This window comes from Cavia porcellus, unplaced genomic scaffold (assembly GCF_034190915.1).
Source record: "Cavia porcellus strain 051 isolate PalLab524CR breed Dunkin Hartley unplaced genomic scaffold, mCavPor4.1 scaffold_1, whole genome shotgun sequence".
NCBI lineage: Eukaryota > Metazoa > Chordata > Mammalia > Rodentia > Caviidae > Cavia > Cavia porcellus.
In genome coordinates this window covers 164,627,982-164,749,945 of record NW_026947484.1, presented here as the reverse complement: position 1 = coordinate 164,749,945, position 121,964 = coordinate 164,627,982, and the positions used below count along the sequence as shown (strand labels likewise).

Genomic DNA, 121,964 nt, shown 5'->3' with positions numbered 1-121,964 from the left:
CACTACTTTCTAGGCAACTATATGTGGATCCTTACTGGTTAATCATGCTGTAGCCCACGCTGCACCCACGCGGGGCTGCTCTGTAAAATGTCCCTGTGAGGTGGGGACCCAGGCAACCTGCTGGCCTCCTCCTGCCTCTCAGGAGCTGTGTCTCTGCCTCTCAATAAAAATCTTGCTACTCTTGACCCCCATTGCTCCTAGGTTTCATTCTCGGTTTTTAGAGAGCACGACCTCTGTGTATCAGACATCTAACGGTTGGGAGTTATAATAGTTCCCTTGTATCATATTTGGGGTTCACCCTGTAACAAAAGGAGACCTGGAGTGAACCCTGCCCCTTCCTGGAGAGCAGGTTCGGCATGTGAGCCTGGGAACAGAGGGCCTGAAGAAGGATGGTGCCACGGAAGGCATGTGAGAAGCAAGAGTGGGTATCGCTGTGGGGGATGCGTGGGGAGTGTCAGTTGGGTACACAGGGGCGAGCGGATAGTGAGGATGTGTGGTGACAAACCCCAGGAAAAAGTCATGTGAGAAAGGAAGTGACATGTGACTGCACATTCTGCAAGCTGCGGGTGACACGGTCACAGTGGGACCCGGAGCGGAAGAGAACGTGAGTGAACAGGGTGCCTGGGAACACCTGTGCAATGGCTCCAGGAAGCAGCTGCACACAGATCACAGATCTTCGAGAGGCCAAGGCAGGAAGCTGCAGAAAGGGCCCTTGAGCGGTGGGAATCTGGGTGAACTAGCAGGGGGAGCGGGCTGCCTCCCTGCGAATAACCCTTCTGGAATCAGCTAGCTTTCAAAACCCTTCAAATGCAGACAGCTGCTGGGAATAAAGGAGTAACCCACATTTGGAAACATTTCCCAATGGCCTAGGGCCAGGAAACTGGTGCCACCTGAAGAGAGCCCCCACCCCGACGGTGCTCTGGGGCTGGAAAGTGGCCCTGTCATGGAAAAGGAGCCCTGCACAAAGTGTCACCCACATTCACTTACACTCACCTCGCCCCTTTCCAGAAACAAAGGCCGAGGCCCTGGTCAGCCTCCACCAACAATCCGTGGCCAGCTGTGCTTAGAAAGCAGCTCCTGTCCTGTCGTGTGAAGTGTCCTCCAGCAGGGACCCTGTCTCTGCCAGTGGACAGTGTCTCTTCTGCTTTCTCTGCATTTGTCACACTCCAGATAAACTTCTGCTCTGCACGGCACCAGCCTTGACGCCCCCTTTCGGCTAAGAGCCCTACTTCTTACCCTTCACTGAAGGGAGGGAAAGGACCCAAGGAGAGGCCGAGGGGCACTCAGAGACCCCCACAGCCAGACACAACCAACCGAGGGTCATTTTAAAGAGATCAAAGCCAAACTAAACAAAACAGAATAAAACCAAACCAAAGCATAAAATTAATAATGAACTTCAAAACAAGGTCACAGGGAATCAGCAATGGCTGTCATAAGGCCTTTTGTTATCTTCAAGACAGTCATCCAGAGCATCAGACATAATAAACTGAACAAAACAGAATGCACCCAAACAAAACAAAACAATGAAAATGGTACAGGAGTTTAAAACAAGATAATAGAAAATCAACAATGGCCACCATAATGCCTCTTGTTATCTTAAAAATAGCTGCCCAAGGGGCTGGGGATTTAGCTCAGCGGCATAAGCGCCTGCCTTGCAAGCAGGCAGTCGTGAGTTCGATCCCTGGTACTGATAAAAATGAAAAAGACAAAAAATAGCTGCCCACACCATCGAACATGGACATGGAAAGGGAAGCAAACAATACAAGAAATTTCAGGTATGTGACCTTTTGTCTACTCCATCTGTGTCTTCTGGACTTGTTTCGTGTGGGCTGGAGGCCTGAGGCTGGATTTTGCTCCTTCGTCTTGACATCTTCCTGTGTTTCTCTTCATCTGCCCATGCTGCATCTTGGGTGCTTCCTGCCAGTCCCTCGGTGTAGGGGATTGGACGAGGCACCGGACTTCCTCCAAACTGGGTTCCTGGAGTGGTGGCGAGGTACAGGGCTCCCCGATGGCACCAGAGCCTCTGAGTGTGGAAAACACCGTATCTTTCTTGTTCCTTCTGCCCTTGATGGACCAGCCATGCCTGCTTTTTTCTGAGTTCCTGTTGCCTGGAGCATTGTTTTCCATCCTTTGACTTTAAGTCTATGAATTTCCTTTTGAATTAAATGTATTTCTTGTATCCAGCATATTGATGAATTTTGTTTCTCGATCCACTCTGCCTCTGTTTCTTTTGATTGGTGAATTGAGGCCATTTATACTAACGGTTACGACTGATATCTATTGGCTTATCTTTGTCATGTTTTCTGCTGTTGGTTTCCTACTTTTTCACTGTTTGCTTGCGCTGCCTGGAGATTTCTTTCTGCTGTTTTTCTCGTCACTGTGGTCATTTCTAACTCTTTCTAGAATATTTTTCATTACTCTTTGTAGGGTTGATTTGGTGGACATGAATTTCTCTGTTCTTTGTCATGGAAATATCTTATTTCACCATTAATTTGAAAGATAGCTTTGCAGGGTACATCAGTCTGGGTTGGAATTTGTTTCCTTTCAGGACTTGAAACACTTCACTCCAACCTCTTCTTGACTTGATGGTTTGTGTTGAGAAGACTGCTGTGATTCTGTTTGGATTTCCTTCGTAGGTGATCTGTTTCTTTTCTCTAGCAGCTTTCAATATTCTGTCCTTGTGTTGAATTTCTAGGGTCTTGATGATTATGTCTGGGCACAGATCTGCTTTGGTTTTGGCTGGCTGGAGTTCTGTGTGCCTCACTTACCTGTATGTCAGGTCCTTTGCCCATGCTTGGGAAGTTTCCTGCTATTCTTTTGATGTCATTTGTGTTGACCCCTGCTTTTGTACTGACACCTATTAGTCTTAAATTATTTTTCTTTGCGTCATCTTGCAGCCATTGAACTGTTATTTCCTGGTTCCTTGTTATTTTTAAGAGATCTTTCCTTTTGAGATTGCTAGCTGTAATTCTGTCTTCAAGATCAGTTTCTTTGAAGTGGTTCTGCCAGTTTCCAATGGAGTTTTTAATTTCCTCGATATCTCTTTCAATCTGTTTCATGTATTATAATTCTTTCCTATATTGTTCATTCAAGATTTCCATCATTTTCCAGTGCTCCAAAATCTATGTTTTCTTTTGATATGCTCAGCAATTCATTATGATTGTCATTTCTTCTTTTACCTGAGATATTATTTCTTTTTTTTTTTTTTTTATCTTTTTATCGGTACTGGGGATCGAACTCACAACCACCTGCTTGCAAGGCAGGTGCTTATGCCACTGAGCTAAATCCCCAGCCCCTCCGAGATATTTCTGATCCTATTTCTCTAATGGCTTCATGAAATTGTTTCTTTACTTCAATTGCTATCATTTCAGAAATGTCAGATGTGTAGCTACTAGTTTGTTCTATGTCCATGTCTCCTGGACTTGTTCTGTGTGGGCTGGAGGTCAGGTCTGAGAATGGATTTTGCTCCTTCGTCTTGACATTTTCCTGGGTTCCTCTGGATGAGCTGGTTGTGGGGTTCCAGGTGCCTCCTACATTGGCTGCCCATCTGCAATGTAGGGGAATGGGCCAGGCACCTGAGGTTCTCTGCATCTGGTTCTCTGCAGTGGGGTGCAGGCAGGCTTCTCTGGACCTGTGCAGCTACACCGAGGCTTCCCCAATGGCCCAGTGTGTGGTAGTGTGGCTGGTTGCGTCTCCTGGGTCACAGTGAGTACTGGCAAGAAGTTTGCCCTGATGGTCATGCTCTTTATCTTGCCCTGGAGACCCAAGAAAGTCAAAGGTGAGAAGTATGAGGAGGTACCACAACCCTTACTCTTTTATATTTTCATTCCAGCTTCACACGCACACACACACTTCATAGTGCTGGAGGTTGAACCCAGGGCCTTTGTCCTTAGTAATATCCTCAGCCCTGCTTTCTTTTTTAGTTATGAGACAGAGTCTCACTAAGTCATTGAGATACCTGGGCTGGGCTTAAGTTTGCAATCCTCCCGCCTCAGTCACTAGAGTGCCAAGATTCCAGGGATGCGCCACCATGACCAGCTAGCTCTATTTACAATGAGAATATGTGTTATCTGTTAGCAAGTGCTTAATGCGTTCAGTTTGCAATTCTCATCTTTGCAGACATGTAGAGAGTGTGCCAAGTAATTGGGAAGAAGCACAAAACAGTGTCCTTTTTCTTTTGTCCCGATGACTCAAAGTAAATTTCAAATAGTATTTTTACAGTAGTCAAAATTAGCAACCAAAAATTCAGAACCGAAGTCTCATCAGTTTAACAACATGGCCACAACCAAAGTTTAATTATTTTAATGATACCAACTCTTCTTCTCTTTGAGCCAAGAGTAGAGGCTGCTACCCCGGAGGAGCTGCTGGAGGAATTCCGGTTCTGTTTCCCATCGCTATGTGGCCTCCAATCTGGTCCTCTCCCGGGAGTTGCTGACCTCTGTTTCCTCTTTCTGACCACGGGCGCCTGGTCACCCGGATTTGGTGACATTGCCTTCAGTGCTTGACTCTTGGTCTTCAGCTTTCCGGCCTCACTCAAAGCTGAGAAGAGATTCCACCGCGCTGATTGAATTTGTCTGAAGAATCCTTTAGGGTTTGGAAATCCACAGTCTGCTAGTAGTTCTCTAGGTAGTGGAATTGTTGATAATTCTTTTTTTCTTGTTCTAATTTTTCCCTAATAAACATAAGAAGCAAGAGTAACAAACCAAATTTCTATGAAGTGTTTCTGCTTTTCATATCCTCTTTATAAAAAAATTATTGTTTAAAATTTTGAGACCAGCCGGGGATTCAGCTCAGCGGTAGAAGCACCTGCCTTGCAAGTGTGTGACGTTCGATCCCTGGTATCAAAAAACAAAACAAAACTTTTTTTGAGACCGGGTCTTACTAAGTTGCTAAATTACCCAGGCTGGGCTCAAATTTGTCACCCTCCTGCCTCAGCCTCTCAGAGAGACAGGATTGCAGATGCTGCCCTTTCCCATCCTCTTTAACCAGAGTGCCCGGCTTCCCTGTTCCTTTTTTCTTTACTTCCATAGACAGTGCTTATTTTGATTGTTGGTTAATGAGTAACAGTTGTAGGCAATTATGGGGTACAGTGTGACACCGCAGCTCACAGGGTGCTGGTCAGCTCAGGGTGCCCAGCAGTTCCATGTCTGTGTGGCTCTTCCCTTTGCCCTCGGGCAGTTCTTCCCAGCCCGCAGCAGAGGTCTCCCTAGCCCCACTCACCTCCTGTGCCGCAGGACATGGGAGCCGAGTCCTCCTGTCTTCTCCCCTCCCCTGCCCTTCCCGATCTCTAGCAGTGACACTTTTTTTTTTAAATTTTATTTTGAAAGTATACAGCAGAACAAGACAGAATAAAGCCAACTAAGATCATACAGTAAAATTGGTACAGAACTTCACAGCAGGTTACCGGAATAACAGTGTAGGTATCACAGTATATTTTGTTATCTTTATAATAATTGTTCTTTCAATCACATATGTCAAATGAGATGAAATATAGAACACTATAGAACTTATCAAAACAGAATATTAAATAGAACAGTACCATTAATCAGAAAAGAGCAAAACAGTAATAAAAATATTTGCCTTCAAATAGATGGTAGAAGGAAGTCCCCCTTATTTGTTATGGTCAACCTCCCAGGAGACACTCAGATTTCTGGTTCCCATTTGACAATGGGGGGACAGAAGAAGGAGGGTAGGGGAAGTGGGATATTTGACTCTAGGCCGTGCATCAGTAGGTTCACTATCGCTTAGCAGGGAGGCAGGCTGATTGTTTGGTTTCATAGCGTCCTAAGTTCCAACATGGTGTGGATCTCAGGAGCTGTCTAGCAGTGACACTTTGGCAACAACAATCTATTCAATATTTCATTTCCTCCTCAAGCGAACCCAGCACAAGTCTAAGATCAATTTTTAAAATTTCATTTGCAAAATAAGTACATGAAAGCAACAAGATAGTGACAGGTCCAACCTTTTGTGATATAACAGTTCGGTTTAAATATGAGACTAGAATTCATGATAAATGCATTTAAGGGGCAAAGTAGGAATTCAAGTTTTTAGTTTCCTGTGATTACCAAAACTTGAGCTCTGATTAAAGTTTTCGTATCCACAGTGCTCATATCCCTCCTGGTCCTCCTGTGGCCACCAGTGTCTCCTTACACCATCTGAGGATTCACTTTTCCAGCCCTCATACTTTGGGGATCATTTTTCCTAAATTAAAAGTGGAATTTATAATCTAGCAAAATATTTTTCATTCAAATAAGTTTATTTACACGAAAAATCTACCAGGAACATGAAAGTCAGAATCCAATAAAGCAGGGACCTCTGCCACGAGAAAACAAAGAAAGAAGTCAGGCTCCTTTTGGGAAGCCTGGGACATCTGATTGTGTGGCACACCGTGTGTCCCCCTGGGGACACTGGGCGCTGTCGGCCAGGCCCTGGGAGACACTGCTTGGCCTTGAGAACAGAGTCGCTCCAATGTGCTTAGGAGGAGCCTGCTTCAAGGGACACCTGCCTTCACTCACACACACACACACACACACACACACACACACACACACACCGCCTCTCCCCAGGGTGTCAGCCCAAGAAAGCCTGAGGTTCCATTGTGCCGCAGAGTTCAGGGGCTCGGGCACTGTGTCCTCCTAACGCAGAAGGACTGCCCTCATCAGAGACCTGGAACTGGGGGTAGGAGTTCGCAACCTGAGCAGGAAAGAACGGGATGACTCCCCTGGATGCCAGTTACTCCTCTGCTTTGCAATAACCTGGTAGCTTTAGATAAAAAAGAGAAACTTTAAAAACAAAACAGAAACTAGAAACCAAGAGGTCAACTAAGGAAGTGAGAATAAAAGGAAAGAATTGAAACCAATTTTTTGTAAAATAATCAAAGAATATAGATACATTAAAAACCTGAAACATACCAGCTGGAGAGAATTATTTAAATTTTGATAAATAAATTTCTGGACTTGATATACATATATACATAGGTTCAATAGAAACTATACATTCTATTTTGTAACCTAGTATTAAAATTCATCAATATACCATGGGCATATTTTTTGTCAGGAGACAAGACACTAAAATGTCATAATAGTTGCTATATAGTACTTTACTACATGAATTTTTCAGAATTTGCAGCTTTACTTGGTATGTTTCTGATTTTTTACTTTTCTGAGTCAGGGTTTCGCTAAGTAGTCTAAGCTGGCCTTGAGCTCACTATGTTGCCTGCCTAAGGTACCCTCGAATTCAAAATCCTCCTGCATCAACCTCTTGAGAGCAGGACTTACAGGTGTGTGTCACTGTGCCTGGTGATGTTTTGTACTTGTAAACATAATCAAAATCTTGGGAAGCCATGGTCAATCCCTGAAAACTGTTTGGTGGACTGTAGGGTGCACTGCTTAAGACTGCTTGGTGACGTGGGGCAGCACTGTACCTGGAACTGGCTTCGGGAAAATAGAGGGTGCATGGACCCACATTCTCCTCGTCTTTACTTGTAACCATTGGAGCATTTCCTTAGGTCAGAATGTGAGTCTGCTCAAAGATAACCTTAGGAGTTTATGCTTTTTAAACCGTTTTCAGTTCACGCAACGCCCACCCATCAGCCTGTTTCAGGGTCTGCAGAACAAAGAAAGGGGCCCTGGCACCCTCCCTCCCTTCCACCCTTCATCCCTGACACCTGAAGGCCCCCTGGCTCCCCCTAAACATGAGGGTATGGGGTGGGGGGGAAAACCTGGCTCCTGTCACCACATCTAGGTCCACCCCAAGCTTGCCCGTGGCCCGCCCTCCCTGCCGTTTCCCTGAGACACCATTCGGCTGCTCGGGTCCCTAAGTCCCCTCGCTGACCTCCTGGCCCACCATGCCTGGCTCCACAGTGGACGCTGTACCCACTGTGCCCATTTCTGGCTCTTCTTGGTTGCAGGAGCTCAAGCTTTCTTTGGGAAGCCACACTCTCTTCTGACCATGTGGTCGGAGCCACATGGGGTCTGACCTGCCCCAGCTCTGGAGGGCGCTCAGGGTGGACTGGCTACTGCGTGAACGCCCACTCTGCGGGCTCTGTAATTCACTCAAAGAATTCATCTTCTCGTGGAGCACACTGATTTCTGCCAGGCAATGAGACAATAAAACAGGTGTCAGGGCTCCTAGGAAGGGAGGTGTTCACTCAGAGCTGGGGTTCTTTTTCTGCTCCTGAACAGAAGGAAATGGAAACCACTTGGGGCCAGGGATGGTGGGGGGTGACCTTTGAAACCAGTCAGATCATTTACACCATCTTTGGTCAGGTTTCCTGTCATTTATAACCCTAACCAAAGATAATCAAACACCATTCAACTTCCATTCTGAATTTGAAACTGTTCAAGTCAGTTCTCAAGGAGAAAAATAGGAAACTGCTAGATGGTGAAACAGAAGGTCTCGGGGTGTCGTGAAGGTGAGGACACAGGTAACGGTTCAGTATAGTCACAGTCTCTGTCCCTGTCACAGTTACGCACGGCACCAAACACACTGAGGCCGCCCAGGGACTTTCTTCTGTCCTGAAGTTGCATTTTGATGACAACACACCCATGACGCTATTTTCACTCATGGTGACAGGACGGCCACCAAGAGTCTGGCGCCTTTCATCTGTCTAGCACTATGTCCTTTGGATCACTTTCTGGGGGACATGTCCATCCCTAAGCTCACAGTTCAGATGTTAGCCCTTTCTATAGCTGCCTTTCCCAGGATGCCTTGCATTTGTAATCACTTGTTTGGCATTTGCTGAATGAGGAACAAGAAAACACCAAACCATTGGCATAGACACTGGGGAGGCCATGGAGCATGCTCGGGAAGGAAAGCAGAGACAAAACGGACTGGAAAGGCACAGCTTTAAGGTCTTGGATTTCACACCAACCCCTCACCCCGTTTGCACCGGAATTTAACCAACATACCCAGAATCTCTAACGCTGTGGCTTTAGGCCCACAGCAAAAGTCGTGCCCTCTCTTTCTGGGTGCCAGTGTGGGTGCAGGAGATGGGATGAGGGATACACGCTCTGGGTGGAGCTTAGCGAGGTGGAGAGATGGGTGTGTGAACAAACACTTCTAACACCAATGCTGTGAAAGTGCCAATTATTGCCTGCTTCTCGTGTCTGGGTCACAAGTGACACAAACCTGATTTCTAACAGCTTGAGCAGAAAATTTTAGCTCAGTGGCATAAGGGCCTGCCTGGCAAGCATGAGGTCATGAGTTTGATCCCGGTACCAAAAACAAACAAACAAACAAAAAAACAAAAAAACCAAAACTCGCGGGCTCCAAAACTGGGAATCCCAGTGGTGGAAGCCACCTGGAACTCAATCGCCTTGCCCGGCCTCTGGATTTCAGCTTAGAGTGCACAGAAAGTGGTCTCTGCTGTCGCCTAGATGCCACCACCACCAGGAGCCTTCAGGCCTGCAGGGTGCTGGTGCTGGAAGCTGAGTTCACCTCTTCGAGCTGTGCTGGGACCGCGGCGGAGGTCCAGGCCATGATCTCAAAGGCCTGGCTGCTGCCTGACCCCCAAGTCTCAGGCCTCCCTGCCCCAGCGTCTCCCCGGGTGAGAGAGGTGAGGGTTTGAGGAACTTCCAGGGCTGACCCAGCAGAACTGCTCTGTGGAGAAGGTCGACCTTTTTGATTTATGCCAGCAATATGGAGAAAAAATAGGTGGGGGAGGGATATGCAGTGAGACAGAAAGGTAGGTCCAGGAGGGAAACGGCACACGTCTTGCCCGTGACCCGTGCTGGGACTCGGCAGCTCTGCTTCAAGTGCTCGGTGCAGGTGAGTGTGTGTGCATTTGTGTGCGTGTGTGTGCGCGCATGTCTGCATGAAACCGTGAAAGACCGGGGTTCCCCTCTGGACCGGCCTAGCATAGGGCAGAACCACAGAGCACGGCACCCTCAGCAGTCTGGTGGCATCATTCTGCAGACGTGAGTCTCAGAACTGTGCAAGCCCTGCCCAGGCCGTGTACTCTTAGGCGGGGCACCTTGACTGGTGACAGACGGCTGTGCCCCTCACAGCAACCAGTACCTTGATGAGAAGGTTCACGTCCCCAACACTTGAGGAACCAGTGGTGAAACTAATCTGGGTCACTAAAAGGCAGTACCAAAAGAAGTAAAATTTTGGGAAATGGACTAACTGGTGCATTTTTGTGTGTGTGACTAAAGTATTTTTTAAAAAGACAGATTTTTAAAAAAGTTATTGCAAAGATTTATAAGAAAAAGAAAAATTGAAGCATAACTTAGCCAGCTATGAACTTACTAAGAAGAATGAGAAAGCTAGAAAAACTGGAAGGCTTTTTTTTTTGGTCTTTTTCATTTTTATCAGTACCGGGGATCGAACTCACGACCGCTTGCTTGCAAGGAAGGTGCTTATGCCGCTGAGATAAATCCCCAGTCCCTACTGGAAGTTTTTTAAAAAACTTAAGCTAAACCCTTGGTGCTAGATAAAAGCAATAAAACAACAACAGCACACCAACAAAAATATAGAAAACCATACCTGGTAGTGAAGAGGTGCTCTGAAAGTGAATCCCTACTGTGGGTGTTGGATCTTGCTGGAACACAGGGGAGTAACTTAGGGAATTCCTGGAGCGCCTCTCTCTCTCTCCCTCTCTCTATCTTTGGTATTTAAAGGTGTGATTTAACACCCAGAAGCATAAATCTGAGCTGAAAATAAAATAGCAAATTCAGAGAGCCACCTACTGGCCGTTTCTGAAGTCTGTTGAATTCATTTCGGTTCTACGGCAAATATTTTCTCATAAATGGATTTAGGACAGTTTCTGGAGAAGTTTTATCTGGCTAATTTTCTGTGTCGTAGGAAGGACAATTTGTAGCACAGATGTCTGTGTTCAGAAATTATCCTTTGCTCCTTGACCCCTTGTTGGCTACCCAAGCGTGGCGATGGCAGGACCTGTGGTCTTTGGTAAAGGGAACTTCTTGGGGCAGAAGATGTGTCCAGTGCTGGCCTATGGGCTCCGACTGATTCTGTAGTCAACAACAGCCTTGCAAGTAGAGACTGTTATTCTCATTTTGCAGGTGAGGAAACTGAGCACAGAGACATTAGGGACCTTGTCCAGAGCCCCACAGCTAATCAGCCACTCCCTAGGAACAACGCAGACACACTGCTCTTGCCATTTTACCCCGTCTTATAATAAAGGTCTCAGCCAGCACATCTAGGGAAGAAGAACAATCAAAGACATTCAGATTAGGGGATGAGGGTTTAGCTCAGCGGCATAAGCGCCTGCCTTGCAAGCAGGCAGTCATGAGTTCGATTCCCGGTACCGATAAAAAAGAAAAAGACAGAAAAAAAAAAAAAATTCAGATTGGAAAATGAAAGCAAAACTATCTATGTGTAGATAAAATGATCATATGCACAGAAAATAAATCCTAGAGAATCCAGAAAAAGTATTAGAGTTAATAAATAAGTCTGCTGGGGCCAGGGACATAGCTCAGCGGCTTGGTACCTGCCTGGCAAGCGCAAGGTCCTGAGCTCCATTCCTGGTTCCCAAAATACAACACAAATGTATTAAAGGTAGTAGGATGTAGGGTTAAGATGCAGCAATCAGTAGTTTTTCATCGATCAATGAATAAATTTATGAGAAAATACCATCCATAATAGTGACAAAAAACCAAAATACTGAAGAATGATTTTAACAGAAGAAGCGAAAGATTTCTAAATAAAAAAAACTAATAATTGTGGAAGAAATTAGAGAAGGTATAAATAAATAGGGAGAGAGACCTGTGTTTGTGGATTGGAAGATTTAATATTAAGAGGGCAATATTCTTGAAATTGAGTTGCAGATTCAATGAAATTCCCATCAAATTCTAGCTATTTTTAAAAAAATAAACAGACAATATTATTCCACCTTCAAATGGCTTTCCTCTGGCATGACCTCAATTCAACTAATTATATTAGTAATTAATTACTCTAGTTCTAAATTACATGGCTACATTTGGAGGTACTGGGACTTAGGACTTTACCTCATGATTGTCTGGTTTTGTGTTTGGTGCTGGGTTAGATCCAGGGCCTCAAGCAAGCCTAGCATGGGCCTTATCCCAAGCTAAGTTCCTGGCAGCAACATATGAGTTTTAGGGAAGAACGCAATTCAACCTGTACATATTATGTGCTCATTCAACAAGATTAGTTTTCTTGCCTTTTATTTCAGCAAAACAATTAAACATTTTACTGTAATAAAATGTTCATATAAATTGTATTTTATGTCTAAACGATTAAAAACTAAAATGTTAAAATCTATAAAATTTCCATAAATTTTATAAATGCAAATGGAAGTATATAAAATTTAAAAATTATTTTAGTGTGTTTTGTTATTTTTCTTTTATTGTTAATTTCACTTCTTAAAATTCAAGACAGGGGCTGAGGATTTAGCTCAGTGGCATAAGTGCCTGCCTTGCAAGGGTGTGGTCTTGAGTTTGATTCCCGATAAAAAAAAAGTATTTGTTAGTAAAAAATAATATCAAAAAAATTCAAAGGCAGGCCAGACAGACAAACTGCTGGGCAGTGGGGCTGAAATTGATGTCCTCCCCCTGAGTGTATAAATAAACGTGCTGTGGTGGTTGAGCAGTTCCTCTCCCATCAGGAGAGAGGGCTCCGCCTGACCCAGCTTTGTCTCTGATGTATTTTCTTATCCTCTCTCCGTCCTTCACCCCAGGAACCTCAAGGAGCCGCATGGGCATGGCGGTACTTGAACACAGTTGCCTTTCCTAGGACGAGAGTGGTTGCCTTAGTTACTGTCCTTCTCATTCAGACCTAGTACCTGGCTCTGGCAGCCTACAGGAGGAGAGGTTTATCTCTGCTCACAGTTTGAGAAGTTTCAGTCAATGGCTGACTCAAGGCAGAAAGGCATGGCGGGAGGTCTGCTGAAGAAAGCTGCCCAGCGCATGGTGACTAGAAAGCAGCAAGAGAGAGGAGAGCCAGGGAGGAGGTACCCCTTCCAGGTCACACCCCAGTGAGCGGCTTCCTCTGATCAGTCTTTAGAGCATGGTTAGCTATTCTGCTCCCAGGATCCAACTGTCTTCCAGAGATCCTGCCTCTGAGCACGTGGTAGTTTTGGGGGACTCTCCAGATCTACACCCTAATAGATGTGAAGGAGCGTTTATCTGCACCTCAGCAATGTTTGTCAAGAGAATGTGAACACATTTGGAGTTAGAGAACACAGTGAACCCGTGCCAGCATGACAGACAGTTGGGTTTTTAATACATTATTTGGGGAATCTATTAGATATGGGGCCTCTAACACATGCGAATAGAATAGAGTTTAGTCATTCTTCTTGCTCGATCTAGACTGGAGTGTTTGTCTTTTTTTTTCTGGTCTTTTTTCTTTTTACCGGTACCAGGGATCGAACTCACGACTACCTGCTTGCAAGGCAGGCGCTTATGCTGCTGAGCTAAATCCCCAGCCCCTGACTGGAGTGTTTGAGGCAGTTGGAACCCAGTAGGTACTAAATATTATCACACTCCCGACTTGCCCAGTAGGTCTCAAGGTATTTTGAAAGTTTGCTACTTTTTCAATTAAAAAATACATATATGAAGATTAAAACCATGCATGAAATGGACAAAAGCAGAAAGTGAAACAAATCATTTAAAGTTACATCCTCTAATGCCCACTATGGCTGATCCTTTGATTGTATTCTTTGATATCTTTTCTTTCTTTCTTTCTTTTTTTTTTTTTTGTCTTTTTCTTTTTTATCGGTACCGGGGATCGAACTCACGACTGCCTACTTGCAAGGCAGGTGCTTATGCCGCTGAGGTAAATCCCCAGCCCCCGATATCTTTTCTTCTAAGAATAATGCTTTATGTTTTGTTTAATGGAGATGTGATTGTTACATGTGTAATTTTTTTCTAGTTTTTTCCTAACCCTTACCATGTAAAGCATATTTCCATGTTATTAACTATTCATAAACATTATTTTTAATAAGGCCTATATTCTTTTTTTTCCTATTTCTCACTGTTTCTGAGGAAAAGACAGTAAGTGAAACATGGCAGTTTTTTAGGAGGGTACTGGGAATTGAACTAAGGACCTTGTGCTTGCCAGGCTGGCACTTACGCCTCTGAGCTAAATCCCCAGCCAGCCAAGTAAATCTGTAAATCTGTAAATGTTTCTTCTGTCAATCTCCTTTGCAGTGTGGCCCAATTTCCAATTCCCCTGGCACTCTTTCTCTCCCTTATCCAGCCCTTGATTATTTTTACTTTTGGTGTCTGGAGACTCAGGATTTCAGCAGGTTTGCAGGAAAAAAAAAGTCCTGTTATGATTCGTCACTTGAACCAAAAGCCAGGTCTTAAACTGCAAATAGGACATGATTCAGTATTAAGTTGGTATTAATATTGAATCTTGGTAGCATAAAACTGTAGTTTTAAAATATTGTACATATTTTAAAATAAAAAGTCAGACATAATTCCTCTTGATCCTTATTTTTGACTGTTCTATAGAAATACCATGCAGAAGTTGGAAACCGTCATGTTAACCTGCCCCCATAATACTTGTTAAAGATTATTATTTACTTAGATTCACAAAAATTGTGTCATTGAGGCTTCCTGCAAGCTTCCATTCATTGAATCAATAAATACACAACCAACATCAGTTATCAGGGTACTACTAGGAATTCATATCATAAAGTCTAAAACTTATGCTTGTAAATCTAGTAGTAATTTTAATATTACTGTAGTAATTTTAATATCAAATTTAAAAATGAAGAATTAATGTGTACCAATATTTATTCCTTGCAAAAAGGTTAAATGATAAATTGACTTCATTAAAAAATGTCATGACAGCCTCATATAGACTTCTGAAAATCCTCACACCTTAACTCATTTGAAATAAAATCAAGTGGGCCAGAGTTTTAGCTCAGTGGCTTAAGTGCCTGCTCGGCACATGTGAGGTTGTGAGTTCCATCCCTGGTACCAGAACAAACAAACAGACAAACAAACAAAGAAATAAAATCAACTGAAAGATGCCAGCACTGTTTAAAATCCATTGTTTGGGAGCAGGGTCGTAATCAGAGCTTTGATTATGAATGTGAGAGTTTCTCATTCTCAGGACTGAAGAGAATAGATAGGCCTGTCCACGTTGCTCAAGGTTCTTCGTCTTCTTCCTCTTCCTCCTCCTCTTCCTCTTCCTCTTCCTCCTCTTTGTCTTCTTCCTCTTCCTCCTCCTCTTCCTCTTCCCCCTCTTCTTCGTCTTCTTCCTCTTCCTCTTCTTCTTCCTCTTCCTCTTCCTCTTCTTCTTCAACGGGAATTGAACTCACGACCTAGCACTTCCCAAGCAAGTGCTTGAAGCTTTGAGCTACATCCCACTGCTTCTTCCACATAGAAAGTCTCTTCCACATAGAAAGCAGCTATCGGTACCCTGCCTCCCTCCCTTGGTGGGGGAACTGGGAATGAGCCAGGGCCTTCAAAATAAACTACGGCCCAGACTCCTTTTAAATTTCAAGACAAGGTTTTGTTGAGTTTCCCAGGCGGGGCTTGAACATGTGATCCTCCTGCTGAGCCTCCCGGAGTGCTGTGATCACAGCCACATGCCTGCACCGCAGCATCTGGTTCCCACCCCTTTATGTAGCTGAGTGGTATTTCACTGTAAGTGTGCATCGCATCTGGCTTACGCACCCATCTGGGGTGGGTGGCAGTGGGGGGTCCCACTTTTTGGAATAAAGCTGCAATGAACAGTGGAGTGAATTTGTTTAAGGGTCTCATTTTGGGTCAGCACATAAGAATAGAATTATTAGGCACATGGTAATTCTTTAACTTTTTGAGAAATCACCGTTTTAGATGCCCATTAGCACACACCAGGGTTTCAGTTTCCCCACATCCTCGTATTATTATTATTTTTTCTTTATTTTCAGTGCTGGGGATTGAGCACCGGGCCTTGGCAAGCACACTGCATACCACTGAGCTACATTCCGACCTCACCTGTACTCGGCATTTTTCAGTTTTTGGTTATGCTCCTCCTAGTAGGCATGAAGTTATTATGCCCACTGCGTTTCCTTGGATTCTTGTCTGTTTGCCACAGAGTTACTGCATCAGTCATTTCCTGCTGTCTGTACTCTTGGTGGTCTGGCATCTGGGTTCCTGTGAGGCTGGGCTGGCTCCCCTGTCAAGGCTGACCCTGGAGATGGGAGCTGCCTGCTTCCCAGCCAGGCTTTCACAGACCAGCCGAGCCCCTGCTGTGGCTCCTGCAGGCCAGCTCTTTTCACTGGCACACACAAGCTAGTGTTTCCCTTGCCTGCTCAGCCCAGGGCCAGCTTGAGGGAGCGAAGACCACTGCTGCTGTTCGAAGTCCCCCCGCAATTACCCGAGCTAGCTAATCTGAAGCTGTTTGCTCTGCCCTGCTTTTTCGGGGAGTGCCTTTCAACTCCTGCCTGGAGCTTCCCTCCCCTTGGGCCTCAGTCTTGTTCACCAAGTGGTCTTGGCACACAGCGGCCTTTGATACCTGACGCGATCCTGGCTCTGCTCACATGGCCCTGCATGATAGGTGGCGCCCCTCTCCGGGACCTGTGTGTGGACAGCTCTGTCCTTCCAGGCTCAGTGTCTTGTCCTGCGTCTAAACTGCCCTGCACATACTGTGAGCCTGTAACAAAGTTCTCGAGACAAAGCTGGACTCACATTACGCTTTTGACTCTGATTTCCTTTAGTGGTGGTGAGTGTTCCCTCAGGTGCTTACGGCCACTGGTCCTTTGGAGAGCTGTCTACTGCTGGTCTTTGCTTATTTCTAATTGGTTTGCTTTCATTTTTTGTTGGACTATAAGCAATCTTTATATATATTTTAGGTACTAGTTATCTATTCTTTTTTGTTTATATTTTGGGTCATATCTGATAAGTCCTTGCCAAATTCAAAGGCTAAAAATTTACTTGTAGAAAAACAAGAAAACTTCTACAACTTCTCTTACATTTAAGATTTTTATCCATTTTGAGTTAATTTTTGCGTACAGTGTGAGGTAGGGGTCCAGCCGAAGAGACTGTTCTTTTTCCATCAAATGGTCTTGGCATGCAGCATTCCCTCCCCAGTTTTTTCACTGTAGTAAAATTTATTATTTAACCATTTTAAACATGCAGCTCAGTAGAATAAATGATTGAGACATTGTGTAACCAACACCATCGTCTGTCCCCAGAACTCTTCTTTTTATGAAACCAAAATTATTCATCAAACTGTGAGTTTCCAATTCTCCATGCCCCTATTCTGTGGCACACACCCCTCTTTCTTTCTGTCTGTGAGCTTCACTGCTCTAGTGAATGCCTGTGAGTGGAGTCATGCGGTATTCATTCATCTTTTTGTCACTGGCCTGTTTCACTGCGCACAACGTTCTCTAGGCGCCAGAACTCCCTTCCCTTTAATGGCCAGCAAGTATTTCGTCATGTGTGTGGTCTCACATTGCTTTTTCCGTTTTTTGTTGATGGACATTTGGGTGGTTTCTACTTTTATTGTGTATTAAACTATTAGGTCTGTGTTGTAGTCAGGGGTTGTACACAGAGAACAATTCAGATCAGGATATGGAGTTTATAATATTTTTATAATGGTGACTGAAAGTTAACACAGGAGAATGCAGGAAATCTATCCGCAACACCAACGACATAGATTATTTAGTCAAGAGTCTAAACCCCATGGCAATGTCCCACATGAGTCCAGATAAAAACCCAGAGCTCAGGACAACGCCTCCACGAGTCCAACTGGAAATCCAGGGCCCACAAGGACTCACGCCAGTCTCTTTTACGGATTCGTGCCGGGAAGACCCAAAGGTCAGCGGTGGAAGCAAGAAAGTCCATGCCAGCAGGATGCAGGAGCTGTGCTAGTGGGATGAGGGTTCTACACTGGAGCTGAGAAGTCACACTCACAACAAAAAGCGGGGCTGTCCTGAAAGGAACCACAGCTGTCCTCAGCGACACGGAGGCCCCGAGCTCCTCCGACGACAAGCACAGTCGGGAACATGCCAGGAAGCAGCGTGACAAGTTCACCCTGGAGACCAGGCAGCACATGTCCTCCCCTCCGGAGCCAGGAAGCAATGCTCGATGTGAAGACCAAAGCTTCTCCAGGAGAACCAACAGCTCAGACAGCAACTTGTAGGAGAACTAACAATGCCTCCATAACGCCTCAATCCCTCTCCCACCTCTCTTCTTCTCCACCTATTTATCCTGGCAACCCTTCTCAGGTGGAGCATCTTCTCTCAATGCATAATGATGTAATCCAGCTGGCGTTAAGTTGACCACCAGTTATCAAACCATAACAGTCTGTAAGTGTGAAATGTGCACTACTGTTTTGTTTTGGAGATAGAGTCTCCCTCTGGAGTTCAGGCTGGCCTCTGCTTTTTATTAAGGAGAAACACATCTCTTAGAAGCTTTTTAGCACATTCTCCCCACATTTCATTGCTTGGACCTCTCTCATAGGTTCATGGTTAACCCAAAGTAATGGACCACCATATTTAGACTATAAACCTCAGGCGAATGAGTAGAGTCCAGATGTAAGGTAGACCAGAAACTATGCCTTTTGAAAGAGCCAGAGTGGGTACCTCTCTCCAGGAGCAGCTGACTGCGGGGAGGAGGGCGGGCTCTGTTTCAGAGGGGTACAGCGGGAGAGCTGTGAGTCTGGCTGTGTAAATATATAGGCTGGGGGATGCTCAACAGTACGCAAGATTTCTGTTTCAGTCTCCAGGCCGGTGAATGTTGCTCTACAGTCCTGTCAGCTCTGGTCACCATCTTTTTCTCACCTGCTTTTCACTTTTTTCCCCCCAAATCTTCTCCGTCTTTGATGCTCTAACTTGCTACCTCCTAACTCTCTGAAGTTTTGCTTTGCCCCCTGCCTTCACAGATGGCAGCTCTACCCTGAAGATTTTGTACCCCCGAAACTTCCTTGAATTTATGCTTTGTTGTCTTTTTCAACCTCATTGAACCCTGGGATCAGGGGCGAGTCCAGCCCTTGCTTCGCTCTTCAACACCATATTTACACCAGTAAGTCCTGCTCTTATGCAGAAATCCTGTCCTTTTGACACTTGTCTGTACCCTCCCCTTCCCAGCCTCTTCTCTGCTGCCTGCTGACCCCTGGTTTCATCCCTATCTGCCTAACTCACAACCCTGCTGTGTCCCTGGCTTTGCCTGTCATTTAAAGCTGGTGAGTCCCAGAGGTCATGTGCTGCCTTCAGCCCAAATCCTCCAGAAGCCCCAGAAGCCCCAGACTTCTTTTTTTTTTTTTTTTTTTTTTGTCTTTTTCCTTTTTATTGGTACCAGGGATCAAACTCACGACTGCCTGCTTGCAAGGCAGGCACTTATGCCGCTGAGCTAAATCCCCAGCCCCATCTCATGGCAACTTCTAAAGCTTTCTAACTCAGTGTGTAGAAGACTGAAAGCTAGAACCCTCCAAGTCTTCTTTGATTTCTTCTCTCCCTCCTCATCTGGATTCTATCTTAGTGTCTCTGAACAATACTGTGCTCTTTCCTTATTGTTATTGTATTTCATATCTCCCACTAAAAAAATCTAAATTAGAAAAACAATTTCCTGACTGGTCTTGCCAGCCCAGCCCATCCTTCAAACTGCACCTAGCAGCTAAAATGCAGTTTGTTTATGCCAGTGCCTAGATGGTTCCCTTCGTGTCCGAGTTTAACTCAAGTCACTTTCACAGTACAAATGGCTCCACTCTGCCTTTGTAGGTCATGTCATTCCACCAATCCACGCTCCTGCTCTGCTAGATGGATTTATCCTACAGTGGTTGAGCCACCCTCTTTTGCAGTTAGTTGATTCTTTTTTTTTATTTTTAAAGAGGGTAAAATTATTATTATTTTTTTTGGTCTTTTTCGTTTTTATCGGTACCAGCGATTGAACTCACGACTGTCTGCTTGCAAGGCAGGCGCTTATTCCACTGAGCTAAATCCCAGCCCTAAAGAGGGTAAAATTAAACAAAACAAAACAAAATATATCATAAGATAACAATGTAAGAGACGCAGATTTCAAAGCAAGATAACTGGAGATCTCTGTCTATCATATTGTCTCTTGTTTTCTTCCAAACAGTTGTCCATGAATTCATACAAAACAAAATAGCATAGATTTGATCAGAACAGGGTGATGAAGGTATTTTAGGTCTTCAGGACCAGACAATAAGGAAGTCAACAATGACTGCCTTAATGTCTCTCATTCTCTTCAAAATAGTTGTCCATACCTCCATGTATGTTGAAATTAAACAAAACAAAACAGACTAAAGTCACTCTGAACATAGAATAATAGTATTGCTGGATTTCACATCATGAGGCTACAGAATCGGCAGTGGGTACCTTAGTGTCTCTTTTTTTCAAAGTAGCTGTTCATTTCATCATGTATTATATAATCGATTCTCATAAACTCTTTAGAAGTTCTATGTATGCATGAGTCTCTACATGTATACCTACCCTTTCTGTATTAGAGGGAAAAACAAAACAAACCAAGACAAAACAAAACAATTTTCTAGAAAAACATGAAACGAAAAAGACATAAACAACAATAGCAAAGAGCCCAGAACACTGACAGTACAGGCCTTCAAAACAAGGTAGTATGAGCGTAACTAGGGTTGTTATTTTACATAATGATCTTCAAGAGCTCCTCAGATCACTGTACAATAGACAATTGTTCCAATCCTATGAATGTTAACTATTTTGCTTCAAGAACTTATAGAATTTGTAGCACAATCATCTTAGCTATCCTAAGTGTATTTATATAATTTTAGATTTTTTTCTTTTCCCTTCCTTTTTCTTTTTCCTCGTTTTCCCTGAGATATTTTTCCCCTTTAATCAGATTCTTATCCTTTCACTGTGTTTATTGAGTTTTTTGTATCTTATGTACTCTTACCATCACTTACAGTAGGGAGACCATACAGTATTTATATATGAGTTGGATTTATTTTGCTTATGAGTATGGTATCAAGTTGTGTCCATTTATTTATAAATATCTCAATGTGATCATTCTTTATGGCTGAGTAGTACTCCATTGTATAAAAATACCACAGGTTTTTATTCATTCCTCAGTTGATGGGCATTTAGGTTGTTTCTAAGATCGGGCTATTACAAATTGTGCTGCTATAAACATGGGTGCACATATATCACTGTGATATGATGTTTTCAGTTCTTCTGGAAACATGTCCAGAAGTGGGATAGCTGGGTCAAATGGAACTTCCAAACCCAGCTTTTTGAGGAACCTCCAGACTGCCTCCACAGTGGTTGCACCAGTCTACACGCCCACCAATAGTGCAGGAGAGTTCCTTCTTCCCCACAGCCTCTCCAGAATTTGTTGTTGGTAGTTTTCCTGATCCTGGCCATTCTTTCTGGAGTGAGATGGAACCTTAGTGCTGTTTTAATTTGCATTTTTCTAATGACCAATGATGATGAACATTTTTTCATGTATTTATTTGCCATTTGTATTTCTTCATCTGATAACTGTGTATTCATCTCAGATGCCCATTTTTGGAATGGGTTTTTGAATTTTGGGGCGTTGATTTTTTAAAATTCTTGATTCTTATTTATTTTTTTGGTACCAGCGATTGAACTCACAACCTAGTGCTTGTCAGGTAGTCCCTTGATTCTTATTTTTATCACTTAAATGATTCAGGAACTTCCTTCTTTGGGATCTTTCGATTTGAGAGCCATTAGCCTTCCCAGGGCTCTTAGCATTAACCCATATCTCTATCACAATGTCTGTCACTCTGTATTTTGGGGTATCAGCTCCACATCTGAATTTATTTGTATTCCCAGGATCTAGCACAGCTGTGGGTGTTTAAATAGTGGCTTCTGGGAAGATATCCTGTGCATCATTTCAGGTCTAAAGGTTTCTTTGTAGTACTTGCGGCAGTATAAATATGAAAGGAAAAAGAAGATAGAAAAACAGTGCATTAGGTAAGGAAACTGAGTCCACTGAAGATGCTTTCAAAATTAGGGGGATTTTGTGTGTGTTTGTGGGCTGAGGTAAAGGGGAGAGATGGAAATTGAAGATGTAGGAGAAATGACTAAAAATGGGAAGGAAAAAAGTTTACACCAAGTTTTAAAAACAATTTTTTAGCATTTAGAAATCTACAAGTTACTCATTTGACCAAGGTTCATTCACCTTATATAAACAAATTAAGTCACTGCTATTTATCAAAGCATTCTGTGCTTCAGAAATAGCTCATAGTACTAGAGTGCTTTCCCTCAGTAGGAGTCATCAACTATATGTTGAAACAGAACAGCTTGTTTAACTTTTACTCTCGTGTAGTTGGTAACTAGCACAAGCACAGAGCAAAGACATGAGAGGAAAGAATACTGCTGAGTGCTACAGGTGCAAGAATCTTCCAAAGACATCGTGTGCTACATAACTAATGATTCTTTAAACGTCTATGTCCATTTGCACAATTATTTAAAATGCTGTACAAATACATATATCAAATATTTAGCTTTTTTTTTCTTTGTCTTTTTGATACAGGGTCTCCCTATGCAGTTCAGGCTGGCCTTGAGCTCACTTTGTAGTCCAGGCTAGTTTCAAACTCGCAGCGATCCTCCTGCCTCAGCCTCCCAAGTGCTGGTATTACAGGTGTGAGCCACCACGCCCAGCTAAATATTTAGCATATTTTAAAGCTTCTTTAATGACATTACTATAAATGGCTGCAATTATGTTTATTTACTATATCTATGAATATCAGATAATCTAATTATACTTTATTAACATTACCTTTGAATCACTCCAGTAGCAATGCAGTCTTTCACTGCATGCACATTGTTTTGGTGCATGAGTATGGAAGGCTGCAGATCATTTCCCATGATCAGATTTTTAAATATTTACTTGCTAGTGTTGCATAATTTAGCACACTGGAGTTGGAAAGCAGTTTATATGGTAGCTGATGCCATGTCAGTGCTACAGAATATGTCCCCCTGACCTCTGCATGAAGTCATAAAAAGGAAAGGTATTTTTTCCTTTTCTAATGAATTAAAATGTTTTGCTATGAGCCCATAATAAAATGTTTGTGATACATTCACATTTTAATTTTGCATAATTATCATAGTTATTTTACAAACCCAAGCACTGTTTCCCATGGTCTGTTTAATATATATTCCTTTGTGTAATTCAAGTCTTTATGGAAGTTTTAAAAAGCACACATCAGCTTGCTTGATTCATGTTATTTCTCATAAGGAATCAGAAAGCTCTGTATTAAAAAAATGGAACCACAGTCTATTTAATCAGACAAAGAAACAATTATTTTGTTTGCTCATTTTAATAAATATCATTTGTTTCTTGTCAAACCTGTTTGGTTTTGACAAGAAACAACCGGTTACCCTAGTTACCTGTTTTTGTGAGACTAACACGAAGGCAAACCGCTAACCACACTAAAAATTGAAATGCATGTTTCAAGTTTAATATTTAACTTTTCAGTTCTGCATTCTGTAAAGTTTTCTTCCCAGCGCGGTTTCAGAGTCGGATAGTACAGACTGTTATTTATTTCTCTTTTTACTTCTAGCTTCTACTGTAATTTCCTATGCATGCCAGGATCATGTCGAATGATCCTTGCTCCAGTAGGATCTGCGGCACTGCAACACAATACAGCATTACACTGTGCAATAATTTAATATTCTCTCCACATCTCTCAAGAATGAGGCCTCTCTTTAAAACTGGCCTGTTCTAATACTTATAAAGAATCTGAAGAAATGAGTGCACATATCTCGGGACGTTTTCCAAGTGCCCAGTCATCAGCCCTCACTGTATCTCAGAGTACCCTCATAGCCAATTAACAGAAAACACAAGGTAATCTCAGCAAACGAAGGCTTCCTGGAGAGCTGCACTAATAGGGGCACGAGGAAGGTGGGCGCATAGCAAGCTGGGTCTTGTAGTTCCCGCCGAGGCAAGTGCGTAATGTCGTATGGCATCCTGGGGGTTGAAGTCCAACTGTAGGACTTCGGAGAGGTCCTCGGTAGGCCTCGGAGAGCAGTGATGGGGTTTGTCTAAAAGACAGGCACCATTTACAGATATCCTCCATGGCTCCGCGCTCGCCGCAATAGTAACTGGGTGAAGGTGGGGAAGAACAGGTCGAGGAAACGCTCCAGACCATAAGCGGCGAGCGCCGTGGGAAGGCTGTAGTGCACGTAAGTGGCCGGCCGCAGGTTTTGTTTGAAACGTCCCTCCGAGTACGGTGGCCGGCCCGGGATTAGAGTGAGGCCGTACCTCCGAGTACTACGGTAGCCGGCAGGGGGTTGGGGCGAGGTCTATCTCCAACTACGGTGGCCTGGCGGGACCCGAGGCTGTGGCGCGGATGTCCCGGCGTCTGTGTGCCCGGGGGTAACCGTTGTGGCTGCTGCTCAGGCCCAGGCGTGTCGCCGGTTGGTGGCTCGTGCACATGTATTCAGTTCTCCATACCCGTTTCGGCGAGGGGTCGACTTGAGGTAGCGGTCAAGGAGGTTGGGATTCAGTATCTCTGACTTCCGAATGACCGGGGGTCCCGCGGGGTTCTGTCCCTAGAGGAGACCGCGCGGCCCCATCCGGGTCCGCAGGGCTCCGGCGCCTCCCGTGTGGTGCCGTTCGTCCCGGGCTCCGAAGCTCCCAAACGCGAGCTCCAGGGCAGCTGCCCTTGCTTCCTGAGGTCTTACGTGGCCCGGCGCGACCCCGTTCCCAAAGAGGAAAGCCCCGAATTCCCGCATCCTAACCCAGCCCTCGTTGTCGTCTTGGTCACTGCTTCTCACCACGGCACTCGAGTTCGGGTGAGCGAACGCCTTTTCATCCGGTGTTAACGTGCACTAGCTGTACTGGGTGTCCGCTCACCCCCTCCCTCCCGCATCTGAGGTCCCTTGTGGTCGACCCAGAATGGATTTTTTTTTTTTTTTTGAAATAGACCTATTTATTCTGACTGTGGTGATGTTACATGAATCTATATAGGGTTAAAAATTCAATAAACTGCATGCCAATAAAGTCAGTTTTACTATATGTTAATTTAAAACTAAAATAAAAAATTAGTGGACATCCCAAAGAGCTGTTCTTCCTATGGCTTGTAATTACCAAAATTTGCCACAGCAAATCTAAAAGTGATTTTAAAAATTTGAATGAATTTGTTAATGCATTTAAAACCATATTGAAATAATTACACATGACATAACGTATTTTCAATGAAATCAACTGTATATCCAGAAATAAGCAAACTTTTAATTTTATTGTTTTGCACTTGCAGATTTTGTCCTGTCTGGTTTAACAGAAGGCAGCTGAAGTCTCATATCTGCTGCTCCATCCAATACATTGTAATAGCATAGGTCCTGTATCCCTGGGATGGAATGCATTCTAACCTGCTTGGAAAATGAGGCATAGTATGACTGGGCTTAAGAATTTGTTTCTTGTTTTTCATTCTGTTTTGATTTTTTGAGACAAGGTCTCACTTTATAGCCCATGCTGGCCTCAGACTCTCAGTGCTCCTCCAGCCTCTGCCTCCTGGGTGCTGGGATAACAGGTACCAGGCCAAGCCCTGAGTGTGTATTTTGTTGTGTACTATGTAAGCTTATGTTTTGTTTTGTATTCGTGATTTTCTCACCTGGGATCCACTGCTATCCTAGAGTTGAAGATACCTACTTCTAGAGCCATTTGTATCTGAATTACTTAGATGGGAATTTTCTTCTGTTTTTATTTTTGGACCATATGTCTTAGTGGAATTTTGTAGAGATTTTGTGTCAATTGATAACAGACACACAGGGATGATCTTTCTTGCTTGCTTGTGGTGTGTAATTATATTAGAATCACTGGTAGTGCCCAGTAGGATTGGAGAGGCTTTGAAAAGTTAAGTCTATTTTCTGGGTTTCAGGTTGATAAAGCTCTCCTTGAAGACAGGAGTTTCTGATTATCAGATAATCTGATAATATATTGAGTTGATTATTGGTTCACTTGTTATAAAATCTTGAGAACTGTTTGAAGTTTGAAAATGCATATGGAGTTGTATATTTAGTTAAAAAGAGCTTAAAGCCACTTATTTGATGCCACTTATTTTTTCCCTGTAAACATGATACAAATATATTGAAAACGTATGAGTGATAACTGGTTGTGAAGTTTTTCCAGATAGCTTTGGTAAGCAGTTTTTTGTACTATTCATTAATAGTTTGTAAAAGAAGTTTTGTTTTCACTGTCTGGGGACTGTGTAACTCAGGGGGGTTTGCACCTTCTTGTTGCGCTAGGGTTTCTAGTAAGGAGATCATGGTTCTTCCAGCGGTATAGTCTCTGCCTGTGAGTACAATATGCAGATTGAGTCTCGGTTCTGTCAAGTTAGTGATTCTGAAGTGATCTGAGATGGCTTCAGTCCTGCTAAAGCTTTGGGGCTAACTGTATATTTCAGAATTAATTCACTCACAGAATTCCTTATTGAAAAAAGATTAAGAAGCTAGACATTCAAACATTTTACATTCTTGACATTCCTCCTTTTTATTAGTGAATGTTTGTGATATGTGGTAATTATCATTTTTGGAAATTGAATATATTTGTATATTACATATACAAATTTTTGGATCATTGTGGATCTTGTACATCTTTGCTTACCATTTCGTCCTCTTGTTTCCACTGACCTCCTCTCCAAAACGTTTGCTTCCTAAGATTCCTACTTTTCAAATAGATACTTTCCTTGAGATTTTACTTGGTAAGTAGGCATTTATTGAATACTTAATAAAAATCATCAGAACAGTCATTAGTGAGTGTCTTTTTTGTCCTCATCTTTGTGTTGGGTACTTCTGCAGCGTCATCTCTGTTAATTATGACTCACTGGACTGATAAATATTATTTACATTTAGCAGTTGAACAAACTGAAGCTTAAGAATTTTTGTCATCTTGTCCAGTTCTTTTTGACCCTTTCCGCTGCACCACAGCTGCAGAGATTTGTTCTCTGCCCTGTAATAACTGTGTATTAAGCACAGTTGCTTGCAGAGCTGCTCTTCCTAGCCAGATACTATCCTGTGTGGTTAGGGTGGGGCTGAGGCCGGGAGAGGAGCACAGTCCTTCCCCGAGGGAGCCCACTGTGAGACCCAGACATCCTCTACTGAGGGCAGGAAGTAGGGCCGATATGTTTCAGATGTTAGGGTTTTAGAACGTGAAGGTTGGAAATAGGGGTTAACAAGGAAGGGATGTGGAAGGTGACGTTTAATCTGGTATTTAAATAGCAGGTGAGGGTGTTGTAGGTAGAAATTAAGAAGAATGAAATGGAAGTATAAAGTGAACAGAATTCCTAGGGTAGGTTGTGCAGAGAGATTCATACTGTGCAAACAACTGCTGGGTATGCTCGGTTTTCCTGCCTATCCTTGTTTGCATTTGGACAAAGTCGTGTTTGAAGGAATGGAGCTGTGGGGGAAGTGAGTTAGGAGCTGGACCCCTCGTCCCCACCCAGGGGACGGCGGACGGTGGATTCAGGTGCTGCAGTGGGGGAAACAGTAGTTATTGGCTGGTAGGGTAGGATAGTGGCCAGGAGAGAACAGGGGAGCGATTACCAGGTTTGAACCTGGTGGTGGAGAGAGTTGTAGATTCCTCAGTGCTTTGTTAAGTTCTAAAGTACACCATTGTGTTAAGAATCACTAGAAGAAAAAATACTGTCAATTAAACAGACCAGGATTGCCATATCCATTTCAGTGTTGTAATGTAAGCTTTGGCGACCCGCAATTTGTGTCATAAGGAACCTGAAGATGATTTGTGTTGTTTTTGTATACACCTGTAACCTTTGACATGCAGTCAGCCACTCAGCATTTAATCATTCACCGGGCAGTCTCCTGGCCACAGGGACGTGGGAGGCCAAGCATCTTCTGCCGGCAAGTCTGCTGGGTGTGTGGGGAGGCAGATGAATCGGAGACTCGGTTAAAGAAACTTGGGGTTCCAGCTCCGGCACGTGGACTGGAGTCTGCTTCTGTGAGGGGCCAGTTTCAGAGAGAATGAGGTTGGAGATGGGGGGCCATTTAGGAGGCTCTGGAGCTCCCTAGAAGACTGATTGAGCTGGAGAAGGTAGTGGTGGCCTTGGAGATGCTCAGGACAGGAGTGGTGGGTTAGATAGGAGCCGAGAGGGAAGGGATGTCACCGCTGGCCACCCTGAGGATGCCCTTCTGTGACTGGGTGTCCTGGGGTGTGGGTCCCTGAGACGGAGAGCACTCTGGGGCTGGCTGGAGCTCTGGTTTCTCTTTTAGTATTGTGTGTGGTGGCAGCTAGGTTCAAGGTTACTTTCTTATTTTCCCTTTGGAATCATTGTTCCAGTTCAGTGTATTGGGATGCTGGTGTCTTCTCGGGTGTTTTTTCCTGGAGTGAGCAGGGGTGAAGCTCCAGAGGAGAGGTTGGTATGTGCTCATGTTACAACCAGGAATTTGAATAGCTTGCTTGGGACCGGGGAGTAAATTGGGCACCTGGTTAAATTCTAAATGCATTCTGTTGGTGCGGATGTAAATCCAAGTGTACGTCAGGGAATAAAGACCTATTTTTGAGTTTTGTTTCCCTTGAAATGTTTCATTTGTTTAATTTTTGAGAAATACTGAATCAGCACAGTTTAAATTTTTTATTTCTTGGTAAGTTACAGATTTTGTAGAACAAAGAGTGTAGGCTTTGAAGTCAGACTCCCTGAATTCCAAGGCTCTTTTTGTTTATTTACTAGCATGGTGACCTTATAGAAATTGTACTGCATTTCCAAACCCTTGTTGTTTTAATTACCGGTTGGGGTAATGACCACACTTTATCCTTGTGAGGTTTAAATGAGGTGGTAAGCAAGGACCTCCGAACAGAGCTGCAGTGTTCATTACTGCAGTAACACTGGGTCTGAGCTCCTCTGGATTTCTGTGACTGTGTGTTTTAGGGTTCAAAACTAAATAGCAAAACTCATATTGAGAGAAAGTTTGCTTGGTAGTTTGGATTGATTTGGAGAAAATCTTGTGTCTGGCGGTCTGTGTGTCTTATGTTGCCTGTGGTGTGTCAATCTGGGCCTCCACCGGGTTCAGCAGGGATTACATTCAGCCTGCAGCTGTAACAGAATCCAGTGCTGGGTTATTTAGTGATTACTTACTGTTTGTTAGAATTACCATCTTTATTTTTAGTCAGACTTTTTTCCCCTGTTGGTACTGGGCATTGAACCAGAGGAGCCCTGCACCACAGCCCCAGCACTTTTTATGTTTTCTTATTTTGAAACAAGATCTTGTTAAATTGAGCAGGCTGCTTTGAACCTGCCAGTCCTGCCTCAGCTTCCTGAGTAGCTGTGATTACACTCTGCCACCAGACCTGAGTCAGTCAGGCCTTTTGGGTTTTGCTCTTACTTTTAACCCTAATGAGAAGGGTGAAGAAGTAGGCTTTATAAAGTCTGATTAGCTGTCTGTTAATTTTCCCCCAGTGTTTTCCTCCTTTTTTTCTTTTGACAGTTTCAAACCAATTTAAAAAAGTTGAAAATAGCATAACAGATACCTGTGCTGTATGTATGTGTCCTTCACCTCCTAGATGTCCAAGTCAATAACGGTCCTCACCCTGGTTTCCCCTAGACAATGCTGTCTGAATTTGAATGTGCATGTGTTCTTTTTTTGTGCTGAATTATGTGAAAGTAGAGGTGGAAGCATCATGATGTTTCGCCCATAAGTGTTTCACCGTGTGTCTTCAGGAGTAAGAGGAGGTAGAGACCATTCTGGACGGGACAGAGAGACGCAGTTCCTGAGCTGGGGGTGCTCGCCGCTGAGCTGTGCCCACCCGCTCTGTCCTTCCTTCCTTCCAGTCCAGACTCTGCATTTGGTGGCGCTGCAGTCTTTCAGCGCTCATCTCGGTGATGTGCACTTCCCACTGCAGACAGCACAGTTTGCCTGTCTATTATCTTAGCCAGGTTTCTACATTCTGAGGGTATGCTTTCCTTTTATAGTTAGTAATTAATCTATGATATGGTACTTCATGATCCTGTAAATACCCTGTTTTCCAGCAGTTTTTCCTCTCCAGTTGTTTTTGTTGTTGTTGTTGTACTTTGTTTTTTGAGACAGGGTCCTACTATGTAACCTGCCTTGGTCTCCCAAGTGCTAAGGTTACAGGTGTGTTCCACCATACTCAGCCTCTACCCAGTTATTTTGGTGGCAGTTGATAATTCTTGCCTTAATCAGTCATTGCGTTGGTAACTGCCAAACAGTGATTCCCTAGTTCTGCCAGTGTTTCCATGTATGTTTCCTGACTGGTCTGCCTCTAAGGAGGAGCTCCCCACCCCATCTCCTGCCATGCTGGTTGGGTTGAGTTGGGTTTTGTTTTTGCTTGTTTGTTTCCTGGCACTGCATGTTGAACCCAGGACGCTCATACAGAACCACATCTCCAATCTTTTTCACTTTTTGAGGCGGGGCTGGCTAAGTTGCCTAGGCTGGGTCTGAATTTGTTGACCTTCCCGCCTTAGGGTGCTGGGGTTACAGGCATGTACCACCATGATCCCCTCCAGTCTCCTTTTTTGGTGTCACTATGTGTTTAAATTGTCTGCAGATTGCTCAGAGGCAGTTCTTCAGACTGGCCTCTGTGGCCTTCGGATGTGTCTGGTTGCCATTTGAGAGCTCGTTTACTCTTTTGTACAGTAAGATGTTCTGTGCTCATTGGGTACCTGCCTTGCCCCAGACCCAGAATCAGCTGTTTTATCTTAGGGTCCTGGTTCTTCTTAGTGTGAAGTGACCTTGGAGTTCAGTAACTGGACTTTCAACATGGCTGTTGCTACTGGAAAACATTGCTTCTGAGCTCTTTAAATACAGGTTTGCACACAGACATACACACGTGCACATGCATACATGCTTCTTAAAATTCACAGAACACCTTTAACTCAGGGTTACCCACAGAGTCACCTTCTCCAATGTGTAATCTCTCCTTTTTTCCCCATAGGGAGAGTTCAGATTTTCAATCACGTCAGTATATTCACTCATCTAATCTGTTGCAGACATGTGAAATAGTTTGGAAGTTACCAGATCATTATTGCCTCCAATAACAAATCCAGGGAGTGAAGATTTCTTTGCCATTTTAGTTCTTAGACTTTATCTCCCTACAGGCATATCGTTAAATACCAGTTGGCATTCAGAATTATTTCAGTTATTTTTCTGTGTGATTATGTTATCAACTTAAAATGTAGTTAAGGTTTTACTAAGCTACTTTTTAATAGACTTGTAAAATCGGGTATCTGTAAAGCTAAAGTAGGTATAATTTAAAATGTTATCTTAATACACACCAGTAGGGAACTCTAGAACAGTTAGTCAGCTGAAGAATGTGCAGTTTTAACTTTGTAAAGATTTAAACCTGTGACTTTTCCAGTTGATGTAACATTATAAAATTAGAGAGGACAGGAAAAGTGACATCACCAGCTTTATTTGTAAGCCACAACAATCGTGTTTGTGACTTAAACAATACTCTTCTGAGGGGCAATACAATCCCAACATTAATCGTTAACAATAGATGTAACTGTTGAGAACACTATAACCCAGTTCTGAGTCCTATGTCTAGTGTTCTTCTGTGTTTTCAGAACAGAAATATTTGTCATTTGCATGTCCTTGTGCTTTGTATTGGAAGAATACCAGTGGTGACTGTGTTGTAGCCTGTAGTTTTATTCATGTGTTGATCTTTCCATTGGCAAGCAGGAGACACCGCTCTTTGGTATCTGTTGTGAGGTGTACAGCCAAGATCTTTTAGCTGGGGTGTGGTTAGCCATAAAGGTCTTGAATGTTTCAGGTCTCACTTTACCTATGTCAGTTCCTTGCTGGAGTAGATGCTCAAATATGTGATTAGATGTTATATCTTATTTATATTTTTAAATTTTTAAGTAGTATCTTTACAGTCCACAGTGACTCCCTGGAGCTTGCGGCCTGATGGCTGTGCATGGTTCTCCTCCCTCTCTGTCCACAGCCTTCCCTTGTTCCCTGCCTGTCTGTTTGGAGTTGCCCTCCCTTCTCTTAACATGGCTCTTTTATGTTGCTTTTTACATTATTTATATTTTTGTATTAGAGAAGGCATGCAGTGTTTAACCTTCTGCAGGAAAAGTGGTTCTTGAGGCTGTAGTACTGGGTGAAGGAAGGTGTTTTGTGTATAGGTGACCTGTAGTCGCTGGCCTTAGGGTGCAGGTGCACCTCTTCCTGCAAAAGTAACCCATGAAATGGGACCTGGGAACTAGCTTACTGCTGTTTGCTTGTTACAAACCTGAAATCCACTGTCTTAAACTGAATTTCCATTTTTATCCAAGACTTCTTTGAAGACTTGTGTTCCTTTGGGTCAATAGAACCATTGTCCTGAGACCCCAGGTCCGAAAGCACAGGGTGCCTTTAGTATGTGAGCGAATATACTGGCAGGTTTGTGTGATAACGCGGATTACACACTCCCATGTTTGTGTGATAACACCGGTTCTGCTGTTTCATCCTGTGGCTTGTGTTTTCTGTAATGCTCTTACGGCTCAGGGTTTCGCTCTTCTGACTCAGGTGAGAGAACTGGGGCTGTTTAAGGTGGACGAGGAAAGACTGGAGCAGAGCGAGTTGGGAAGAATGTTTCTCAGTATCAGTTGAGCCGTCAAGTGGAAGGTGTCAAGGGCAGGACAGTGGAAATTACAGGGGACAGCACTTGGGTTCCATGTGACGTGTTGCAGCCAGCATAGTTTGAAATAATCAAGTTTCATGTAGTTAATGCGGGTACTCTGAACAGGTCCAGTAAAAACACCGTCGGTTTTAAACTTGGAGCAGCGCTTTGGGCTCGCGCTGTGTGCGCCAAGTCCTGGGCCCCTGAGCACACATGTGTGGTGAGCTTGCGCTGGTGTGTGTGTGTGTGGGGGGGCGGTGTCCTACTGTGGCCGCCTGGTGACCCCGCATAGCTGTTCATGGCTGTGACTCCGACCCAGAGAGCTGATCAGATTCCTTGGGATGACAGTGATTTTTTTTTTTGCAGTCACTAAAATGTACACATTTTCTTCCACTACTCCTCTCCACGCAACCACTGTTGATTAAAGAGACGCCACTAATAGATGGGAGCGTGTGACGCAGGAGCCGTGGTCAAACCCCCCCTCCCCCACTTGGAGCACTCACTGCTTGCCTGTGCTTCGTGAGGTCCCTTTCAGTCCTGAGAGTGTGCCCGTCAGTCCTTGTAGGGGTTGATTACATGTTGTTGATTAAATGATTTGTTTGACCTCCTGTGTCACAGCCGCACAGTTAATACCTTGCCGAGTTGCATTGTAAACTATGGATGCTTCAGACGTTTGTGGTTACATTGGACTCATCAGAGGTTCCGGAGGTTCTGGCGTGGCTGAACATGGTTTATGAAACTATAGTGCAACGTTCGTCACAGCATGAGGCCGGGGCCGTAGAGAAGCCCGTCTTCACCAGTGAATGTTCCATTGCTAAGCCTTTTCCTGAATGTGAGCGCTGCTCATACCACGTTGTCATTCCTTTTCTGAGTATTTTTATCTCTGACTGCTGTCTAGCTTGCCTAACTTAGCTCTAAGAGGGTAGTATGAATCTACGTCTCTACCGATCAATCTATAGGCGTTTGCTTACAAGTGTATACTTGAAGGATGTAACAGTCCCGGTGGTCTTGGGGAACTGGTGCATATGCACGTCACATCTGAGCCATTTTCACTTCCTCTTTCGTCCTGCCCTCTCCTCTGCCTGCCCCTTTCTTCTCCTCCTCCTGGTCTTCCTCCTCTTCCTCTCTCTTCCTCCTCTCTGTTCGTTCCTACATGTTTGTGATAAGTGAAGGTGAACTTTGTAGTGGGAGTTGGTAATAAGCACAGCGCATCTCAGTCCTTGTTATTTTCCCCTCTCAGCCCTTCCTTGTATTTGCCCTTACCCCTTCCTCTTTAGAATTATTTATAACCTGAACGGGTTTTAGAGTGCAGGTTCAGTGTAGGAAGATAAAAGATGGGCAGGTGTAGGAGGAGAAGGATTGGAAGTGGACAGATTATTGATGTTTCTATAAACAAAAACTGAAATGAAGAGAAGCAATTAAGAGATCAAGTGCAAAGATGATAGCTGATAAGCTATTGATATAACAATACAAACAGGTAGAAAAGATTGTAATAGGAAAACTCAGAGTAGACCCTCAGTTCATTTTATTTCCCAGTTGGTATCTGTATTGCCATGGAGTACGTCTCAGGAAGATGTCCACGCATCTACAAACCCCAGAAGCCTGTGTCGTGTTTTGACCCTTGCCTGGCATGACTTAGCGGTATTCTGTGGGTCATTCCCTACCTGCTGACTTTAAATCCTTGGTGGGTCAAACGTACCCGATTATTCCACCTGCCCTTCGTGCGCCCTGAGACTCAGCGCGTGCCTTGCCCTTGTTTGTATGTACTGTATCAGCGATTGTAAAGTATAGCTGGGGTTGGGAAGGTGACATCTGGTGTCAGCTGGTTTCCCCATCAAGTGTTGATGATTTGCTTTCCACAAGGACTCTCCTCAGCCACCGGTCTGCTGTTCGCACCTCAGGGATGCAGTGAGGTTAAGACTCACATCGATAGCTCCGATCTGTGTCACTGAGGTTGAGGTCTGTGGCACGTTCTCTGATTAGAAAGAGACGAAGCAGAATGTAAAGGGTGGAGTGTAAGATTTTCTGGAATTTGCATTAGTAGAGTGTCTGTTTGAAAAAAAAATTCCCTAAAGTTTTAAGACATAAACTTGAAATGCTTTCTAGAAGGTGATTTGGAAATTTTGTAAGATGTTACTTCTATGTTTTCCAGATTGAGGCTTATTGCACTAGAATAAATAAGAATTTTGGCATCATCAGTTTTGATCATGGGTCAGCCAACCAGGTAGTATTTTGCTACTATAGGAGTTGAGATGTACTGGATATGGCTAGACCAGCACTTGTGCTTTGCGGACAGACAGTTTTTTGTCCGTCTGTCTCATTTTCTGAGGTGGGGTGTCCTGGGGTGCCGAGGCCAGGCTCTGACTTTGGGCTTCGCTTCCACAGGAGCTAGGACTGCAGGTGCAGGGCGCAGTGCCTGTCTGCAGGGAAATGAAGTTTAGCTCACTTTAATTTTATTTTTAAACCTAGGAAAGGTTTTGGAATGGGAGTGTGGTGATTTCAAAATTCTGGAATAAGACTGTTCTTATGCTTGGAGCTCTTTGTGGTTTCCTCTTCCCTGTTTCTTTTGCTCATTTTGATGTTAAAACGGTACATATTGTTTCTTTTGCTTTTCTTGGCTTATCTCACACAAATGGAAAGAAAATATTTGAATAGACCAAATGCGCTGAATGTTAATTTATTTTTTTTTCCTGTTTCTAAATCTCACACACTTACTTTAAGATGAAACAAAAGTGGTGATTTAACAAAAGATACCCTTTAAGTAATTTTAGTTAGTGAAAGCTGCCCTGGAGAATTAAATTAAGGAAGTAAAGTTTTCACATGACTGAAACTGCGGGCTTTGAGACTATAAGAATAGAGTTCATCATACAGCCAAAAATAAAAAATGGTTCAGCATTTTAAAAAATCTTTGCACTTTTTTATTTTGAGACAGGGTTTCAATAAGTGACTAAATTGCCCAGTCTGGTCTGGAACTTTGAATTCTCCTGCCTCAGCCTCCTAGAGTTCTGGAATTACAGATGTGTGCTGCCACACCCAGTTTGAGTAATTTATTTATTTTAACTTTTTAAAAAACTTTAATCGGTACTGGGGATCGAACTTACGACCGCCTGCTTGCAAGGCAGGTGCTTATGCCGCTGAGCTAAATCCCCAGTCCTGAGTAATTTATTTTTAAATAATGAGAATTACAAAGAAGAAAATAAAATTAGATACCTTGTTTCTTAGAGCTCTTTTTAACATCTTGAGTAATTTGTATATTAGTGGCTTTAACTATTCAATAAGAATTGAATTTTTATCCTGTTAGATGGATTATAACTCAACCTTGTTTTCTTCTTCTGCTGCAGATGTTTTTATTCTTAGCATGGTTTTCTTTCTGATTTCTGGTTTTACATAACACACTATACCAAGATTGTTTAGATAATTTTAACATCTTTCTTTGTAGTATGCATACGCATGCTCTAGTGTTGTATTTGCATTTTGAATTCATCTTAAATTCATAATGAGTGAAGTGTGAATTTTAAACTTGCTAGCTAGTATTCTAATATTTATTAAATTAGCCATTTTTCCTCACTGATATGAAATATCCTATTAGGTACTAAATCTTCAAATATGCTTGGGTTTATTTCTATATTCCCCATTATGTTTTATTTGGTGTCATCTTGTGCTAATAAGAATAATAAATTTAAGTAGTACTAAAATTTAATTACTGTAGTCTTATAATGAGTTTAATATGCAGTAAGGCGAATCTCATTAGAAACTTTTGGTTATTCCTTTATAAAGTGTCTCAATTTATCATACTTTCCAACATGGTTCACCTTTAGAAATAATTCCTACTCTGGATGTAGAAACAGTCGTTGAAATTTTTTGTTGTAAAGTGGGTTTCAGTCTTTGTGAAAGAATAGAATTCAATTTTAGTCATATGAAAAGTAACTATACTGAACTATTAAATGAATAGCAACTTCTCTTTAGTTTGATCCTGTGATAATTTTATTCTCGGTACTCTAACAGTGACAATAAAAGTGCTCCTAAGGTTATGGTCCAAAAACATTTTAGATGTCTCACATTCGGAGAGAAAGCGTTCTGGGTAAATAGTCTACGCAGCAGGAACTTTAACTGAAAATAACAGTAAGGGAAGAACCCAGCAATCTAGTCCACCCTGAATTCCTTGAGGTCAGGGTGTTTGTCTAATTAGCTTGCTTGTTTGTTTAGGAAAAGGTGAGCCTCGGGTGAAATGCCTGGTCAGCCTCTGCCCTTTCCCTGCCACCCAGCTCAGGTGACTCCTTCCTGACTCCTTCCTCCGCTGCTGGGGACAGGCCGGGTGTGGCTGGCTTCTGACTCTGGGAACTGTGGCAACCAGCCTCCCCTGTGGCCTCCTTTTTTGATTTAGGAAGAAAATGCATGCATTCTCTTAAAACTTGTGGATTTAGAAGATTCAGCTTTTAAATTCTAAAAACAGTGTGTTTTTGGATAATATTTGGGAAATGTGGATGATCGTGATGTAAAAATAAGGTCACAAGGAAGTCACTGTCCACGTTTGGCCTGTTCTTTCTGACCTCCTCCACCTGTGCGCGGTGGTGCGCATGCTTCAGACCCGCGCTGTAGCCCCTCTCTGGTCAACTCCTTGCTCACGTTTGTAATGGACACAGAACCCATCGTGTAGATGCACTGTGTATCATTTACATTTCATAAACTTTTTCTTGCTTTTCCAGTTTTGCTAAATATGTATACAGTTTTCATGAAGAAAAATTTTCTTTCATTTTCTTTGTCAGTTCAGAAAAGTTCTTACTCTGGTGAGAGTGCTACTATCAGTATACAGTATATATTTCATTAATTTATCAGTTCATTGATTCATTTAATAGATACGTACTAGACAGAAATTGAGGACCCTCAAACATATTTAATGCTTATGGTAAGAAACAGGGAAGAAACAAGTACAGCTACAGTAGCAAGATGAGAGCTCCAGTGGAGAAGGCCACTTGTGAGAACTCCTTGCTGCTATAAAAAACCACGCCCACAGATTCTATTAGAATTTTCCTGCTCTTTTCTCTTTTTTATTTTGCTACTGGGAATCAACTCACAACCTTGCACTTGCCAGGCAGGCGCTGTACCACTGAGCTGTATCCCCAGTCCGGAATTTTCCTGCTCTTAGAACAAAATTCTTATGTCGGCCTATGAGGTTGTATGTGCTCCAGTCCTTCCTGTGTAACTCTAAAGCGTTGTCTCTTTTGGACTTTCTATATTCTAGACACATTTTCTTTTCAGAATTCTTCCAATAGATCATGGTTTTTCCCACCCTAGAACTGTAAGGTATAATAGCTTTTAATACAAATTATAAAATAATGCCTGTTCTTAAGAGAAATTAGTGGATCAGTATTTCTGGGTATGTGTTTGTAAGTCTATAAGGTTAATGTTCTGTGCAGCATTCTTAAAAAGTAAACTAGGTGAATTATTGCATGTGAGTGCAAGCATTTTCAGTTACAATTGGTTTCTTTTTCAGATTATACCACACATCTCAGTTTTTCCTCAAGTGAAGTTATGAAGCATGTACTTATGAACTACATTTAATCGTATTTTAAAGTAAGAAAATATTTTCTGTTATAAATTTAAACCATTTCTGTGTTTTAAAAAAATGCTTTAGTGTTGAGAGAGGAAGGAGATACAGGAAATGCTGTAATTTAAAAAGTAAAACCATACAGGTGGTACATGGAAGAAGTGAGTGGAAGTCTCCATTCTGAAGATGGGGAGCATTTTAAGTAAGATTTCAGGTCACTGTTTGTAACTGCAGTGAAATAGGCTTGGCTGCTCTGGTTGAGTGTCACAGCTGTGCTGTTTACGGTGCCCAGCTGTGAGTGATTGGGGAGATTACTGCTTGCTGTAGTTAGAGAATTATATTGTTACATATTTGGCATGCATGCTTTCTATGGTTAAAATATAACCGTATTCTGTAAGGCTTCTGGCTTTAGAATGAGAAATAGGTCTGTTCATCTTCTCTTCAAATTGTATGCAATGATTTAAGTAACTTTGTGAGTCTGGCACCATGTGATGTGTACCTTATTCTTCTTTAATTTTTAAAGTCACACAGAAGATCAAACTTTACAGAAGAATGCAATCAAGTGATGGCTTTTTCTTCAGAGTTTGAATATGGAGGCTACGGGGACAGATGAAGTTGACAAGCTAAAAACTAAATTTATATCTGCTTGGAACAACATGAAGTATAGTAAGTATCATGACATGAGAATTACCTAACAGAGAAGTTTTTGAGGATCTGTGTCCTCTCCCTTCAGTCATGGATGATGACTTGAGAGTGTGTAGGGAGCCGTTGAGGCTGGGGATTGATCACACGTGTGGGGCTAAAGCAAGGCCAGCCCTGAGAACATGGAGGCCCAAAGCGAGCCGCTAGACAAGCTGTTCCGGCTCCAAGAAGGCAGGGTCCAGGCCGGCCAGGCAAGCTGCTGGGCAGCAGGCTGAAACTGACCCCCCTCCCCGAGTGTATAAATAAAGGTGCTGCGGTGGTTGAGCAGTTCCTTCTCCCATCAGGAGAGAGGGCTCCTCCTGACTCAGCTTCTGTCTCTGCTTTATTTTCCCATCCACTCGATGTCCTTCACCCCAGGAACTTCAGGAGCCACATGGGTTGCGGCAAGAATGAATGAAATACTCTTGTCTAAAATGTAATATTTCTGTAAGGAATGCAGATAAGAATCTCCTGAAGAGAATATCCTGAAGAACATTGCTTAGAAACTTAACACAATGTGATTCTCTCTTTCTCCCTAACTTGATAGAGTATTTTGGTATGCTTCTGGCTTATGTAATTTTTTTAATTCCAGAGTAGACAGAATCTATTCAGGTGATGATACAATATGTTAGTTCTTCACATTCAGTTCCCAGCAGCCTCATGGGTGAGCAGGCAGTCAGCAAAATTGACCTCAGCATAAAAACAAATGGTGTCAGTCTTTTTTTTTTTTTTTTGTCTTTTTCCTTTTTATTGGTACTGGGGATCGAACTCACGACTGCCAGCTTGCAAGGCAGGTGCTTATGCCGCTGAGCTAAACCTCCAGCCCCAGTGGTGTCAGTCTTATGCTCTGGTACAACTGACTTTTTCTCCTGCATGTTCCTGTAAGCCTTTATTTTTTGGCCTAATTATCCTTTACAAATTTAAAAAAAATTTTTTAAAGAGAAAAATGAAATTTTAAAACATGATAATTAGAGGATAATAATGGTAAACACATTGGCTAATAGTTAATACAATAATAGGTTGTGTATTATCTTTAAATGAGTTACTCAGAGTACAAGATATCTGCATTTAGTTGTCTAAACAGTGTTAGTAAAAAACCTTTCTTTTCAATGAACCAAGAGAAATTAGTAGTATGACTATCTGAACTGTCCACACACACACATTTCTTTCAGCTTCTCACACTAGGGATACAATGCAGTGTTTATACATGTGAGTCTGATTTATTTCACTTATAAGTATGGTGTCTAGTTGCATCCATTTACCTATAAAAGCCTCAAGTTTATCCTTCCTTATGGCCGAGTAGTACTTCATTATCACATCTTTTTTTTTTTTTTATTCTTTGGTTGATGGGCATCTAGGTTGTTTCTCAGATTAAATTATTACAAATTGTGCTGCTATAAATATGGGGGCACATATATCACTGTGATATGATGTTTTTTAATTCTTCTGGGAAGATATCCAGAAGAGAAATAGCTGGGTCAATGGTACCTCCAGTCCTAGTTTTTTGAGGACTCTCCACACTGATTTCCACGTAGTTGTACCAGTCTACACTCCCATCCACAGTGGAGAAGAGTTCCTTTTTTCCCACAGCCCTGCCAGCATTTGTTACTGGTTGATTCTTGTTAATAGTCAAGTATTCTGGGATGAGGTAGAATCTCAGTATTGCTTTAATTTGCATCTCTCGAATGATCAGTGAGGTTGAACATTCTTTTCATACTGTTTTTGCTGTTTGTATTTTCTTATCTGAGGAGTGTATATTCATCTCAGATGCCCATTTTTGGGTTGAGTCTTTAAATTTGGGAGGACTGACTTTGAGTTCTTTGTATGTTCTTGATAGTCATCAGTTGTCTGAGGAACAGCTGGCAAACATTTTCTCTTCATTCATGAGTTGTCTCTTCATTCTAGTGGTTTCTCTTGCTGTGCAAAACTTTTTTTTAATAAGTTGAGGTCCCAGTTGTTGATTCTTTGTGGTGGTTGCTGTGCAATCAGGGTTTTATTCATAAAGCTGCAACAATGTCTTCAACAGTTTTACCAGTTCTATCTTCCAGCAGGTTTAATGTTTCTGTTTTAATATTAAGATCTTTGATCCAGTACAATTTTAGCTTAGTACATAGTGAAAGATATGGGTCCAGTTTAATCTTCAGCCTGTGCAGAGCCAGTTTATCCAGCACCATTTATTAAAGAGGCTATCTTTATTCCAGTGAATGTGTTTGGGACCTCTGTCCAAGTTAAGATTGGCTGAGTGTGTCTGGAGTTGTTTCTGCATCTTCTAATCTGTTTCACTGATCCTTGGGTCTTTTTTCCCCCCAGTACCATGGTATTTTTATCATAGTGGCTTTGTAGTATAATTTCAAATCAGGGGTTGTGATGCCCCCTGTGTTGCCTTTGCTATTCTGGGTCTCTTCTGGTTCCAGATGAATTTTAGAATTATTTTCTCTAATTCTGCGAGATATGCTATTAGAAGTTGGATTGAAATTGTATTAAATACCAGTTTTGGAAGTATAGCCATTTTTACTATATTGGTTCTTCCGACAAAAGAGTAAACAGTGTCTCTCCATTTTCTAATACTCTCTTCAATCTCCTTTTTCAGAGTACTATAGTTTTCAATGTCGAGGTCTTTAACATTCTTTGTTAGATTGATTTCTAGGTATTTCATTTTTTTTTTCGATGCTACTGTGAATGGCCTAATTACTCTTGATAAACAAAATTCAAACAAACAAGCAAATCCATTTGGATTGTTGGAGATGTTGGAATCCTCAAAGATGGAGAAGTATTCAAGCAGAACTAGTTCCAACAGGAAGAAGTTCATACCTTAGGACAGCAATGCCAACAAAGTTTAGAAAGAGCCTCAAATAATGCAAATCCTGGTAAAACGTAATTGCCATTTGCCTGCTGGCCCATTGGAAGTAACAGCCAGCTGACTTGGATGGGGAGTTGTAACTCGGCAATAGCGTGACATTGCAGCTTGGAGAGTTTGGACATCATTTTTTATACTGAGATGTATTGCACATAACTATAAAATGTACCTTTTAAAAGTACACAATTTTTATTTACTTTTTGTGGTACAGGGCATTGTGTCTAGGACCCTATGCATGCTTAGCATACACTCTGCCACTGACTATACCTCAGCCCGAATTAAAAAAGATGTATGACTTAGTGGATTTGAGAACCATCACTAATCCTAGAGCATTTTTATCATTTCCCAAAGCCACTTTGTATCTGTTAGCAACTGCTTCCTGTTCTACCAGTCTGTTTAGTTTCTGTGGATTTCACTGTTCTGGACATGGCATGTGAATGGGACCACACAGTGTGGAGCTTTCGTTTCTGACCCTGCCCGCACAGTGGTTTCAGAGTGTATCTGTGCTAATGAGCATTTGTGCATCAGAACTTCATCTTTTTATTTGACTGAGTGATATTTCATGTATGACTACCATATTTTACCTTTTATCATTTGATGTATGTTTCAGTCATTTCTGGTTTTGGCTATTACGAATAGTGTTGCTGTGAATATTTGTGTACAGTTTTTTAAGTCTTTGTGCCCTGGGCTTCTTGTGGCAGTGGGACTGCTAAGTCATACGTTTGACTCTCCATAACGACCAACCGTTCCATAGTGGCTGTACCATTTTATACTCCTTCAGCAACACTGAGGACTTGGCTGTGTCCATAACCCCCTGCCCTTGTATTGGCCGTTATTGGCCTTTCCAGTGGAGGTGATGTGAGTTTGGCTTGCATTTCACTGTTGACTGGGGTGATGAGCCCCTTCCGTGAGCGTACTGTCTAGTTGTGTGTCTTCTTTGGAGAAATGTCTATTCAACCCTTTGTCCATTTTATAATTCGGTTGTCTTTTTAAAAAAATTGAATTGTAACTGTTCTTTAGACATTGTAGATACAAACCTGTTAGTAAATATAGATTTGCAGGTATTTTCTCCTGTGCTTGAATTTTTTGGTCACTTTCATGAGAGCGACTATTGAAGTGCAAAACTTTTTAATTTTGATGGAGTCCAGTTTATTATCTTTTGTTACTTGATTTTGATGTCATAATGCAGAAACTGTTGCTTAAATCTCCATCAGGGAGATTTATGTGTCTGTTTCCTTCTGAGAGTTTTGTTTTAGCTCTTATATTTGGTTTTTGATCCATTCTGAATTAATTTTTACGTATGGAATGAGATAGGGGTCCAGCTTTATTCCATTATATGTTGCTAGCTAGTTTTCTTAGTATCATTTGTTGAAAAGTTTTATTTCTCCACTGCATGATTTTGACACATATGGCACATAAATGTGTGAATTTATTTCTACATTTTATTCCATTTATCTCTGTGTTTATACCTCTGTGACACTGTCATGGTTACTGTAGCTTTATAGTAAAGTATGAAATTAATTGAAAAGTGAGTTCTTCGGCTTTGTTTTTGATTATTCTGGGTCATTTGCACTTTAGTATGAATTTTATGATCATCTTGTCAATTTCTGTAAGAAAGCCAGCCGGGATTTTGATAGGAATTGAACTGAATCTGTAGATTGTAGATTCAGTGTCAGGAACAGTGTCTTAACAATATTAAGCCATCCAGTTGATGCACATGGGTGTCTATTTCTTTTTAAATTTACCTTAGTGACTTCAGTATCCTCCATTTTTATTGGTGACACTCACTCTGAAGTGCCTTTTGTATCTTCTCACTGTGTCAGGTGGGTGATTCAGGAGATTGGTGTTGACCGAGTGCCCACTGTGGGCTGGGCTTTGTAGTAGTTCATGTCCCTGCTAGTTAATCTCACAGCTCTCTGAGACCTCATGGTATGGTATGGTAGGTACACAGTCCGTGTGAGATTGCTGTAGCGTATCAGAGTCAGTTTAAAAGGAGGGAAAGATGTGTTATGGTTCAGGATTTCAGAGATTCCAGTCCGTGGTCAGCTGCTCCACTGTTTTGGCTCAGAGATAAGACAGAGCATCATGGGATTGGGAGCATGTGCGGGGAGGCTGGTCCCCTCACGGTGGCCAGGTCCAGAGAGGAGAGAGAGAGAGAGAGAGAGACAGAGAGAGAGAGAGAGAGAGAGAGACAGACAGACAGACAGACAGACAGACAGAGACAGAGACAGAGAGAGACAGAGAGACAGAGACAGACGACAGAGAGGAGGCTGCGGTCCCACTGTCCCCCAGGGCCTACAGCGGCATGCGTGCCTTCCCTGAAACTGGGCTCCTGAAGGGCTTAGGACTTCTCAACAGCGCCATCTGCTGGGAACCAACCTCTCCATACGTGGCCCTGTGGGGACCTGAAGAGCCGACTATGGCATAATTTTTTTTAAAAATAAATTAGAGAACAAATTTAGAGGCATGTTCACAGTCATGTATTTAGTTAAATCAGGAAAAGAATTCAAACTCAGCCTTCCTTTTCTCCAGTTGGCCATCCTCCGAGTACAGTGCGCATAGTTAGGGTTATTTCCGTTAGAGTGGCTGTGATGAAGTGATGATGCTGATGGTACTGCACGTAGGAGAGCGCTTAAGGTGTAACAGCGCTGGGCTCTGCTTTCTCGAAAATGTCTTTTTTGTTTTGCCTTTTTCTCCCACTTTTTGCATGACTATATGATGAATATAAATTTGGCTTCCTTTTTAAAAAAATTAATAAGCATATCATTCTTCTGGGTCTTTCTGATCGTCCAGAAAATCACACTCATTATTTCTTTACGCTTTGTCTTACTGCCATTTTCAAAAGCCTTATTTCTGATTTTTAAACAGTTTTGGGAAACTGAAGCAGAATTTGTACGTTTTCATTTTGGGTACCATAAGAACTCGTCAAGAGTTAATTAAAATAAAGAATATTTTAGTTCTCATGTTTTTTAAATGAATGGAATGTGATTAAAAGTCTTTATTTAAAAGTAGCATAAAGGACTTGTATTTTTCATTGATATTTTGCAACTCTTAAACATGCACACCCGTAAGTGAAAATGGCTTGAAATTAGATTTTAACAATACTGTTAGCCTCTTAATCTTTTAATAGCAAACCTCCTTTTCTTTGTTTTCTGTTTAGGTTGGGTGTTGAAAACAAAGACATATTTTAGTAGAAATTCCCCTGTATTGTTGCTTGGAAAATGTTATCATTTTAAATATGAAGGTAAGTGCTAGATTTGTAAAGCATTTAAAAATGTTTGAATAAATTATTCATTAAGCTTTTTTGGTTGTTATTTTCATAGTAATGTATTTTTTCCATATTTCTCTTAGGTACTTTCATTTTATGTAACACATAATATATTATCGTATCATATAGTTTGGTTTCTCTGAACTCCCGGAGGGTAAGATCTTCTGTTATAGCCTTCATATTTTTGAGCTTTCATTATGAGTACTAAGTAAATATTACTTAAATTGATGTTAGTATTGTTTTTCAGATTGCATTGATAACTTTAAAGTATGCAACAATAATAGCAATTATCACCTTAGTTAACCTAAAAATGATAATTTTTGAATTCTTAAGGGTGCTTCAGTATCTCAGATAGATTTCATTTGATATTTCTGACTTTCAACATGTACTTATCCTTTTAGTAATTATATAACTGTCTATGTGGCTTGCTCTTATTTTTAGGATCTTGAGGTACTTTACTGGTTATTTGGCACCCTGTGGTGTTTTTTTTTTTGTTTTTTTGTTTTTTTTGATATGGGCATTCACAGCTATGAACTTCTCTCTTAGGGCTTTTATTGTGTCTCAAGTTCTGGTGTGTTGTACTAACTAACATTAGCATTTAACTCTAGGAGTTGTCTTATATCTCCTATAATTCATTGATCATTCAATAGTATTAATTTCCATCTGTTTGCATAGTTTCTGTGGGTTTTTTTGTCATTGATTTCTAGTTTCATTATACTATGATCTGATATGGGATAATGTTGATTTTTTTTTTTTTTTTTTGTTTGCACTTTGGCATGAGTTTTTGGCTAGTATGTGATCTACTTTGAAGAAGGTTTCACTACTGACAAGAATGTGTATTTGGTTAAGTTCATTTGTTTAAAGGTTTTAACTATGATGCTTCTTTGTTGATTTTTTTTTTTTGTTTGATCTACTTATGACAGTTGAGTATCGAGGTCCCCCACTATAATTATGTTTGTTTATTTGATCTTTTGTTTCCAGTATTTATTTTGTGAAGTTGAGTGTATTTTTGCTAGGTGCATTTATATTAATAATTGTTATCTCTTTCTGTTGAATGGTCTGTAAATTTCTTTTTAGGTTAAGTGTGTTTCTTGTATACCTCATACTGTTGGGTTTTGTTTCTTGATCCTTTCTGCTGAACTGTGTTTTATGATTGGGAAACTGAGACCAGTTGAGAGTTGGTCAAGAAATGTATTGATATAGCCTAGTAATTACATTATTTTCCTGTTGCTGACTCCCTTTCTCTCCCTTCTGCTTAACTGCCTGTGTGTTTATTCTCTTAACCCCTTTGTCACTGTTCGTTTCATTGTCTCCAGGATATCCTTGAGGATTTTCTGGAGTGCTGGGTTGGTGGTTCATGAAAAAATTCATGAATTTTTTTTTTTTAGGTGCTCTTTATCATGAAGATACTGTATTTCTCCATCAGTTAGTTCAAAGATAGTTTTGTAGGATATATCAGTCCTGGCTAGAATGTGTTTTCTTTTAGGGATTGGGATCTTCAGTCTGTTTTCTGTTATTTGTCCAAGTTGCAATATCCTTTTTTTAAAAAAACACATGCATACTTATGTTATTAATTAATTACAATAGTTGTACCCCTTGAGGACTTGTTTTACAATGTATCTTCTGATTATTTCTTACAGTAGCTCATTTCATTGTGGTTTCATTGTGGTTTGTAATCATCAGCCTTGACTAAGCAGTTCTCTTCTATTGCATCTCAGCTTTTTTTTTTTTTTTTTGCATCTCAGCTTTTATTCCTATAGTGGTTCTTTGAAATGTTCCTCTTTCTTCATAAAGCTCTGATGTTTTTTTTTGTACCGGGGTTTGAACTCACCACCTTGCACTCCCTGGGAAGGAACTTGTGCCTCTAAGTCAAATCCCCAGCCCTTAAAGTTCAGATCTTGAGTCATCTGTCCGCTTAACAAATACAACAATAAATAAAATAAAGTACTTTTGGTTTCATTTATCTTATATGCACTTAACAAATGCTTATTGTTGTGGTCTGGAACTCTGTTTTGTGTTGATAGTAAACACATTTTTTTCTCTGGGATGCTTGAAATCTAAGAAGAGGCAAATGTAGATAAAAATTATTGGCATTACTGATTTTGCTGAAGTCTGGTGAGTCAGAGACTGGGACAGTGAAGATAGTGTTATAGTGGAAGGACAGTGCGGCGAGAACCTCATTTAGCACTACCAGTTTCCCAGTTATGTTAAGAGGAACTAGATTTTAAGAATATAAGGAATCATGCCTCAAAGTAGTAGATTAAGAACTATGTGATTTGTAAGCCACAGGGTAAAGTCTGAGAATTATGTATTATTTTATCAAATGTCAAGCAGATGTGTCTAAGCTAGGAAGTTTGAATGCAGCTATAGTTCCATGTTCAATTTACAGGTACTTTTATGTGTAGCTAACTTTTTTTTTTTTTTTTCATTTTTCTTTTTTATCGGTACCAGGGATCAAACTCACGACTGCCTGCTTGCAAGGCAGGCGCTTATGCCGCTGAGCTAAATCCCCAGCCCCATTGTGTAGCTAACTTTAAATGCTACTGAGAGTATTGAGAGAAGGTATTGATAACGGAGGCTTAGCGTTCATGCATTTATTATCATAAACTGTCCACTGTAGTTCGGTTCCATTACTGAATGTGTATAAAGTTAGGGTGATGGTATATTTTTCAGAATGAGCTTAAAAAGCGGGATTGGTAAAGGGAGGATGAGAAATGTGCATGATAAAGCTTTTTTAGCTTTTAATATGCTGCTGAAGGACGTTGAAAATTGACCTCCTTGGAATTGAGAGCTGTGGTGGATTTATCTGCCAGGCTGCCTTCCGCCCGCACAAACTAACCGCTGCCTACTGGGGTCTGCTCCCCAGGCTCTGGCTTCAGCTGAGGGGGAAGAAGAGTGCCAGTTCCCTCCAAGGGCAGGAGGGAGTGGCAGTTCATTTTGAGCAAGTGCGTTGTAAATTATCAAGCAAAAAATGCTGTAGCTTTTTCATAGGAACTGTGTCAGACGTAATCGTTTGGAAAAGCTTTTAAAAATCACCTGCAGGTGGCAACAAATTTTGAAGCATTGTATTTGAGCATAAAAGGATAATTATGCTTTAGGAATTTTATATTCTCTTTCACTTACTAGTTTTGACCTTCTGATTTGAGTAGAAATATTGTAAAACAGTGTCCACATTTTATTTCAAGAACCAGCTTGTGTGATTATTCACAGTTTTACATATTGACAAATTATGACATTTTATTTGTGAATAATATTTCATAGTTCTACTATGTACGTCCTGAGCCAAATTAGGTAACAAGAAAAATGATTTTAGTATTCTCCCCTCATCAAAGAGGTGGATTTCTGTTGGCCATAGGATGTTTTTATTATTGTGGTGTTACTTGTACCACCTACCGTATATTAAATACAGCCCAGAACATTTCAGCATTCACTCATTTGCTTTGGTACAGGCTGAAGTGGCAGACTGAGGTTCCCTTTCCTTTTTTTCCCTAATATGGCCTCACTGTGCAGTTCGGCCTGGCCTTGAAGTTGCATGCCTGTAACCTCAGCTGTTCTTGAACTCAGGGCAGTCTTCCTGTCTCAGCCTTCCTGAAGTACAGGCAGGGGTTACAAGGCTGCTACCCTTGCCGTTAAATGGGAATGAGGTGGGGGAGATGGGGCTGTAACCTGTGTCTCAGGGCAGCCATGGTAATCTGTCCCCAACATGGATACTGCCTTGCATGTCTGTATGGTTCGTATTTCTGTCTTGTAGATGAACATAAAATGTTAACTGCAAGGTCAGGATGCGCCATAGAAGACCGTGTCATTGCGGGAAACGTGGATGAATTCCGTAAAGATTTCATCTCCAGAATATGGCTCACCTACCGGGAGGAGTTTCCACCCATCGAGGGCTCGGCCCTGAGCACCGACTGTGGCTGGGGCTGCACGCTGCGCACCGGCCAGATGCTGCTGGCGCAGGGGCTGGTCCTCCACTTTCTCGGGAGAGGTAGGTTGTGGCTGGGTTATTCTTTGTGCATCGTGTTTGTTTAGTTTGAACTTAAGCTCGCATACTCTACAGATTCTCTCAGGTGAGTTTCTTGGTGTCCTGATTTTTCTTCTTGATACTGGGACTCAAACTCAGGACCTCGTGCTTCCAGACACGCTGTGCTACTGAGCTCCATCTATGCCCCCGATGCTTTTGAAAGTTGTAACTGATCTAGCATTTTATATTCTTATTGACCAGGGCCATTAAAGTCTTACGTGTACATTTTTATGGTTGTCTTCAAAAGTATAGAATAGTTTGTTTTTCTTGATACCACAGTGAATCACGTTCGTCTAGCTTTGCGTAGCCTTTGCATTTTTGTGCTCTGGCTGATTTGCAGTCTTGGGCAATCCTGGGCAAAAACTGGAATGTTTATAATAGTGCCAAGGAGGTCTCCCAACCTGTCTCACTACCCTGCCAGTGGAGTAGTGGATATATTGCATTTTTTAAAAAATCTTTGGTCACTCGTTCATTAACTTTTTATTTACTAGAGTATGATTACCCTCTAAAAAGGATTAAGTTGTTCTGAAGGCATGTTTTAGAAACGTATTTTGAAAACTTAAGATTGCTGTAGTAATATTTTTAAGGTGTGATCAGAGGGGTCCCTTTTCTGAATATATTCACTCTTGGTGGCCTCTACGTGTTTGTGTTTTCTGTGTCCTTTACGGTCGGGCCTGGCACTGATGAGCAGTGCGACAGAGGAAGCGGAAGACTTCATTTCGTCTAAGCAGTGTGTTAGGAGAGAAAGATTCTGCAGTTTTCCGTTTGGACCTGAGTTTATTATTTTTTCTTTCTTTTGTCTAATTTTCGTGTTTTCCTGATTATGTGTGATATGTTCCAGTTTTAGAAATTTTGGAAACTACAGAATATTCTGAGAGTAACATGACTACTGAGATGTGAACATCACGAGCGTTGCTCACTGCCTCTGATCATCCCTTTGTTGTTTTAAGCAGCTTCATTGTGCTGTGACCTCCGTACTGTAAAGTCTCATAGTAGAGTGGGCGATTCAATGCCTGTTGTTGAGTGCAATGCTAGGGGCTTAACCCAGGGCCATGCCCAGGGCAGACAAGTCCTGTCCCATTAAGTACAGCCCCAGGCCTAAGTGTATTTCAGAGTTCCATCGCCATAATTTAGGTTTAGGATTAGGGTTAGGATTCTTGGTGCAGTACTGGGGAATGGCACTCAGGGCCTTTGCTCTGAGCTACATCCCTGGTTCCCTCCTAAAATAATAATAATCAGCCTCAGTGCCTCATTGAGTTGCTTTGGGATTGTTCTGCCTCAGCCTGTCAGAGTTCTGGGATTCCAGGTATCCAGCTACCATAATGTGATTTTGGAACATTTTTATCATCTCTTAGAGAAATATGGGAAGCCGTTTCTCAATCAGCAGCTGTTAAAATATATATATATATATATATATATATTTATATTCACTGCTCCTCATCTTTCTGCCCTGTGTAAGTGTAGTGGTGACCTGTATGCTGTAAGGGCTGTAGACTGACTTTAGGGGAATTGTTAGAATAAATCTGTGTAAAGGATCCAAACGCTTTGTTTTGGACCTGCTGTAGCTTGGATCTGGCCTGACGCATTGAACATTGAGAATTTAGACTCTGAGTCGTGGACTTCACACACAGTGAAAAAGTTTGCTGCATCCTTCGAAGCGTCGCTCTCGGGAGAAAGACAGCTCGGGACTCCAGCCCTGTCCCTGAAGGAGACGATGGAGAAGTACCCCAACCCCCATGAAGTGCGAGACGAGGTTTATCACAGGAAAATCATCTCTTGGTTTGGCGACTCCCCCTCGGCTCTCTTTGGCCTGCATCAGCTCATAGAGTGTGGCAGGAGGTCTGGGAAGAAGGCTGGAGACTGGTACGGGCCGGCCGTCGTGGCTCACATCTTAAGGTAAAGCATTTCAAGGTCGCGCCTGCGACCCTAAGGGTGCAGAGGTGCCCTGCAGGCTGTGCACCCCTGAAAGCCAAAGCCCACAGTGGGGAGTATGTTTGGGTGCTTCCATTTGCTAACGGCGACGAAGGGCAGACTGAGACTCCGGTCACAGCTGTCTGCCGACAGGTTTTTCTTTTCTTGCTCACAGGTGTAGATACCCGGATCTCTTTCTAACTAGTTTCCCTGGGCTGCCCTATTGAAATGTTCCAAAACTAACATCTCTTTCAACCTTGGAACATGCACAATGTTACTTCTTTTTTTTTTTGATAATGTAACCTGGAGGCCGTAATGTACTGATAGTATAATGAAATGTCGGGAGCTAAAATTGATGTTTTCAGTGTTTCTTTGCACATCAAATTCTTGTGAATTGTAAATGTATGGGACATGGGGCTATTAATATTATAATTATATCACAGTAAAAGTGAAGGGTCTGTGACATTCAGGTGCTTAGAAAAAATGGAAAGTCAAATTTTACTGTGCTAACACGTTTATATCCCACTTACTTGGATATCATCCAAGTTTAAAAAATATATATTATTTGTTGACTGTCCATTATTATAAACCAATTCATCAATATGTTATATAAGAATGGTAAGTTGTAAATTTATTCTCCCTATAATCATGTGAGTTTGAAGTTATTACAAAGCATTTTTGCATATTGGCAAATTTTATAGACTAGATGCTTACAATGGGAAAAGTACCTGATGTTTTTAGTTGTTTTTGTAAACAGCAGCCCCAGCTTCCATGATGTTTATAAAAGCATAGCCATAGAATCATAGTTCGAGCCCTTCCAGGGCTCAGCAAACTTTCTGAAAATGGGCAAACAGTTAATGTTTTAGGGTTGTAGGCCAATGTTTTAGGGTTGTAGGCCTTATATAAGGTTTCTATTGCCTTTACAACCGTCAAAACCATTCTAAAAAAATAGGCCACAGATCATATTTGGATTGTGGGCCCTAATTTGCCAATCCTTCTTCCATTACACATAATGAAGCATTTTAAGTTAAAGAATTATAAAGACACAGTTAAATAAAAATATATTTCCTCAGTTTGCATAATTTCCTTTGATATTGTGATTTTTTGTACCATTGAGTATTCTATTCACTTAGAAATATTTTTATCTTGCAGTTTTGCTTATAGAATTCTCCGATTTGAAATTAGCATATTAATTTGTTCAAGTCCTCCTAGGTGTTTGGTTTGTCTTGTGTTTTAGCAGTGCTGGGTGTAAACACAGCATCTCACACAGGCTAGGCAGGTGCTCTACTGCTGAGTCATACCCCCAAGCCCTTGTTAGAGGTTTTGAATGAAGAAAAAGTCAGGCTGTTTCTTGAAGAAAAGAAAATTGCCCTGCATGTGTCCGAGGACAAGCAGTATTGCACCCCTGCCGGTGGTGTGGCTTGTTGGGAAGCAGACCTTAGGGCAGTCACTGTTAGGAGGCAGATAGTGTGGCTGGATGAGTGGGTGGTGCTACTTCATGCCCGAGAGTCTTAAAAATACAATTTACAACATAGGTTTTAATGATCTCTGAGGAATTTAGTACAATATTTGACTCTGAAAGACCTGACTTGATTTCTGATCCCCTCAGATGGTGGTTTGGATGGCAGACATTCAGGTTTCAAAGTCAAAAAGCAGTGCTTCTCCCCCAGTAAACTGAGTCTGTAGTTACCAACTGGAAATGTTCGTGTTTTAAAGGTAGATCCTCGTTATTTTCTTAGGAAAGCAGTTGAAGAAGCGAGACACCCTGATTTACAAGGAATCACTGTGTATGTTGCACAGGATTGTACAGGTAAGGCATGTGTGTCCTTGTGGTTTTCATCTGTCTGTCTGGTCAGAGGTTCATGTGTGTTCGCTCATGGGGTCTTGTGACTGATAGTGAAGGTGGAGCCCATGTCTTGTGTATTTTTGGTCCCCACTCAGTATCCAGGTCATCTCACTGCTGCTTGTGTCTCAAGGAGAGAAACTGCAGCGTTGTTGTGGGAGGCCCTGCGCTTTGCCTTCCCTGCTGCTCTAGGCGGTCACCTGGCCATGAGTTTGTTGTCTAGGGTTTCCGCAGCTTTGGGTCTCCTGGGGATGATCAGTGTCAAGCAGTGACTTTGAAACTTTGTTGGGGACAAAGCAAAGACCATAACTTCCAGATAAAATAGGCTACCTCGTGATGTTACGTGTTTAGGAAACCCGTAACTATTTAGGAAATTAAATAGATGTTAATGTTCTAGAAAAATTGAATGTACTGGAATCACATTTAATATAAGAGTATCTACAAAATATTTAAGGTTATCCTGACACCAGCTAGTATAGAAAGGATACTTCCCAAATATATATGCATGTTTCTTTGGCTTTTTGTTGAGATTTAATTTCCTTTTAAAGAAAGACTGATACCATACAAAAATGAAAGTCATAAATCTTCAGATAATGTATAAAGTTTGTAGGTATTCTTGTTTATTTCTCTGATCTCGCAAATAAAATCTACTGTATAATATTAAGATAAATGATATGCTTAAGCAGCTAATTTAATTTATGAATTTGCTTTTTGTGCTTTTATTTTTATTGATCAGCCTTCATCTTTATTACATATACTTAAATAAAGAATACAGAGTTCCTCATTTGTAAGTGGTTTGTGTGATTTGATATCGCTCTTAAAATTTTTACTGTTCATGTTTAAGAACCCGAAGTGGAGAATTAATATTAGTATAGTTTTATTAGGCTGTGGGATTAGGAACCAGGCAAAGCAAGTGATTTTCCCCTCCTTAATGTTTTTAAAGGTTTCATTTTCCATTTATTTTCTTTCTTTCCATTTGTATCTTCTTCCTTTGTAATTACATGTCTTTCAGTAGCTTTCAGTACTCGGGACTATGCATCATACATTAAGATTTTTAAAAGTAGCCAGGTGTAATCGTACACACCTGTGATCACAGCATGGGGGAGGCTGAGACAGGAGGATCACTCTGAGTTCAAGGCTAGCCTGGGCCATATAATCCAGTTCAAGGCCAGCTTGTTTTGTAGACCCTGCCTCCAAACAAACAAACAAAGATTTCTAAGACTTACTTCTGTAGTCCCACCTGAGCAGCTGTCAGGTAACTCATGGCTTTTTTTCTGTACACCTTTCTGATTAGCATGTTTAAAGGTGAACTTCCCTCTGTCCTACCCCTTTCTACTTCCTGCCTTCTCAGGATTAGTGTGTGGCGCCCACACACACAGCCTGTGCGGAGCCCACTGAGTCCTCACCACTGCTTCTTGCTCTGGTGGTGCTGCCCCCAAGGTCTGCTCACTGTGCCCCTAAAACTGTCCCTGACATCCCTCTGCCCTCACTGGTTTAGGTCACAGCTGTATCTGTGACTCAGACCTTGGATTTTCATGTCTTTTTATTTCATCTTGTTAAGATTTCTCTCCTTGTCCTTTTCCCTTTTGATTCATGTGATCAAAGGTGCTAATCACTCTTGTAATCCAAAAATGAGCCCCTTACACCACCAGCCTCAAGTCCAAAAATGGGGAAAGACATGTTTTTAAAAAGCATTGCTGATTTATTTTATCCTGGGCCCCGCGACACAGTGCTGTTGGAGTTTGCAAAAGCTGTGTGTCTCCCTCAAAACTTTCCAGACTTTTTGTAGAAAGCACTGTTTACAAAGTAAGGGGTTATGGGCGTGGGTCAGGAAATGAAAGATCCTTGATCTGCTAAGGAATGAGGAAGACCTTTGTTTCCCTTTGCAGAGGACAGAGAAGTCTCAAGCAGGAATTAACAATCCTTTGTCAACTTATTTTAGCTCTCAATTTTAGATAACATCTGTTGTTTGCAGAAGGCAGCAATGGTTAACATACCAATTAGGTCAGATTCCCAGGGATTTACAATTCTTTACAGAGGGGAGCATTGATTAACATATCAATTAGGTCACCCAGAAAAAATGATGCATACAGAACAGTATGAGGGTGTTACAGGTACTTTGGTCATATAACTCTGGCATAACACAAGCATAATGAAGCTCTTTTTGCTAGTGTACAGCAATCACGTACATGCTTCCTTTATTTAAAAACCTGAAGCTGCCTCATATTCTCTATTGTGTAAAGTGAAGTCCTGCATGTGCATCCCCCACCCTGGCTCCAGGGGTGTGCTGGTACCTCCTCTTTATAACACCTCCTGCCCACTTGTTCTTCAGGGACACACTTAGCTGTCCCCACAAGGCAGAATTAGTTTACTTGGCCTCCATGCGGTTCTGGAGATGCTGCTATCTGAGGGGGCAGTTGTCCTTTCCATGTGATAGCACCTTGTAATCACCTGTTTTCCCGTGTAGTCAGTGAAGGCCCAGTGGAGTGGGTGGAGGAAAGGCGCTGGGTACTCTCCTTGAGAGTCGTTCCTCTGGTGGCCTCTGTGACTGAACTGGACCATGTTGCAGCCCCGTTGTGCACGTTGTGGATGGGAAAACCTCACAGCAGTCAAGCCGGACACCCTGAGGCTGGAGCCTTCACTGGCATGGGGCTGGGAGGGGGCAGGACCGCTGTAGCATCTTTGTAGCTTGGGAAGTATGAAAGGAGACAGGGAAGCCAGAGGACAGAAGCTGAGAATGCATCCCCCTGCCCCCTGCTCCCCTTGCCCCCCTGCTGCCCCCTGTCCCTTCCCTTGTCATCTCTTTACATGTGTGTTGAGTCCCCTTGGCCTCCAGCTTGCTGCTCTGTGGTTTCTCGATACACTTCTTGTCTGGTGCTTCAGCCTCCCTTGCCGGGTGATAGAACTGTGGGGGACCGGCAGTGGCTGAAAAGATAAGAAGTATGAAATATAAATGACCTTTATTTTGAGAATGCGAGGAGAGACACCCTTGATCCCCTGGGGTGCGGCATCTCCCCCCGGGGTCGGCGATCTTTTTGTGGAACACGTGGAGTGGGGGCCTATATGTAGCTTAGGTTAGGGGTGGTGCCTGACGGCATTAGGGATGCACAAGTAGCCCATTGGTATATTTTTGGCGCCATAGGTAAATTCCTAGGGGTGGGGGAGATAGAGGCTCCTTGGCTTTACCGGCTACAGTGTCCTGTCTGGGCCAAAACTCTTTCATATCCCGTCTTATGATTATTATTATGAAAAGGGGCGAAGATTTCTCTCTTTAACTGCTTCCTTTTGGCAGAGGGCGCTGCACTGGGTCCTAGGGGAGTTGATGGGAGACGGTTGATGCCCATGTAGAAGCTGGTGTCAGGTGTTTTAGCCAGGACAACTTCACTGGTGAATGCACGTATGTTAGACTGGAAAAACAAAGAGACAAGATGTTATGAGGAGGCATGGCACTGTCATATTTAAGGACCCAGGTGAGGTAGAAGGAAAGGTGTCTTTGATTTAGACATGTCATTATATCAGGACTATGTTGGGGTAGAAACATTTGCATGGTAAGGCAGAATTCTGAAAAATAAATGTGGGGTTAGAAGGTTAGAAGTTATGAGAGGTGATTACTCCCCCATCTGAAAGCGTAAAAGTTAAAAGGGTAGGTAGGTAAGGCTTGTCTCTGGTATGTGTGACGTTGAAGTCTTTAGGAAATACTGTTAAGAGTCCTGCTGTAAAAAGAATAAGAAATGAGAAACCAAATTGGATAACAAATCATGACAGTCTGAGAGTTGTGGCTATGAGGCCTTGGTAAGGCAGAGATGAGTAGGCAACAGGATGGTTAGATCTAGGGCCTGAGTGATGCAAAACTAGAATGGCAGTCTAGCAACTTTGATCACTGTTGAGGTTGCCAAGAATATCAGGTATGGGTCACTGTAACCTGGTTATAGTCCTTGGAATGATTTGCTGTAACAGAACTTTAGTAAGTATATCAGCAGTCTCGCTGGTTGTGGGAAAGGCTTTAATGTATCCTGAAAAAGTATAAACAAAGTGAGAAGACAAAATGTATCTGTCAGTCTTGACCAAGGTTGCCTGAGAAATTGGTGAATAAGAAAGGATGACTGAGGAGAGGTTTACTAGCGATGACAGGTGGAAGCTGTTGAGGCCTCAGTGTGTCTAAGTTAGCCTGTATAAACACAAGGGAGTAAAAGCATTTTAAGATTTAGGACTGGGACCTGCACAAAATAGTCCCTGTTTATAAATGGCATAGATTGACCCTCAATGTCTCCTAGAGATTGAGGACTTAATATAGTGGCCTGAAAACTCAGGAAGAACTCTGTACATATGGCCTTTATGTCCACAAGTATAGAGAATGTCTTACCTGAGACTTTTAGTGGGACTTGGACTCTGAAACGGGCACCCATAAAGGGGGCTGTTGTAGGCCCTGAGCCCTGTCAGTCTTTAGCAGCAAGTTTAAGCAGATCTGTGGCCGTGTTGGCATTTCCTGTGAGGGCTGGAAGTTAGGATGGCTTACCCACTTTCTGGTGGCTAGGACAGTCTAGTAGCCCTGGGGTAAGGTCTCAAAGAACGCCAAGATGGGGCACTCTCTTGCCCAATGTCTTCTGCTGCATTTGAGCATGGTCCATGGTGGGGGCGCCCAGGCAGCTCCACCTTGTGTTGGTTTACCTGTCTCAGAACTCCAAGTGTCACAAGTGTTATTTCTGTCATTGAAAATATGAAAAGCCATATTAAGAAGGTCTCTGTGGAGTCTGAAGGTCAAGTTTTGCCTTTTTGTTTGGGATCTGGACTACAGTAGAAGGTATCTATAGAATTAAGTAAGTATGCAGGAGTCAAATATATTTAACAGGGTATTTATAACTTTAGTAATGACTTCCCATATGGAGGACAAGGTCCAGAGAACTTTAGGAACTGACATGTTATTTATGTCATATATATAAATATCTCTTTATGGTATCAAAATGTCTAATGCCATCTGATTTTTAGAGGATGGCCTGTTTATTAATTTTTTTTAAATCTTTTTATTTAGGAGAGAGATCAGCTACAGTGTTATTTAAATAGGGTTTTGGCATTCCAGATCAGAGAGCAGACTTCATCTGGATGGCACACCGCTTTTTTTCCAGGGTGCCGCGTGGCAAGCCATCGTTTTACTGAAATTACATACTTAACAAAAAAGGTTTCAGTCTGCCCTCCCCCTTTTGGAGTATAATCTCATTTTAATGGAAACATTTTGCAGTAAAGGTTCATCAATCTTATGAATAAATACCAAAACTGATCTAATACTGTCAAATTCTGAACACATTTACTTCTTTTCAAGCCTGTTATTTGCAGTACTATAAACCAAGATAAATAAAATTCACATCCTCTTGAGCTTTCTACAACTTACTATATACCCTCAAATTGAGCTTTTCCTATCTGTCACATTCTGGCACAGCCAGACATTTTTACTTGAAGACAAAACCACTTTTTAAATTGACATCCTCTCAAGCTTTCTACAACTTACTATATACCCTCAAGTTGAGCTTTAAAACTTTCAACAAAACCCTTGTCTTGGAACAGAGCTAGTGGTTCCCAGTAAAAGGAATGTATAATTATCCCTAACCTTAGTTGTTAAACAGGAGATCAGCGACAACACAGTACAGTACAGGCAACAAGCCCAACATAGAACATTACTGATGGCCCACAGCAAAAGGAATTCACAAATGACAATACAGTATAATATAGGCAGTAAGCTTAACATAGAACATTATTGGTGGTTTATAGCAAAAAGGAATTGAAAAATACCACAAAACACCTCTTAATTTTAGTCATTAAACAGGAGATTATTGAAGGCTTTGATTGATAAACAAGGCTGGTAAAATTACCTGGCCACGTTCCTCGTTTATCAGCCAAAGTCTTATATATTGCCAGCCTATTTAACCTTGATTAAATTGTTTGAGAATTGTAAAATAATAACATCTCTGAGCAGAGCTGAATTATAAAAAAAGTAGCATCTCTGAGTGGAGCCGATTATAAAAAAAATAGCATCTCTGCTGCTAAACAGACAGGTGTGTTTGTGTTCCAGTGCGCTGGCAGAGCACACCCAGCATGGTGGCGGGGCATGCAGAGTGTAGGTGGGGTGAGCGTTGGGACTCAGCGTGCAGGGGTGGGCTGGGACTGCCCACAGAAACGCGCAAGGTGGCAGTGAGGACAGCGCATGGGGGCGGGGCTGGGACAGAGCACAGGGGAGAGGGGGCCAGTAGCGCTGCGGTCAGGGGGCAGCAGTGGTAGCGCTGGGAGGCGGAGTTGGGACACAGTGTGAAGCTGGGGCTGCTCCTGCAGGCACAGCTGGTAGCCAACCAGTGTGGAGCTGAGCTGCCACGTGGAGGAGCCATTTGTGGGACGTGCAGATTAGGTCACTAGAGCCGAACCCCACGTGGTTGGACCTGGAGCATGGCATGAGAGCCAAGATATCACACGGAGTTGGGGCGCAGCGTGAAAGTTGAAAGCAGCTTAAAGCAGTCTCGGGTGTATCTCTCAACACTGTTTGGGCTCATTTCCCATCTTGGCAGGGAATGGGTTGGCACGCATGGTGTGGGGGAGGGAGGAGGAGATAGTGAGGAAACAAAAGGACGCTGAGAAAGCTCTGAAAGGCTGCAAGGAACGAGGCTATTATCTCTTTAAGTGTGGGGAGGGGGAGGAATCCTGGAGGAGCGGGAAAGGACACACATTCCCAAAACAAAGGCTTAAAGATAGAGAGTTTTGTAAATTTGTGTCAGTGTGATAAGCCATAGACAGGTATGGTTTTTGGGGGGGACAGGAAGTGGTCCCCAAGATAGAATCTGGTGTGAGGTCCAAGCCCATGGAGTTACAGCCAGATGAAGCAACGGACCATGGTCTGTCAAGTTTAAAGTCGTCACCTTGGGGCTGGGGATTTAGCTCAGCGGCATAAGCACCTGCCTTGCAAGCAGGCGGTCGTGAGTTCGATCCCTGGTACCGAGAAAAATGAAAAAGACAAAAAAAAAAAAAAAAAATAAAGTCGTCACCTTACACTCCAGATTGATCAGTTATTATATGGTTCCAAAACTCCTAATAATTGGCCGTCACCAATATTATGAGTGGATTTCACATGGGTCTAGTAACAACTCTGCCTGTGAGAACTTAAAAAGCTCTGAAGGATGTGAGAGTATGGGCTGGTCCAGGAAAACTCTGTCTTGGGCTATCCAAACTCAAAGGACGTGAGGATGTGAGAGTCTCCGAGTGTGGACACAGGTTGCCCAGAAAGACCCTGCTTTGGGCTGTCTAAGGATGTGAGAGCTTTACTTGAACCCACAGAAAGCAGGTGAAAACCCGCCTAGGGCCTGGCCCAGTGGCAATCTCTGGGGGGCTGCTCACCTGTGGTAAATTGGGTCAGTGTTGTTTGTGAACCAGCAGCAACAAGTTTACAGCTCCTGAGTGTAGAAGTGAGGAATTAATGCAGGAGGCAGTCCGGTCCTGGTTCTGAACAGCAGGGGCCTCAAACTGGAAAAAAGCCCCAGGAGCCTCTCATATGCCGTTCCCAGTCAGGGAACCATACGATAGAGCTGTGGGGGACCAGTGGTGGCTGAAAAGATAAGAAGTATGAAATATAAATGACCTTTATTTTGAGAATGCGGGGAGAGACACCCTTGATCCCCTGGGGTGCGGCATCTCCCCGCCGGGGTCGGCGATCTTTTTGTGGAACACGTGGAGTGGGGGCCTACATGTAGCTTAGGTTAGGGGTGGTGCCTGAGGGGCTTTAGGGATGCACAAGTAGCCCATTGGTATACTTTTGGCACCATAGGTAAATTCCTAGGGGTGGGGGAGATAGGGGCTCCTTGGCTTTACCGGCTACAGTGTTCTGTCTGAGCCAAAACTCTTTCACCGGGTCTGCTGGCTCTCTGGACCTGGCGTTTCACCCTTCAGATGTCGTGTCTGTTTCTGTCTACACTGGTTCGGATTCGCGCAGTATGGAGGCTCCCCTGGCAGGCAGGTCCCAGGTGCCCGCTGCATCGCCACCTCCTCCCAGCCTCCGAGCTGCCTGCTCTTAGCACTGCAGCTGCTCACTGGCTCGTGGCTCAGCTCCCATTGCCTTCGGGTTTGCTCTTCTCCGCCTCTGTCTTCATGAATGCGGCCTTCTCACTCCTTTTCTTGTGACAGAACCATGCAAGTCACCTTTGTAGTTCACGCTGTGTTTACCCGGCCTTTGCGCGGTGCTCACGGACTGTGTCCCCCTTCATAATCACTGCCTGTGTTTCAGCCCTGGCCTCCTGGAAGACCTCCGGGGGCTTCCCAACTCTTCTCTCTGCTCCAGCCTCAGCCGTTGGTGTCCATCTCCAGCCAGGACACAGGCTGTCAGGGCATGAGGAAGACAAGGACACTGCGTCCCTTTCCCAAACCTCCGGCAGCCTGGAGCCCAGAGCCCGCAGCCCTGCTGCACCTGTGCTCCCGCCTCCAATTTTTAGGGTTGCTCTTTTGCCTTTGGTGATTGTTCTGGCTCAGCACCCTGCCTGGAATAAAGAAAGGCTCCCAGGGGTTTTCATTGACTTTCTTTGATTCTTCTCTCAGTGGTTGCTTTCTGCCAGTCCTTCCTCATTGCCTCATTGTATTTTTTTTTAAAGAGAAAAAACTCCCAAAATTTCAAAACATGGTAATTAGAGGGTAGCAATGGTTAATACATTGAATCTTGTTATCTTTAAATTAGTTATTCAGAGTACAAGCTATCTGCATTTAATTGTCCAAATAGTATAGGCATAAGCCTTTTCAGTGAACTTCCAGCTTTTCATACTAGGGAGACAATATGATGTTTACACATGCGAGTCTGATCTATTTCACTTATGAGCAGAGTTTTAAATTGCATCCATTTACCTATAAAAGTCTTAAGTTTATTCTTCTTCATGACTGAGTAGTACTCTACTGCATAAAAATACTACATCTTTTTTTCTTTTTCCTTTTTATCGGTACCGGGGATCGAACTGACGACTGCCTGCTTGCCCAGCAGGCGCTTATGCTGCTGAGCTAAATCCCCAGCCCCCCACATCTTTTTTTGGTTGATGAGCATTTGGGTTGTTTCCAAGATCTGGCTATTACAAATTGGGCTGCTATAAACATGGATGCACATATATTGCTGTAGTGTGATGTTTTTAAATTTTTCTGGGAAGATACCCAGAAGGGGAATAGCTGGGTTAAATGGGACCCCCAATCCTAGTTTTTTGAGGTTGATTTCCTTATTTTAAGTGGCCTCCATGCTCAGCATTTCCCATCCCAGCCTTCCTCTTTGGCTCTTGTCAGAGCACCTGGCACCGCTGGACTTGTCTTACATTTTCCTGCTTAGTTTGTGTTTCCCGCTGGAGTCTGGGGCTCTGTCGGGGCTGGAGCTGCAGTGTCCCATGATGACGCTGGGTATGTGAGCACTGAGCCCACCGGCGGGCGGTTGTTGTCAACTTGTTGGCACCTTGGCAGTGATGCCCGAGATCAGATGGCTGGCCAGTGGGGGCGGGTGGAGTAGGGTGAGAATGCCTCTGAAAGGCCCTGCTCTGCAGCTTAACACCTACTCCTTGTGTTTCCTCAGTGTACAACTCCGACGTGATTGATAAGCAGAGTGCCTCCAGGCCTGCTGGAAATGCGGACGACAAAGCTGTTATTATTCTAGTTCCTGTCAGACTTGGTGGGGAGAGAACCAACACCGACTACTTAGAGTTTGTGAAGGTATGAAACTGGAGCTCGTTCGTGAGATGCTGCTGGCTAATGTGAAGACACAGAAGCTTTGCAGACTGTGTGATGCTTTTATAGTGCACACTGTAAAGCGTGAATTTAAAGATTGTGAATGTCCGTATTGCAAGATCAGAAATGTGTGTGTGTGTATGCCCATGCACGTGACAGGAGCCTTGCTCTAGGACAAAGTGAAGGAGTGTTGCATCTTTCTAGCTAATGGGGAAGGCACAGATTTAATAGCAGGCAAAACCTGTAAGGTGGCTACAGTTCTGTATTCTTGTGTGACTTAAAAATGTATGCAGTTCCTTGGTGTGTTCTTAACATCACCATTAAGTCATATTGAATTACTGAAGTAAGCCGACGTTTCATTACCACTGTGTTAGCCTGGAATTTGTTTCCTGTGCCAATCCAAAGTCACTGGGAAGTTAGACTATGTATACAGACAGAAGCACAGAGGTAGCATCAGCGTCAGGAATGGGTTTCAGCTGTATTCTCTTCATATTAGCCAGTTATGAATTCCTTCTATTTTAGAGAATAATTCCATTTCTTACACCAAAAATCCTGTCTAGTTTCATTATCTTGTTTTAGGCACCATGACATCCAGATGTGACAAAATGACTTTGAGGTGATTAGTTTCTGATTGTGATCACAGTTTTAATACAATTCCTCATATCTCAGGAGTCTGTTTTCCAGGGCAGAGTTGGAGCTGTTCCTTGAATGGCATTTTAAGGGCCATGATGACATTGAACTAGAGTCTTGACGCATCTTCCGGGTGTCTGAAACTGTTTGTTCGCAGCCCTGGTTCCTGCATGTGGGTTGCATAGAGGGGCAGCAGACACACAGGCTAGTGTGCTGGCCCTAAAAATCCAGAAGCGTTGCTTTCCACACATCATACGTGGATTCTTATGAGTGGCACATTGCATTTCTTAGTGGGTGGTTACCAAAACGTTGGAAGCACACATGTTACCATGGTAACAGTGCTGTAACATGCTGAGTATCTGTGACTCCCTCATGGATTGGGCTTGGTGCATTACATGTCAACTCCGGAAGAGTGTGAAAGTTGTGAACCCCTCACCTCGAGAGTCGCTTGAGGATTTGGTGCTTCTGGCATCTTGTCACCTCTTGGTGAATTCTACCCAGAGCCGTGCTTGGTATGCCATTGCTCCTGCTTTGGGAAGGCCAGTAATAGATGTCCTCTCGGGCGGACTCGGGGAGCCAGAGCCTTCCCTGGCAGGGCGAGCTGCGGAGCCTTACAGAGGGCCTTGCCGCCTCCCCACATGGGCAGCAGCCACTGGTGCCCGGGCCTCTGGTGCTCTTGAGCTGTAGTGGACAGGCTGCGGTCAGCTGCTCAAGTGACCCTCATACCTAGCAGGTGTCAGGTCTGTTTCCATAACACTTTCCAGTACAAACACATCTCATTTTGTCCTTGGACAGCTAACACCTGCCTTGTCTTTATAAAATGGAGAAGACAGAAGAAGTGGTGTGTTCCGGTAACAAACTGAGCACTGAGCCAAGAGCTTTCTTAACTCTCAGTTCATTATTTTCAGATTTTCCCCTGAAGTACAAATGTTTGAAGTGTAAATTTCCTTGAACATTCCCTAATTGGCATATACTGTAGTTCACTAAAGTGAGACAGTGGGGACTTTTTTTTGGTCTGTTTTTTTGTTTTTTACTGGTACCAGGGATCGAACTCACAACCACACACTTTAAGGCAGGTGCTTATGCCGCTGAGCTAAATCCCCAGCCCCCAGACAGCGGGGACTTTTGAGGCCTTGTACATTTTCAGTGACCTAGTAGAGAGGCATCTGACATGGGTGAGTGGACAGGGTTGTGTGTGGGTTTCTGCTCGGTCAGAAGGGAGAATTGCTCAGTGGCCAAAGTGGGAGCTAGTGAAGAGACACTCAGGTGACAAAGGGCTGTGTTCGACAGTCTAAGAGACAGGTAATCACCCTTTCTTCTTTCTCTTACTCCTCCTCCTCTGCGTGGCAGCAGTTATATTTTTTCCTATGCATTATATTCACGTGTTAAAATCTAAAACTCACCATCCAGTTCTACTTTTCAAATGTATTAAGGTAATTCCGTAGCATTTCAGAGATGGCACCAGTCGATACCCTGCTGTGTTCTGTGAGGAGAAGGAAATGTGGCCCATGCTTTTGTCAGCCCCACCACATAGGTTTATTTATTTATATATTTTTAGGGATCTGGGATGAGGAAAACCCAATATGTTTTCTTCGGCAAGACAAATTAGCACTTTCCTTTTTGACTGATTGCTTCAGTCTTATTTATTGCTTCGTGGGTACAGCTCAATAAATCCTTACTCCGGATGCTGGTGAAGAAGCTCTTCAGGAACTGCAGGGTGTTGCTGCTCTCACACGTAATGGTATCCCAGCTCCTAATCTGCCGCGTGTTCATTGCTAAGTCTGCCCTCGTCCATGGCTCAGGAAATATAGACGTCAGGAGCCAAAGTCTGTCTTCCATTACTTGGAATCATTCTTTTTCTGAGGAGAGTCGGTGATGATCCTTGCATTCTATTTCTTTCTTTTCTGGGCTCTGAGAGACTCAGGACTTAACATTTCTGTGTGTGTCCCTAGCACATAAATGTCTCATTTTTGCTGGTCAGATGCCCTCAAGTGAAGTAAGGGCCTGTCAGCTGTGTTAAGGGTTTTGTTTGAGAGGACAGCAGTAGAATAAATGCTAAATGCTAAGCACTTCTGTGCTACTGCCAACTGTGTATTTTTGGGTATAGTTTTCATCTTTTTTAGTTACCTCCGGTAAGCCAGCGTTCACTGAGATTGTAATTCCATATGCCTCGTTGGTTTTATTTCGTGTTGTGTTAGTTGCAGATCTTAATTCCAAAAGATAGCTCTGATGTTCTTCCCTGACTGCCATATATGAAGTTGGGCTCAGAGGGTAGCATCATCTGGTTTGGGCTGCTGCGACAGAGTTTGGCGAGGCAGGAGAATTTATAAAGAGCAGAGCTTGATTCTCCTGTAGGTCTGGAGGCTGGGAAGAGGGTGCAGGCCTCTGGTGGCCTTCTTTAATTTTATTTATTTATTTATTTATCAGTACCGGGGATCGAACTCACGACCTCACACTTGCAAGGCAAGCGTTTACGCCCACTGAGTTAAATTCCCGGCTCTGGTGACCTTCTTACGCTGTCCTCAGCCACAAGAGCATGATGGGGACCTGTTGACCCCAGCCCTTTTGATGGCAGTGTCTGTGTGGTGTGGGCAGCTCTGCCTGTTACCTGCACACCGCCCCAGAACTCCTCCTCAGAGCTTCCCGCTTCTCAGAGCTCCTGCACCCCCATTCCCACGGATTCTGGAGAGGATAGAAGCATTCAGGTCAGAGCGGAGGTTTGTTTTTGAGGAGGAGAACCTGGAGCAATTTAAATACAATGGGGCTTTCAAGCATTTTTGTTATCTTAATAAAATGGGAAATTTTGTGGCCATTAAGTACTATCATTCATATCTATATTTATTGATATGAAAAGATGCTCATTCCACAGGTGACAGGGGATTTTGACAGCCTCTGCTGAGAATGCTGCATGTAGAAAATCCTGTCAGTAAGTCTGTCTGCTGTGTGTCTAGGTGGCAAGGGGATACCTCCCAGATGTGAATAACAAGGAGCATTGGGGTTTGGGGATGTTGTTACCTTTTTCTGTGCCATTTTTACCATGACCACATGTTACTGTTGTTGAGAAAGCAGTTCAGCAGAAAACTCTGGGGTTCGGTTCTTTGCTGACAGAAGAAGAGCTTGGTGTGTAGCAGCCGGGTACGGGGAGGCAGCGTTCCATGCGCCCCGCCTGCCGTTCACTGTGGCCCAGTGGCACCAGAGTACAGTCGGGGTCTGTTGTTGCCTGTGATGCCCCTGCTGCCTCAGGAACCAGTGGTCATGCTCCGAGTGCTGGCCCGGAAGGACCAGGAGCCAGAATTCAAAGTGGGGCTTTCATGAACGGGGCAGTTTCTGTGCTGTTGCTGTTGACAGATTGCAAGCGGCATGTCTGCTAGTCTGCGGCCACTGCTGCGCTGTGCACCTGTATCCCCTCTAGGGATACCTCTATCCCCTCTGACATTTAGGTCAGAGAGGGGAAGTTCAGTGATTCAGTACTTTTGCAGTGTTGCAGTACAGTTATTAGTGTTATGGGCCAAAATTAATGCAAAAACTATCAATAAGACACGGATTCCTTTGGACACCTGTAATGGACTCGACTGCAAATGTTTTCAAAAAGCGTATAGAGTTACTTGGCCCAGCTTACAGGACTTGCTTAGGATAGACTATTTAGAATGTGGAGGGGCATGCTAACTACCTTATTGAGGCTCTCCTAGTATTTTTGATTAGTAAGGTAAATTAGCTTTAGATGCAATAATACTTATTTTTCCTTGGGTTAGATTGTTTTAATTACTCGTTATGTTTATTCCACGTGAAGCAGGACAAAAATTCTATAAAGTTAATTAGATTAGAAAAGAGCCTGATGAAAATGTTACATTAGTCTGCATCTAGTAGCTAAAAGTCCAGGTGTTTTTATTTTGGCAGGACTTTTATTTCCTTTACTTGGAAACACACGATATGGCTCATGTCAAGACATACTTTTTTTCATTATTGGGACTTGAACTGAGGGCTTTCATGTGGAGCTATCTTTCTAGCCCTTCTTGTTTTTAAAATTTTGGGATGGGGTCTTGCTAGGTCACTAAGTTGTCCAGGCTGGACCTAATTTTGTGATCCTCTTGCCTCAACCTCCAAGAGTGCTGGGATTATAGGTGTGTGCGCCACTGCACCTGGCTCTCAAAAAAGAAACGTGTGCTCAGCAGCTCATGCCCACAGACAGATTAAAGCAGTTAACTGAACACTATTCTAGATGATTTCTTGGTATACATTAATGCAGTTTTGAAAATAAAAAGGCAGCAATGGCATAGATACTGTTTTGTAGCTGACTGTTTCGCTAAGTATCGTAACTTTTCTCCTCAATAAATTAATGTCAATATCAGAATCTCTTAATTATATCATTAATAATTTTTTCTGTTTCCAGTGAGATGGACTTTTACTGTAATTTTGATTTGCATTTCTCAAATAGCCATGTACATATTGGCAATTTGTACTTCTTTCAGAAATGTCGGATCATTTGCTCATTTATTGATTGGGCTACTTGGCCTTTCAGTGTTAATTTTTTGAAGTTCTTTGTGTACTCCAGATATTAATTCTCTTCCAGAAGAGTAGCTGGCAAGGATTTTCTCCCATCCTGTAGGTTGTCTCTTCCCTCTGTTTCCATCATGATGCAAAAACATTTTATTTAACGTCCTCCCCTCTGTTGGTTCTTGTATTGTTTCCTCTGCGTTGGAGTCCTACTCAGGAAGTCTTTTCCTGCTGACTGGCTTCAGGTGTCTCCCCTGCTTTCTTCTAGCAGTTTCAAAGTTTCTTTTTTTTTTTTTTTTTTTGTCTTTTTCATTTTTATCGGTACTGGGGATCGAACTCATGACCGCCTGCTTGCAAGGCAGGTACTTATGCCGCTGAGCTAAATCTCCAGCCCCTTCAAAGTTTCTGATCTTATTATATGCAAGTCTTTGATCCATTCTGAGTTGATTTTCAGGGCAAGAGAGATCTATCTTCAGTCTTTACAGATGGATATACAGTTTTCTCCACACCGTTTGTTAAAGAGACTGTCACTTTTCCAGTGTATGCTTTCAGCCCCTTTGTTAAGAATTGGATGGCTGTGGTTGTGTGGGTTTGTTTCTGTGTTCCCTGTTCTACTCCGTTGGTTTATGTATCTATTTTAGTGTCAGTACTGTGCTGGTCTGGGACTATGGCTTTGTAGTATAATTTGAAATTGAGTATTGATATCCCTCCAGCTTTGCTCTTTTTACATAGGATTGTATGGCTCTTGGGGGTCTTTTGTGTTCCCATATGAATTTTAGCATTGTTTTTTTCTACCTTTGTGAAAAATGTCATGGAAATTTTGATAGGGATTGTATTAGATCTGTAGCTTTTGGTAACTGCTGATCCATGAACGAGGGGAGTCTTTCCATCTTTTAGGGTCTGTCCTAAATTTCTTTCTTAAAAGTCCAGTATTTTTCTTTTCTTTTTTTTTAAGTTCAGTAATTGTCATTGTAGAGGTCTTTTACTTCCTTGATTAGGCTGATCCCTCGGTATTTTACTTTTTGGGAAGCCAGTGTGAGCGGAATTTTTTTTCCGATTTCTTTTCAGCTAGTTCATTACTGGTGTATTGAAAATCTATTGATTTTTTTTTTTTTTTTTAATGCTGTGTTTGAGTCCTTGGTGGTTGTTTAATGTTGTTGAGCAACGTGTTGATCAGACTGCTTGGGATCATTGTATTAGTGCTGAATGATTTAAAGAAAGTGGAAGCTGGATGTCAGAAGATGGGGGTGAATGTGGTAAACATGATAACTAGTTGGTGAAAGATTTGGGAAACACTGATGTTGGTAGTTCAAATTCATTTGTATTAAGTGATTATCATTTGTTGGCTCTAAACCTATGTCACTCTCTTTTGGCAGGGTGTATTAAGTCTTGAATATTGTGTGGGTATTATTGGTGGCAAACCTAAACAGTCCTACTACTTTGCCGGATTTCAAGGTTAGTGATCCATTGTTTTCTTAAAAGTTAGAAAGTTAATATGAAATTATCTGTAAACAGGAAGATTAACAGGGCCAAGTGACTGCCTGATGCATTCATCAGTCGTATCGTGGCCACTCATTTGTCATTTGGCCCACAACATAATTGGATTCTGTAAAAATGTATGCTTAATATCTGCTACTGCACATACCGAGCATAATTTATTGGTTTTGCTAAACTTGAGGAGACATTGCCGCCACATGCTGGCAGTTGCTATTTACATATTTACTTTTTACTAGTTTTAGTGGTGCTGGTTGATGATAAAATGACAAGCAATATGTTCTTCCTGTCAGGATAAAGAAGTGCAATACATTTTTCATATGCAAACTGTAGAATATAATTGTGTGTTTGTGAAAGTAATTTTATCACCAAAAATTAAATGACAGTTTCATCACTTTATAAAAATTCTGCTTATACAAGCATATTTGATTATGCAAAAGTTAATCTATCCTGTGCAAACCTATGTTTCAGTCAATGAACATCAGTCTGCCAAGCTGTTCCTCCTAGGTTTTTTTCAGCTGCTCTACATAGAAATTGGATTGTAAGCGGTGTAATAATAGGTGTTTTTTGCATTACTTGTCTTCTGTTTTGTCCTTGCAGATGACAGTTTGATTTACATGGACCCTCATTACTGCCAGTCTTTTGTAGATGTCAGCATAAAGGATTTCCCTCTTGAGGTACTACGGATAGAGAACTGCATTGTTATTTTTTCCACGGGAACAAACTAATTATTTTAGAAATGTGTTAGGTAGCCATGCTTTTATAGTAACATAATTTGAAGTTAATATTTTGCAGATTTACAAAACCATACTCAACACAGTGGTCAAAGGTTAGTGCTTTGCTGCTGAATTTTAATTTATGATATACTGTCTTCTTCATTTATCTTTGTCTCCGACTTGTTAGATGCTCTAGTCCTACTAAAATAAATGATTAAGCCTCTGTGTAATTCTGTAGAAAGACAGCTAAACAGTACTAAAGAATTTAAAGTGTTAGGTCTATTTTTAAAAAGAAAGGAGCAATAAAAGAGAACGTGATGGACTTGAAGTGGCAAAATAAGCTTTAAGTACAGTAAATCTCAGCCCCTAAGTTAGAAGTTTCTAAGCACTTAGCTGGGCTTCTAATACTTGTTTTAGTTTTCATTTTTTATCCTCTCCTTTCTCCTTTTATAGGTCATTTTGTGATCCAATATTTAATTCAGAAAAAATTGGGAGTTCATAAATCAGATATATAATTATTACACAGTTTTGGTTCTTATTTTCTCAGTTGATTCTTTTACAGACTAGAATAATTTTATAGAGTAAAGTCATTTTGGTCACTGAAATGGCATGGATCAAAGGATTGAAGTGTTGGAAATGTAGTTATGTAATTTATTGTAGTATTTTCTTGTTAGTATTAATAATGAGCAGTATGTAAGGGGTAGTTTATAAACAACATTAAAATCTGGGTTGGAGATTTATATTCTTATAACATCCCAGCATCCTTTGTAAATTATTGCCTCAACTAAAGAGAAGCATTTCGAGACAGAGATGAGGCTTTTTCCTCTTCCTTCACACAGTCAGTGCATAGCAATCTTAACGAATATTTGCCAGACGGCCACTGACGCTGGGGGAGTCCCACGCTGTGGTTCTCCTTTGTCTCCACTGCGGTCCCGTGGCCCTGCTTGTTCCATCTAGGTTGCATTTCTGGCATGTCCGGGCTAAACAGGATCCGTGTAACGGCAGATGCTTGAGGTTCGGATGGAAAGTGGTTCGTGGTACCTGTTTCCTGCCTAGAACAGGCAAGTTAAAAAAAAGTCATTGATCTGGATTTTGGCCAGTTGAGATCCCGTGGATATTCTGAGAGGTTCTGCAGCTGCCAGGTCAAGCGAGCGGTATCTTGTTTCTGTCTGCACAGTCAGAACCAGTGGTGCAGCAGCTCAGTGTTGGAGTTTGTTGCAGCCCCAGGCTTGAGTGAATAAAAGCGTGGGGTAGGGCACTGGTAGCAAAGGTGGAAAGAAAGACTTGACTTAAAGGTTGCATGGTGAAAGTTAAATTTGGTGAACTTGGGTAACTTGGATGCACAGAACTTACTCCTTTCGTGTTAGAGCACTGTGCAGGTTGGCTGTCCTGTTGCTGGGACACAGTACCTGGTACTCACGACTTAAAGGAGGAGAGGTTTAGGGGCTGTCTGTGGTCCCCTGGCTCCACTGTGAAGTGTCGCAGGAGAAGGTGCGGTGGAGCAAAGAGGCTTAGTCTTTGGCTGCCAGGAAGCAAAGTGGGGAGCAGTGGGGAGAGGCAGGGTGAGGGACAGAGTCAGACCCAAGGCTGCGCCTCTGTGACCCCAGACACAGCCTGCTGTGTGCTCTGCCAGTTCCCCCGGACCCAAAGCAGGTCTGAGTGACACACAACCCTGATGCCACACAACCATGACAGAGGGATCTAGCTGTTATATTTTGGAGTACAGGAGTTTGTCTTAATCATTTAGCTGTCAGCATCATGTGTATCCCTAGAACATGAAATAATCACAGCAGGTTGTCTGTCTTTGTATAGGACTACAATTTTGCTTTCTGGTCTTTGTCATGTCTTCAACTTGCTGTGCTCTAAGAAAGGTGTTTGAGCTACTCTAGGGACTACCAGCCATCCTTGCTTTGCTGTCGTGGTGGAGCGTGTGTGCCGTGGGCATTTTAAGACTGACTATTGAATTGAATGTATATTCTAACGCCACCTTCATACTTCAATTGTGAAATTCAATTTTGTAGGCTACATTTTTTGATCAATACTTCTTTTTGGTCAATAGAGGGAGAAATTTAAATGTTAGATCTTCTATCCATGTCTGTTTAAAGTTGGTTATAGTTCTGATTTATATGAATGCCCTAATCCAACTGAGTTGTGAAATTTTAAAAAGAATATTTAAGACTGAAGAAGAGATTTAAATAGATTATATTATTTGTTATTATTCCTTCAGTATCAAATTCCTATGCTTCTGGAGTTGAATTTTTAACTTTTTTTTTTTTTTGTCTCTTTGAGATTGGTTTCATCATGCAGTTCAGGCTGGCCTTGAACTCACTTTGTAGCCCAGGCTGGCCTCAAACTCACAGTGATCCTCCAGCCTCAGCCTCTCAAGTGCTGGGATTACAGGCATGTGCCACCCTGCCTGGCTGAATCCAAACCACTCCTTTCTTTAACTATCATTTGCAGAACTGTTTCTAGGTGCAGAGTTAGAAGAGAATGGCGAGGACTTAGACAGGATTTGCAGTGCGGGTGTGTTGAGTTGCATGTTTCCATTGTCCAGGTTGGGGAAGGGCTGACCCTGACCCATGCAGTGACTACTGGGGTGAGAGAGCTAGTATATGTGTGTGTGATACGTGCACTTGCATGCATGTGTATAGACACACCTGCGTGTGTGCAACATGCTTATTTTATATCATATGTAACTGTGTGTGTGCGTACATACACATAAAGCACAGGAGCACACAATGAATTAAGTGTCCTAAGGCAGATTATTGGTTCCTATTGTTTGTACATACTTCAGAATGACAGCTTCTAACTGTTACAGATAACCACTTGTAAGTGGTAAAAAAGCCTGTTAACAGCCATGTTAGTCAGTTCTGATAGCTGTGTCCCCAGTCCCCGTACCCGACTGTAGAGCATTCATTCAGTGGTGATGATCCTAACCTGTCCTGGTAAGTTCAGATGTTATTAGTAGGTGGATGAGTGAATTTTTCAGTGAAAAAACACCCTTTATAAATCACACAATGGAAGTAGTTGTCAGTGAGAGTATTCGCTACCTCAGAGATCTTCATTTTAAATCTCCAAAATAGCATCCCTGCACTTAAAAGTGTTTGTTTCAGTATTGTTTATATGCTTAGATAATAAAATCCATTATTAAATAAATAAGTCCACAAAACTGCCTGGCATTTAGTAGGTGCCTAGTTGACCATTTCTTGGGGCAACAAATAGTGTATTAAAAAACGAAATAAGGAAGAATTGGCTTTCCACATTTTATCAGAAACATACTTCACTGTCACAGAAGTGCATTTAGTGAACTCTACCTGGAATATGTTTGTAAAGTAGAAACCACTGTTCTGGCCAAACTGCAGACTTCTGAAAGTGAGCAAGAGGCAAGGCCTCGGCATGTTGCCAGGTGTGCTGCTGGCCCTCATGCCTCCAGCCACCACGTCTAGCTTCCTTTTCGGGGTTGGAGTAGAGAGTTTCGACTTAAAATCTCTTAGTCTTGAGGTTTTGAAGGTAGGGAATTATTAGGTTCATAAGTTCATATGCAGCCTAGGTTATGTCTTAGTTAGACTTGTTCTTTTTTTTTTTTTTTTTTTTTTGTCTTTTTCCTTTTTATTGGTACCGGCGATCGAACTCACGACTGCCTGCTTGCAAGGCAGACGCTTATGCCGCTGAGCTAAGTCCCCAGCCCCCTAGACTTGTTCTTTAATTCAGATTCAACATGGAGAGTTTCCCAACTTTCCTTCCATCTGTCCAGTTCTCTGCCTGTCTCCTAAACTTGTTGATTTTTGCATATCCTTACAGTTTATGCAAATATAAACAAATATTAATAGATGGTTTTGTGTTCTTCCATTTTTACATAGACTTTTAAAAAATAGCTTATAGAAGGATACTTGGTAGCATGGATGATATTTAAGGATAGGATACCCACACATTCAAACTTTTAGAAAAGTCTTTTAAATATGGTACCAAGCACGGTGGTAAAGAAAACGGGGTGATTAGCACTGTGATTATTTCTTTTCCCGGCTGGCAGCCAAATCCGGCTAGCGAGGGTGGCGGAACAAGGCCAGCCTACACAGCATGTGTGTCTCTGGGCACTGTGAACGTTTGGGAGAAGTCAGGAGGACAAGTGGGAAGGAGGGCAGGGGCCTTCATGGGCGATTTTTCCCCGAGCCCCACCCTTGGCCTGGGTGGGATAAACTAGAACTGAGTGCAAGCATCGTGGGAGAGAAAGGTGGAAGAAAGTACCATATGTGCTGATTGTGTCATTGTTATTGCTTAAACAGACTTCTTTGCATGTTGGAACAGGACATTTGTATGACTGTGTGAAAGTCCTTTATTTTACTTCATTTTATTTCATTTTTATTAGTACAAGGTTGCAGTTCATGATGTTTACATTGCTTTTGTGGTTAGGAGCTTTAAGTATTAAAGGGAGGAGTCTCTGACCAGCAGACTTACCTGTAGTTTCTGGTGAGAGCCTTGCGTCCCCTTTGCCCCGTCCCTGGTCTTCCCCTCAGCCAGGGTTAGGGCTGCGCACTGCTTGGGACAAATGTCCTTCCTCTTGCAGCAGAGCAGTAATGTCACGTAAGGTGGAGCCTGGGGATTTGAACTGCAGTGTTGGCTCTTGTATTTTACAGCCTTGGTGTGTGGGAGGGATTAAATGCCATTTAAAATTATTTTTGCCATTTTGAGAAAAAGCTAGAAAGCGAATTTTAAATAATAATTTTGCGTATACTTAAAGTAAAGGCACATTAATCCTAAAGAACTTTAAAATTTGCAGACATTCCACTGCCCTTCTCCCAAAAAGATGTCATTTCGAAAAATGGATCCTAGCTGTACAATAGGATTTTACTGTCGAAATGTTCAGGACTTCCAGCGAGCTTCTGAAGAAATCACCAAGGTACCTTTGTTTAAAGTATTCTAATAATATTTGTAAATGATGTGTTTTTTATCATATGTAGCATAACGATTCCAGAAGTTGCAAATAATGGTTTTTTGGTAAAATTTCCCCTTCATGGAGAATTGTGAACCAGAAAAGTGTGTGGGTAAACTGAACGATGCCAGCGACCAGCTGGAAGTGCTGCAGGCTCCACTAGGTGGCACTCTTGAATCAAGAACCCTACAAACCAGCGAGCCGGGTGCAATTGTCTGCTTCTGTTCTATTCAGAGAGGATTTTAAAGGGCAACCCCTTCAGGGTAGAAAAAAATTAATGAAGTATTTGATCAAGGCAAATTGTGCATTATTTCTTGTTAATCCAACTGCTGCTTTTATTTATTTATTTTTTAAAGAAATGGTGTTCTTGGATCTTTCAGAACTGCTTTATCAAATGAGCTGTGTGGTTACCTTCCAGTAAATTTGTCTAATCGGATCTGTTTTACTTACAGGATTTGTGAAATAGGTTTATTGAACCTCCTCTCATTTCCTTTAAACTTGTGCATGTTTGTGGTCACTTGGGTACTGCTAATACATTTACAGAGCTTTACTGCCTAGGCCTCGTGGTGGAGACAAAGCGTGCTCGCTCTCGCAGTGGTGTACCTGGCCCTGCATGGTCAGTACCGCTGACCTGGGCCTGGCTGGGCCAGGACACCTGGCTCAGAGTGGTGACCAGGCATTGCCGTGTTACTTTCAGCTAATTTTCCTTGGGAAGGTGGCAATTCCCATTAGTATTTTACAGTGTGAAAACAGAATGGGGAAGTTCAGTGGGAGGCTCTCAGGTGCTGGGCTGTGTGCGCACGGCCTGGTGTGGGACAGCGGAGGGATGAGGGGGGCAGAAGACAGGTGTGGGCCCCCCTGTCCTTACCGTGTCCTCTTCCTTTCTACAGGGACCGAGGCCGGGTGAGCGGGCAGAGCAGGGGTCCTCCCTCTCCCTACTGTGTCACTTTTGTGTGTTTAGCTTTGTAGTCCTTTGTCTTTGTAAAGCAGTACGCCGGAACACACTGACCCAGTTTCCATGGTGATGCCCACTGGTGCTGAGGAGCATCTTCATTCAGAAGCGCCTTTTCTGTTTTCAGTAATTTAGGCTGATATTTAGATTATGGTGTGTTTAGCCTGGCAAGCGCGAGGTTGTGAGTTCGATCCTGGGTACCACCAAAAAAAAATAAACACACACACACACACACACACAGCATTTAAGAGAGTAGTGTCGCCTCCTGAAATAGAAACAAACTCAATTACTATACCAAACTAAAAAACATAAAAGTTACAAATGACTTTTCTGATGAAAAACAGTTTTTGTGGTTTTTACATTGGAAAATAGAAATTATAGTACTTAATATATCGTTAAAGCAAAGAGAAACCATGTTCAGGTGCCTTTTGAAAGTACAAAGAATTTTATAAGAATCAACTAATGTGGTGTCCCTAAGGTAATGTATTTTTGTAGCAATGTCAATAACTCGCTTAGTCAGATTCTTAGCACTCATTTAATACTTGGATCATTTGCTTTTGCTTGGGTAGTTGTAAGTTAAGCAGCTTTTTTTCCCCTTAAAAACCATTTCATTTAAACCATTGTTTTCTTGAAAAATTAAAAGAACCTAAAAATTATTTGTTACTGTTTAGCATGTATGCCCAATTTTCTCACTTTGAGACAGAAGCTAGGTAGTCTGGAGACCCACGTTTGATCTTGATGCTCTGGCCTGTGCTCTTTAAGATGCTAACGAGCACTGTTCAAGAGGTCAGCGCTTAGCAGACTTCAGTGCAGCACCAGGTGTACCAAGCCTGACTCAGCCAGGCGAGGCCCTGCTTCTAAGACAAGGGAGCGAGCTCCTGCTTCCTGGTGTCCTGGTGGAGGCCGAGTGAGACGGCTAGACACACATCACACAGAAGTGGAAGTTAGGCAGTGTGTTTACGGGAAGAAGCGTTGCAATGAGAGTGGCTGTGTCCACGGGGTTAGGGTGAGCACAGCGCGCAGCTCGGTTTCCCCTGGCTTAGTGAGGAGGGACAGGGTGTGCTGAGGAAGAGGGAGGAAGCTGTAGGAGAAGGGTGGCGGAGGCTGGCTGGACAGGTGCCCTGGACCAGGACAGGGCAGGGTTCCTGTCCTCCGCTGTTTCCCAGGAGCCCTTGTGGGCGTCCTGGGGTCCCATTTCCAGGGAGCCTCCCCACGAGCTCATTCACCACGTCAGGGAGCCCCATGTACCGCAGGCTCCCTGCGTGTGACACTTGATGAGGTTGCCACGTGTGTCAAGGACAAAAGTGTTAATGCTTATGTATTTATTTATATTCGTCTTAAAAGACAATGACTTACATACTGAACATGTGCTTTCCCATTTTTATTAATAGCATAGGGCTACTTGAGGCTGGGGATTTAGCTCAGTGGCATAAGTGCCTGCCTTGCAAGCAGGCAGTCCTGAGTTTGATCCCTGGTACTGATAAAAACGAAAAAGACCAAAAAAAAAAAAAAAAAAAAGCATAGGGCTACTTAACCTAAATGATGAAAAGGGAAAAGTTCATTTATCACAGTCTGGAGAGGGCACACACACACAGAGGGTGACAGGACTGTCCCAGGCCAAGGAAGCACTTGCTGTGAGAAACGGTGAGAGGTGACGGAAAGTGTGTTGAAGTCTGTTGTGGAGAGGGTAGGATGCCAGATGGAAGAAGTCCCTTAATAATGAATTCACTTTATTACACTGATCTTAAATTTCAGGCATATAGAATTATAGAGAATAATGTGATGAATGCCCATGTCCTACCGTTGAGCTTAAGAGAAAGATTCCGTGTATAATTGAGGTGGTTCTCCCCACGTTCCCTTTCCTTCCTCCTGGGGTAACTGCTCTCCTGAACTAGCATCTCACACTGTGCTTTGTGTCTTCTAGGCAACACGTGTGCTTTGCATGTTGGTAAGCTTCCATCAGTGATACCTTTGTATAAAGATGGATCTCTTTCTGTAGTTTCCACTTTGTGACTTTTCGATTATGTACTTGTTGATTTATTTAAATTGCAGAAGAGTGTCAGTTCTAAAACACTGCTTTGTATTTAAAATTTATTTTGTTGATGGTCACCTAGTTGTTTGAGATCGTAAAGATCGTAAAGTTGTTTAAGCTTATTCAATTACACACATATAGCCAGGGGTTTAGCTCAGTGGTGTAAGTGCCTGCTTGGCAAATGTGAGATTGTGAGTTCAATTGCCGGTACAAAAAAAACCCCCAAAAACAATTACACACCACACACACACACACACACACACACACACACACACACATGGTTTTTTTGGTCTTTTTGAGACAGGGTCTCACTATACAGTTCAGGCTGGCCTCGTGTTCACTTTGTGGCCCAGGCTGGTCTCAAGCTTGCAAGGATCCTGCTACCTCAGTCCCCCAAGTGTCGGGATTACAGGTGTGTGCCACCATGCCTGGCTAATTGCACATATATTTTAAAGAATGTTCTTGTGCCTCTTTGTAAATTCCAGTACTTTGACCAAGATTCCAGATATTGCAAAACAGTGTTGGTATAGAGCACACGTTTTGGGGTTTGCTAGACACCATCAGAGACTCTCCAGAGTGATCAGAAAAGCAGTCTAAGAATTTTTAGTGCTTCTTAAATGTATCAGCACGTAATACTGCCAGACTTTAAAAGTTTCAGCCAAAGTAATTTATAGAAAGTAATTACTGTTTGTACTTTTAATTTGAATTTCCCTGATTGATAGTGAGGTTGCGAATCTTACCAAGGTTATCACCCTGATTGGTTCTTCCTTGGGAATCTCCTGTTCATTTCCTTTTTTTTTTCTGTGGGGTCATTTAACTTGGAGGAAATCTTTGTAATTTTGGATCCTGCTATTTTGTTGGCTATATGTATTACATGTATTTTTAGCTAGGTTTCTCCCTGGAATGCCGATGGGTGGCCCAGGATCCCCATTTCCAGTGAGCCTCCCCGCGAGCTCATTCACCAAGCCACCGTGGGAAGCAGGCACTGTGGGAAGCAGGCACCTGTAGTATGACACGCGGTGAGGTTGCTAGGCGTCTCAAGGACAAATGTTGTAATGCTTATGTATTTATTTATATTCATATTAGAACAATGGTTCACATGTTAAACATGGGTTTCCCATTTTTATTAATAGTATAAGGCTAAGTAACTTACAGAAGATGAAAAGAAAAACATTTAGAACTTTAAAGGAAAGTAGTAGCTTTTTTTTTATTCCCTGCATAGAAAAATGATTGCTTCAGCAACGTTTTATCAAGAAGTCCAGCCCTCCTCCTCAGCTTCCTAGTACCCTGTTCGAGGACCCGGATGAGACAGAAGCTGTGGGAGTGGAGAGGGAGGCCGGAAGGCAGATCAGTGTGTTAGGCGGCCACCTGGGCTTGGGCTGAGGGCCGGTTCCTGAACAAGTCTGCTTCGTATCTAGAATCGGTGAATAGGAGGAAAGGAGAGTTCACTGATGTGGTTACTCACTGAGGCAACAAATATTTGAGTACTGTCGCTCCTACGACTCCACTGGAGCTGCTTTTCCAGGTCATCAGTGAGCTGCACTCTGCTAAGTGTGATGGTCAAGTCCTTGTTTTCATCTCATTTGTCACAGCAGAAGCTTTTAGCACGGCCCAGGGCTCTGCCTTCCTCTGGCTCCCCGGGTTCTTTCTCCCCATTGGTCAGCAGGTGTCTGGGTCTCCTAGGCCTGCTGCTTCCCCGGCCTCGGCATGGCAAAGCACCCCAGGGCCCAGTCTTCACTTTTCTTGAAACCAAGATCTTATCTTTAGCTCCAGCCTTGCTGCCAGGTGTAGATTCTCTCTGTGCCCCGCCATCCCAGCAGTGTCTGCGGTGCGCATCCAAACGTGAAATTCTGGAGTTTCCTTCTCAAGCCTGTTGTGTTCAGTTTTCAGTTCTCCTTACGTCACGCGATGGCCCAAAGCCCTGTATTATCTTTACCTTCTTCCTAGCTCTCACATCCCATAATATGTTCACCCTATTACATACTCAAGTATTTCCCGAGTCAGTCCACCTAAGCACCTCTGCTGCTGCCACCCTGGCCTGAGATGCCATCCTTAGTGCCCTCTGCTCCTAGTTTACAAGCCTCACCCTCCCCTCTAATCTCTTTGCAATCAGCTGCCCCAAGTGATCCTTTTAAAACACAAATCAAGGCAATCTTGTACTCCAGAGCATCTACATTCAGCGCCTGGGTATCAGTCATGTCATTGCCTGACTTTACCGGCTGGTGTGCAGTGGTGAGCAAATAGTTATGCTCATGGCTTCATCAGCTGACAGCGTAGTGGGGATGACAGACAGAAAGACATAGAAATACATAGCAAAACCAAGGAGGTCATAAAGAAAAGAGTAGGGTAGAAAGAAAAAGACATCGTTTAATTTGGGCGTGCAAAAATGTTTCATAGCATATACTCATTGTTTTCCATAAGGATCTTAACTGGTCCATGAAACGTGCCAATTTAATCACCAGGAGAAACATGAGCGTTCTGAGTGTAACGGAGTGAATTAACATGGTGTGACGGCTTTCTGAATGTAGAAACCCTGCTTGGGAGCAGGTAAAGCGAGCAGCTTGGCAGGCAGACTTCCACAGCACTTGGGATTCTTGTACCTCTTTCAGATGACACTTGTGGCAAGAAGGCAGAAGGTCTGGGAGAACTGAGAAGGAGGGAAGGTGTGAAGGTCGGCTGAGGCGGTGGGATCCAATTTTAACTAGTTTTTAAATTCTGAGATAATGTGCTGATTGTCTCTGGTTGTTATCTTTTCTTCCTTTTAAGTTCTTTTGCTCTTTTTTTTCTCTCTTAGAAAGGGAGAGACAGATACATATATTTTGTTTTTTGAGACGGGGTACCACTATGTAATTCAGGTTGGTCTTGAACTGAACTGATTGTTGTGGCCAGGCTGGCCTCAAACTCTGTTGATACTCCTGCCTCAGCCTCCTAAGTGCTAGGTTACAGAAGTGGGCCACCATACTTGATTTTATATTTTTTGAGGTTGTATCAGTTATACTCAACTATAGATAGGATTGTTAGGTCTTCCTGCTGAACCTTTTTGTAATTGTATTTCAGTTATCCCTGTATTTAGTGCCTTAAATTATGTTTCTTATGCTTTGTTAACAAATTGAACCATGTAGGATTCATATTTCCTTGTATGTTAAGCAGCAAACACTTCCCTATTCGATGGCCTTCCTTCCTTCGTTACTCTGCTTCCTTCTATGATCATTTTGCTTCTTTCTGAAGAATTTCCATTCCTGTTTTGTGTAGTGCTGTTTGCTAGAGCAAAATTCTCTCAAGTTGTAACTACTTTGTTTTTTTTGCCCTTGTTAGAAACAAACAGGACTGGGGACTCACCCCCCGGCCCAGCATGCATGAGGCTCAGTGTCCCAGTACTGACAGAAAAGTAGTTAATTAAAACAAAAATAAAATACAACTGTGAATTTTACAGAGGAGTTGAAAATACAGCAGGTCATTTTCCTAACACAGTGCTTCGCCCACCCTGGATAACCGTGCAGGGCGGACGTGGGGGCATCTGGTGGTGTCGCTGGGCGGTCACCCGGTTCCGGTTCCAGAACGCAGGGCGTCTCCCGCCCCCTCTTTCCTCTGCAGCAGTGCCTCAGCTTTCTTGAATTTGACCCTGGTGTCTTTGAAGACGAGGACCCCTTTTTTGCTTTGGAACGGGCCAGGTGCGCCCCCAGACCCGTGGTGGCTGCGTGTCCCGCAGCTGTTGCGGAGCCTGGGCGGGGCCACGTGCATCCTTGCCTGGAGGCCTGGTGTGCATGTGCACTGCTCCGCGCCTGGCCGCGGCCCCCTAGGGTCATGTGGCCCGCGCTGCCTGCAGCCGGCTCTTCCCAGGGCTGGGGGCGGCTCTGCTCGTAGTGGCCCTGTCCACGCAAGCAGGGTGTGCCTGCGGGAGGGGTCAGTCACGGCTCTCCTAATTTTATTTATAAAATAATAGAGTGGGTTCTTGTGAACTGTAGGATTTGACTATAAAATAAAAAGATCCATTTTTTAAGATGTAGTGTAAAGATTAGTTTTATTTCTGTAGTCCATTGGAATTTTACCACCTGAGTGCTATTTATAGAAAAAGACATTGGACTTGTCATATCAACGCAAAGAAATTTTGAGTCTAAAGTAAATTACAAAAGCACTGGAGTAAAACGAGCGAGAAGGGTTTGGTTCCGTGGAAATCTGCGACTCGCGAGGTGCGCACTCCCTTCGCCCACGGGAGCAGAAGCCGCCGGCTCTGTGGCAACCGTGGGGTACGCCCTCGCGCGGGGCCCTGGGCCTCTGCAGCTCTCGGGGCGAGGCCTGCAACCCAGGCTGCCTCCTGCCGCTTCCCCCGTTTCTTCCTGGCCCGTCACGGTAACCGCCTTTCAGGCCTCGCTGGGCATCTGCACACGCCTGTTATCCTTCGTGCTTGGTCACTGAAGCGCACAAGCACACACACGGACATGTGTGTCACGCCATGCACACCCCACTTCTCTGCCTGTCCCTGCCGGCCAAGGCCAGGGCACGGGCTGGTTTTGTTCCTTACTGTGTCCTAACTGCCTCAAACTTCATGTGGCATCAGGAGCTAAATGAATGTTCGTTGATGAAAAAGTGTACTAAGGAGGCCTTATTCTAAGTGTCTTTTGTAAATGATGGATGCTGAGTGTTTTAGTCGGTTGCTTAATTTTCTTACCCGCTGAAGTCGTCACTGTGCCTAATGCAGGAGAGTTCCTCTCTTTATTCAGTTTTTTCCAGGAATAAATCTTTATGTTCCTATATGGGATGGGGAAAGGAGTATTGATTACAAAGTGGGACCTGGAAGTTAAGTCCTTGCCATTTTAAATCTGTTCTTTGATTTCATTTTTATGTCTCTGTCTCTGTTTTGCACGGTGTGCTTTGCCCCGAACATAGTTCCTCGAGTAGTTGCAGGATGGACTTGTCATATCCTGCCACGCACCTCGGCCCCAGCCTGTAACCTTCAATCTAATCTCTGTGTTCTGCTGCTGTAGACGTGGCCCAGTGTGGATTGTATTCTATCTTCTCTTTCACTCTTTCTTTTTACCTGTTCCTACAACCTAATGATTGTTGCCATCAAATAAGGTATTCCAGTGGTTAGTGAATTTTCTAATAGTGTTGATGTTTAAGACTGGGCAGTTGCAGCTAGAAATTGTGTGTATATTAGGCAGTTACAGAATGGACAGCACCATGAAAAACCAAAATCGACGTGTAGCCACGGCCCTCTAGCTGAAGAACAAACTGTGTACTGTAGCCATTGAACCCTAGTGGTCTCAGAAGTTTCCAGTCTCAAGCTGACACTGTTGGAGTCTTCTTCATGGTTCAGGTAGGTGTGTGTGAAGCCCTTCAGATAGATACTCTCTCATTTAGTCTGCACAAACTCCTGAGGAGATGCTGTTCTACCGTTTTAAAGATGAGGAATTTCACGTTTGGATGGATTTGGCGATTTTCACCTAGAGTGGTCGTGGTGAAGCTCAGGTCCTCAGTAGCTCAGGAGTAGGTGTGGTTCAGCAGTCTGTTACTTACATGTCAATCCCGACAGCTGCTGTGTCAGGTGATGGTGACCTAACCGTGTTCCTTGGAAGCCTCTTCCGTTCTCAGACAGACCCTGTTACTAAAGAAAGCTTTTCTTATGCTGAATTGGAATTAGCCTCCATCTCAGATAGAGGAAGAGAGTAAGTCTGCTGCTGCTTCTAAGGTAAACATTCCCACTTCCTCCTAAGGCACACAATTTCCCATGCCCATCACTATTTTGGTAGTGTCTTTTTGAAAAACTTTAGTGTTTTTAGGCTTTTATGTTTGTGACTATATTTCCTGGAGTTGTAGTTCTGTATTTTCTAAGTAAAATCTGGGATGTATTTTTCTTTCATTGATCTTTTTCCTTCTGGAATTTTTTTTTTCTTTTTTTTTGAGACAGAGTCTCACTATGTAGTTCATGCTGGCCTTTAACTCACTGTGTAGCCCAGGGTGGCCTTGAACTCACGGTAGTCCTCTTGCCTCAGCCTCCTGAATGCTGGGGAGACAGGTGTGTGCCTAAGCTTGGATGCTCTGGTTTCTTTTACAATCTTCTGGGGCTTATAATGTAGTTTGGAAGTCATGAAATGGACTTTAAAGATAAATGATTGTACAAGAATATACTTAACAAATGCCAGAAGACTAATAGGATAACAGTGGCAATAATGATGATAAAGCCAACACGTTAGGTGCCAAGCAGTCTTCTAAGTACTTTACATGTTAGCTAATGTAATCCATACCACAGCTCCGATAGAACCGTACAGCTAAGGAAGTGAGAGTCTGGGACATCACGCAGCCAGGTTTTGAATGAAGACTGCCTGGTTCACCGCCCATGTGGTGATCCTTTCATTACACCAGGCAGATCTGTAGGACCTGGAGAAGGAAGTAGTCATGAAGGACTGAGGGAGTTGGCAGCGGAAGTTGGACTGGAACTTTATTGTGGCTTAGATCTAAAATGATCCCCCCCAGGCCTGCTGCGTTTAGAAGGTGGCTGGATCATGGGGTTTATGCCTAACTTGCTGTTGGGGTGGGTCTGGTTGGAAGACCTTCCTTCCCAGGTCCCCCATTTGCTTTCTGCCTCCTGACCACCTTGGGGTGAGCAGCTTTCTTCCAGCAGGCCCTTCGGCCAGCTGCTTCTGCTTGGAGCACTGGGCAGTGCAGGACTGAAACCATCTAAGATGTTAGCCAAAATAAACCTCTCCTTTAAGTGGCGGGTGTTGGGTATTTTGTCCCAGTGAGAAGTGACTGAGACAGACTTTGAGTACTGTGGAGTTTGTGCGGGGAGAAGGGAAGCATGGAGGGGGGTTAGGGAGTCGCACAAGGTGGAGTTTTAGGGGAAGTTGTGGTAGGGCGGTTGCGAGGCAGCTGCTAAGAGAATAGTGAGGGCCTGGGCCATCCAGCCTTCGGTGCCACTCTCACTCCTTGAGGGTGCTGGCACCCAGGGCCTTTGGTCAGCTGACTTCTCTACCCGAAGCGCTCTTCGTTCAGGACAGCGTGTGTGGTGCCTGTGTCATTTCGGTCTCCTCAGTCTTTCTCATCACACGGTCTGAAGAAGTCCTCCAGGCCTTCCTTGGCACATGGCCCTGCCTTCTCTTCATCCCGGTTCTTGTCTCGGATGACACCAGCCAGGACTTGCTCAGTCCCACCCACAGGATTTGCCGCTGCACCTCAGCACCATCTCAGGCCGGCCCTTGCTGTGTAGCCCACCTGTGATCTTCTTAACAGCCTCTTGAGCACAGGGTGACAGCTTTGTGGCACACGTCCACCCCCTCTCTCTGCTGGCAAGATCTCGATCATGTTTGGGGCGATGCAGTCAGTGCTCACCCTCGTGCCCTTTTCTAGTCTCACACTGCCAGTCAAGGAAGCATAAGTGGGTGTGTCTTCTGATGAAGTGACCCAGAGGCTATGCTGTCACTCTTGGGTCTCCTGGCCCTGCCGTGTATAGGGTAGGGTTTCAGCAGTCTTCTAGTGATCGTAAGGGGAAGGCAAAAAGGCTGCAGTGACCATTCTATTGGTATCAGTGGACAGTGCTGGCATGTAGGACTTACTGTGGGTTGGGGTGGCCTCTGTTACGTACAGACATTGTGAATTGCTTTGTGAGTCCAGTCCACAAACCACTATTAATTAATATAGACAATGTCTCTGAGAGCGTGTGAGAGGAGCTAATTTGGGGAGGAGGGGAGGCCAGTTGTTAATGTCCACAAGTTTTTAGGGGTGAGTGGTGAGGCTGCAGAGGGGATGGGCGTCACTCACACACTCAGTGTGTGAGTTCTTGCAGCGCAGACGTGCTTTCCATGTGTCAGTTATCTGCTGCACACTAAGCCATGTGCATGTACATGGAAAGGCCATGTACGGAAGACCACGCGTAGCCCCCTTTAAGCAGTTGGCGGGTGTCCCAGTCCCAGCTGATCCTGACGGTGTCCTTCACTTTTTAGGCTGACTTTACAGCTCGCCACTCCACGGGCTGTGACTCCAGCGCAGTGAGCCTGACGGCATGGGTGTGGCTGCCCTGTCGTGGGCAGATTCCCGGGCATGGTGGCAGAGGCTGGCAAAAAAGGCTGGGTTTCGGGGAAGAGGTCAGCTTTTGACTGTTTCTGCTCTTACTTCCAACTCCTAGCTCATGGTGGAATCAGTCGCCTAACTTTTGTCCTCCAGCTTTTTCCTTTGTAGATTCTGAACCCTGTCAACTCTGGAGATAGGAAAGCATGATAAGATATTCGATGCTCTCAAAAGACATCCCTGACTTGCTTTCTCGGTAATAAGCCGTGTCGGGGCTCCTCCAGCCATGCTGTCAGCCTAGCACAGTGTCCACTTACCTCCTGTGGTGTGCAGAGCAGGTGTCCAGGGCCCTCAGGTGCTGGGCGTGGCCCAGGGCCAAGCCCCTGGCTTGGGTGTGTGAGTCCCTGGATTTGACGTCAGCACCACAAAAAAGAGAAAAACAAATGCCTTTGAATACAACAGTAAATTCAGTTATCTTGAACTTTTTAAAAATGTTTTTTCGGGGCTAGGGATTTAGCTCAGCGGCATAAGTGCCTGCCTTGCAAGCGCGTGGTCGTGAGTTCGATCCCTGGTACTGGTAAAAAAAATTTTTTTTCCCCTGACATACAAAAATACCTGTTAGAAGTATATAAAATAGAAATGTAAGAAAAAAATCACTACTTCATTTAGAAGAACTGTTAATGTTTTACTGTATTTCCTTTGTCTTTTCAACATACAGATTTAAATTTTAATATAATTGAGATTAAGCATTATACACAAGTTTATATCCTTTTTTCTTTTATGATTATGTAATTAACATTTCCTTCAGTTATTAAATACTTGTATTACCGTTTTCTTTATAGTGGCTTAATTGGTTATATTCCATGTCACATAGATAATTTAGAATTTTTTGGGTATATGTTATATTATCCATTATGGGAAACTAAGATTATGACATTGTAGCCATTATTGTTATATTAAAAGTACATTAAAAATTCATTTCAAAATAAGTTTTCAGGATCAAAATTTAAAGTTAATGGTTTTTTGAAAAAGGAATATAAAACGCATTCTCAGTGGCCCTCAGCTATGAAAGCACTTGACAGCCACATTGGACGGCAGTCACAGGGTCTCATCCTGCGGTAACTCGGTGTGCATTTGTCTTTCTGTTGCTGCTGCTGCTGCTGCCGCCGCTGCTGCTGCTGCTTTTGCTGTTAGGTCAGCTTTACCAACCACATTGTTACTTCAGTCCTCTGGAAGAGGAGCGAATCAGCAAGTCTCCTTAGGATTTCTGTTTTTATTTGTCTTAAAATCACATCTTCCTTGCTGTACCATGTTTATGTGTTCATAGGTTATTACTTACTTTAACCCTGTGATCAACTATCCATTAATATGCTTCTAAAATCATTTAGTTTTTAATATTTTAGTGTCCCAGGAAATCGAGCCAAACGTCGAGTTCTGTGTGCCTCCTCCCCCTTTACTGGTGCTGCGGGTGGAGCCCTGTCCTTGTTACACTCAGTGGGCGGAGTGACAGTGGCATTGGCCAAGTCCCGAGTTCCCATGAGACTTCCTGCTGCATGTGTGCAACCCTGTGTTTTGATGATTTGGTAGCTCATATTTTCCCCAGCACTGAGTAATGTTTCATTATCTGAATGTACCATAGTTTATCTTTAAAAGTATTTTATGCTCCAAAAAATTGGAAAGAGAATAGTTCATAAGGATGCCTACATGGTAAGAGCATTTGCAGAATATAGGTGCATTTTATAATTAACGGGTTAAGATTTGCTTTCTAACCTTTTCCCCTAGCACACAGATTTTATTCTTATATTGATGAATAGTTTAGTCCTGTACCAATAAAACACATGACTTTTTGATCTTGAAGAATAAAGAGATGATAGTTAGTTTTGCTATGTTGATCTGAAAATGGTAGCGTGTGTCCTTGCTGGTTAGATGTTAGATTTTACAGGTGACCCTGAGTGAGTGTAAAGTGACAAACAATTATGGAGGTGTTTCAGCTGTTGGCCCCAGGGAAAGGTGTGTCCTCAGATAACCCCTTTTAATAGGGTGTAAATACAGTAGAGCATGTGTACATCAGAAGCCTGATATAAGTTATAAGATCTGATTTTCATCACTTCTGGTGTTTTAAGTACTTGATTGTTTTAAATGGCTCATTTCCATGAAACTGTAGTATATATTTTATATTAAATGTGGCATTGAGCTGTTAATTCAACATTGCTTCTATGTGCCAGGCCTACCTATTTATTTTAGCTATGTTTCAAGAGAATCTGTAAATTAATATATAAGAATTTGATGATCCTTCATTTGCATGTTGACATTTGGAAGAACTTGGTTTTATCCCTGAAATTACCATTTAAAAATTGTATTTAACTGATTAATGATGCATATAAGTACTGTTGGTATTTTTTTTGTGTAACTCACACAAACTCTTTCAGAGTGCTTCTGATTGCCCATAGGAAAGTTTCTTTCTGTCAGATGTCCGCCACTCAGGGCAGGGGGTTTGGCTCCGTGGCACAAGCACCTGCCTGGCAAGCGTGAGGTTAAGAATTCGATCCCTGGTACCCCCCCCCCCCCAAATCCTTCATTGATAGTTTTTTCTATTAATTTTTAAATGAAAATTTAAAACTCAATTTACTTAACATAAAAAGTTAAAATTTCTTAGAGTGGTTTTGAACCCCAAGCCACAGGCTGAAAAGGCTGTGTGGAGCCCTCAGAGTTCTAAGTGTCGCAGTTTAATTATGTGATGCAGCTTTGGGAGGTGATGCGGTCCCACAGCGGAGCCATGGGACCATCATTTCATCCATCATTTCATCAATAAAAATTCATAAAGAGCTGCCCCGAGGGGCATTCATGCTGGTACCACTGGTGCTTTAAGGTGCCTGGCAGTGCCATACACACCCCAGCCTGTGTGTCCGTGTGCGCATAGGGGAGCCTTGCTCTGTGTGGGCACACTGGTGTTCATGGTGACTGGATCATGCAGAGATAGTTCAGGCAAAGTGTTTTTTAAAAAGTAGCTCAGTATTATTGCTTTGGTTCTTTTTAACAGTCCCCAGTGGTAGGGGAATCAACATCTTGTACCTGTTTTATAGATGATACTGATTTGCCCATGGTCCCACAAGAGGAGTTGTGGAACTGGGATTAACATGGACCTTCTTGTTCACTTTAATGCTTCTTTCGGATGGGGGAGAACTTTAGTGTGTGCAGGTCCAGCCTGCTGGAGGGCTGTGTGATGCCACCCCACGCTACTGCCTTAGCCCAGAATGCCTAGGACAGCAGCAGGGATGGGGTTCACAAGGGAGACCAATGAGAGGAGCTGAGACTAACGCTTCTGACTTCACCCTGCAGTCCTTGTGTCCCCGTGTCACTGGGTTCTGCCCTTTCTCTTACAGATGCTGAAAATGTCCTCTAAGGAGAAATATCCCTTGTTTACTTTTGTGCACGGACATTCCAAAGACTATGACTTTACATCCACGGTGGCCAACGAAGAAGACCTTTTCTCACAGGATGATAAGAGACTGAAGAGGTTCAGCACAGAGGAGTTCGTCTTACTGTAGCGAGAAGGCGTCTGCGCTTGCCGGGACCTGGTGACGGGGCGAAGACTGATGAGAACATTCGAAACCCTTTGCACAGACAGATAATTTTATATGTTCTTTTAAAAACTTGGGAAATTCATGTGTTTAAAGTTGTTTTTCTGAAGTGATTGAATGACTCTTGCTTTCTAATAAAAATGTTTCTGGTTGCATTTCTGTCTTCTGGGATCTGCTAATGACCCTGTCCCTGGACTGTGAGCCTGTGGCTGTCTTGAGTCTCCCCGCCGCCAGCCTGCAGGGGTGCTGGGCCCCGGAAGTCCGCAGTCACCAGGCAGTTGCAGAGCCTCAGTGTCTGTTATGACCCGGAGGCCAGAGGAGGAGTCTTCAGCGGTACCTGAGTTCCTGCTCTTCAGGCAGCCAGAAGACTCTGTGACGTGTCTTAATAATTAAAAGTACAGTACTCGTTAGTGGTGATGTGCATATAATTATGTAAGCAGAATTTTTGAGCTAAGGTAATACTTAGCATATGGTTTTATAATGGCTTCTTGTGCTTGCAGGTATACTTTCTCTGAGGAGGGAATGTGAAGTGTTAGCTTTTCCCACAGATGTAAAGGTTATACTATTAACAGTAACTTCATCCACTCAGATCAGAAAAAGGAAATATAAAATAGTAGTACTGTTTGTTTCCTACCTCAAACGTGGAATTTTAAGAGTTCAGCTTGTGTAGTTTTTAAATCTGCAGATGAATACCAGGGAAGGCATCAGCAGAGTCTTCTGTGATTTTGGTTATTTAAAGCAGTGTAGGGGTGTTTGGAAGCTGAGGCCATTTATAAGGTAAATCCGCCTTAAGTGTGTTCCGTGCTATTACGGACAGATTTGTGATGTAAAATATCAGTTATTATTGACTAGGATTATAAATACTTTAATAAAGATATGTGAACACAAAATGCCTTCGGGATTTAATGTTGGGATTATTGTAATCCTTTCATTTGAAAAATCATATCCAGTGAACTCTATAATGAAGACAGATAATGTTGTTGCTCTGAAAGTGAAGTATTAATTTTATAGAGATTCTGTGTTTAGTGTGGAAAGGTGACTCATCATAAAGACATAAAATTTCGCACCATCCAGTATCCTGGATCCCTTCCCTCTGCAGAGCCTATGAGTTCATGGAGCCCCACGGGGAGCCAGAGCAGGAAGTGGACGGGCTGCCGAGGACGCTGAGGAGAGAGCAGACTGTCGCCTTGTGAGGGCAGTGTACTGAACTGAAATAGTCTGAAATGTAAACATTTCCCTTCCCCTAGACAAAACCTGGACACATGAAGTCCAGCACTGTCCTAGAACGTGAAAACAGAATAGGAGCAAGAAGCTGGTGGTGTGCCCGGTTATCTGCACATGGTCCTCTTATGCAAGCCATTGAGATTTACTGTCCTGCAAAGCCACAACACTCACAGGATTTGACATCACACACATCAGACGAGAGCACTCGAACCTGCAAATGGAGCTGAATGGATTGTAAGTGTTCTGTTCAAAAACCAGGTAAAAGCCGAGAGGTATAGATGGCCTTAGTATCCCCAGCTTCCTTAGGGATCATTTTAACGTGGGCTTTTGGGATGAGGCAGAGTTGCACGTGGACACAGATAAGGCGAGAGGAGGCAAAGCTTCCCCTGCACGGGGTGCATTGCAAACACTGTGCTTAGAAGGCTGAATGAACAGTATATGGCAGTAGAGTCACCCACATGACGGAGTAAGTAGAGTGAGAACTCCTTAGCATGACGACACATGGCTATGAAAGTCATGTGACAGTAATGCACACATGGATGGATGAATGTGTCAATGGAAATCCAGAGTCTGTTAGAGCTGATGATGCAAGCTTGTAATTTCGCCTTCTCGAGAGCCTGAAGTCAGAGGATCAAAAGTTTGGGGCCATTCTGGGCAACGTAGGGCGACCCTGTATCACAATTGGAAAAAGAGCAGGGATGTAGCTCAGCTCTCTTAACACTTGCCAAGCATGTGCAAGGCCCTGGGTTCAATTCCCAGAACTGGAAAAAAATGGAGAGGGGGTCCACTGTGTTGATTTTGCTTGCTTACTAACGTGGAGGCGTCGAGGGTACCCGAGAGTTAGGCTCATTCTTCACGGGGGCAACCCAGACCATCCCGTTAGGCTTAGAAGAAAGATGCTGCATGTCCCCGTTTCAAACTGTTCCAACCCAGGCTTCATCTCAGGTGCAGAGAGGCAGCCCGATCAGTCCCTGGAGCTGAGGGATGGCATTTTGGGCCGGAACAAGGGGCGTCCAGAAGCTCCAGGGCCTGTTAGAGTGGTGAGGGGGCCCTCCATGAGAGTGTCATTAAGATCCTGGGTTTTACCATTAACATTTTAGAAATGAATTTTTTAAATTCCCGATACTACTATTTGGGAGTGAAGGTTTCTTTTGTCTCTTCTTCATAAGATTTGACACTTCGAGGACTTTTTTGTCAGTGTATTAGTGACCGGCAGGCAGTTTTGAAAGTCATGGTATGCCAAATGAGTAGATGGAAAGGTCTTTTATAGTGTAAGTGTATTCAAAAAAGTCCCTGAGGTATTCATTTTTCTGTTTTTATATTGAACCAAATCCATTAAATCTGTATTAGTGAGAAGACAACTTTATCAGATTAACAATGTAGTCACTTTCGTGTCTTATTAACCTTAGGGTATCACATTGTACAGCGGCAAACTAACCTGAAAGTGTACGTGTTAATTCCAGTTGGGCTCTAGAGGAACTAAAGAGAAAGAACAGAGACAGCCAACCTGTGTACTCTACCCAGCCTTTGCCTGGAAAGCTCTTCTCTTTCAAGCAGTTTCTGGTTACATCTATTATTTCATGCCAGAAAGCATTTTATTTCTGGTCCAGTATATCAGCCCAGCCCTTTTCTCTCTTTCTCTAATTTCCTTTTATCAGGAAGAAGTTGCATCTTTATGGTTTATCACAGATCATCTTCAGTGTCTTGTAACAGATGTCTAAGTATCTTTTGCTATATATTCATCAAAAAATAAACTATAAAAGATTTTCTAAAAACAGGAAACGAGCACATAATAAAAAACAATTTATAAGTATGTATTAAACCACTGTGTATTAAACCACAGTTGTTGAAACAGACTTAAGATGAGGAAGAAACAAAATTTAAAGTCCAGTAGTGGTGATATAGGAGCCAGATACTCATTACATATTGTAGAGGGAATTTTCATGGAGAGATAAGGGATTGTTATTTCTATAGAAAGAGCAGATATCCTCCAAATTTTTAAAAGGATAAATACTTATTACAGTCTTATTAAATAGTCATAATTGACTAGCATATTAACTGGAGCATTTACACTGAGGAGTCTGAGATACTAAGCTGAAAAGGTAAAACAGGGAAAATTGGAAACATCTTATTGATTCTAAAATAAATTTTATAACATTTTATAGTTTGATTCTTCAGTCAGTTTAAAAATCTTAAGCATTTTTGTGTGGCTTTCATAGTTATTTAAAGACTTCCTCCTTGCCTATAAACTTTGAAAAATATTATATTTGGGGCTGGTGTTAGAGGCGCAAGCTTGAGTTACCTTTTCCCTCTCATTCTTTTTTACAGTCTTCTCGACATTATTGGTGGCAAGCAATGGCCCAAAACAGTCATATCCACTGTTATAAAATTTCATGTATTCTCCCACAGGGATAAGGAAGATATGTTAAGTGGAGACAATTCATGTTTGTTATTAGGTAGAAAAATTACTTTTTTACTTTTTACCATGCTACCCTCTAGCCAATTCCTCCAGAAATTTAGAAACTGACTTCCAAAAATGCCATCTAAGCCCAAGTCATAAAAAGTGTACTGTAGAGAATCGCCTTTCAAATTACTTAGGATTAAGTTCATTACAAGTATGGTATATACGTGCGTTTTACAGTAAGATAAATTGATGAAAAGTGAGAGAGCATGGATTTAAAAAAGGTTTTAAAAGCAGGAAAAGTAAAGGAAGTTGGAAATTGAGTAGAAATCTGAAAACTAAAGGATGGAAGAATTCTTGACAGCAAGTGTTGCCTGTCTAGGCAAATAAACACCACCGTGAACAGCCATAGAGTCGCGAGGATTTAGGCGGCTTGCAGACCACTACGCTTCCAATGTGTGCGTAGCCGCTGGCAGAGGTGAATGCGGGCCGGCCGGGAGGGGGCGCTGCGGTGCTGTGTGGCTCTGGAGGCCCCCGGCCCCTAGGTGTGGGGCGAGTGTGTCCCCCTTGTGGTGAGCTGCGTGGCTTCTCTCTGCTAATTCTGCCATGCTGCTCCATTGTGCCTAGTGCTGTTGCGATCGGTTCACTTGTACTAAAATACAGCTGGCTCTTGGGATTTGGATGCTCAGTAATGGCTCAGGTTAGGATAGTCCAGGGTCAGGTCTGGTTGAGACAGGGCTTCCATGGAGCGATACCCAGGTGATTCAAATTATTTCCCAAATAGACATAACTGAAAAAAATCCACCGATGCTCTTGATACTTGAACGTGGTGCTTTCATTTTTCCATATTCTCTCTGTGATAGTTCACGTCACCTTGTTCTTCAGTCATGTCCGATAGTCTTGGGACCGGTTTGACTGGGTTCCCTTGGTGAAGAGGTCCTCATGTGGGAAGCCTCTTAGATTTGATTCCAATGGGCACTGTTTACGCCTCCGGCTTGCACGAGCTTCCCTCTCGGGATCTGTGACAGGTTCCTAGCCCCAACCCTGGTGCTTTGCTAGTTTTGTATCTGCCAGCCAAACCTGGGGGTGTTTGTGTTTTTGTGTGTAGTTTGTTATTGTGAACGCCTGAGACAGTTGGGAACTTTAACAACTGAATAGCTTTCTCCCTGGGGGTTAAAAGTAGTAGCATAAAAATATTAACCATATGGTCTTGATATAATCAGGGTGTTACAGTGTGAGCATTTCAGAGCTGTTATTCATGTTTGTTCTTTTGTAGTGAGCATGCAGTTACAGACTGAAAGCCAACTGTCCTATATCGTCACCTCTGCTTTTTGCTGAGGATTTTGATTATTTCAATTTGTATATTAAGTTTATGGACTCTCATTTCTTACCACCAGTTTCATCACTATTTTTCTATTTTCCCAATGTATTTATAAAACAAGTAGTGATTAGAAAATCCAGTAATTTTACAACCTGCTATCAGGTGTAGGGGTATTAATTACATATGTGTAATATCTATATAAGACCAAGACAGAGTCTTTTTACAGTGGTTAGCTTTGTATTATTGTAACAAGATCCCTGAAATCACCAACTTTAAAAAGATGAAAAGCCTATCGGTTGTGGGGTTCCAGTCCATGGTCCGTCAGCCCTGCTGTTTGGGGGCTGTGGTGAGGCAGCCACCGTAGCTAGCAGCAGGGCGTGGCAGGCCACATGGTCCAGCTCAGGAGAAGCAGAGAGCAGAAGAGGAGGGCTGGGCCCGATCCCTCCAGGCACATCCTGAAGACCACAGGCCCACATTGGGAACTTCGACTGCCCCCAGCAGTGCTGCAGGCAGGGACCAAGCCTTGCACACACAGGCCTTTGGGGAACCAGCCAGACCGTGGGGGCAGCTCACAGTTTTCTTCTTTAAATAACAGGAGTACTGAGGCACGATTCACACACTGGACCCTTCCCTTCTCAGATGTACAGTCCCCTGGGGTATAACTCAGCCACAGAGTTGTGAGGTGGTTACTACCTCGAAATTCCAGGTGAATTTCATGACCAAAAATGAGCCCTGTGTGGTCCCCATCCCAGACAGCCGCTACTCTGGGTCTGGGGGTTGTGGACGCTTCTGAGCGGGATCGAGTACTGTACGGCCTTTCCCAGTAACACCTGCCACCAGTTCACCTGCACTGTAACTCGTTCCAGCACCTCATTCCTGTGTGACTTGGTTTCCCGTAGGTGGAGGTGCTACATTTTAATTCCTCAATCAGTGGGCATTTGGGTTGTTGGCACTGTCTTGGCTGCTACAGATAATGCTGTCCTGAGGGTCTGCGTCCCCGAAAGCACGTCCATGTGTGGCTTGTGTACACTTTCATTCTCCTGGGGAAACACCAAGGAGCTGGTCGGGACGCTAACTGTTCACAGACCTGCCAAACTCTTTCCAAAGAGACTCCCCCATTTTTTTTTTTTTTTGTCTTTTTCCTTTTTATCGGTACCGGGGATTGAACTCACAACTGCCTGCTTGCAAGGCAGGCACTTATGCCGCTGAGCTAAACCCCCAGCCCCTAGAGACTCCCCCTTTTTATAACCCTATCAGGACACACCGGGTTTCCAGTGTGCCTGCTTCCTCACCAACTCTGGGTATTCGTCCTTTTAGAACTTTTGCTGATTTGGAGTTGCTCTTTGCTTCTGGTGAGAGGTAGATTTATACTCTTTCGTGTGTGGATACCCGTCTTAGCACCATTGGTTGAGAAGATTACTCTTTCCCCCTGTTGATGGCTGGCATTGTTGACAGTGAAGCACAAGGATTTTATTCTGGGCTTTAAATTCAGTTCTCCGCGTCCCCTGCCCTCCCCACCTCTCCCTGGCATTTGCACCTGCTAACCCCACTCTGTCACTGCGTTGTACTCCCAGCCCCAGCCCCAGCCCCTTGGTTCTGTACTGTCCTTGTGCAGTGCCACATGTCTTGATGATGGTGGTGTTTTAGTAAAATTTGAAATTGGAAAGTTAAGTCCTCCAATTTTGTTCTTCTTTCTCAAGACTGCTTTGGTAATTCTGAATTTCTCTTTTAGGATTTTGTCAATTTTACCCAATTTTCCCTTGCTTATTTTCAATCTTCAATTTTAAAACAAAGTCTTATTGAACTTTTATAAATACTGTCCATACATATTTAAAAAGTAAAACGTGAAGTATAGCGTTTATAAACTATGTACCAGACATTTCATATTCCAGGAGGATGTGTTACAACACACACAGCATGGGCTGGAGCAAGGCCTTCAGTTACTCTGCACTGCCAGTTTGGGGAACCAGGGACCCTTGTGTTTAGGGAAAGTTGGGTCTTTAACTTCTCTGTTACCTTGCTTGTGTCCTCCCACAGCCATGGTGGTACGTACCGGTTAGACTGCGGTCAGCCCGGCTTGGCATAAACGGAGTTTATCGCTTGGTAGCACTGTAACCTTGAGCAGTTAGTGTCTCCTAAGTGGAGAGAGAAGTCACCATCACAGTTAGCGTCACAGCCCAGGGCTGTCACAGGGGCTGTGGGAGGAAACAGCTGCAGAACACAGGAGTGCCTGCACACAGGAAGAGCTCAGTAGCTGTTAGTCTCTATAAAGTCCCGTCCAGACTTTTATTTACGTCTGTCCAAAGGTTTGAAAAGGCCTTGAATCTTTGTTTTGTTTTTTGCACTGGTGGTGGAGACCTCATTTAATGACCTCCTGTGTGCTGACCGTGGACTTACGGCTGTCTCTTGCTGCGGTACAGTTCTGTACATCTTGTTTATGGAGGCTGAGTGTCTGTTTTGCGGTGCACACCTTGTTTATGCAGCGCTGTAAGTTTTGCTGATCGCGCTGCACATTGCGGCAAGTGGTTTTATGTTCTGTTACACGTCACAGTCCTGCTGGGAGCACCATGCAAATGAAAGCATAGCTGTGAAGCCAGAGTTGCCTTTGACCCACCCTCTGTTCTGAATGTTGCAGTGGACACACTGTACAGCTCTCATTCAGCACCCACATCACCCACGGCCTAGTGGCAGGGCAGTGGAACTCAGTAGGTACACCAGGAGTATCGGTCAGCATTAGGAAAGAGGAACAGCCTCTTTTCCCACTCCAGGATTGAACATCTCTTCAGGCTCCATGGAATACAGTAAGATTTAAAAAAGTGACATTGTTTCTGCTGGGGAGCTCCAAACTTTGCTTGAGGATAGGAAGCAGCACACACTGTCATGCGTGGCAGGTGACAGCAGAAGTCCCACGAAGTAAAGGAGCTTGTTCAGAGGGCAGTGTATGGAGTCACGCAGAGTGGGGGTATCGGAGGCAGGGGTGGCACTGAGGTTTGTAGGTGGTGCACCGAGGAGTGCACCGGGGCTAGCGAGACGCACGAAGGCGCAGTTGTGTTCTCTGTGTGATAGTGGGCTTGGACAGGACCGATGGGCAGCACGTTGGAGGCTGCACGCTGACTCGAGCATGGCTGGCACCAGCATGGCACGGCCCACAGCAACTGTGGGGTGTGCTCGGGACAGCAGTGGCCACGACCAAACAGGGCCCTGCCCCCGGGTGAGTCCATGCTTCTCAGGCCAGTGCCTACAGGAAACGGGGAGGGAGAAAACCCAATAGGGAGCCATGGCAGAACCGCGCCTCAGTTCTAGCACCTTGAACTTGGAGGAAGATCCCTCTCCGTCAGAGGCCAGTTGCCTGGACAGAAATCTGCTTGCAGTGGATGCGCTCAGCGTGTTGACACGGGCTGGGAAGAGTGGCTCATTCTCAGCCTGACGAACCCAGGAACAGGTTCAGGATCTGGGAACCCAGACAGGGAAATGCTTACACCCCTATGTTCACTAACATCGGACCGAAAACAGTATTTCTTTTTGTTTGTGAAATAGTAACAAAGGACAGTCACATCAGCGGTCACCATGACTTTCATCCCTGGAAGGAAGCAGAGAGCTGTCCTGTGACTGTCAACTGTTCCGTTCATCCGTGTGCGTTTTCAGCTAAACTTTAGAACCTTTTTTGGAGGGGTGCCATGGGCCTTACCAGACTTGTAGAAGACTCAGTGTGTGGAAGCTGGAGGGGCAGAAGGTTGGGGAGAAGGGGAATCTGGGCTGGAGTACATCTTGGGCTTCAAGCAGGCAGTCTGAGGCCCAGGAAGAGCGATGCCGGGAACCCAGGAGGGGCCTGGAGTCGCCTCAGCCGGTCATGAACTGGGGGCTAAGCAAGGAGACAGAGCATTGGTGGGTGCAGCCATGGCGCCAGTGCAAGAGGTGAGAGCAGGGAGACGGCGGAGGGGGAGATCGGACTTCGGTTTGGAAAGGATTTCTGCAGCAGGCTAAAGGTACAGGTGGCCGAACCGTTGAGTAGATGAGCTGGGAACTTAATGACCATTCGCCTCTGTGCTCATGGTGCTGGGGATCAGGTCCTGATTGTTCTGGAAACCCAGTTCCCAGTTGCGTGGAAGTTTATCTAAGATGCGCCTTTTGTCTCTCCCTCCGCAGAATGTGTCCTGTCCGCTCTGCACTGAGAATCTGGGAGCCCAATGAGGTGACATTTCAAGCTTTTCCCTTCGCCTGGCCTCAGACCCTGACTCTCCAGAGACTGCAGCTGAGAAAGACCTTTTGTTACCATACAGGGGGGCGGAGGAACCCCCAGTGGTACAAAGCAGACTGAGGACTTTGCAAAATATAGCAAGTTCATGTCTGCTAATATGTTAAGTTATTTGGGCTCCCTGGTTTAAGTAGTGACTTGTTGTTTTCATGCTAATACAAATTCTTGTATTAATAGGAGCATGGCCCTGGGTTTCTTCATCCGCCTGGGAAAAATTACTCGTTTGATGGTAAACAAAGAACGGAAGAATTGATTCACTGTCTTCGGTTTAAAAAAAGATAGTATGAAGCAATAGTGGAGTCATTTTAATTGTGAGCATCTAACACTTGCCGTCAGTGAGATGGTTTGTGTCTGTTCTTAGGAAACGGACTATGAGAGAGTACATAGTGCATTAGAAATGCAAAACATGGCCACATGTTCTCAGGGTTTGTCAGTGCCACATGAAAGAGCACTTGTGCTGGGACGCCCGGCTCCAGGGCTCCCCTCTGTTCAGTGTGTATTTACAGAGATGTATGAATATTTGATTAATGAGTCATCGTCTCTGGAGAAATTTAATAACTGCACTGCTGTCCACAGCCTGGCCCTTTGCTGCCCACAGCTGCCCGTGGCATCGCTGACACTGGCCCTTTCTGTGTCCGATGGGCTCCGCAGAGTGCATTCCTGGGTCCAGAGGAGCCCTGCGGAGACACTCAGCTGCCTGTTTTGAACTTTGCTCATCTTACAGGATCTGATCTGTAAAGATTTTTCCAGTGAAAACAAGCAGTGGTAGGGCAACTTTAAAATGACTTCTTTATTTAATGATTTCTCGCCCCAGAAATTAGTTGGAAAATTATTAATAAAATGGAATGGTTGTCGTCTTTAAAATTATCTGTCAGGGATTCAGTAATGATTTTTTCTCCTGATCGTCATACAAAATATCCACCGGCAGTAGAAATGTAAGATACGTTTCTGATTTAGAGACGGAGAGCTCACATGTATTTGAATGTGATAAATCTAAATTCATTATTAAACATAATTTAAACCTGCTCAGCAATTATTGTTTGCTCTCCAGTCCTCCCTTTTTTGTTTTGTTTTTCATATCTATGGAGAAATCAATTCTAACTTTCAAAGTTAGGTAAGTATTGTAGCAATGTTACCCAGGTTTAACTGCTTGAGAAACAGGGAGAAATGTCAAAAAAAGATAAATTCAGTGCAGGAGCCTTCGCTGCAAACTGTAACCATGGGTAGAATTACCCGTGCTCTGCAGAATCCCTGCAACGCCTCTCCTCAGGGCCACAGTGCATTACAGCCGACGTGTAATGAAGCCGCTATAAAATCTCTGGTAATTAAGGGGGATTTGACAGTAATTGCGACAGTGAATCAACTTAATTATTACCTGCTCCAAGAGAGCTAACCTGATGTTATAATCTAACCTTTTCTACTTTTAAAATGGGAGATTAAACAAGTATATGCAGCATTTAAGAATTAAATGTGTTGAGATAGAATTGTATTAATATACTTCTAATATACATTTTTTATGTGCATGTACACATCAGCTCCTCGACGTAGCATTTGGCTCCTGTGATCCCCTCCAGTTTTCTGATAGGCTCTGGAAACTGAACCAAACGCATTCTCTAATGCAAGCCGGCTTCCTCCCAAGCTCAGACAGACCTTGAGGGTGATTAACTCAATTGCCACAGAATTCGGACATATTGACATTGGTGTGTAAAGAAAAGAAACACCAGAATTATTACTGTTGTTTCCATTTGGGTAGTAGACGACCTCGCAGAATTTTAGAATCACATTAGAAAGTGTAAGTGCACTAACACAAAACCTCGAATCATCCCAGTGCTTCTAGAGTGTTAGACCGCCCATCCTGGGTGTGAGAGTGACGCCTCAAGCTTCCCCCAGACCGTGCCTACAGGAATGCGTCTGCTCTTATAAACTCTTTCCCTGCCACCACCTCCCAGTCTGCTCTTCTCAAGCGTGGGAGTGAAAGGAGATGATGGGGGTCCGTGTGGTTTTGGTTTTGCCTTGTGGTTCTGGAGCTTAAGCCCAGGGCCTCACTCACACCAGGCTGAGCTGCATTCATGGCTGCCAGTTTGGGTCTGATAGGAGCGCCTGTTGTAGCCCATGTGTTACCAGGAAGCTAGGTGTAATTAATGCCAGGTTTCGTCATTAAGGTTTGGCCTGCTGTCTGGCAGATTTCCCGAATTCTCTCCTGTGTTCAAGCCTTATGTAGTGTCGTCATTGGCTTTACCTTTCCTTGGCTGTATTAACTCTATGTAGTTCTAGACAGTGTGTTTGGAGCACAGACCTTGGTGCTGGGTCTTCTGGTCTCCTGGGAGCTGGAGGGCGGGTGAGCCCTGCTCAGGGTAGGACGGTCTAACCTTTGCTCAGTGTGGTCGTCTGTGGCAGGAACCGCATTTTCACACAGAAGGGAACCGGAACTGATTCTGCAGAGTGGGCAGCGGTGGGTTAGCTGCTCAGATCACCTGGGAAGGCTTTGGTATTGGTCTTTTAAGATCACTGATTTTATAAGGTTTCTTCTTCCGGCGTGTCTAGAGCTCCCTTGGAGGAAGGCTGAGAATGCTGATCGCCTAGGCCTTGTTTGCTATTGTTGCTTCATGCAGCTGACCAACACTTTTCACATTTTACAGTGTGAATTCGGATTTTAATTTGGTCATGGGCTGACCTGGAACAAATTGTCTAGAACCTCTTTCTGGTTTATCTCACTGCCAGAGTGCACTTCAAAACTTTGCAGGGATTCCTGGAGTCAGATTTCCTTGTTTTTCTGTTAGAAACTTGCACCAAAACAAGTTACCACTGGAGTGGCCTTAACAAGCAAGTCTACCTTCCAGAGGAACGCATCTTAGGGTCGAGATGCTCCTCTTCCATGTGAACCGTGATTGTAATTCTTACTCTTGACGTTTGACCTACTGGGATCACTGACCCTAGGACTAGGTAGTGGTTTGGGCCTTGGAATGGTGGCCCTCTGTGAAAGTGCCTCGGCCCTCTTGGAGCCTTCCCTGAGCAGAGTGTGCACTTACTCCTAGGGGCCATGGGAAGGATGGGCGACCACCTAGGCCCTCACAGTAGAGACAGATCATCACACTCCTTTGCGCTTAGAGAATAAGGAAATAAAAAATTAAGATTATGCTTTCTGAGAGAAAGTTAATTATACAACCATCTCAATTATTCAGGGGCCGAATATTAGATTAAGGATATATTCATTTCTACCTTGAGCAAGAGGGCTTTTTAATTCACAAAAAAGGGGTACGATAGAATTGGGGTCACCTGGAAACCTGACCCATGTCTTGGAGAGATGGCCTTGCTGTGCGGGACCTAACGTCCAGACAGTGTTTGCTTGCACAGCTGAGGAAACTGAGATCCCAGAGGATGGAATAGCTTGCTTGAATTACACAGCTACTTACTGCTTGTGACAGATCAGAGTTTCTAGGCCAGTTTGCACTTTTAGTCGAGGGACATTTTATTTCAAAGAGTTAATGTTTGGCAACATTAATGAACACAGCGGAACATCCTCAGTGTCTTTGAGTAAGTTGTCCTCAGTTGCTTTTCAGGATTGGTGTCACGAAGAGGGACAGTGTTTTGAAAGGCAGAAACTGCCTTTCCTTTGGTGTGCAGCTCAGGCCTGGGTGCGGAGCTGAGAGGAGCGGCGAATGAACCGCACAGAGAATGCGTTTCCTAGCGGGTGCGACAGTATTTCTCCCCTGCAATTAGCATCCTGACTTGTGTTCTGATTGTTATTGGATCAGTCTTGCAAGAGTAGGAAGTAGATGTTGCCTGTCAGCTGTTGTTTTTATTATAAAACCTTGGTTTCACTTATCTAGCACTATGCACCAAATCACCCCAAACTTCCTACTACATTCGGGGAGGCCCTGCCGCGCCTCGAGGTCCTCAGTGGCTGAGCTCAGCACCCAGGTTCTTCTGCCTGCCCGTGGGGTAAAGTGGGGCTGTTGGCTGGGAGCCTGCGGCTTGGACTCCCCAGTGTCTCAGCTTTCAGGGTTGATGGCTGAGAGGGACCTCTCATCACTTGGGGATCTAGCCTGGATTTTTCTACAGTGGGCACAGAAGAATGCAAAGACGGGGTCTCCTGGCCAGGGCCTGGCAGTCTCCCCTCTGCTTACCTCCGTGGAGCAGATGGACTCTTGTACTAGCCCAGGCGGAGGGGACAGGCTGCATTTGTCATGGAGAAAGGGGAAGGAATTTTGGGACCAGCTTTAGTCCACCACATTCTTAATGTTTTAGGATTTTAAGTTTTGTTTCTCAGCTAATCTTGCTACTGAGCTTTCTTTTCTTTTCGTACCAGGGATCGACTTGCGACCTCACGCTTGCCAGGCAGGCGCTATGTGGCCGAGCTGTATGCCCAGCCCCTACTTAGCGTTCTTAATTCTTCAGTGTCCACATAAAATACTCAACAAATGCCATCCTTTCCTCAGCTTAAGCAGAACTTACTTTTTCTCAGTTTTCCCCAAATACAAAAGCATAGACATACGTGGCGCTGAAAACCACTTGTACCATAACTTCACGAAACTCTTGATTTCAGAGATTACACAAGGTGCCTAATTAGCTCTGTGGGAACTGAGGTGGATTTTTCTGCTTCTCTTACTTTATGGGGATGTAGAAAAAAATAGGCCTTAACACGTAGGAAATTTACATTTTGGAGTAGAAGTATTGAAGATACTTCTTCAATAAGTAAGTAAGAAGAATGAGCCTGAGAGAGAGTTTGCCTGGGAATTAGGTGGGTGTCAGTGACCTGGCTCAGTGCGAGGACCCTGTCCCTTCCCTTCGGCGGCTTCTCTAATTTCTGTCATAGAATGGGAATTGAGAGGGTCCTCCTGACCAGGGTCTCCACTGCCAGAGCAGCTGAGAGAGCTCAACTGCCCGAGGTGATGGCCGATTTGACATGGAGACGGTAACAGGAGTGAGGGACCAGCCTCCAGAGCCCTAACCTGTCTGGTTTTTTATACTTACAAAGGATTTACACTCCAGCGCACAGGCCACTCCTGGAAGCCCGGAGACAATGGTGGGAGTGCCAGCCAGGGCAGCAGTGTGATTTCGAGCCCCCTTTTCCCGCAGGCACTGGCAGAACCACCGAGAGGCCGGCCGTGCCCCTCCGATGAGATCCAGCAGTTTATCATGTCAGACTCGGCCGCGGAGGGTTAAGGCTGTTGAGCTTCTGGCTGTCAGGAGCGGCTGTCATCCTGGGGCCCTCAGGCCATATGGAGGGAGGCTGCCCTGCCGGGAGTTCATTCCTTCTCCATCATCTGCTGCAGCCATCACCTCCCCCAGGGCCCGTGATCAGCCTGGGAGCCCAAACCCAAGTCACCTGTGTGGGGTAAATAATCCTCCCTCTCCCCGAGGAGAAACCACCCCATTTGTGTCCAAAGACATTTAACAAGCAGAAATACAGGAGGAACTTTTATTTTAATTCAGAAATTTGAATATACTTTCACTAACCCAAAGAACCATCTCGAACATCCAGAAATACCCTGTGCAAAGAATTTGATATTGTTCCTGCTGAACGAGGCAGCGTGTGAAAAGAGATGTACATATGCAATTCTTTTGTGGAGCCGCAGTATTACGATTCTGTTCACAGCTCCTATTAGAGATCATTGCCACCTAGTTCAGATTTTACACACGGTAATTGTTTCGTTGTAAAAATCTTTTGTGTCTGTTTTTTGAATTGCGATGTTGTCTATAAATATTTAGTGATAATTCATGGTTGGGTTGTATTTACCCCTGTAGTTATGTATTACAAATGGAACAACAGCATCTGCTGAAATTAAAAGTGGCCACATTTTCACTGGAGCTTAATTAAATGCCAAAATTTATCTACATTAACAACAAAGTCGTGAAATTTATTGATCAATTCACATGATGTAAGTTGACAAATAGCTTAAGCAATTTCCATAATTTTCTACACTGTGTTAAAATTTGTAATGAAAAAGAATACTACATTAACATTAAATGAGAACTGAAGGGGAGGGTTTGTGGCGGGCCCACGCCCTGAGCGGCGGACTTTGTCTGCGGCTCTCTCCGGCCGTCCGCGAGCCCTGGGCAGATGGGCCGCTGACAGTCCTACAGCTGTTCTCCTAATTGTCCATTAAGTGTTCTATTGATTCTCTGATTCCAAGTACATGTCTTTCAGCGCCAGCTATCGTGTGAAGTGGCAGACACATTCCTTGCAGAATGACAGAGCTGCTTGAAACCTAAAAATGTGGTCTGCCAGTTTCAATTGAGGCTGCTGCTTTCACGGAGAAGGCTTGCTTAAAGGCGCTTTGTAACCCCTGGCTCGCTTGTATTTTCTAAACTTTTAGCATCAATCAATTAAAGCAGCCGCAGCAGCCCTGGCTCGAGGAGTCCTAGCTCCCAGTGGGTGTGCGGCTGCCCCTGGCCCATGCGGGCAGGGTGAGGGCATCGGTGCTGACCGCGGAGGAGTGTGGGTCGCCCTGTGCGATGCCCCCGCCCTGCGCCCGACGAGCGCAAAGTCATTTTCATCTGACTCGCAAGTTCACTTGGAGCATTTTTTAAAAAATTGAGATCATCTGCAATTCCAGATGATGCCAGTCAGAGGCCTGTTTAAAATCGGCTCTCTTTAATCTGCAAAGTGAAGGATGAGATGCATATCTGTGGCGAGGACCATAAATCTTCAGAGAAACAAATAACCACAGATAAAACTGTAAACGTTATTTAGTTCTCCACCGGAAGAGGTTTATTAATCTGCAATTTCCAGACCACAGTGTAATGACTGGCTTAGCACCCAGCATCTCATTTTGTACCTCTGTAGTCCAAGCGGGAAGCCAGGTTCTGGAGAGGCCTTTGCCAGGCTCCAGGAGGGAGGCGCTGCTCACAAGGGAGGCTCCCAAGGCTGCCCGGTGTCCTGAGTAGTAGTTGCTTCCTAATGAGATGACACATCCTGATGTTTTTACCATCTTGGTTTAGCTCTTAATTATTCTGTAGTAATTAAGATTAATTAATTAATATAACATTTAAATAGGAAACAGTCTTATTATCTAGTAATCTTTCATCTGTGAATGAAATGAACACACAGTGTTTGTTGCTGCCTGTGTATCATTAATTTAATTAGGAGAATCCCCATGGCCCTAACCACAGTCGCGTTCTCCGGTGTGATTCTGCCTCTTAGATAAGTTCTGAGCATCATCGAGATGTACAAAGAGAAAAATGACCGTCAGACAGGAGCTGTGTTTATTGTATGAAATAACATGGGTTTGGAGGTGTATGAATGAGAAATACAATTTACATTAGGAAAAACTGCTGTAGAGGAAGAGTTAAAAACTACTGTTTCCCCCCATTAGCTGTTAGCTTCTTATTTTAATGTCACCTCTATCTCTTCTCACAGCAGCCTCTTTTGGAGAAGCTGAGTTTCTCTCCCTCCCTCTGCAGGAGAGGCGCCTGCCTTTCCACGTGGCGCCGAGGGTCTTGGTGCTGGTGCTGTGGGTCTCCGCGCAGCTCTGTGATCTGCCCTGCCTTGTCCTGTCCCAGGAGGAGCCTTCCACACAGCACCCTAAGGAGGAAGTAAGTCACCCGAGGTCAGGGTGGATGAGACAGGGTGACAGGACCTGTGTACTTCTAAACTTTTCCAATTGCAGTGTTTTTAGGATTTGGATGTGGTGAGAGGTGTACAATCTGTTTGCTTTTAAAGTATTTGTTATAGTATGGGAATGAATGAAATATGTGATATGGATTAGAGAATCTAATCTGAATTTAGGGATTTATATGTTTCCAGAATATGGAAGCTTCAACCCAAATGTCCTCTTTCCAAAGGATAATAAATCCTCCCTCTCTGCTTTATCTTGGGAAACAGTGAAAAATCTGTCTCTAACATAGTAATACAGTATATATTGATACCTGCAAAACATTATGTGAATCCACTTAGGCACCAGCACTGTCAATTACTCTGCTGGCTAGTTTTTTAAAAAGATTTTTAGAAGCTCTCAACTGTAGACTTTTGTCTTGTTGAATGAACTTCAGCTACACTAAATTCTAAGTAAATTTGTGATGACTGAGCAATATACATTGGCTGAGCTGGAATCCAATAACCCACAGGACAAATTAATTTTCAACAAAAAGGGCAGAAACCTCAAGTGCCATGAGTATATGGAGTCTCGTTCTATCTCTCTGGAGCCATTTTTGCAAATCACCACAGCTATTCATAACCTAAATCAGTCTCCTTTAGCAGCAGAAAGATCTTTTTTCATGACAAAACAGAAGATGACATTCATTAGTGCCTAACTTGCATAAGCTACCTTAAATTTATTGGTGCTCTTCTACTTATCTGGGTAAGAATTCCTTTGTCTACAGCTATAGGAAAATTCCAGTTGTACTACTTAAAAATATAAATTGTCACTTTTATCAGAACTTTTGGCAGTTTACTTTATTTTAGAAGTAAAACTGGTGGTTAAGATTTTAAGACTTCCAATGGGCGTTGTTTCAATCATATTTAATAGGTGCCTAGGATAGTAATAGGGTTATGTTTAAGCTCTTTGCTGCAAAAGAAAATCCACATTTTCATCTGTGTACTGCTGGGGAGGTTACCTGCCAGCTATGGACGAATTTAAAGCACCCGGGTGTTTGCTCACTGTATTCCAGGGCTGTGTTTGATCAAAAAAGTGGGGAAATTGCTTAGAGGATGTAATTTTGAAATGTCCCTAAATTTTGAACTGTCCTATAAGTTGTCATGAGGCTTTCTGCCATCGTGGGAAACAATCTTATGTTCACAGTCTGATCAGTCTGTCTTCTGCTGGTCAGATTTTCTTTCCAGTTTATAAGAACCGGCCTTGGGTCTGTCTGGAAAAATTACACTGTTGCAGCCTGGTTAGGAACTGCTCTTTGTCTTTGTCTCTACCACCCCTGCCAGTGCTGCCTACCGAGGAGGAGGGACGACTGGGTTGTGTCTGCTGGGCAGGTCCCAGGCCTAGCGGGACAGGAGCAGGGTAGATGGTGCCTTCACTGGCCTGGAGCTGAGAACGCAGGTGGAAATTCACATCTACTTAGGGCTCAGAGCATCGAGTGTGAACACTAGGGGTGACGGTGGTATAAGAGTCAGATCCCCAAGAAGCTGTCACTAATGCTTTCTTGCAGGATCTGAAGCAGCTCCATGTCTGAATTCACATTTCCATCTGCTGCTCACCGTGGTTTTTCATAGATGGCGCCATGGAGACAAGGCTTGGACGAGATCTGAAAGCAAGGAGCACCGCATAGCGCCCCCAGTGGTGAGACCCTCAAAGTGGACAGAAGGCTTCTTGCGCTACAAGGAAAATGAACAGGTCAATACTTAGGGTTAAATTTGGGACTTAAGACAGCTGGAAAAACACGGGAAGATTTTGTCAAAACACTCTAAGTTAGTGAATTAGCACAGAATGGAAGTTAAAACTGCCACCTGTGATTACATCAGTTTATTACAGATTTCTGTCTCCAGAAATACAGGGGATCCAAACAGGCAGAACTGAGCTTGGCCGCTGGACCTGAGAGGAAGGGCGGCCACCACGGTGCGGTTACTGTAGAGTGAGTTTACTGAGTTGAGGACTTGGACGGTTAAATTGCAGTGGACAGTGGAGCCTGGCAGCACCAGGCTCAGCTGTCCGAGTCCTGGGGTTGTGTGTTTCTGACTCACTAGCACTCCTGCGAAGGCCAGAGCTGACTTCCTAAGTAATTACTCCATTACAGTTTCCTCTCCCAGCATTATCCAAAGAGATCCCCGGATGGTGAGCTGTGATCCTTGCTGATGCTCATTTAGGTTTGGTATCTGTATTGCTGGCTCCAGGATATAGTGCATTCCTTTATATTTTTGCAGCATTAGGGGCTGAGCCAGCACCTTCTCTCAGAGTTATAGCCTCAGACCTTATTTATTTTTTATTTTGAGACAGGGTCTTGCTAAGTTTCCCAGGCTGGGCTTAAACTTGTGATCCTCCAACTTCAGCCTCTCAGAGAGTTCTGGGATTCCAGGCATGTGCCGCCGGGCCTGGCTCCTTTTTATAAAGATCCGATCTTTGATCTCCAGAGTATACATATAACTTTATAAACCTTAGCTGTTTGGGATGCCAGCTTCTCGTGAAGATGTGGACCCAGTAAACTGTCCTTTTCTTTAGCACCAAAGAAGAAAATAACATGTCCTTTTATACTGGAAGGAGATCTTAATAGAACACAAAAGTATTTTTCCTAGGCAATAAACGAGCACATTGAAACTCTATAGAAAACATTGGTCTAGGGCAAAAGCCGGTTCAGCCCTTGTCCTACAGACAACTGTTCTGTTGAGGGATGTGCGTGTTACCCACCGCAGTCTCCACGTTGTGCTGGCCAGGCTGGACATACGTTGTGAGCACCCACGAAGTCTCCTCAAAATGAAGTTTTTATTTTATTTGCAGTCCTGGGGATTGGATCCAGGGTGCTGCATTGATGAGGTACATCTGCAGCCCTTGTTATTTTTCGTTTTAGGACAGGGTCTCACTAAGTTCCGCAGGCTGGCCCTGGCCTCGGATTCCCCTGCCAGCCTGCAGTTGTCCTGCCCGAGCCTCATGAGAGGCTGCCGTGCATGCACCTACCACTCTGCCCAGCCATAAGGACAGGATTTTGGAGTCCGTTTGTACCCTTTTTCCTGTCTTGGAACCCAAGGCTGTGAAGCAGACTATGCTGAGGAGCAGGAGTGGCGGTAGGGCTGCAGATCTTAGGGTAACAGTGATCAGGGTCTCGGCCTATGGGATGGGAGGAAGTTTTGCTAGCTGCTCCTCGGTCAGGGAATTAGTGCCCGGGATGTAGAAAGAGCTCAGAAGTCTCAGCACTGAAAACAAACAAACAGACTGATCACTAAATGGGCAAATAAACTGGACAGATGCTTCTCAAAAGAAGGATGAAGAAATGTTCACCCTCTTCAGCTATCAGGGAGACGCAGATCCAGTGTGATGAGATTGCATCTGACTCCAGAATGGCTGTCATCAAGCTCTGGGAGCACCTTGGGCATGGAGCCCTTCCGCATTGCTGGTGGGAAGATAAATTGGTAGAGCCCAAATGGAAGCCAGTAGAGGTTCCCCAAAAACTGCAAACAGAGCTGTCAGTGTGATCCAACTCTGTTACTCCTGAGTGTGCTCACAAAGGAGTTCAAGCCAGCTTACGCTGTAGCTATCAGCAGGTAAGGCAGGAAACAGCCTGGGTGCCCAGAATGGATGAGGGGCATCTGTGGGCGATGGAATATAATTCAGCCGTGAAGAAGACTGACATTGTGCCACCTGCAGAAAAATAGGTACGACTGGAGGCCATCTTAAGCCAGACTCCTAAGCCAAATATGGCATGTTTTCTCCCATATGGGGCATCTGGGGTGGGGGAGGGAAAGAAGGAGAGAGACAGAGAGCGGGAGAGGGAGGACATCAAGGTAGAAGACCGTCAGGAGGAGGAAAGGAAGCAAGGAAAGGGGTGTGACCAAGGCAGGCTGCACACAGGCACAAACATGCCAACATGAGGCTCGCTGGCCTGTGTGACTTTCATGCTCTAAAAACCAAAACAAAAAGCAACAGCACTCAGAGTCTCCTGTGCCTTCTGGTCACTTCCCCTGAAAGGCACTGTCCTACTTTTCTTGGTTTTCCGGGGTGTATTGCAAAACCACACTTGGGTTTGCACAGCGGCTCCGCCCCTCTTCTGCCATGTGACCCTGTAGACGCCCGCCTCCCCGTGCCTCTCTTGCCATCTGCAGGAGCCGTCGTCGTAAGCTGACAGCCAGGGGTTGCCGGAGTCTTGGCTGGGCCGGTATTGCTGGGGTCAGCCCCTTTCTCCTCATTTGCGCTGCTCAGAGGCGTGGTCCAGTCTCAGTGCTTTGTGACTCCCCGCTCCCCGTCCTGGAAACTCCCCCTTCACATGGTTTGCAGGGCCTCAATGTCCTGTCTGCTGTCCCCAGGTTCTTGCTGTCTCGCCAGGATGTGAGTAAATGTTGGCGCCTCCCTGGTCTTAGTGCCTGGTCTTCCCCTTGCCCTTCACGTTGATGCTCCAGGGTCATTTCCCCAGGCTGGGCCGGGAGCTTCCGGAGTCTGTACCCCAGCTTGGCCCTGCCCTCACTAGCTGCTCTCACCTCTGCTCATGTCTGGTGGGCGTCTCAGATGTCACACAAAGCCAAACTCCTGATGCTTACTCCCAAATGCCGCCTCTGCCACAGTGTTCTAGCTTAATAAGTGAAGTTCTACCTGGTCATCTCCAGATGACTCCGGTAGTCCTCAGGTCGTCCTTGTCCCCATCCCCGCACAGGGCCATCCGCGGTGGAACCACAGTGGAAATGGCCTGCAGACGCCTCTGACCTGCGCCTCGCTCACTTCCCGTCTCTGCTCTCTTACATTTCCCTACTGCACACCTCACCACCGGGGATTCTGTTTTATTTGTGTGCTTGTTTATTTTTTTCCCCCTGCAAATGTAAGCTCCACAGAGCAGAGATTTTTGTGTACTTTGTTTTCCGATGAGTCCCTAGCAGGTGGAAAACTTTATGCCTGTAATGTATTAGACCTCAAGAAGTAGCTGCTGCTGAGGTGTTTAGCACAGATAGTGTGTGCAAACCTTCACTTTGTCCAATTATAAATTATCATTGTGCATAAAGTGAAATATGCAATGGCACTTTCATGTGCACCAGCAACTTACAATTCTGTGTAGTTAAACTATTTTCTCATTTTACTGTAGTTGTAACACACCTGCCTTGGATCATCCGAGCGCTGTGACATACTCTGTAGACCCTCGACAAGCGGTGACATGGTGAGAGGGATTAGTATTTCCATTTTGGAGACCAGGACCTGTGGCCTTGTGTTCTTTGGAACCAGCTTCCTTGTGAAAGCTTTTCAAGACACCAGCAAAAGGGATGGTGGATGTTTGTGTGCTAAATTTCCCCCTTTGCCCATTCTAAGCCTTTTTTTCTTAGCCCTAGGATGCTTTTATTTAACTTAAACTTACTGTGTAGGCTCCAGAGTTTAACTTGGTTTCCTGCTCTAGAACTTGGTGTCCGTGTGCCTGTAAGACCGAGGCCCCTGCAACAGTGAACGAGGGATGGGTCCGAGGGTCCCTGTGACAGCCAGTGGAGGTCGCTGTGTGCTGATCCGCGTGCTGGTGCGGGGGTTTGTGGACCAGTATGGGAGCCCAGGAGGATGTGTGGATAATTATGTTCAATGCAGTGTGGAGAGAGCTGTGTTTGAGTCACGCAGGAGCCAAGAAAGCAGCACTCAGGAAGGTCGGGATGCAGCCAAGAGGCGGCTTCATCTAAGGCCATATCCACGCCAGCCTGCGGGGGAGTTTTCCAGCCTGGAAAAGGCGAAGACATCTCAGAGGTGGAGGGAATGGTATCTGAAAAGAGTATAAGATGTGTCGCAATGTAGCTTGTGCAGAAATTTGGGTCACTGTGCATGGTGTGCATGTGCATGTGTGTCGGGGTGGAGCACCCGTGGGGAAGCCAGGGCTTCTGATGTGGTGCCCAGGGCTGGGGTCTTTGGGGAGTGGTGACCAAGGAGAAGCTCAACTCCGAACTACTTGTGCTTCTCTGCAGGAGCCTGAGCAGTAGAGGGTGCGGAGGTGTCGGCGGGGTCTACTCTAGGGGACTCTGGGTGAGCGATGGGCTGAACTGAAGCCGGGGTCCTGAGCTGGAGAAAAAGAAAGGACTTCAAAGGCGCCCTGGAGCCTTGGACAGAACCAAGAGGCATGGGGAAGGCCGACCCAAACCATTTAGGTCCTGGGAGCTCATTTCCTGCCCTAGAGTCTAAGTAGCTGTCTCCCTCTGCTGAGCAGGGGGACAGAGGTCTGTGGCAGGGTGGCCCCTTCGGCCCCACTTCCAGAACAGAGTGAATTTCAGGATCAGTAGCCACACCAGTCCTCCCAGGGTGGATGGGAGCCTTCTGGGCCATCTGTCCCCAGCCACTTCCACAGGGCCATTCCTGTCACGGCTTGGACAGAGGTCACTGGCTCTAGCTCTGCTTGTGGGGGTTTGACTGCTCACTGTGCTGAAAGTGGCTTCTCTGGTCATCCCCTTGTGTCCTGTGAGACCATCCAGAGGTGGCTCTGGTCAGGAATCCACCCAGGAACATGGGGCACAGGCCCTGGCTGGTGTGGCCACACTCTGGATGTGTGTGGACCTGAGCCAGGCCTGGGTGCGCACTTTCCCCATGCTTGAGTCTGGTACCTGCTGTGTCTCTGGTACCCACAGCCCAGCTCCTTCCTTCTGGTCTCAGCCCACCTGGTCCAGCCGCTTCCAGTCTCTACAAAACTCCACCCTCCTCGGTGGGCAGGAAGTTTGCTGGCCCAGGGCTCTGAGTGATGATGTTAGTTAACCGTGCCTTTAGTTTGTGAGAAGCTTTTTTCTTTTTCCATTTTGTTTTTGTACCGGGGATCGAACTCAAGACCTTGCACTTGCCAGGCAGGTGCTTCTGCTGCTGAGCTGCATCCCTGGCCTGTGGTGATAAACTGTGGCTGCCTGGACTTGCTGCCTACCCCCTGAGCTGGCATCTGTTTCTTTTCTGCCTTTTCTCACTCTCCCTTACCCTGGAGCTGCTGGGTTGCCTGCCCAGTCATCCTGCAGCACGGGCAGCTGAGGGCCCTTCTTGTCACCCCAGAATCTGTCACTGAGCCTCTGGCCCAGGCCTGGCTGGTGTGCCCCTGGGCAGTGGCTCCTCTGCTCACCCCAAGTCAGTGTCATCACCTGGTTTCCCTTTGTCTCCCAAGGGTTCCAGCAGGCTCCGTGCTCAGCTGAGAAGCTGCCCCCCACCCCCAGAGTCACAGTTCTCCGGGTTACCTGCCCGGAACAAGCCAGAACGAGCCCTTTTCTGGTGTCGGTGTGTGTGTGCGCGTACATGCGCGTATGCCTGTCTTCACAGCCTATTGCAGGTGTTTAAAAACCCACCCCTGTTGCAGACCCCACCACCACAGCCTTAGTTTCCTGTGGGTTCCCTAGAAAGACAGCGCAAGGCCTGGCTATGGTCACAGGGGGCTCAGCAGGGCGGGATCAGCACCCATGTTGTCACCGCTCTCCCACCTGCGCCCTGCCTGCAGCCCTGGCTTAGACCTGGACAGCGCCCACTGCTGTCTGGAGCCTGACCCCTCCTCCTGCCCTCCTCCAGAGCCGACCCCGTCCTCATCTTGGAAGTGAAGGTCACCCCTGCCCAGGGCTCTCTCAGGCTGTGGGGCAGTCACAGGTGCCTCTTAGAGTGCTTGCCCACCCTGGTGATGCTGTGCCCCCTTATGTAATGCATGTTAACTGTTGCTTGGAAAAACTGGCTGTGGGTTTGTTTTCCTCTTCAGATTGGAAGTCCTGACTCGGGTTCCTTCCCCAGCCAGGTTCTTTCCTCAGGGCTCTGGGGGCCAAAGAGGGACTGTATAAGGCCATTCTGCAAATCCTGGGCCCAGACAGTAGTTGGCACTTACAAGCATCGCCCTGTGCATGTCGGGCTGGGGACCCACAGTGACAGTAGGACGAGAGGGTCAGTCCTTTGTGGATGGCGAGCCCCACACTTGGAATGGCATTTAGAGAGGGATGGGATCTAAGAGGTCCTCGGGCCAGGCCTCCCTTCCTGGAGCAGCTGGAACTGCCTCGGTCACCACTCAGATCTGCTGTGCTGGAGGGGGACTGGGAAGCCCAGATGCACGCACAGTTGCTCAGGTCAGACTGGTGTCCTGTCCTCTCCAGGGTGACGCATCCACCTGTTCCTTGCAGGAGAGCCACAGCTTCCTTGGCTCCCAGGCTCCACAGCAACCCACTGTGCCCTCTTCAGGACGAGATTTCCTGAGCAAGCAACCATGTTGTGGTTTGTGTCTCTGGAGCTCTGCTGTGCAGGGAGCAGGGAGGGCTCCTCTCCCATCAGCAGGGACGCTGGCTCTGAGCCCTGATATACAGCCCGGGGACCGCAGGGCATCCGAGTTGTAACAAGAACAAGAGGAGCTTGTGGCCTCGGGCTCCTAACCTGCGCCTCAGCCCACACTTCAAAGAAAGTTATTACAGCAGACTTGGACTAAATCAAACCTGGCTGAGGTGTGTGCCCGGTGCGGCCCGTTCTCCGGCTCTGTGTCTTACCACAGGTCTCTCCGAAACCCAACCGGGGCCTGAGGAAGCAACCCGGGATGGCTTAGTTGTAGCTCTTTAAAAATGAGCACAACTGATTTATTTTGAAGTTCCATTGCACGTGATGTCAAGAGAACCTCTGGGCTGTTTATCATCTGTTTGCTGTCAGCACGGGTCTGAGCAGACAGAATAGTCGGAAACTGGCTCTTCTCAGTGCCGCTGTCTTTGTCTGGGTTGCTATTGTTCCTAAAATCTCAGAATGCTGGGCTGTTCGGATGGTAATTCTCCGCCACCCATCACAGCCAGCTTGCTTTAGTGAGGCGTTTTGTCTTCTTATGAGCAGCACCCGAGATGCCGCAGGTAGAGGCAGCGCTGACCGGAGGCCGCTCTCCATTCAGACTTCCTCCCTTGTTCTTCCACGGCACCAGGACCCAAAAAGCATGGCAAGTTGGATTTAGGAGGAAGAAGTTGAAAATTTTTGAATTCTAGAGGAAATAAGGGTCGTAGTCACTGCTGTGTAGTGGAATTTTCTCTAGGGAGGTTAGGAACCTTTGCAGCCCTGTCACGTGGAAATCCATCCATCCCAGGCATTTCACAGTATGTGTGCTATTTCCCCCTACGCCCATGGGCAATCCCTCCCCTGTTCACTTGGGGATGACAGGAAAATCAACTCAAGAATGTTTTCATGGGCAAAGGTCAAAATGCACTGTTTTATTCCAAATCCAAAGTGAAATTAAGCAAACAAACACACACAAAGTCACACCAAGCAACTAGCGTCTTTCCGGGATGAAGGGCACAGGCCTAGGGGAGAGTTGGGGCTCAGTGTCTGCAGGCAGCGGAGAGGGGTGTTTTGGCTTCTGTGGACTGGACACAGCTATGGTGCCAGCGTGGGCTGTTTCCACAGCTGCTGACTTTCCGTGTTTCCATTACAGTCCAGTATTTGCCTTCCGTCCTCTGGAATGAAACTGAAGCTTCCAGGGCCCGTGCTGGAGCTCGCTCTTGGAGCACTGTGAGGCCAGGCCGCCCCTGCAGAAGGGACACAGTCAGCCCTGTGTCTTCACCTAACCCTCTGCAGCCTCAGCCCTGAAGATAGAAGAGCATCCATCAGCCTGCACTTGGGGGTCACTGTGGGCTTCAGAGGTATTGGGGTACTGTGTATACATGCGCACATGATTAGGACAGAATCATAGAGCTCTCTGGTTATCAGAAGGGTCCAGGCTAGGACAATTGGTCCAGTTGCAGACACAAGACTAAATCAGTGTGATGAGGACCGAGGTTTACAGCACATCTGCAGATCAGGGCGGCTGCAGGGGAGGCAAAGTCTTGGGCACCCCTCGAAGGCCGAGTGCACCTGCACAGGTGTGGAAGGAGGGCGCTTGGCTGCGATGCGGTGGGCTGAGAATCCAAACGTGTGCCACAGAACACTGCTACACGGGGCACCTTGCCACATGTGACCCCACTCACTGGTCACAGCTCAAATTGGGGACACTGCCTCTGGGTGATGGGTGGATGCAGTCAGAGAGGCTGCTTGATCTGCACACAGGAAGTTGGCAAGGCTGGAATTAGAAGCAGGTTTGTTGTTCTCCTCCCATGGCCCTTTAGCAGGAGCCTGGACAGTCACAGCAGGGGGTGAGGGCCTGGGACCCGCATCACTGCTTGGAGACCTGCAGTGCTGTTCTTATCAAGGACAGGTGAAGGCCTGTGCCCAAGCCCTTCACTCAGCATCTGCTCAGTGCTGTTCAGGGGCCTGGGGGTGTGAAGATGTCCCAAAGGACTGCTGAGGCCTTGGGAGAGGACCACACATGGACCAATAATTAAATGCAGTGTGATGACAGTGATGCAGGGAGGGACAGAGTACTGTCAGAATGGAGAAAGACTGGTGACTCAGATTGGCTGAGGCTGTTGGTGACAGCTGGGGGCAGCTTTCCTTATGGGGTGAAATAACCAACACCTGCTTCATCAAGGTGGAGAGGTTTGTGGTTTCAGAAGGTCTAGTCCATGGGTCCCTGGCTCCATGACAGAAGCGGCATGGTGAGAAGGTGTGGCAGGGGAAAGTTGCCCAAGCAGTGGTAGTCAGGAAGCAGAGAGACAGAGGCAAACAGACAGACAGACCCACCCTGCGGGGACCTCCTGGGTACTACCTCCAAGGCCCCACCTCCTCACAGGCCCTTCCTCTAGAGATCATCAGTGCATGAATCCACTGGTAAGCGTAGCTCCCCCACGATCTAATTACCTTCCTAAAGCTAAACTCCACCTGCATGAGGGTGTGGAGGAGTATTTTCGCCCCAGACCACAACACTGTCCCGAGAGAGTGCTGCTGCATTAAGTGTGTGTGAGCTCGTAGGTTTTTGATGTCTATGTGCTGTTTATGAATTGGGAACGCTGTCAGTGCAAGGTCAGTGTAACGTCACTTCGTTGCACTTCCCCTTCTGCACCTGGACAGGGATTTTCTCTGGTGATACATCCTCTCATTTACTTTCTTAAAAATCAGCAGAAAGATGGCAACCCATGCACACAGTGCTGATGCAGGCTGAGCGAGTTCAGAACATCTCTGCCCAGCTAGTTTGAGCACAGTGCACACCCTGGTGGGAAGCAGTGTCCTGTTATCCCTCCTTTCCCCCCAGGCTCTTTTCATTGATATTATTCTTAAAATTAAAAAAAAACACAGCTTGTTATAATTTAACATAAAAAAATTCAAATTTAAGTGTATGGTTTGATCAGTGTATGCATTCATGTTATTGCCGTTATACAGACTGTTCCCAGCCCCTGAGGGGTGCTGGAGCAGTCGGCCAGGAGTGGGGTGACTGCCGGGACCAGCGCTGGCCGGGTGTGTTCTTCGTGCTGTCTCTGGACTGTGCGTCCATCCTGCCTACCTTGAGGGTCTCACATCCGCTGGACAGGAGGGGCAGTGTGGATTTAAATGACTAGCTGACTGTCACTGACTAGAAATGCTGAGCCCCATCCAGGTTGTGTTCCCACAGCAACACCTTTTGCTGCTAAAGCACAGACGCTGTCCGGTCTGTGCACAGAATCCGGAAGGAGGTCATGGAACCAGAGACAGGATGGGGGTCAGCTGGGGCATTAGGATTGGGTGACTTTTTGGTTATACAGTATTTGAGATCTTGACTCTTATAGTAATCATACAGCTATGTACATTTTTCCAGAACTCATTAAACTATGAGACTAAAATTGAATTTTACTCAATAAAGCTGATTTTTAAAAAAGCACTATAGGAAGCACCTTGGGAGAATCCTTTTTAAAAAGTCACTGCCATATTACTACCTTTACCGGTGTAAGCATTGTCAGATCAAAGAGTGAGGCCACGGCAGTATTGTTATGGAGCTTGGTGGTAAAAGTCCGTCAGAATGAATCAGTGCTAACCACGACTTTGAAATGCCTTTGGTGAACCCTGTTTTCCTGCCCTAAATGAACAATGCAACACGTGTATTTCTCCATCCAGTGCCAGTGACTGGCAGTGAGGATGTGGTTAAGCGGGACCCAAGGACTGCTTACTAACATTTCAGCTTCTGTGCCTCTTTGTTGGGCTTGGAGTAAAGAGGTGAGAGGCCGAGTGGGGCCGTCCTTCACCTGCCCATCTCCCTGGGGGGCAGCGCCACCAGCAGCTCTCTGTGTGTAAGTGAGAGGCACTGAGCTCCTTCCCAGATGGCAGGTGGGGAGCTCAGAGCCCAGCGTCCCGCCAGCCGGAGCTTTTGTACTGCCCCGGAGGGGTTTAGGGGCCGACACAAGCCATGCTGCAGGTGAGGGGCTTGAATGGATCCGAGGCCTTTGAGTTGCTGCTCTGGACCAGCCAGCACTCGAATTCTATCCGGGCTGCCCTGAGGGCTCCGCGGGGTGGTTTAGGAGCAGGCAGCCTTGGCAAGGCTGGGCCGTCGGGGCTAGGTGGTGTGTGCCCCCCACATTCACTGCAGGCGTGTCCCAGTGCCGTCCTCCTCGGTGGATATCAGCGTGCTTGATTTGACAAAGGAGCTTGGGAGCTGTCACTTAGCCCACAGTGTCGGTTACCCAGCGAGCACCCCAGGAAACCCCGGATCCGGAGCCTTCCAAGGTCGACGGCCGGCAGGTCCTTGGAGGCCATGGGCATCGTCCTGAGTCTTTTATCTTCTCCGACTTCAGGACCACACACTCCTTGTCAACCTCCCGGGAACCCTGCAAGTCTCAGCATCTGTTTTGCCACCATGCCTCACCCAGATGCCAAAAAGTGTAAACACATTTTACTTAAACCAGGATCCTGTCATTGAAGCCTCAAAACTGACATCTGATGACCTGGCTCTGTCTTTAAGATTGCAAAAGTCCCAAATTTTCTCCTTATTGACTGTGAATCTGGGAGGCAGTGCCCGAGAATCTTCCCAGCCCAGGGTGAAGGCAGAGGAAAAGATCCCAGATCTGCATGGGCATGGAGCATGGCACTGGAGACCCTGGGCTCGGAGTTCAAGTCCCCCTGCTCCGACCCTGGCAGGCATCAGTGTCCTGCGCCCACTGCCCTGCCTGTGCAGTGCGCATTGACCTCATGGGGCATTGTGGGGTTGGTAAGGCGCCTGGAAAAGTACCCGACAGAGCAAGCATCCCTGGAAAGGGATGGGGCACTGACCTCATGTGTTTTGATATAATTTATGTCAGTTTCAAATATAAGTTTTTCTTTCTTGGGGTTCACAGAGACAGGGAGTTTGAAAACGTGGTGGCCTTTGGAGGATAGCAGCCCACTGCCAGCTCCTTGGGGTCCCGGCACCGTGCCAGTCTAGTCTGGTTGTGTCCAGTTCTCCTTCTTCTGTTTCCCTGTCCACGCCGTGAGCGATGGACGCTCCGAAGGCCATGACCGTGACATCCTGTGCTCTCTACCCAGTGACCCAGGTCCTCAGACGCCTCTTCTAGGGGAAAGCCATGGCCCCTCTCCTTTCACCAGGGCCACATCTCCGTACACATGCACCCCTGCCTGGCCACGCTTTAGTGGGGAGCTCTCGGGCTGGTCCTCGGCCTTGATTGAAATGCTCACTCTAGGCAGAGGTTGCTAGCAAATTTCAGAATGGTGAACGGTGCTGTGTAATGTGACATACAGACAAAGTCTAACTGACCACTGCCTGGCTTCACTGTTCTTCCACGGATGTCCTTTGGAATGTGCCTTCAGGAAGAGGACAGGCTTTGGTCCGGTGTTAGCCAGTTCTAGGGGCTGGTCACACTGTATTTTTCTAATTTCCATGTGAGGTCATATCGATAATTATGTGATATATAATCAAGGTTCCATTTTGAGATTGTAATACTCTGAAAATGTCTATTTTTAAAAATAATTTAAGATGTCCATACAGCATTGCTTAATTGTGGGTCAAAGTGTTTCCCCAATTTCTGTCACAACATTTTTTTGGGGGGGGGGCGTTTTTTTGAGACAGGGTTTTGCTATGTAGTTCAGGCTGGCCTTGAACTCACAGCAGTCCTCCTGCCTCAGCCTCCCACACAGGTGTGTACCACCATACCTGGCCTGTTACAATATTTTAAACTAAAAGTTTCTTTGAACCTTGGAACATAGAAACATTTGTTTCAGAGATCTCCTTATTTACACTGAGTGGGTAGAAAATCCGATAATGGACCAAGATCTTGTCTGCAGATGATCTGGTCTCAGTCTTTTCAATTATCCATTTTCATCTTTGTCTCCTCAGGCAGGGCTGTTCCAGCAACCCTGTAATGCCAGGGACTTAGCTTATTTGGAAAGGTGTCTGTGGGCTTCTCGGCCTACACACCCCGTGGTGAGGGCCAGCTCCTCTGCAGCCCTGTTGAAGCTGAGTAGAATGGTCCCCAAGGGCGGCTCTATGGGCCTGCCTTCCTGGAGCCCCTGGAGGGGTGGGGAGATCTGTGACAGCTTGTGCTGGTCCTGGGTCCCCCTTGAGCCACAGGGAGAGAGCCTCTAGTCCATCAGAGGAGACAAATGGGTTCCAGCATGAGTGTCAGCCCTGATGGATGAGTGGCGGTCACCTGGAGCCGCGTCAAAGGCCTCTGAGTCCGCCCAGGAGCAGCGGGAGGCAGCGCCACAATCTGCTCATGATGCCACAGGGCACAGACCTGGGGCCAGGTGGGTGTCTCCCTGGGCTGCTGCCCATACTTGTGAGCTGAGCTCTCTCCTGTCGCCCATTTTTCTTAAAGCTGTGGCATTCTCCCTTTAAGGTAAACAAACCTGTACCAGTCCAGGGTCATACAAAGTGCTTTTCTTTCTCCTGTGTTTCAGTTAAGTTTTCACAGAGATGGAAAAATCATCCTAAGCACCTTTGTTTTGTCTTCTCAGAGAGGGTCTCACTGTGCAGCTCAGGCTGGCCTTGAGCTCACTTTGAAGCCCAGGCTGGTATTGAACTTGCAAGCATCCTCCTGCCTCAGCCTCCCGAGTGCTGGGATGACAGACATGAGCCAGCACACCCGGCTCATCCTAGGCACTTTTTATTCAGGAAAAAAACCAAACCATGAGTTTCTTCTGAAGGCTGAAAACTTACTTTGTGCAGCAAATGCATTTAGCACCTTCTGGGCACGAAGCTTGGCCAGGCATGGTGGGGAAGGCCAGGTGACTGTTTCATTTTTCCTAAATAGCTTTCTTAAATAATTGAAAATAATGAAAACTCCCTAAGTCCCTAGAAATGTTGTATGCCCAGTGAAATGAATGACCTTCCTTTCCTTTTTTGCTTTAATGGTATCGTGGTGAAAGCCAGGCCTCATGTATTCCAGGCAAGCGTCCTTCCCCTGAGCTCGCCCAGCCCAGTCCCAGGTCCTTCATGTACAGGACTGGGCCAGACATACTAGGGTCGAGAGTGCCTTTGTCCTGGCCCAGAGGAAAGAGAGGACACAGGAGTCCCCACCTCCAGTATCACAAGGCATGGTGGGGACAGCACCTGGGACCAAAACTGCTCCCTGCCAGGGCTCTCGGGAGCCGCGAGGCGGCTGTGGGGCTGTTTAACATGAAAAGCGGAGAGCGGGCACCAAGAGACCACACTGCATGAGACCCAGAAGCCTGTCGGCCTTGTGTTTTGAAACACAGGAAATTCGGGGATGGGGGACACACGAATGCTCTTCAGATAACACACGGGAACATGATTTTATGATTATAATAACTGCTGACATTTATTAGTGATTACCAAGTCCCATTCGATAGCTTTCCAAGGCCTTGCACAAGCAGCCTTTCGAGAGACTCCTAGTAAATATATACATTTTTAAATTTTAAGGCAGAGTCTCACTAAGTTACTAGGTTGCCTAGAGTGAGCTCAAACCAGCAATCCTCCTGCCCAGCCTCCCAGAGTGGTGGGATTGTAGTCATGCACTACCATACTCAACTATGCTATTTTTACAATTATTTAAAAAAATTAAATTATCCACACTGAGATCTTGAGAGAGATACATGGATGTCACCTAGGGGGACACAGATCTGGAGAAGTGACTTTCCCAAGGGTGCAGATGTGGGATGTGGTTCTGGTTCTTGTGCAGTGAGCACTCACCCCTGGCCGACACCCACAGTGGGTCTCAGCTCTCCCGGGGTAACTCGCCCTCGTGACAGCACAGCGCCTTCTTGAATGCTCCCTGTGCTGGAGGCCGGAACACTAAATCCAAACCAA

At 44.4% G+C, this 121,964-nt stretch overlaps 1 protein-coding gene and 1 long non-coding RNA gene across 9 annotated transcripts in view; one reads left to right on the top strand and one right to left on the bottom strand.

The window, feature by feature from the left end:
• The window catches only part of LOC134478366 (uncharacterized), a 5,846-nt gene extending 4,644 nt beyond the window's left edge, over positions 1 to 1,202 (bottom strand). Inside the window, exon 1 of the long non-coding RNA XR_010050986.1 lies at positions 994 to 1,202. This is a non-coding gene — a long non-coding RNA (uncharacterized LOC134478366). The remainder of the gene's footprint in view (positions 1 to 993) is intronic.
• A 22,665-nt stretch (positions 1,203 to 23,867) lies between these two features.
• Atg4c (autophagy related 4C cysteine peptidase) lies at positions 23,868 to 89,287 on the top strand. Of its 8 annotated transcripts, XM_063259520.1 has the most exons (13): positions 24,174 to 24,667; positions 25,132 to 25,404; positions 37,945 to 38,024; positions 38,522 to 38,664; positions 44,697 to 44,780; positions 48,556 to 48,789; positions 50,391 to 50,721; positions 52,476 to 52,546; positions 62,148 to 62,284; positions 68,800 to 68,878; positions 69,518 to 69,594; positions 74,411 to 74,530; positions 88,935 to 89,287. In XM_063259520.1, exons 4-13 carry the CDS (start codon positions 38,589 to 38,591, stop codon positions 89,097 to 89,099), a joined length of 1,374 nt encoding a protein of 457 aa, XP_063115590.1. In that variant the 5' UTR covers positions 24,174 to 24,667; positions 25,132 to 25,404; positions 37,945 to 38,024; positions 38,522 to 38,588; the 3' UTR covers positions 89,100 to 89,287. The 8 variants fall into 8 exon arrangements, with proteins under 8 accessions (XP_063115598.1, XP_063115596.1, XP_063115604.1 ...); XM_063259528.1 differs by lacking the exons at positions 24,174 to 24,667; positions 25,132 to 25,404 and adding an exon at positions 23,868 to 24,055; XM_063259526.1 differs by lacking the exon at positions 25,132 to 25,404 and having other exon boundaries at positions 24,159 to 24,289.
• The last annotated feature ends 32,677 nt before the right edge of the window (positions 89,288 to 121,964 follow it).

Coding starts and splice junctions, on each gene's coding strand:
- Atg4c (XM_063259528.1), top strand. CDS start 38,589: ATGGAGGCTACGGGGACAGATGAAGTTGACAAGCTAAAAACTAAATTT. Junction 38,665..44,696: donor TTGGAACAACATGAAGTATA/GTAAGTATCATG, acceptor TTTTCTGTTTAG/GTTGGGTGTTGAAAACAAAG. Junction 48,790..50,390: donor CCTCCACTTTCTCGGGAGAG/GTAGGTTGTGGC, acceptor GACCTGCTGTAG/CTTGGATCTGGCCTGACGCA.